A 144,179-nucleotide genomic window follows, 5' to 3' on the forward strand; every position below is an offset into this window, starting at 1 on the left:
GGAGGTGGGTGAACCCCTGCGAGGGGTGCAGAGGTCCCACCAGGTCGACGTGCACGTGGTCGAACCGACGCTCGGGCACCACAAACGGGGCCAACGGGGCCTGGGTGTGGTGGTGGACCTTGGCGCGCTGGCACGCGAGGCACGTCCTGGCCCAGTCGCGGACGTCCTTCTTGAGGCCATGACAAACGAACTTCGCCGCGACGAGCTTCTGGGAGGCCTTCGTGCCCGGGTGGGACAGGCCGTGGATGGCGTTGAACACTGGGCGCTGCCAGCCAGCGGGCTCGATGGGGCGAGGCCGGCCGAGGGAGACGTCGCACAGGAGGGCCGCGCCCACGGCGTCGAAAGGCACCTCAGTGATGCGGAGGCCCGTGACGGCGGTCCGCAAAGCCTGGACGCCGGGGTCGGCGGTCTGGTCCTCCGCCATCCGGGCATAGTCTATCCCGAGGTGGACCGCATGTGCGACGGACCGGGAAAGGCAATCCGCCACCGGGTTGTCTTTACCCGCCACGTGACGGATGTCCGTCGTATACTCGGACACGGCAGAGAGGTGACGCTGCTGCCATGCCGACCATGGCTCGGTGACCTTGGCCATCGCGAACACAAGGGGCTTGTGGTCGACGAAAGCCGTGAACGGGTGGCCCTCCAGCAGATGGCGGAAGTGTCGGACCGCCAGGTGGAGCCCGAGCAGCTCACGGTCGAAGGTGCTGTAGCGGCGTTCGTGCGGGCAAAGCTGCCGGCTAAAAAAACGCCAGCGGTTGCCAAGCACCACGCACCCACTGCTCGTGCACCGCGCCCACCGTGTAGTCCGACGCGTCGGTGGTGAGGGCGATCGGCGCATCGGGAGCCGGGTGCGCCAGCATGGTGGCGTTGGCCAGGGCCAGCTTTGCGCCCGCAAATGCCGCGGCCATTGGCTCCGACCAGGCGATGTCACCTTTGCCTGGCTTGCCCCGGAGGGCCTCGTGCAGAGGGCGGAGGAGCTGGGCAATGTGGGGCACGAAGCGGTGGTAAAAATTTACCATGCCCAGGAACTCTTGGAGCCCCTTGATTGTGCGTGGTCGCGGGAAATCCCTGACCGCCTCCACCTTGGCCGGTAAAGGGACGGCCCCGTGCCTGGTGATGCGGTGCCCCAAGAAGTCGATGGGGGCGACGCCGAAACGGCACTTTGCGGGGTTGATGATTAGGCCATGCTGGCCCAGGCGTTCGAAAAGCATGCCGACGCGTTCGGGGGTTCGGGGGTCAGCAGCGGCTGAACCAATCGGGGTCACCAGTGTGGTGCTGTGCACACACGACTCGATTGCCAGAGAGGTAGGCCACAACGCGTTGGTACAAACAGGGTCTTTATTAAGAGCTCGCACTTCAGCACTGGGCGGGCTCGAGCTTAGAGCCCGCATATATTTCCCGAGGCCACGCCTTGTTCCCGGGCGTGGCCGATCGGTCGAAAGGCGGGGCATGCGCTTTCGTTCCCCGCCTGGACGCTCGCGCCACCCACTGGTGCGTGGAATTATTGCCCTTTGTGCCCGCCACAATATCGCCATTACGTATTTATTCATTACCTAATGCCATTGGTGACGTCACGGAAAGCGCTATCGAAACAGGAAGTGGATGTGATTATGAATAGCCTAATCGTGTTAATTAATTATCGTAAATTAATAATATTCTTCGTGAAGCATCTTAAATGCACATGGAACTTATAATTGTGGGTGGAGTGAGGGCAGCTGTCCAACCAATCGGTGTCAGACAGACAGACAGACATACACAAGAACAAGCGTTTATTATAAAGATTTGCGTAACGTAACGTTTGATTACGTAACATAACGTAACGCTTGATTACCGTGATTTTGTCTCGTGCCATGGTGGGTGGAGTCAAGCGAAAGTTGTGGGTGTGCTCCAGAAGCTATCGACCAATGGGTGCACATTTCAAAAGTCGACCGCCAACAAGAACAGCAACACGAAGTTCTTGTAGATCTGCGACATATTGCAGGTTAAAAAGGCCACCATCATAAGTGGTGGGGATCTTTAACATCCACCAACTCATATTGGTAGACGGGACGCCCATTCTTACATACAGGGCACATACATTGATGAATCACCTGCCAGTGAAACACCAGTATGACTGATTACAGCTGGGTCGAGATTCGAACCCAAGGATAGATGGCTTAGAGGTAAGTATGCGTAACTCTCTGCCATTCCGCAAATCCCAAGGAAACATACAAGGTTATAATTTCACAACTCCATTCCTTCATTCCTCCCTGAGAGTAAGTGGATTATGTTCCATTAACCCTGGCCGTCACGGATTTTCCCAAGTCGATCCAGGATGATTCGTTTGGGTTTAAATCGAGGTTCGAGGCTGGCTCCTGTGGATTTTCAATTTTCATCGAACTAGTTTCTCCCAAACCAAACAGGAATGTGTCAAGGAGTATTGTCATTGTGGGAGATGCAATGGTGTCCATCGCTGTAGTACTGTATTGAAGCCTATAGTGCAAAAACGTGGTCCAATATGTCACACGACTACTCACAAGCACGTTTTTATAAAGCAGATGCAGCTTTGGATCGTGGGAAAACATATGCGAAGATGGAGAGGATTCCTATCAAGTTTAGGGGAAGAAGGAGGGGAGCTGCATCAGGATTGAGTTCACTCGGAGCCACTCATGGTCTCCAGAACACGTGTCAAATCCCATATCGCACCCTAAAATAATGAAATCCCACATCAAAATCCCACATCGCACCCTAAAATAATAAATCCCCCATCGCACCCTAAAATAATGAAATCCCACATCAAATCCCACATCGCACCCTAAAATAATAAAATCCCACATCAAAACCCCACATCGCACCCTAAAATAATGAAATCCCACATCAAATCCCACATCGCACCCTAAAATAATAAAATCCCTCATCAAAACCCCACATCGCACCCTAAAATAATGAAATTCCACATCAAATGTATGTCATCGCACCCTAAAATAATGAAATTCCACATCAAATGTATGTCAGCGCACCCTAAAATAATGAAATCCCACATCAAATCCCACATCACACCCTAAAATAGTTGAAATCCCACATCAAATAATGAAATCCCACATCAAATCCCACATCGCACCCTAAAATAATAAAATCCCACATCAAAACCCCACATCGCACCCTAAAATAATGAAATCCCACATCAAATCCCACATCGCACCCTAAAATAATAAAATGCCACATCAAAACCCCACATCGCACCCTAAAATAATGAAATCCCACATCAAATCCCACATCGCATTCTAAAATAAGAAAATCCCACATCAAAACCCCAAATCGCACCCTAAAATAATGAAATCCCACATCAAATCCCACATCGCACCCTAAAATAATGAAATCCCACATCAAATCCCACATCGCACCCTAAAATAATAAAAGCCCACATCAAAACCCCACATCGCACCCTAAAATAATGAAATCCCACATCAAATCCCACATCGCATCCTAAAATAATAAAATTCCACATCAAAACCCCAAATCGCACCCTAAAATAATGAAATCCCACATCAAATCCCACATCGCACCCTAAAATAATGAAATCCCACATCAAATCCCACATCGCACCCTAAAATAATAAAAGCCCACATCAAAACCCCACATCGCACCCTAAAATAATGAAATCCCACATCAAATCGCACATCGCACCCTAAAATAATGAAATTCCACATCAAATGTATGTCATCGCACCCTAAAATAATGAAATTCCACATCAAATGTATGTCAGCGCACCCTAAAATAATGAAATCCCACATCAAATCCCACATCACACCCTAAAATAATGAAATCCCACATCAAACCCCCACATCGCACCCTAAAATAATGAAATCCCACATCAAATCCCACATCGCACCCTAAAATAATAAAATCCCACATCAAATCCCACATCGCACCCTAAAATAATAAAAGCCCACATCAAAACCCCACATCGCACCCTAAAATAATGAAATCCCACATCAAATCCCACATCGCATCCTAAAATAATAAAATTCCACATCAAAACCCCAAATCGCACCCTAAAATAATGAAATCCCACATCAAATCCCACATCGCACCCTAAAATAATGAAATCCCACATCAAATCCCACATCGCACCCTAAAATAATAAAAGCCCACATCAAAACCCCACATCGCACCCTAAAATAATGAAATCCCACATCAAATCGCACATCGCACCCTAAAATAATGAAATTCCACATCAAATGTATGTCATCGCACCCTAAAATAATGAAATTCCACATCAAATGTATGTCAGCGCACCCTAAAATAATGAAATCCCACATCAAATCCCACATCGCACCCTAAAATAATGAAATCCCACATCAAATCCCACATCGCACCCTAAAATAATGAAATCCCACATCAAAATCCCACATCGCACCATAAAATAATTAAATCCCACATCAAATCCCACACCCTTCTGCCGGCATTCCTTGGTCAACATTAAAGATCCCATGGTGTCCTTCATGAAAAAGAGGTGAGCTATTGCCGGCACCATGAGCAAATTACAAATTCCTGCTCCAACTACTTAGTCCAACGTCAAGCTTGGCCAGCCGGTTCGTGAAAGACTAGGGCCAAGCTCCCGACCAAGAACGTCGGATAATTTTGGCCTTTAAAGAAGAAGCAGAAGAAAACTTCAGGAATTTTCAAAATAAACAGAAAATTTTTCCTTTCCCCAGCCATCTCGGTTTCATCTTTAACCTCAACACTAACCCTAACCCTAACCTTGACCCTCCCTAACTCTAACCCTAACCCTAACAACCCTAACCCTAACCCTAACCCTAACCCTAACTGATCACAACTACAGGAGGACACAGTCAGCACCCCAAGACCTGGCGATTTAAGCTTTTACAATCCAGATTCATGGTGTGGATGAACTGATGGCAAATCGTCTCCTTCAAAGTAATATCTTAGGATTGAAAAACAAATCAGTAATGGTAATATTTTCACAGGTGGTCAGGTAACATCAGAGCAGCCATTGGTGGGATGAAAGTCTTCATCTCGACTTGAAACACAGCTGGTGTGGATAAAAGCAAATTGACATTCACAACTATTATTGTCTCTGATCAAACACAGAGAGTGAAGCACATAAGTGGAATCAAAACGACAAAGTGCTTCTCATGTACTCTCTTCATTGGATGAAACTTTTCCAACATATCAGGATTGAGGGGAGTTTGACAACAAGTATTGAAGGCTTTTGGTTCCCCTGATAAACGTCATACAGGTAAGATAATGGCCAATGCCGCAGGTAATCATGCTGGTTAAGCAGGTAAGATAGTTTGATCTCGGCTTCATTATTGTTTGACATCCTCTGTTTCCATGTAAACTTGATGTACGGAAGCGGTTCACTTCCTTCGGGATTGCTGGAGAAGTTTCCATAAACATGATGATGGTTATTACAGTCTGGAAACCCAACTGAGAAAAGGAATGTGGAATTTGGCGAAAGTACCAGTCGATAACACATGAAGTATACCTTGGGGGGTCTGGGGGGAGTGTCTTAAGGTCTACAGATTCGATGCAAATGGGACAGCTGTCTAAACGTCGTCTGCAGGCCAACACCTTGATGAGAGTTCGATGAATTCAAACCTCTGCGTGTACTCAAAAAGATCACCACGACCATGACCACGACCACTACTACACCTTTACCGACCCCGATTATGCCCACCTTCTTGTTGAGGTAGCTGGGGGAACGTTTTCGGTCCAAGTCTTTCACCAACCGGCTTGACAAGCTTGAAGTTCCATGACAGGTATACATTTGGGAAGCAATTTGTAATAAGAAGACCTGAGTGCAACAAGTACTTTAGTCACAAAATAACACTTTTCAGATATTGAGGATCAAAGTTTTGGAAACATGCTGCAGATACTTTTTTTTAAAGGTGGCACGTACACTATGGAGCCTGTTTCTGGTTCCAGGGGCTATACAGAGCAGACAAACCCTTTTTTGTGGAAAAATAATCCTTTATTACGAAGAAAACGAGAAAATTCGTTTTGGACTTAAGTACTTTTTGTGGCTAAATACCTTGACTGAGGTACTTTTTGCTACAAAATGGCTGGACTTGGGTACTTTTAACACACAAAGCCCTTTATTTCTCATTTTTGATTGCCAAACAGTCATTTTTGCGATGTTTCCTTGCTTTTCGTGGTTTAATTTCATGCAGAAATACTCAGTTATCTCCAATATTACCCAGTTAAGTCCAAAATTACTCAGTTAAATCGGAAATTAATCTCCTAAATAAAAGAAAACCTAACCTGAACGACATACCTGATGCTTTGGCATCCTTCGTTCTCTTTCTAGCCCAGTCTCCAGGGTTTCTTTTTCGTTTTTTGCCCCTGTCATGCCTGTTATCAGGGTTATCCTCATTCCCACCATGCTGTCCAGCCTCCGTGGTCGCCATTTTCATAGCTTGTCACGTGACACATACTAGCATTTTCATTGGACAGTCATGGACGAAGGAACTTCTTGCTCAAACATTATGGACTTGGGTATTTCTTGCACTACATTTTAGTGAATTCAACAATGACCGTATACCAATATACAGGACTTGCGTACCCATTTTCGGAATTTCTTTGTATCAAATGATGCTCTGGCCATTATAGATTATAGTACTGGTGCCAGCTCATTCTTTTTCAAAAATGTGACAAGTACTTCTTGCACCCAGGTCTTCTTTTTGTCCAAGATATCGGCAAAGATTCGCCTGCTCTTCTGGAAAGAAAATGTCGGATATTTACCGTCTATACCAAAGACCAGTCCTCCGGCTGGCAGACACGGTCCTCCGGCTGGCAGACACGGTCCTCCGGCTGGCAGACACGGTCCTCCGGCTGGCAGACACGGTCCTCCGGCTTAACAAGCTTCCGATGGACGGGGCGCCCACATCGATGCCTTGCCCTGCCAGCGAAACACCAGAAAAGCAGTTTATAGCGGAGTCGAGATTCAAACCCAGGCAAGATAGCTCAACGACGAGCGTAGATACTCCCAAGCAGATGTTACCAATTACATTGATTGGCCAATTGTCAATGATATGTGGTATATTTAGCATTGACCTACAAAACATTAAATGATTTGGCTTCAATTGCAAGGCTGCTTGAAATATTAGCATGTAATTGAGTAATCATTACTCCGAGGGTGGTACTCAGAGTGGTGGTGCTCTTTAGCAGGGAGCTCGAGGTACCTGGCACAAGACTAGAATAGACCGACATAATGGAACAGCAAGTACGTGACTATTAGCGTTATCAACAATCATGGTTTGGGTGCCCAGCCAACGGAGTAATGTGGGGCAAGAACCCCACCTATTGGGGGAGAGGGTGGGAGAGGATGGGTGGGAAGAGGAGGGTGGTGGCATCTTACCCTAACATTCCTACCAGCACAATCTTGCTCCCAATTTAACAACAAAAGGCGAGGCTGCCAAAGAAGGAATAAACTTCCCTTTGATTTCCATTCACTGGAATTCAACTTATGTTGCAAGACTCACACATTCCACAGGGAGATGAAATAATTGCTGTAAGTTGGTATGCAGGCCTTTTTGAACATGCCGACTGCAGCAAGAACATTTCCTAAAATGATTTCAGTTTACCAAGTAAGTCATCTACAGTGCCTTCAGAAAGTATTCACACCCCTTGACTTTTTCACATTTTGTTGTGTTACAGCCTGAATTTAAAATGGATTCAATTGAGATTTTTTTTCTTGTCACTGAGCTACACATAATACCCCGTAATGTCAAAGTGGAATTATTTTTGTAGAATTTATTTTTACGAATTAATTAAAAATGAAAAGCTGAAATGTCTTGAGTCAATAAGTATTCAACCCCTTTGCTATGACACTCCAAATTGAGCTCAGGTTCATCCAATTTCCTTTGATCATCCTTGAGATGTCTCTACAACTTGAATGGAGTCCACCTGTGGTCAATTCAATTGATTGGACATGATTTAGAAAGAAACACACCTTTCTATATAAGGTCCCACAGTTGACAAAGCATGTCAGAGGAGGAACTCTTCAGGTTCGGCCGTTTTTGCCGTTTTTGCGGTACCTTCGAACAGACAGACAGACGGACGGACGGACATTTGGTGAATTATAGTAAGATTCCCAAGTATAATGTGTCCACAAATTAATGTTCTAATTTCAAGTGGGGGTGGGGCCGGGGCTACAACCACCACGAAGAGGCATCCCTGATAGTTGTTCACCTCTCATGCCTCTGCTGTCGCAACCACCAACAGATCTTGCATTACATGTACAAACGTAGACTTGACGACACCAACGATACCTGAAACCTCTGCCAGGCCATGGCGCAGTGCGCACACAATATATCACTTTCTTGGGCAAAATGCCAGGGGCATTGAGAAGGCCCCATTATATGGTATGTACCATGTGGCAAACAATATAAAAGAAGGGACATTCCATAGCTTGTGGAAAATGCCAAACGATAGAAAATAAGGGACATTCAAAATATCTCGTGTGCATGCTGGACTACCCTTGTGTTCTTAGGAGGAACCAAGGAATGCTCTAGAAAAGTAAATAAAAAGGGGCGCCAATTTGATTCATACAGCTGCATGAACAAGTAAATGTATTTTCAATCCAGTTACAGTCGCTTGGTTTCAAAGGGGAACACTTGATCCATGCAGCTGCCAGAAGAAATTTGAAATCCAGTTACTCTCTTGGTTACATCACAAGCACCAATTAAATTACACTAATTAAAAACCAGCCTATTTCCTGTAGTCTGTATGGGGGTCATGCCCGATACTGTAAACCATCACTCACATTGCTCGTCATGAAATACGGTATCAGTCCGATCCTGAACAAAGAAAAAATGTTGCCTCCTTTTTTTTGTGACTCTTTCATTCTCTTAGCACGCAACTTCATTCGATATTGATTACTACCAGAGTCGAAATTTTTGCTATGTCCAACTTTTTGGGGTCGCCCCTATGAGGCAAGCAAAAACGATGGCACTTAGGTGGAATTTGTTTCGAAAGCCATTAACTAGACCTATTGGCCGATGTATATTGCAAGTTTCAGCAAGTTTCAATGTATAGTACTTGGCATATGAGGGCCAACACATTTTGGGCGGAAGGATGTACAGACACCAACGCTGATTTGAGGGATTTCTTAATAAAACTCAAGAATAGACGAGACGGATTTATGGAAAAGGCCATGTATACGCTTCTAGGTGCATTTTTGGGTAAAAGTTGGGAACCTCATTTGTTAACATAAGTAGGGTATGCTGAATTCGATTAACCCGGTTCCAAAGCCGAATTTTGAGTTTTTAATCTTGAGAATTTTGAGGGTTCCTCTGTTGATTCAGCACGACACGTGTTCTTCTCCAAGACTGATAAACCAGAAGCAATGTCACCGACAAGTGATGCTCTTCATTTCCATTTGATGCGAGTACACTATCAAGCCATGGTATGGAGAAATGCTCATTGTACCATACCTGACCTTCCTGCACCTGTGGAAATGGGATGGAAACGTGGTGATTCAGGACTAGAGCCTATTCTGATGTCAGTCACTGAGTCCAATCCCAGAAAGTTGCCTCGAGACGATTTGTTGTGCATGCCAGAAGCAATGCAACACTCGACGCAGCAAATGTCGCTATTCAGAGTTCAGGTGCACATCAATGTGTGCCTGTCAGCAACAGAGTGATGATCAGACCCTTTGTATGAATTTGATGTAGTTTGGCAAAACAACATGTGTGACATTCCTGAATGTTTGTGCTTCATGGCCATGTATACTTAATTTTCGAATAAATGGTTGTATGAAACATTGTCTTATTAAAACCATTTCCCATTTTATAGTGTCCCATTTCAATATCAGTTTGAATGTCTCTTTCAATATGTCGCCAACCATAACATAGACTAGACGGATTTATGAAAAAAGGCCATGTATAAGCTTCTAGGTGCATTTTGGGGTAAAAGTTGTAAAGTTAATGTAAAAGAGCTGTATATATAAATGCTTGTTCAAAGAAATTGTCCAAAAATCGCAATTTGGCGGCCATTTTCTTTATGCTAATTAGAAGGTCAAAAACTCAAAATTCGGTTTGGGAACCGGGTTAATCAAATTCAGCATACCGTAGTTATGTTACAAAGTGAGGTTCCCAACTTTTACCCAAAAATGCACCTAACATTCACATTTCTCAGAAATCCGTCGAGTCTGGAATGCGGAAACGGACGGTGCTGAAATTTTGAACATTGTGTTATGAATTTTGGGGTAGGATATATATAGATGCAGGTAGGTCTGCATAGGTAGGTGCTTCGACTGTTGTGATAGGGAACCTCATCTGTAATAAGTTCTGTTTAGGCGGTTTGTCGGATTAAGTGCATCTTCGTCCCCATTACGAGGAATGGGGCATGTTAAGTTGTTGTCGGGTTTATGCTAATTCCCCGGTAGGTCAAACCTGTGATCATACCTGTGTCCCGTATGGCAACGCACCATAGACATTAGTTTGGCCCATTATCGCACACACTATTTAAATTCCCCCCTCCGCCACAATAACAATGGAACTGACAGAAAGAACAGTCAGGAAGCGGCTGCGCATTGCGCACCATGGCGATGGAACATTGCTCTGGTAGGCAATAGCCACGCCCAGAAGGACTCGTGATTGACCGGGGGGGGGGGGGGGAGGGGGGGATGGGTGAATAAGAAGCAGGCCGCCGATTGGCAGAGTAGGAAGAGACGAGCTGATTGGCCACGGACTGATGGCATGAGGGAAGGAGCATGAAGCGCTCGGCCAATGGGAAGGGACGGACGCAACAAGAAGATTCGAGAGATCGAGAAGCGAGGCAGGGATTGGAGAGAAAGAGGGCTGACGTTACGAGACGGCCGGTAAAACCACTCGCTCGCCAGCATTTGGCTCTCCTCCTCTGCCCTCTCGTTGGAACTGACTCTTGCGCTTGGACCTTCTCTTGCCTTCGGACTTTGGTGGAGAGACGGAGCGCCAACGTTTCTCCTCCCCTGTGTTCACGTACGAACGACGAGCGTACGAGCGAGGCTTGCCGTTGGAGCGCTGACGATCCTCCTTCACTCCGTTCACACACGGGACCTCGCCAGCGTTCGCGCAGGGACGCGAGACTTGCCTTGCAGCGGCGTACGTTGGCCCAGCATAGCGCGAACAAGGACGCGTCGAGGCCTAGTGAACGGGGGCGCGGCGAGGCCTGCTTCGCGCCAACCGGGGCCGCGTTGGACGACGGTGCTCAAGCCTGACTGCAGCAAGACAGAACTAAGTCCCCACGACAGAACACAACGGTTTCTTTGATTAATTTTTCCCTTGTGTCTGTTTATTGAAGTGTGGTGTGTGGGATCCCAACCTAGGTTGTAGTATTTATCGTCGCGTTCTTTGTTATCGACTTCCGTTTAATAAATCTTATTTTTGTACACTTTAATTCCGCCTCAGGTTGAGTTACTTTTTGCAGGGTGAAGATGTCTGTGCCGGCTGTCCAGGTGAGTCGGTATTTTTCATTCCGTCTCGCGTATCATCCGCCATCAATTGGATAACGCCTCAAAGTAAGCTCGATTAGCCATCCATGGGTGCTCTGTCTTAATAGAGCTATCCACAGGACAATATTATCTCGACGTACAAAGTATTCACTTCTGAAATTCGCAGTTGATTTAGTCCAGTAGAAGCCGAGAAACGAATTTTTAGTCCCTATGTTTATAAAGTTGCATACAGAGAAACCGTCCCATATAAAGGGAGGGGCGCTTTGCGCTTCCCTCGATTATGGAAGACTCCAAGCAAACAGGAGCTCCCGATTCCATGAAGGCAATTGAACAACATTTTCGATGTGAGGGATCCGTGTTGCGCCCGGGAGAGTGATCTTCAGGTATCTCCGTGCCGTGGTCTGTTCGAGCAGAACTGACCAGGGATAATCAACAAAAACAACGATTCATGGGTGACACAAAAAGTTTATATCATCCCGCAGAGGAAGGAGGCAGACCGGCCAGGTAAAGGTGGTAAGGATGTGGAACACATTTGTGAGTCGTTCAGCGCAGTAATGTTCCCGAAAGTACAATCAGATTCGGATGAAGATCATGACAAATATTGACAATAAAACTTTGAGGAATGTTCTTTCACAAGCAGATTTATTTTATTTATTACGGATTGAATTTGGAATGGTAATTCATGGACACCATGTTCTTTTTCTTTCTTCAAAAGCCACGATTATTCCCACGTTCTTGTGGGGTTGGCCAGACAAAGTTTTTGGCCTAAGTTTTTCAGTTTTGATTCTGATATTCGACTAAGTAGTTAGGGCAGGAATTTGGAATTCGGCCAGGGTGCGGGCGATAGCTCGCCTACTCTTCACGGAGGATACCGTGGGGTCTTCATCGTCCACCAACTAATGTCAGCAGACAAGACACCCAGTTTAACGTCTATCTGACTAGGCCACGATTCAAACCCGGGCTAGACAGATTATAAATGAGTGTGCATACCTCTTGGCCATATTGCAAGCCACAATTTGTGGACACCAAGTATTTTGTTCAAATATCTATTATTCCTCCTGCTATCTGCCTCACTCTTATTTGGTACAGTGGATATCTATACTGTACTATAAACGTGAATTTGTATATGCAGTGCTGTGTATTTGTGTTTTTGTATACAGGTACACCCGCAGACTCCGGGAGGGTAGGAAGGGTCATTCCTCTTTAGGGTATATAGATTACAGTCGATCTATGGACGGGTCTCAAGAACATTGGGTGTGTTCATTTACCAAGTTTCTTGTGGAGAGATCGCCAAGTGGTTCAAGCATTCGAGCAACCACTCCATTCAAGACCGTTAAGGAACGGCTGGCTTGGCAAGCGCTAGCTAGCTTCTTGGTAAATGAGCACAACCAGGTCTTCCTCCCTTTGTTTCGTATGAAACAGCAGGAGCGAGTTTCAAAAGTTCGCTACGAAAAATGCCACGGTAGTTGTAGAAAGGGCCATGTTATTAACCCAACATTTGTGGGTTATATAGAGTACAGTAGATCTTCGCTCAGTTCTGTAAGTAAACCTTACTTCATGGATGTCGGGATTCCTCCAACTTTCTTAATTTAGTGTTATAAAGAGCATTAGCGACTGGTTAAAAAGTTAAGCATACGTGTTTGTGGTTTATAAATTATAATATTTTAACTTCCTGTAGAAGCCATTGCTCCCACAGAAACGCCATTATGATTATAACTATAAGCTATTTATACACGTTATCACTGCAGGAAAAACGCCTTGGGTAAGCGGGACATTATTCGTATTAATATTGTTTTGTAATAACATTAACAATATGCGATTATCATTAATTTTGTTATTACTCGTACCCGACTGCAAAGCCGCAATGAGCCGGCGAAGCCAAAGCCTCTTGCCACTATTTTACCCATCACTGTGGCATCAGTAGGTTAGGTAGTTGGTAGTAGGTAGGTGTCGTAGGTACCATCGGTGTAGTAGGTGTAGTAGGTGTAGTAGGTGTAGTAGGTGTAGTAGGTACCATTTGCATTCTGGATGAGATTAAAATTGATAAAATTTACTTCTTGATTAATTCGGTGAATTCCGTCTGAACTTCGGATATTTCTGGCCGTGAAAAACTATCCCCTTCGGCCGCGAGATTTCTAAAAAATAATTCTTCATAAATTTTAGAATATTTGACGCCGTTTTCACCCTCCGAAACGCGTAATAAACTTTTTAAAAATATTTTTCAAATGCTCGCATCTCATTGGTTCCGGTGTTTGGTGACGATTTTTGTTGAAGATAACGAGGTTGGTCTTAACGTATTTCAATTACAAATTAGAGGTGCATTAGATTGTGAATCAAACAAAGACGGGTGAAACAAACTCCTATTGAACTTTTTCGCAATTGTTTTATGCATTCAAATGCTCGAATCTCATTGGTTCTGGTGTTTGGTGACGATTTTCGTTGAAGATAACGAGGTTGGTCTTAACGTATTTCAATTACAAATTAGAGGTGCATTAGATTGTGAATCAAACAAAGACGGGTGAAACAAACTCCTATTGAACTTTTTCGCAATTGTTTTATGCATTCAAATGCTCGAATCTCATTGGTTCCGGTGTTTCGTGACGATTTTCGTTGAAGATAACGAGGTTGGTCTTAACGTATTTTAATTACAAATTAGAGGTGCATTAGATTGTGAATCAAACAAAGACGGGTGAAACAAACTCCTATTGAACTTTTTCGCAATTGTTTTATGTAAACTTCCGCATCCGGTCGATGGCGGCCTCCATTGAGTGATTTTGTTTTAGAAATATTTTTTCAAATGCTCGAATCTCATTGGTTCTGGTGTTTGGTGACGCTTTTCATTGAAGATAACCAGGCCCGTGCGGCCAAGGTTGGTCTTAAAGTATTTTAATGATCAATTAGAGGTGCATAAGATTGTGAATCAAACAAAGATGAGTGAAAGAAACTCCTATTGAACGTTTTTCAATTTGTTATGCATACCTCCGCATCCGCAAGATGGCGGCCTCCATTGCGCTTCGGAATTCTCAAGCCAAGGGATAGAGCATAATCTGGTTTTCGACATAATACGTACGCGTTTATTGACAACACCGGCTTCGCCGGCTAAAAGCGTCTTTGGAAAAACGCCACGATAAATCTTCTTCTTTGGACAAACGCCACGATAAAGCTAATTTAACATTGATATACACCTCAACACGCAACACCATTGCTGGCAATGGTGGGGAAAAGCCGCTCGGAGGAGAAAACCCCCTTTGGGAGGGGGGCAAATGAATGCGCTACAACCTTCATTATGTAATCCTTGGTCATCCTGTCAAGTTTGGTTGAGATTGGATAAGTAAGGACGGAATGTATTGGCGTCAAAAATTCATCAGACAGACGGACAGACACAAATGGCGTATTTTAGTATGATTTATATATGCTTCAAAAACTGAACAAATACTGAACCAAATTCAACTAAATTTCACAAGTTGCTTACGGGTATCCCAAGTATGGTTTCTGCCAGTGTAGCATATCTGAGGAGGGGGGTTGAAGGTGGGGGCAAGACCCCAATTCTCTCTATGTTAATGTGTATCGTATAGCGCCACGTGGTGGTAGCCGGTATTACAAGTCATCTTATTGTATAAAGAAAGTTTAAATAGCTTGGTAATATGTATTACTGTAATGTTGAAACCTGAGTGAGAATAATTCAAAATTTATCGAACACTGAGCATCGCAGCAAAGCAAAAGTGATGTTTTTTTGCTCGCGCCATATATAAGCAGCAGCAGTAGTTGAAGAAGGTGATTCGAGGTAACTTCCAAACAGATGTAAGATAACCTTGGGCAAATGATAGGGTGAATCGAGCAGAATGTTTGTGAAATACAACATGTTACTTTTGATTAAATCCGTCAGTGCAGCGACAGGTGAAAAAAGCCGAGGATGTACTATACATGTACAAATTTGATGGTGTGGCCATTTCACCTTGTCCCATATCCCGATTACCGCACTCCATGATATGTGTGCAAGTGGCGTGACCATGACCATCAAAGTTTCTCCTTTTTATTTAATGGAGGAATCAAATTCCGACGCGACTACAAACTCTCATCCTGGTGTTTTGCAGGTAGGGTCATTCATCAATGTGTGTGCTGTCCTTCAGATGAACGTTAAACTGGGTGTCCAGTCTTCCGTATGCCAATGATCCGATGTTGTCCTTCACAAAGAGTAGGCAAGCTATCGCCAGCACCCTGAACAAATTACAAATTCCTGCCCTTTCCTACAGGGGGGCACTGCATAGCGGCACAGCCATTCCCCCGGCAAATGATGCGACCAACAGCCATCTGCTGCAGGATAAAGAAGAAGAAGAAGTAGAAGTTCATCACTTTACGTTGACTTCCTGTTTCTGCCAATGCACACTCCAAAGAATTGCTCATTGAGGTGACATCCACAAAGCCGTGGGAGACGGGTACCCTGCAATGTCTATTAATTACATACTGTTTGAACGTCAGTTGGACCGTGAGTACGTCTATTAATTACTTATTTTTGGACCTCAGGTAGCAGTTCTTCAGCTACCACAGGGAGTGACGTCTCTGCCCTATGCGAGTCCCAGGATCAGCTGGCTCCAGCTGACAGTACCTGGTATGGGCCCCTTGTCCAGGGTAACAGATCCCCACTGCCATGTGGGGGAAGCCTCCGCTATGGCTATGAGGACACTCAGATATCAAACCGCACCTGTAGGTCAGCCTGGGCAGCGCTACATCGTGGACAAATGTGCCCATGAAAGTCAGTGGTGGCACCAATTTAGGCATCACTATGCAGCATCTGCAGACAGCTGTGTCATCTTTGGATATCAAGGGTAGCCGTCATCATACCGCCGACCTGGACTGTCTGCTGCACCTATGTGCATCAGACTTCGCGGTGCATTTGCTGCACCTGCAGCCAACGATGCTCATCGGAATAGAGAATGGGAGAGGGATAGCACACACCTCTATCACTTTACTCGCTTGTCTGTGCATGTTTTCCCCTTCATTGACACCTGCTCACCACCCATTGGTACCTATACTGCCATCGCACAACACACAATGCTTAGTAAGCACACCAAGGAAAGGAGGAGATTCGACGAAAGCAACGACTCACACCATCATCATCATTGGATCTCAACTACGTCTATTAATTACGGACTATTTGAACTTACCTTTTAGACCCCTTTAGACCATTTTAGATATTTTATACCATTTGGACCTTTTAAATCCTTTATAACACTAAGACCCTAAAGACCCCTAATGCCCATTAGACCCATTCTAACCATAAGACCCTTTAAGACCCCTAAGCCCTGGTGTTTTGCAGGTAGGGTCATTCATCAATGTGTGTGCTGTCCGAGGATGTATACATGTACAAGTTCACTCTACTCGCTTGTCTGTGCATGTTTTTCCCTTCATTGGCACTGTAGACCCTATAGGCCCCATTAGAACCCTTAGACCTTCTGTCTAATGACCTTCTGCAGTAACACTTAAAGGTCACCAGCCATAATCAAAAGACCCCCCCCCACCCCCACCCCATTGATAACCCACCTCAGTCCCAAGCGAAGAGGGCACAAAATATAATTAATTTATTAGTTGTCTGTCTTTTTTTTCAGGTTCTGCTCATCTTGGTTGTTTGCACAGCGAAAACGCCCCACGTGGCAAAGAGAAAATCCCCACATGACAAAAAGAAAAGCCCCACATGGCAAAGCGAAAATTCCCACATCACAAAAAGAAAAGCCCCACGTGGAAAATAGAAAATCACCACATGACAAAAAGAAAAGCCCCACGTGGCAAAGAGAAAATCCCCACATGACAAAAAGAAAAGCCCCACATGACAAAAAAAGCCCCACATGACAAAAAGAAAATCCCCACATGACAAAAAGAAAATCCCCAAATGACAAAAAGAAAATCCCCACATGACAAAAAGAAAATCCCCACATGACCAAAAGAAAAGCCCCACATGACAAAAAAAGCCCCACATGACAAAAAGAAAATTCCCACATGACAAAGAGAAAAGCCCCACATGGCAAAGAGAAAATTCCCACATCACAAAAAGAAAAGCCCCACGTGGAAAATAGAAAATCGCCACATGACAAAAAGAAAAGCCCCACGTGGCAAAGAGAAAATCCCCACATGACAAAAAGAAAAGCCCCACATGACAAAAAAAGCCCCACATGACAAAAAGAAAATCCCCACATGACAAAAAGAAAAGCCCCACATGGCAAAGAGAAAATTCCCACATCACAAAAAGAAAAGCCCCACGTGGAAAATAGAAAATCGCCACATGACAAAAAGAAAAGCCCCACGTGGCAAAGAGAAAATCCCCACATGACAAAAAAAGCCCCACATGACAAAAAGAAAATCCCCACATGACAAAAAGAAAATCCCCAAATGACAAAAAGAAAATCCCCACATGACAAAAAGAAAATCCCCACATGACCAAAAGAAAAGCCCCACATGACAAAAAAAGCCCCACATGAGAAAAAGAAAATCCCCACATGACAAAAAGAAAAGCCCCACATGGCAAAGAGAAAATTCCCACATCACAAAAAGAAAAGCCCCACGTGGAAAATAGAAAATCGCCACATGACAAAAAGAAAAGCCCCACGTGGCAAAGAGAAAATCCCCACATGACAAAAAAAGCCCCACATGACAAAAAGAAAATCCCCACATGACAAAAAGAAAATCCCCAAATGACAAAAAGAAAATCCCCACATGACAAAAAGAAAATCCCCACATGACCAAAAGAAAAGCCCCACATGACAAAAAAAGCCCCACATGAGAAAAAGAAAATCCCCACATGACAAAAAGAAAAGCCCCACATGACAAAGAGAAAATTCCCACATCACAAAAAGAAAAGCCCCACGTGGAAAATAGAAAATCGCCACATGACAAAAAGAAAAGCCCCACGTGGCAAAGAGAAAATCCCCACATGACAAAAAGAAAAGCCCCACATGACAAAAAAAGCCCCACATGACAAAAAGAAAATCCCCAAATGACAAAAAGAAAATCCCCACATGACAAAGAGAAAATTCCCACATGGCAAAGAGAAAAGCCCCACATGGCAAAGAGAAAAGCCCCATGTGGCAAAGAGAAAATCCCACGTGGGTTGAGAGAAAATGGTGTCCATGACAACAATTCAAGTCGGATTTGTTAAATGATTTTATGATTGCCAAAGCTCAGGAATCTTTCAAGATATCAGATTGAAACTTACACAGATTATTTGTACGCATGTGTAGTAAATGTGTATAAAATGTGGTCAAATGTAGTCGCAGGTCAAAGGTGAACGTCAATCCCATCCAAAACATGTAAAACACATACAAGGCCACAATCATAAAGTGTATCAACCAAATGTGTTTGGCACAACATTCCATCATGTAAAACACTTGATAGGTCAAAATTTCCAAATTATCAAAATGCTGTTTCCATGGAAACTATTATTTATTTGTATTTCGCAAGTATTGTGCTGTGCACGACATTCTCAAACTTTAATACAAAGTTGGGGCATTCTCACGTGATCTTTGGACATATTTGAGGGGACTTAACCTTTACAAACACTAACATTGCTGTTGTCACAATGAATCTGCGCGTGTTACCATTTCCAGAACGATCTGACATGAAATGGCGGTGTATTTGCAAATTTTAATCACCATTGGTAGTTCTTCTTACGAGCAGGCCGCCATTTTGTACAAGGTGAACACATACCATGCGTGGACATTGAATTCCTGTTTATATCAATCCATACTCCAACATGTTGCTTACTTGAGGTGAGGCGTCTACAAACCCGGGGGAGACAGTTACCCTGCTGGTTTTATTAAACTTGAGAACGTGATCAAAATGAGTGAGATATATTTTATTATTGAGTCAAGAGAATCATTCATTGGAATATAAGTGAGGTTAAAGAAGACAGTATGGGATTGGTGAGTCCTCGCAGTCAAAGCCCGAGTTGAATCGACTCCTTTTCGTGGAATGACGGCATCTGGATCTTCAGGAGGCCGTTGGTGGATGTGACGTCATCGACACATTGGAGGACGCACATTCATTCCTAGGGAGGTACAGAGGCCGTGGATTATCAGGGTTAGTCATCCGACGTTGGTTTGCAGAATGCTGGGATATTTTACACCATTGCTCTTCCCAATGCGGTCCAAAGTGCTTTCTTATACACAAAATCGAGGCTCATGGAAGAGTGAAGGCACAGAGGAAAATAAAAACAACTAGTAATCGTTTAAGGCCAGCACACCTGAAGAACACAATCCTGGAGGCTGATACTGATCCTGATTCAGTGGAAATGGTTGGAATTGAAACTGGGAACCTGAGCTCTTTCAACCCCATTTTCTCCGATCAAGTCTAATGTTTACTCCTTCAGGGTTCAATCCTAATTTATCTTCTGGCAGGTTGCGCATTTTCCCATAGGGCTGTTTACACATCACATGTTGGGAGAAAGGTTGTGGTGGAGTGAATGGAGTAAAATTAATTTGTGAAAAAAGAATGAAAATGGGGGTTGGGGGAGTGTGGGAGGGGGTGTAGAGGTAATATGCAGATATATGGAAAACACACACACACACACACACACACACACACACACACACACACACACACACACACACGATATACTCACATACAAACACACAGGCATACATGCACACATGAACACACACACGAAAATGCACAAACTCGCAAACAAACACACGTGCAAACAAACACACGCGCAAACGTACACATGTGCAAGCTCACAAACGTGCAAATACACACACGTACAAACATGTGAACACGCACACGCAAACACACAAACTCACACGTGCAAATGCACACACGTGCAAACACGCACACGCAAACATGCAAGCGTGCACACACGCAAACACGCTCAGTTGCACACGCACCAATGCAAACGCACACACATCAACCTTACCACGTGGGTTTCTGAACAAATTGGTGAAATCAATTGTACTTGTAGCTACCCCCACCAACTCCAAAACCTGCAAACATCACACAATCATTATATAAAATGTATTGCTCCACCAATGACATTATTATTAAATATAATAGACAGAATTGCATCAAGGACAGTAGGAAAAACTGACCATGGGGTCCAAACAGGGCAGCATAGCAGGGTTTGGTGCAGTATGGTGAGTTGTCATGCTGATGAAAAAGAGAGGGATGCAAAGGACGAAATCAAACGCTGAGTTCATGAAACGCCCAACTTCTAAAATAAATATTTGGGTGAAATTATGATGTTTGTGTACTCAAGCCATCTACTAATGAGATTACTTTCCCTACAGGCCCACAAAGAAAAATCTCCCTCCTTAAAAGTAGTGGTTGTAGTAGTAGTAGTAGTAGTAGTAGTAGTAGTAGAAGTAGTAGAAGTAGTAGTAGTAGTAGTAGAAGTAGTAGTGTTATTATTATTATTATTATTATTATTATTATTATTATTATTATTATTATACAGAGCCACCAATAGCCAGAATGGGCTCTGGGGCAATACCAAGTCTCAGACCCCCTTCATCGAGGCCACTTTCAAATTATTTTTAAAATCAACCTATAGTATAACTACGGCGGTTCCCGTAGTTTCGTCAGAACAAACACATGCTATGGTTAAAGGAAATTGGGGCGTTATTCAATTATTAGCAGGAGTACCCGGCATTGCTCGGTGATGTTCTTTCTACCTGTTGGCATTTTGAAGAAATCAATTTGTTGGGTGCCTAAAACACTCCCATACCTGCACCCAATTTATATTGTTACGGCTCGGGGTTCGGGTCCACTACGAGGGGGTTAGCCTCCGTTCCTTCCCGAATTTACCGGACCTGAGGCTGCCGCACACGAATAACTTCGTACTTTGGCAGGTTGTGAACCAGCAACTATGAATGCCAATTGGTCCATCACATGATAGCAGGGTCCAATCTTGTAACACCGCTTACCTGTACCATGTGATGGTTCCAATCGGGGAATGTACCTGTCTCCGGCGGTGTACCACTTTTGTTCCTGTAGATGGCCAAGCAACTGTTGGTACCCGCCGGGCTGATGCTAATTTTGTTACGGCCGATTGGTACTCTGGGGTGCGAGCAATGGTGGTCCAATGGAAGAAAGGACATTCACGGACAGAGGGAAAGGAAACGTTTAACGATTCGATTTATTTACAAGTATTTACAGTGCAACTTATCGGTAGGAAAGAAAAAGGGACAAGAGGGAGAAACTTTGCTTAATCTACGCCTTATGACGATTACTACGAATAAACACAACAAGAGCGCCCAGCACACATTCATGGGGAGGGGAGGGGAAAACGAACATCGGGATCCTGCTACCAAATGGTTACAACGTTACCCGATGCTTTTCCTCGTGACGACGTTTGTCTTGATGTAGCCACCGAGCACCCTGAGTGGGTAAAGGCGATCCCCAGCACAAACTTGAGCAGGTAAAAAGCGCCGGGAACTTGGCAGAGTGAGTGCGTCACGAATCGTGCAGGGAAGAATACCAGGGACACGTGGAGTCAGCACGTCATGATCTCGTGCAGAGTAAAGAGAGCGTCGTGGCCTCGTGCAGAAAGAGAGTCTGTCGTGCAGCGAGAGGGAGCAGAGAGAGACCGGCCGGCAGGCCACGTGCACAGAGAGCAAAAAACACGTGCAGAGCGAACAAGGTCCCAGGCCTTTCTGTCCAGCAGAGAGCGTTATGCAGGCACATGCAGAGAGACCAACGTCTAGGCCTTTCTATCCAGCAGAGAGCGTCATGCAGGAACGTGCAGAGAGAACAAATTCCAAGGCCTTTCTGTCCAGCAGAGAGTGTCATGCAGGCACGTGAAGAGAAGAGAGAGTGTCCGGCCAAGAGAGAGAATCACGTGTGCAAGGCCTTTTTGTCAGGCTCTGGCAATGGTGGTGCCATTTTAGGGTTTAGTGGCAAGGGTGGGGCCAGCTGCCGATTGGTGAAGTTTGTCACCCTTCCCCCACAAGCCCTCTTGAAGGGACTTTTACCTGGTGCTTTGATGGTCTGCCTTTGAGCCTGTGTGCATTGGCTGGAAAATTATCCCATTATGAGTGGAGGGCCTGTCTTTCCCCTCCCCAACGCATAACGACATTCTAACCCATGTAATGTTCTGCTATGAAATAACTATTCTAAAGGACCTGCATGGTGGTTGCCATTAATTTAGTGGTTTCCCAAAACCGCAACAATATTCAATATTATAATATGATATCAAACACACACACACACACACACACACACACACACACACACACACACACACACACACACACACACACACACACACACACACACACACACACGGCTTTTATCATATATATGCAGATTCGTTTATAAACCATTTCATCTGGATGGGGTTTGGCCAACACTCCTGTGTTTATTTACGTCATCACATCAATACCGCGATTATCATTGTATAAATTCTTCCCACAGTAGTTTACAATACGTGAGAGGGTGGCAATAGCATAATACACATGGCAATGTAATTATATTTATAATGATACTCCCATAATGAAACAAAAAATTGAAAGAATAATTAATAACAAGTTAGGAGACGACGATGATTCACGAGCGAGCGGTATTCAATGACAAAGGACGGACTATCAAGTCGAACGTCACGATCGTCACGATCATCGACGATTGCTGCATCAAATCGGGACCATAATCAGTTATGAGGTTAGTTAGCTACACAACACCGAAAATTCGATTCGATTCCGACAACTTTGAAAATTTGACCTTTGTGACCTTCAAAGGTCAAAGGTCGAAGATTCTGAAATTTGTTGGAAAACTTGTATTTCATGATGTATGTGATAATATAAGATCATGTAGGACATTTCACCGTATCAGAAAGCGAACAATGTAATAAAACTATCAAAAATCGACTTTTCTAAATTTCGTGACCTTGTGACCTTGACCTTGGGGCGAAAATGAAAAATCGAGCTCCGTGGGGCTAGACACATGACATTGGCCTAACCAAATATCGAAACCCCTGTCAGATTCCACCAACTCCCTTGGAGAAGATGTACCTTGAACTCGATTACCCCCTAAAAAGACATCTTTTTTTGGGGCGTGGCTCCACCCACAATGGGCGCAATACGCCCACTCTAGGCAGGACACAACTAGATCGTGATATCAACCTCCCACCCAAGTTTCATCAAGATCGGATGATATCATCTCATGATATTCATCTTTATTTAAATAAAAACATTGCCAAGCAGGTGTGTGGTGTTCAGTACCTCGGAATGAGATCCTGGAGTGAGGGTTTTCCCACATTTCTTGCATTTAAGGCATACTCGATGCCAATTTTTTCCCATTGATGTAACTTTCTCAGCTGGAAGACAGGTGAACACATACACATGCGATGACTCATTTTGGTGCCAGTAACACCACTCTATAGTTACGTCTCACTCACCTTGGTTGGGACATTGGCAAGCTTAAGTTGTGTTTCGTAGTTTGGTTAAAACGGTTAGAAATGTGGAAAAACCTCATTTATCATCTAAATTCTAAACCTATTTATAACAAAAACAAGTACAAAAAGTTTTAATTAAAACAAAAGCCGCGTCGATGTTATAGGCACAGGACATTCCTATTGATTCGATTACTTGATGTTATTTTTGTGCAAAGTGAAAATATATCTCGGCAATTTACCGTGTGTGGTGACGAATTTTTAATATATCTCGGCAATTTCCCGTGTGTTATTTCAGGCGGTGTATGACTGACCATGCCGCGATTTAAAAAATATATATCTCGGCAATTTCCCGTATGTGGCGACACGTGAACGAAGCTATGCTCCTCTCTCCACATTATTGTGACGACGTATAAATTAAATATTTCATCGTGACGATTGTCATCAAATGGACGAATTTTTAATATATCACGGCATTTTCCCGTCTGTTATTTCGGGCGGTGTATGACTGACCATGCCGCGATTTAAACAAAATATATATATCACGGCATTTTCCCGTCTGTTATTTCGGGCGGTGTATGACTGACCATGCCGCGATTTAAACAAAATATATATATCTCGGCATTTTCCCGTCTGTTATTTCGGGCGGTGTATGACTGACCATGCCGTGATTTAAACAAAATATATATATATCTCGGCATTTTCCCGTCTGTTATTTCGGGCGGTGTATGACTGACCATGCCGCGATTTAAAAAAAAAAAATCTCAATGGACTTGAAGTTACAGGCCTTTGAGAATTCATTTCGTTCTATAAAGGGCAACTTTCATCGGATTTTCTTCCCGTTTTTTTTCAACCGAGTCTAAAACTGTTAGCAACTGTGAAAAATGAAATGATATATCGAATTTGATTTCAAATAAAACTGTGTGAGAGAGGAAGACACCACGGGCCTACAAAACAGGCCTCAAAGCTATGCGAGTTAATAAAATGGTGGATATTTGTTTATATGAAGCCTCTCCCAGAATGGGTGGAGCTTTGAGGTTTTGTCTTCTGTGAATGAACAAGAAGAAGAAGAACAAGAAGCACAACAACAACAGCAGAGGGCACTCTATGACCAGCGTCTGCGACGCGGCTAAAAATGTGGGTTTATTTTGGCTAAAAAGGAATTTGTGAAACACTGGTAATCTACAAGTCCATATGGACACTCACCAGAAACCTCTGCCATGGTAATGGTAAATTTTGATGTGATGTCACAAATTATTGGCAGGATTTTATCTTTAATGCAAGGTCAAGGCTCATGGAAGAGCATGGTGACAAAGGGTAAAAAGGCAATGAACTGACAGTGGGGCCACCGTTGTGTTTGACACAATAAACACCCAACAAATTTGCACCCACAAATGAACAAACAGGAATCATTCGATGAATGAACAGGATTATGAATAATTAAATTAATATATGTGGGAAAATTACATGCCCAGACCAGGAATCGAATCCAGGTCCTCAGGAAAACGGCATAAATTACCAATTTGTCCTCCCATTGGAGGACGACCCTCTCGTGTTCAGGCCGTTGGTGCTCCTATGGTTGGCAGCGAGTGCCCCGGAAACATTGACGAAAAGAGAGTGGCAATCACATGTGTGGGAAAATTGCATGCTCAGTCAGGGTCGCCCAGATAGCTCAGATGGCAGAGCCCTGGTACGGTTCACCAGAGGGCCTGGGTTCGATTTTTACTTTTTCTTTGTCCTAATAATCCCATACAGCTTCAATGATGATAAAATCTGGGTTTGAGAGGGCCATTCCATGCCTTGATGGACTCCAGCTTCCTCTTTATTTTACAAATAGTTTTGATTATGCCAGCTGAGTATTTTGGATCATTACCTTGCTGCAAGATGGCGTTTGTACCAATGAGTCTTACACCACTGAGGATAGCGTGGTGGATTTCATTTGTTTATACCTTGATGCAGTCAATATACCATTAATCTTCAACAATTTTCCAACACCACTTGAGGGTATGCACCCACAAACAACACCACTTGAGGGTATGCACCCACAAACAACACCACTTGAGGGTATGCACCCACAAACAACACCACTTGAGGGTATGCACCCACAAACAACACCACTTGAGGGTATGCACCCACAAACAACACCATTTGAGGGTATGCACTCACAAACAACACCACTTGAGGGTATGCACCCACAAACAACACCATTTGAGGGTATGCACTCACAAACAACACCACTTGAGGGTATGCACCCACAAACAACACCACTTGAGGGTATGCACCCACAAACAACATCACTTGAGGGTATGCACCCACAAACAACACCACTTGAGGGTATGCTTGAGGGTATGAGGGTACATCACTGAAGCTTGATTCGTCCGTCCAAAGCTCCTTTTCCCATTGTTCCATATTTCAATACAGGTGTACTTATTCATATTTTATCCTTTGAGTCTTGTTCCCCTTTCTTAATGGAGGTTTTCTTACTGCAACACTTCCTATAAGTCCTCATTTCAAAAGTGCATGATCGAACTTCGTATTGTTGATGGATGGATGACACCTGCACCTTCTGCAGGTTCTGTTGTAAATTCAAACTTCTGTTCTTTCTATTCCTTAGGGATATCATCTTCAGGTATTGATCATTATTCTTAAACAGCAAAAAATTACAGACGGATTAGGATGAAACTTCGTGGACAGCTTGAGTGTGTGATTAGGACAAATTGATTGGATTTTAGTGAAGATCCGGATCCGGATACAAGAGTATTTTAAATTTTTTTACGTGATTCTTTACAATTGAGAAATAAGGCCAAAAACAGATATACAGCATGATATTTCACAAAGATGTGGATGGATTGTGACGAAACTTGGTGGATGAGTTGGTTCGGTGACCAGAACAAGCCAATTCGATTTTGGTTCAGGTCCGAATCCAGATCCGGCCCATCAGTGGGACAGAAAACGTAAAATGTTCAGCCTTGCAAAGTAATGCTCTCAACTGAGTGCTGTTCTAGTTGGTTGTGCTTCGCATACCACACCTTGAAAAATGAGTGATGTGAGCTATTTCACTCAATGTTTTTCCTTATTTATGAAGAACCACTTTCAGAGGACATTCCCTTCCCCCCCCCCCCCCCCTCACCATCCACCGAGTCGGGGTTGGCCTTTTTCGGGCATCGTGGTCCCCTTTTTGAAGCAATGTTTTATGGCCGGATGCTCTTCCTGCCGCCATGTTAGTCGCCTTTTGCGACACACAGGGAATTACCAGTGAAATGGTACTCTATTTGCAGACCTCGGAAGGATGACAGGCTGAGTCAACCCCCCTGGTATTAATTCAGTGATCGACAGGGATTCGAACCCAGGATCCTAGGATCCCAAGCCCGCACCCTAACCGCTAAGGAACCCAGGATCCTAGGATCCCAAGCTCGCATCCTAACCACTAAGCCAACGAACCCAGGATCCTCGGATCCCAAGCTGCACCTTAACCGCTAAGGAACCCAGGATCCCAAGCCGGCACCCTAACCGCTAAGGAACCCAGGATCCTAGGATCCCAAGCCCGCACCCTAACCGCTAAGGAAATCAGGATCCCAGGATCCCAAGCCCGCACCCTAAACGCTAAGGAACCCAGGATCCCAAGCCGGCACCCTAACCGCTAAGGAACCCAGGATCCTAGGATCCCAAGCCGGCACCCTAACCGCTAAGGAACCCAGGATCCTAGGATCCCAAGCCCGCACCCTAACCGCTAAGGAAATCAGGATCCCAGGATCCAAAGCTGCACCTTAACCGCTAAGGAACCCAGGATCCCAAGCCGGCACCCTAACCGCTAAGGAACCCAGGATCCTAGGATCCCAAGCCGGCACCCTAACCGCTAAGGAAATCATGATCCCAGGATCCCAAGCCCGCACCCTAACCGCTAAGTAACCCAGGATCCTAGGATCCCGAGCCCGCACCCTAACCGCTAAGCCAACGAACCCAGGATCCTCGGATCCCAAGCTGCACCTTAACCGCTAAGGAACCCAGGATCCCAAGCCGGCACCCTAACCGCTAAGGAACCCAGGATCCTAGGATCCCAAGCCGGCAACCTAACCACTAAGGAACCCAGGATCCTAGGATCCCAAGCCGGCAACCTAACCGCTAAGGAAGCCAGGATCCTAGGATCCCAAGCCCACACCCTAACCGCTAAGGAACCCAGGATCCTAGGATCCCAAGCCCGCACCCTAACAGCTAAGGAACCCAGGATCCTAGGATCCCAAGCCGGCACCCTAACCGCTAAGGAACCCAGGATCCTAGGATCCCAAGCCAGCACCCTTACCGCTAAGGAACCCAGGATACTAGGATCCCAAGCCGGCAACCTAACCGCTAAGGAACCCAGGATCCTACGATCCCAAGCCTGCACCCTAACCGCTAAGGAACCCAGGATCCTAGGATCCCAAGCTGGCACCCTAACTGCTAAGCCAACGAACCCAGGATCCTAGGATCCCAAGCTGCACCTTAACCGCCAAGGAACCCAGGATCCTAGGATCCCAAGCCCACACCCTAACCGCTAAGGAACCCAGGATCCTCGGATCCCAAGGCTGCACCCTAACCGCTAAGGAACCCAGGATCCTTGGATCCCAAGCCGGCACCCTAACCGCTAAGGAACCCAGGATCCTAGGATCCCAAGTCCGCACCCTAACCGCTAAGGAACCCAGGATCCCAAGCCGGCACCCTAACCGCTAAGGAACCCAGGATCCTAGGATCCCAAGCCCGCACCCTAACCGCTAAGGAACCCAGGATCGTAGGATCCCAAGCCCGCACCCTAACTGCTAAGGAACCCAGGATCCTAGGATCCCAAGCCCGCACCCTAACCGCTAAGGAACCCAGGATCCTAGGATCCCAAGCCCGCACCCTAACCGCTAAGCCAACACCAGGCATAATAGGATCCTTCTTTATGCAGAAACACAATTCCATGGTAATCTACTCCTGAAATGTTATTTTAAACTTACAGTTAATCCTCATAGATCTGTATTCTGCAGAACTAAAAGTGTGATTTTACAAGGAATACCGGAAAATGAGTCAACAATTAGATTTGATTGGTAAATGTGATGGATTAGCTTCTACAACACTTCCTATCACCTGCTCATGTATAGTTTACTTTGAGTTGTTGTAATCACAACTTTTTAAATATTCCAATCAATGTTAATTAAAGATTGCTAAATGTCAATCTTGGTTTGTTCTCACCCAAACTACGTTCTATTATAATAACATAACAGTTAACGTTGTTATCCATATTATAAAACACTAAGAAGTGGAGGGTTTGAGTAAATTGTTGATGCTCATAACATCCATACATTGCAACTCCTGAATGTGTTTAAGACTTTTGCACAGCAGTGTGTGTGTATATATACAGTATATATATATATATCTATATTAATAATAGGCTACGGTGATTCTGTCTGTCTGTCTGTCTGTCTGTCTGTCCGGGGGTGTGGCTTACTCTGTTTATAGAGTAGCTCCACCCATTCTTGGAGAGGCTTCATGTAAACAAATATCCACCATTTTATTAACTCGAATGGCTTTGAGGCCTGTTTAGTTAGGCCCGTGCTGTCTTTCTCTCTCACACAGGTTTATTTCAACTCAAATTCGATATATCATTTCATTTTTAACAGTCGCTAACATAGTTTTAGACTCGGTTGAAAAAAAACGGTAAGAAAATCCCAAGAAAGTTTCCGTTTATAGAACGAAATGATTTCTAAAAGGCCTGTAAACTACAGCCCATTCATTGAGTCACCCTCACGATTTTATCTCGAATTCACCATCTGATTGAATTTTTATCGATGGTTTTCGACTCGGTGTCAGAAAAAATTGAGAACATTCACGCACACACGGGAAAATGCAGAGATATATATTTTAAAATCGCGCCACGATGATACACGAAAATACACCGCCTAAAATAACAGACGGGGAAAATGTCGACATATACTAAAAATTCACTTTTTCTTTTCCGTTAAGATATATTACTTTTCCGTTTGATGACAGTCGTCACAAAAGACATATATTTCTTCGTTCTTATTTCATTCAACATTATTAGCCGAAGTAAAATATGTTTCAGGAAATTACCGAGAGATATTTATTCGTTTTTTAAAATTAGTTATGTGCGCATACACTTTAAATAGGTTTATTTGAAATCTTTAATTTTCACAATGTAATTTACTTTCCATTTGTCATTTGATGATTACGAGACACTTCCTCTTGAGGATCGTGACAATTCATGCGCTGCGTGGAAACTTCCGTGTCCAAAATGAATGAGACGGTCGATGAAGAACGCAGACTTGAACATGATGCAGCAAGAAAACGAATGAGACAGGCGAACGAGTCCGTCGCCGAACGTCAATGCAAACTTGAACATCATGCAGCGAGAAAAAGGACGAGACGGGAGAACCGCACAGGATGCTGCTGCAAGTGCAACAACGATGAGGAGGGTTGGAGAGGACTGAGGAGCGAGGGGTTGGAGAGGAGTTAGGGGTTGGAGAGGACTGAGGAGCGAGGGGTTGGAGAGGAGTTAGGGGTTGGAGAGTGAGGAGCTAGGGGTTGGAGAGCGAGGAGCAAGGGGTTGGAGATCGAGGAGCGAGGGGTTGGAGAGCGAGGATCGAGGGGTTGGAGAGCGAGGAGCTAGGGGTTGGAGAGCGAGGAGCTAGGGGTTGGAGAGCGAGGAGCTGGGGGTTGGAGAGCGAGGAGCTAGGGTTTGGGAGGGAGGAGCTAGGGGTTGGAGAGTGAGGGGCTAGGGGTTGGAGAGGAGCGTGAAATTGGAGAGGAGTGAGGAGCTGGAGAGTGAGGAGTTGGAGAGTGAGGAGCATGGGGTTGGAGAGTGATGGGCTAGGGGTTGGAGAGGAGCGAGGGGTTGGAGAGGAGTTAGAGGTTGGAGAGTGAGGAGCTAGGGGTTGGGAGTGAGGAGCTAGGGGTTGGAGAGTGAGTGGCTAGGGGTTGGAGAGGTGTGAGGGGTTGGAGAGTGAGGAGCGAGGAGTTGGAGAGTGAGGAGCGAGGGGTTGGAGAGTGAGGAGCGAGGGGTTGGAGAGTGAGGAGCGAGGGGTTGGAGAGTGCGGAGCGAGGGGTTGGAGAGTGAGAAATTGGAGGAGCGAGGGGTTGGAGAGTGAGGGGCGAGGAGTTGGAGAGTGAGGAGCGAGAGGTTGGAGAGTGAGGAGTGAGGAGTTGGAGAGTGAGGAGCGAGGGGTTGGAGAGTGAGGGGCGAGGTGTTGTAGAGAGGAGCGAGGGGTTGGAGAGCGAGGAGCGAGGGGTTGGAGAGCGAGGAGCGAGGGGTTGGAGAGGAGTGAGGGTCTGGAGAGCGAGGCTCGAGGGGTTGGAGAGCAAGGAGCTAGGGGTTGGAGAGCGAGGAGTGAGGGGTTGGAGAGTGAGGAGCTAGGGGTTGGAGAGCGAGGAGTGAGGGGTTGGAGAGCGAGGAGTTGGAGAGCAAGGAGCTAGGGGTTGGAGAGCGAGGAGCTAGGGGGTGGAGAGCGAGGAGCTTGGGGTTGGAGAGCGAGGAGCGACGGGTTGCAGAGTGAGGAGCTAGGTGTTGGAGAGTGAGGAGCGAGGGGTTGGAGAGCGAGGGGCAAGGGGTTGGAGAGCGAGGAGCAAGGAGTTGGAGAGTGAGGAGCGATTGGAGAGGAGAGTGAGGAGCGATTGGAGAGGAGAGTGAGGAGCGATTGGAGAGGAGAGTGAGGAGCGATTGGAGAGGAGAGTGAGGAATTGGAGAGGAGTGTGAGGGATTGGAGAGGGGTGTGAGGAGGTATTAGAGAGGAGTGTGAGGAAGTATTGGAGAGGAGTGTGAGGAAGTATTGGAGGGGAGTGTGAGGAGGTATTGGAGGGGAGTGTGAGGAGGTATTGGAGGGGAGTGTGAGGAGGTATTGGAGGGGAGTGTGAGGAGGTATTGGAGGGGAGTGTGAGGAGGTATTGGAGGGGAGTGTGAGGAGTGGGATTGGAGGGGAGTGTGAGGAGGTATTGGAGGGGAGTGTGAGGAGTGGGATTGGAGTGGCGTGAGGGTGGAGAGAGGAGAGTGTCAGGTGGAGAGGAGTGAGGGGCACATATTATGTGAAATAAATAAATTGTGTTCATTACACCATTTCTGGATCTGATGAATTGCCAGTAACCATTTTGTAAAATTTAATGTGCAGCATCTAAATCAAGATGTCCAAATGTCACACACGTCCATGCCCGTGGGATTCCCACGGGTGACCCCACTTGTATATGGTATATTATATATTAATGTATTCTTGTGTTGTTCCAGATCCATGGAAACCAACTATAAAATATTTAACTTCCCCTCCCCCTTAAATATTTTATTAATTTCAACAATGGGGAACACAAGCTGCGGTTGTCTTAGTCACACAACAGCTTTGTATGCAATGTACTAAATCTTCAATGAAATGACTATACAATAATGTTATCCCTAAAACTGTGGACATTATGTTATTTGCAATGATTTGTACATAAAATAACATAAAAGTGAAGCCATGAAATTCATATTCATCATATATATATAGGTGTGTGTAGCACCTGGGACACGACTGCGAGGGATGGGGCGTGGCCAGGGGAGGGTGGTGGGGTTGAAGATTCAGACAATCATCTCCGACGATCCCCCATTTAGCGACACAGTATTTATTTTTCAAATAAATTGATTCACCAAGCATTTCCTATTTTCATGATGACTTTGCGTTTTGCAACTAAATTAATTTGAATGCAATGTTCGAGCAACAAGTTTTCAGTTTACCTTATACTCACCTGCTTTTTGACAACGTAATGACTAGGACCAAGTACTGTACAAAGGTGGAACAATTTGTGGTGTAAGGGGCACATTTTGGGTGATTTAGGGGTCGGGGGAGAGGGAAGTGGATACGTCTGCTCCTCCAGGCTCCAAACATCCACAAATAATCTGTACAAACGACCCCTTTTATCCCCTTCTCGAATCCTGGATCTGCTCGTACTGAACAGAAACATTTGGAGTATTTTTTAAATCAAATGACAATAAAACACCAGCAAGCATTTCATACAACATTGTAAGTACATTTATATGACAACAGCCATAGTAGCAAAGTTATAGGATCGATATACAATGAAGATCAGACTATATTGTGTTGTGTACGTACCGAAGTACACGGCCTTGTTGCATCCTGGACATTGGCTGGACATGGCGTCGATAGTGCGAAAACAAGGAAGGGAACAAAGCTGCAGCACGAACCTTGCACAGTGAGATATGCGAGGCGAATGAAAGATGCGACTTTGAACGATGGCAACTTGAGTGCGTGGGCGTGGCGAATACACCGAACGAGTGGGCGGGGCTTGAGACTCACAAACTGACAGGTGATTAATTCGACCGAGGCCGAGCGAAGTGAGGTCGAGGCAGTTCATTTACGATATAAGAGCTGTTGGTCTCTGTCTGTCTGTCTGTGTTGCCATTTTTCTCAGAGATGGCTGAACGGATCTTCGTAAAACTTTCAGAGATTCATCAGTGAGTGCCTGAGGCTCACCCCCACTCTAGCAGGGAAAATGGCCTTAAAATGCCTGTTGTTGTTGTTGTTGTTGTATCAGTGAGTGCCTGAGAGAGTTTTAGGGGGGGGGGGGGAATATCTAAAAAAAAAAGTTGGTTTTTTTGGATTAAAAAAAAAAAAATCGCTCGATAGTGCCTAAGCCTTTTTAAATCAATGACAGTTATATACAAGTTCACATTCGCATAAATAAATACAAAACAATCACCAGACATTTGAACACAAATAAATCAAACCATTCCAGAAGTGTACGAATTTGGTAGTACGGATTCTTCTTCTTCCTGTTCCTCAACACACTTAATTCAGAAACGTGATGAACGCCACATTCACCAGAATATATTCAACGAAAAAGTGATGAACCCCCTTCCACTACCCCCCCACTCCCTTCCTCATCTGCCTCCTGCCTCCTCCCGCCCCCCTCGCCCCCCCAGCCCAGCAACGCCGGGTACTTCTGCTAGTACCCGGTGAAACACCCTGCGACCTTTGCCTGGAGAAACAAGCCTTAAATAAAAGAGAAGAAACATGTATATGGTGTTTGTTTGCGAGAAAGCGATTGACCTAGCCCGGTAGCTGTAGTTTGAGTGACACAAAGTAAGACCAGCAATCATGACACGGGAGTGTAAGATGGTTCCGGGCACCACTTTAGCGCTCCTAGGTCAGAACGGTAGTACCACCCTGGGGTGTTGCTGTCTACAACCTCCTACCTAAAATCAAGGAACTTGTATTCAGGCGTCTTCTTCTTCTTCAGGATGCTCAAAATAACGAAAACAGTGAAAAGGAAATACAAAATGAAAATTGGTGATTTGACGTAACCTTGGCTTTTGACCTTTTGCTCTAAAAATACAATGGGCTTTTAGCTTTTGATTGGTGAACCAATTCAGTGACCAGATATGACTTTTTTTTTTAATTTCAGGTCAATCGGATGAAAATTGACGATTTTATGTGACGCTGACCTTGGACCTTTTGATCAAATTATAAATTTTTCTTCTCCATATTCTCATAAGGGTTTGTTGAAAATTTGATGACAAAGCTCAAATGGTAAATTGAAATTTCAGGTCAATTGGATGAAAGTTGATTTTATGTGATGCTGACCTTTGACCTTTTGACAAAATTTTACATTTGCCTCCTCCGTATTATCATAATAAAGTTTTGGTGAAAATTTGATGAGGAACTCAAATGGTAAAAAAGTTAGGGCTCGGGCAGACACACACACACACACACACACACACACACACACACACACACACACACACACACACACACACACACACACACACACACACACACACAAGTGATTGCAAAACCCCGTCTCCTGCACATAAAGGTGAAAAAGTGAGTGTGGAAAAAGTGAGGCAATGCCAGTCTGTGTGCTGGTTGTTGTATTGACATGTTCCAATAGGGGGCGTCTGCCCCCGATAAACCCGATTTAACCTGATCCTGACCCTATGGCATTTCCCAAGTACTGGCGCAGTGGCAGCGTTTCATCTCACGCCTTATCACGGTATCCGGATTAAACCGGCTGGTGAGCATCGTCACAAAGACCGGCTTTACGATCCACTCGATTTAACAGCAGTTGAAAAGACAGCATTCAAAGATGGCGGCCTCCAGTCGTGCACCAAAGCAGTGGCCTCTCTCGAAAACTGAAACGGTGACATCGCTCGGACATTTTGAACACTGTAGAACACGAATTGGAACATGAATCGTAATACAAACCCGCCCCGCGGTTGGCTTTGAATTTGGCATATTATACGGAATGTCATCCCGATCACGCATGCGCACATACGAGCGACATTATTTTTTAGTCTGCCTGCCTGTCTGGCAGACAAACAAAATTGAAAGTCACTCCAAACAGGAAACTTACTGTTTTTAGGGACCTCATAAAGGACACAAACAACAGGCATGACTAACTAATTTAATGTGTCAAATAAGGTGGTGCAAAAGCTGGTGCATCAAGGGTGGTAACCGTCTGAATTTTTTTTTTTCATCAGCCTTTCAAATTTTAATTTATTTCAATTGAATTATATACTTAAACAATATAGAACACCAATCGCCTTTTTGGCACTTTCAAAAACCTGTTTAGCAGTTCTTGGACAAAATATTTAAGCCATTTTACACCATCTCGACCAATCAAATTTTCCGCTCGCGTTCTCCAACGGAGGAATATCGAGATCGAGACAAAATAGCAGATAGTGTGAAATATAGATCGTGCTCGGAAACACAAAGTAAGAGTTTAAAGGATTCTTGCCATGTCTTTTTTTTCTTCCAAGACTGCACAGGGTATTCCTGCACTCTAATTTGTAACGTATTTAAAAAATGAGCTTTCAAGTTCAATGAATATTCAAAACTAAAGAAAAAACAGCAGCTGCAGAAAACAACAACAACAACAATAACAAAAATGATTGTGGGATTTCGCATAGGCTAATCGGTCTGCACAGATGACGGCCGGTTAAGCAGAGAAAGGCTCTACATTTCTAAGATGGCCTCCAAAGCCAGGCATTTCTAAGATGGCCTCCAAAGCCAGGCATTTCTAAGATGGCCTCCAAAGCCAAGCATTTCTAAAATGGCCTCCAAAGCCAGGCATTTCTAAGATGGCCTCCAAAGCCAGGCATTTCTAAGATGGCCTCCAAAGCCAGGCATTTCTAAGATGGCCTCCAAAGCCAGGCATTTCTAAGATGGCCTCCAAAGCCAGGCATTTCTAAGATGGCCTCCAAAGCCAGGCATTTCTAAGATGGCCTCCAAAGCCAGGCATTTCTAAGATGGCCTCCAAAGCCAGGCATTTCTAAGATGGCCTCCAAAGCCAGGCATTTCTAAGATGGCCTCCAAAGCCAAGCATTTCTAAGATGGCCTCCAAAGCCAAGCATTTCTAAGATGGCCTCCAGGGGCGAGGCCAAAATGAAATGGAAATTTCACTGTGACCTGCGTCCATAATGTTGCACCCAACTAATAACTTATTGTATTCTTGATCTGCCCGATTCTCTTAAAAAACAATCTTGCAATTATGCCGATGACTCCACCTGTGAAGAATGATACACCACAGTTGTGAAAGGCTGCTCACTGCTGAATCACTTGCGTCAGACCTGGACAAGATAAGCCGCAGAATGGTCAGCCACTTGGAATTAATAACCAAAAAAAAAAATTATACAGGGTCGAGGATTGTGGAAGAGGTAGTAGTAGTACACTGAAAGGATCAGGGCACAACAGAACAAAAGGAACAGGTGAGAGGAAGGAAACACCAACACAAGGGTTGAAAAAAGCACGAGACTTGGACAAACAATGGATGTGAGGTGGAATGGGGGCAGAAGAGGATGAATTGGATGGACAAGATGGATACAAAGGGAAACTCTCAGGAGGGAAAACTGGAAATTTGGAAGGAGTAGCGATTGCGGTGGGATCAACGAGGGTAGAAAAGATCATGGATTTGGATTATTCTGAGATGGTGGTGAACAGCTTTCTTAAAGACGTGGAGGGAATGCTGCCATTGAAGAGGATTTGGAAGTTGGTTCCACCTGCAGGATGAGAGGCAGGGGAGCCAGCGCAGAGGGGAGAGCAGTACTCCATCAAACTGTGGATGAAGGCTTTGTAGGTGGATAGGGGTTCAGGTGTGCCAAGAAAGGACTGTACGGTGGAGGATGCACGGTCGGTGCCTGGCTTTGGAGGCCATCTTAGAAATGTAGTTTGCCCAAGAAAGATCATGGCTGAGAGTGAGACCCAGGAGTTTGAATGACTGAACTTCCCCAAGAGGATTGTTAATAAAGTAGCTGGGAGGGTTTGCCAGACCAGACAGACGAGAGTGAGATTTGTCAGGATTGTAAAAGACCTATTCCAAGTGTTTGACCGGCTTGTGATTTTTTCCTAAGGTTTGAAGACGGGGAAGAGACTGCAGCCTACCTGTCTGAAGTATGTCACGGCAGAGGTAAGGGGTGGACATCAAGATGAAGTAATGAGCAAATAGATCAATGGGATTTTCCAGAGTCAGAGAGATCATTGATGGAGGTTAGGAATAGGATGGGGCCTAGAACACTACCTTGAGGCACTCCGGCGTTGGGAGTTCCCTTGGGTGGCACACGTTGGCTACGAGAGTAGAGGAAGTCAGTAAGCCATGTGTGGAGTAGACCTTGGATGCAAGAGGCATTTATTTAAATACAATACCTGCTCGTCCATTTTTTAAGGTGTGGTCGGGGCTGTGGCCTCGAAGAGGACCTGCATTCTTTTCTCTTTTACAATACAAATAACTCCTGGATATCTGGTTTACATAAATTGGTGGTTTTACCTTTCACGAGATGTTTTAATGCGTGTGACAAGGCACCTGTAGACCTCACGGCCGACCAGGTATGTGCTGGGGCTTGGCCCCCCAACACAACTTTAACCACCTGATTGGCCGAATCGCATCGTTAGGCACAAAGTTCCTTTCTGTTCGGTTTCTCAAACTCAAGAAACACTTCCTCAAAGTGTTAATTAATTAGCAATGTCAGTGGATCAGTGGTTTTCTTTCTTTTTTCCCCCTTTTTCACTTATAGATATTCAGTCAGTGCAGGACATCGATCTTAATTTATGACGTCAAAAAAGTCTCACCTCCACCCCTCATGTGCTTAGTAACATCCTGATCTCCTTGACCAGTCGCCAAGGTAAGGCGGTCATGACGGTTACAAACCAAGGGGAGTTAAATGAACAAACCGGTGAGGAATATTTACTCAAATAAAGACAAATAGATTCCAAGGTTCAGGTTTCAGCAACTGCCGAGGTATTCTTCACCGGAGCGTGGAATTTACTCCGTCAAACACTGCACCAATTATTTGTTTTTCTACGGATACCGACAGGTACATTGTTTGAGTTCCTTAGTTGTTTTTGTGTTGTTGCCTCATTCTACAGTTGTTCCAAGTATCCTGATTTGAATTCGGCAGGGGATTTCCAACCGGTTTAGGCACAATGCAAGAATATTGACGCTGTACAAATGTACAAACACCTAACCAGATAAACAAGGTGAATACATGGTTTCTGGTTTCTAGCCAACAGGTAGTCACTTGATACAGGAACAAATTTTGGCCTCCCCAGGGATCTGCAGGACACACGTGGTCCACCAGGAACTCCTTTCTGGTGAAACGACCTAAATCCAGAATCACCGCTCACCTCCATCCATTAGTTCCTCTTTTCTTTCCCACCTGTGGAACCAACTTCCACATCCTTTTCAATCTCATTCTTCCTTCCAGGTCTTCAAGACAGATGTTCAGCACCATCTCAGATGATACCCAATCCAACACCATGGTCTTTTCTACATCCGTTAAACCATTCCTACCAAATCCCCTACCAACACCTTGCTTCTCTATCCACCCCTTGCGTTCTCCGTTGCCCTCACCGTCACCTGCACTACCTCTTACAGTCACCCGCATCACTTGTTTGTACGTCTCCATCTATTCTAAGTTCTCCTCCCATCCTGCCAGACTATGCATACCAAAAAAAAAAGGAAAAACATTTCACTGCAATCATTTCATGTCCATGCTTTGCTCACCTGTTTCCTATCCTCAAGACACCATGTTCAGTTACACCTTCTGTGTTCATCGTTTACTGGTGGTTCATGTTCAGCCTGTGGCTGCCAGTTGCATCATGTTCAGGGGCGGCGGCTGCCACTGATGAAATACCTCTATTATCTGTCATCAGGTACTCATTTTGTTGATCTCGAAAGGAGACAGGCTGAGTCAACCCACCTGGTGTTAAAGGTCCACAGACACGGAATCTCACTCAAAATGCATTTGATGTCATCCAAATGTCTTTTTATGGTGAATTCAAATATGGCATTGATTTTTTGTTATATTCACTCTGAAACATTAAAAATGAAAGAAAACCGAACCACTTGGGAACGCCCCTAAAAATTCTGCCCCACACCTCAAAGCCTATGACGTAACCCATGTGACGTCACCTCCAGAACGCAGCTCAGCTCGCAAGCACGCTCCACGTGCATTTGCTTGATACAAATCAAACACTTATTTTAACTCCGATTTACATTCTGTTTCCACTTTTAGTGAGAAGTAGGGGTCTGTGCAACCATTCATGAACTTTATTTGGTGCAAATCGGATAATCTTTAGCCGAGTTACCTCAGACCGTGAGTTGGTAATTATATAATTCACACAGTTGAATATGTGCAGGCTGCTCCACGGAGCGACCTTGCGGGCTTATCAACGAGGCGAGGCGTGACACATGTGTCTCAGCATACCTCAGATCAAGATCAAGCAAATCAAAAGTAGAGTACGTACAAATTACACGGAACGGATCGCGGGCCGAAGCATAGCGAATCGAGATGGCATGGACTTCGTTCTGGAGGTGACGTCATACGTCATGTGATCTGGTAGCAGTGAAATTCGGGTTTTTTTTTAGGGCGGGGCTTAGCAGGGTGCAAGAGCGCTAAAAAGGAAAGGGAAAAAATTTATATAAAATAAAATTAGCTATTACTTATTACAAGAAATTGATTTATATTAAAAAAAAACTGATACTCATACAAATAAGTCAAAAATGTTCTGCATGTCTGGACCTTTAATTGAAACTCAAGACCCTAAAATCTTAAGCCAGCCACTTTAACCATTAAGTGAACACCAGTCTGTTTTGTTTTGTTTGCTTAGAAGTTGATGTTTCTAGCAAATCCTTCCTTTCCCCTCAACTTGCGTTGTCAGTCTCTTATTTGTTCCATTATCCTGCTTTACAATACGTGTACGTAACTACATAGCGAGACAGGGGATTTAACAATCAACATCCTTTACAGGGTATATAGATTGCAGTAGATCTAAGCATGAACTAGAAAAAAAGTTTCCACGGAGACATTAAATTATCCATTTCATTCAGATTAAAATTGACGATCTTAATCATAGTTCGGGTTAATCGGATGAAAATTGATGGTTTTTGAAGTTTAACCTTTTGACCTCAATATCAATATACTTCTCAGTTGTGACGACCTCTACATCTTGGTAAAGTTTCATGCTGATTGGTTTAGAATTTTGACCTGTAAGCGGGTGACAAACAGACTAAAAAGGTCGACCGACCACTACACTTGAAAGATCTTCAATTTCGCAATTAAAGAGCACACACATTGATGAATCATATGAAACACTGGGATGTCAGGTTATAGCTGGGCCGACATTCAAACCCAGACAAGATGGCCCAGAGCACGAGTGTGCGTACCTGCAGGCCTGTTTACGCTATTCATATATAGATGCTGGAGTGTATTTTATAAAAGGCCATTGGTCCAACACGCAATAAACTCCGACTTTGCAACTGCAGTATTTATCATCCCACAAATAATGCATTACAAATGGAATCGAAGACATTTGCAAGGAAATACAATACCTTACTCAACCCCTTCCATCCATATTGACCCCTGTAAAGTCAAAAGGTAGAGACCAGAGCAACATTTACCTCTGGTCTGGGGCAAGGTGTTTTCAGCCCAAGGGTTGTCTGGTCTAGTTAAGAGGCAAAGGATAGATGGGCATAACACAAACCTTAATTTTGCCACCATTCTTGACATTTTGACCCTGCATCATTGAAAAAGAAGGTTCCAGACCAACATTTACCTCCTTTAGTCTGAAGGGACTGTGGCAAGATATGTTTTGTGCCATGTTGCACGGATTGGTTCAGAACCTTTAATTTCACATCAGATTTTGACCTTTGATCAACTGTGGGTTCTAAATAAAAGTAGTAAAGTAATATCTGTCTACTTCCATGTGTCGGGCCTGTGATATGGCATAAATTTACCGATTTCGATCAAAATTCATTGAAATAGCGAGGCATGGCAAGTCGTGAAACTCAATTTTAGCGACCAATATTGACCTTTGACCCAAAATATAATCCAAATAGAGCTATGCTACTGCGTCGCCAATGTGCCTCCGCATAGTCCCTGCCCGTGACAACGGGTACATGCCCTCATTCACTGTCCTAAAAAATAAACAAGTTTGGTTTAAATCCCTTCAGCTGTTTTGAAGTATCATATTTTTACCACGGGACAGGTTTCACATCGATCGGTTAAAAGCGTTTTCGGACAAGGGATTTTTTAAAACATCGGCTTTCAAGCTAATATGGCTGTCAAACCACGTGACATACGACATGAAAAATGTACACTCTGCATATGTATGGGTAGGGATCACGTTTGTGAAGTTTCGTGTCGATTGGAAGAGGTTCGTTTTTCTATCCAAGATGGCTGCCAAACCACGTGACCTATGATATCATCATTTTCAAACTATATGCAACATGGTGTTAGATGACAGTTGTAAGATTTCACATCGATAGGGTGAGCGGTTTTTAAAATTGATTAAAAAAAAAAATTTGTATACAGAATCGAGGCTCGTGTAAGAGCAAACACATTGAACATGAAAACATGCACAGACACATACAACATACAAGGAAGGGAGCGGGAGACAAGAAGGGGGAGAGAGAGGAAAGCACACAAGCACAACAGAAGAAGAGAACCGGGACGTCGGTAGATCTGTGGAAGCGGAAGGGCTGGGGGAGGGGGGAGGGGTGCACGGTTTCAGAGATAAAATAATTTCATATTTTCCTTCAATTCAATATGGCTGCCAAACCATGTGACCTATGATGTCATAAATTTAATGGTACAACAACAGAATATTTCAATACAAAGGCGTCAGAGATCATGTGCATGCAATTTCAGATTTTTAGGATAAGGCATTAGATTAAAACATTTATGGCTGGTATACCACTTCACCGATGATGTCATCATTATCATGTTTTCTTCGCCTTTGAGAGTATTTCAGCCTTGAGCCAAGTTTCAATTTTTTCCATTCAGCGGTTTCTGAGAAATGTATATTTAAATTATTTCTGTTTGATCCAAGATGGCTGCTATAATCCATGACCTATGACATCACAATTATCATCAAAACTTTTTGCATGGGTGTCACCCCTGAAAGTTTCGTCTCAATCGGACATGTGTTTGTCGAGAAAAACGAGGTTCGGCCCAAGCGGACAGACAACCCGAAAATACCGGCCACCTGCGGGGGCGGACGCATAAAAAACGACTAATTTGAATTTTTTTTCCACATCCATAAAGTGTCTGTTTGAAAACCCTTTATAACAAATTTCATCTCTATTGACTCAAATACAACACAAAGGATTGGCAAGACAAAACATGTGATTTATCAGTATTTCATAAAGGGGAGACAGAGTGGTATAAAGTGGGGATTTAAACATGTGGGAGGGCAGTTTGCTTCTCTTCCTGGAAAGGCAATCCAACTGAAGGCAAATTCAGGTCATTCCACAAAGCACACACGTGTGCGTCCACACTCAGGAAAACCTTGTGGACCCTTGTCCATTCTGTCTCTGGTGTATGCTCCCCCTTCAACCTTTTTCTCACCTCAAATGGCACCACAGTCGAGTCTGCTCATGAGAAAACCGAACGCTTAAACTCTGCGTTGCTTCCAAATCTCAGGTACCCAACCCCTCACTTCCTGTCCCTACCTTAGTACCTTAGCTACTTGCACCCGACTACTGGGCGCTGCATTGAGGTGAGGGAGTTTCTGACAATCCTAGACTTCAACTGTGCAATTGGCCCAGAGGGCATCAGCACCTGAGTTCTGAAAACCTGCTCTGCAGCTCTTGCACATCCACTTTCTGCTCTGTTCACCCGATAATATTCCGCCAACCAACCACTTGGTAGTCACCCAACAACACTGCTTTACACAAACATGCTGCAACAACAGATCCTTTTCACTACAGGCCTACTAGCTTACTTCCAATTATAACGTCATGGAACTCAATAATCGCAGTCGACATCAACTCCTTCATTTTCTCTGACGGCCTGACCTCAGATCATCAGTTTGGTTTCTAACCCGGACACAGAACCCTGGACATGCAATTGCTCTCCCAACAATGGATGGAGGCCCTGAATCTCACACATGAGATCAGGGTCGTCTCTCTGGACATATCTCAACCATGTAACACCCTGTCTTGCTCTCCAAACTCTTAGGCCACCTCCTTTCATGGCTAGCTGACTTCCTCGACTCTGCTGACTCGGTCTTCTGGCCGAGTCAAGATATGGCTCTCAATGAGATCCTCTCATCTCCTTGTCAAAACTAGTGATCTCGGGTGATGTCCAGACCTGTTCCTCATCAACAATCTTTGATTCTCTGGAAAGCCTCCATATTCTTTCACTGATGCCTTTTTTTTCTTTTCTTTTTTGTATACAAGATCGAGGCTCGTGAAAGAGCGAACATTAATCACACAAAAAGTCAAACCGACACACAAAACACAAAAAACAAAGGGATCGGCAGACAAGATCGGGAGAGAGGGGGAAGGACACAAACACAGCATTTGAGAGCAGGGACATCGGGAGAAATGTGCGAGGGGGAGGGCTTGGGGGGAGGTGGGAGAGGTATAAAACATATGAACACTGCAAGGACTCTGGGGTGAATTAACGGGGGTAGAAAAGATCAAGGTTTTGGATGGGGGAAGATAAGAGATGGTAGTGAACAGCTGTTTTAAAGACCAGGAGGGAGGAGTGGGATTGAAGGGAGTGGGGGAGTTTGTTCCAGAGGCGGGAGAAAAGGGGAATGAAAGAGTGAAGGTGAGCAGAGAGCCTAGATTTTGGCAGTTTAACCATAAGAGGGTTGCAGGCAGATCTTGTGCGACCTGAAGGAAAATTGGGGGGACAGAGCACAGAGAGAGCTGGGGGAGCAAGGCTGGAGAGGAGTCGGTAGAAGACAGAAAGACCACCAACCTGCCTGCGGTGAGTGAGTGAAAGGCCCTCAGAGTTAACTTCATCGCAGGAGATTCCAATGATTCTGAAAGCTTTGGCCTCAACAGCGTGAAGCCGAGCGAGGTGTGAGGCAGGAGCACCAGCCCAGAGGGGGGAACAGTATTCCATTGAGCTGCGGATGAAAGCCTTGTGTGTGGTGAGGAGCTCAGGTGTGCCAAGGAAGGACTTCGCACGACGGAGGATGCCCAGTCAGCGACTGGCTTTGGAGGCCAGCTTGGAAATGTGGTTTTTCCCAAGAAAGATCATGGCAGATAGTGAGACCCAAAATCTTGAGCGACAGAACTTCTTGGAGAGGATTGTTGGGAAAGTAGATGGGAGGGTTTTTCAGTCGGTCCTTTCGGAGAGACATTGTAGGAGTGTGAGATTTGTCAGGATTGAAAGACATGTTCCACTTGTTTGACCAGTCTGTGATTTTGTCCAGGTCTGCAGAGAGTGAGGAGGCTGCAGACTGCTGATCTGAGGGATGAGGAATGGAGCGGCAGATAGTGGAGTCATCAGCAAAGAGATAGAGAGGATTTTCCAGAGAGTCGGAGAGATCATTGATGAAGACCAGAAATAGCACAGGGCCCAGAACACTACCTTGGGGAACTCCAGCCAGAACAGGAAGGGGAGATGAGAGAAATTCATTCAGGGCCACACGTTGCCTACGACCAGAGAGGAAGTCCGCAAGCCATGAGTGGAGATTTCCATGGATACCATAGGAGAGTTTGGTGAGCAGAGCTGGGTGCCAGACCGTATCGAAGGCACGTGATATGTCAAGTGAGACAGCTCTGATTTCCTGTTTGGCATTGAGGACCTCCATCCATGGTTGAGACAGCAGAAGCAACATGTCCAGAGTAGAATGACCTGGTCTGAATCCAAATTGATGATCAGAGTTCAAGCCATTGGAGAAGAGGAAGGATTTGATATCCGAAGCAATGATGGATTCCATGACTTTGCTGATAACTGGAAGCAGGCTGATTGGTCTGTTGTTGCAAGGATCTGTTTTTGCACCTTTTTGTGTAAAGCGGTAATGTTTGCTGATTTCCAAGATGCTGGCAGATAACCTTGAGCAAAAGAGGGTGAAAAGAACAGAGAGAGGGTGAGATAGAGCGGCAGAGTAGGATTTTAGGACCCGTGGGCTAATGCCGTCTGGTCCAGTTGCAGAATCAGAGTCGAGGTTTGATTAAAAAAAACTTCTCCACCTTGTCAGGAGAGAAGGACACAGAGTCCAGGAGCAGTTGGGTTCGACTGGGAAAGGTGGGAACAGAGAGAGATGGGTTTGGGACACAAGATTTTGAGGCAAACACAGAGTTGAGGCATTCGGCTTTGTCACGTGCGGTGTCAACTGTGTAGCCATTTGAGGTAAGGGAGGGGATGGAGGGGGAACAAACACCAGAAACGGATTTGACCAGACGCCACCAGGATTTGGAGGAAGGAGACAGGTTTGAGAGTTCAATCTTGAGTGTGGAGAGATGGTGCTTCCTTGCACTCCTGAGGGTAGACACACACTTGTTTTGAGCTTGGTGGAAGGAACTGAGATTGAATTCAGTTGGATTTGCCTTCCAATAGGCAAAGGCAAGTTGTTTCAGGGCAACAGCCTCACCACAAGAGTCAGTGTACCACGGATGGGAGGAAGGGTATGACAACTGAAGATGAGATGGGATAAATCTGTGCATGAGAGACTGAGAGAGAGAGCAGTTTGCTTTGGAAGAATTCCCAGGAAGAATTGATGTCAGAGGCAGTAGAGATGGGAGACCAGTCCAGGTGATTGATGGCTGCTTGCAGCCCGTGCCAGTCGGCCTGAGTGAAATGACAGACTCGTCGACGCTGAGGAGGCTCTTTGAGAATGGCCAGAGAGATGTCCACTTTAACAAGCACATGATCAGAAGAACCGATTGGAGCAGAAGAAGAGCAGCAGACATTTGCAGGGAAGTTAGTCATAACCAAGTCCAGAAGAGAAGATACTCCATTGACTGAGATCCGGGTCGGGAAATTGACAGATTGTGTCAGTCCCAATGAGTCGCAGAAGTCCTTTGCTGAGGTGCCATGGCTGGTGAGAGATGAACCCACACCCAGCCAGCTGGCATGATGACAGTTGAAGTCGCCACATATGAGGAAAAGAGAGTTTGGACGAGTTGATAGAAGTTGGTCCATGTTGTCCGACAGAGAAATGTAAATGGAGTCATCACTGTTTGGAGGACGGTACAGAACACATATGAACAAAAGGTGGGAGCGGAGAGGAAGCCGTAGCCAGAGGTACTCCTGCGGGTGGGGTGGAGAGAGGGCAGTGCAGGGAGAGTGAGGAAGAGAGTTTTTGATAAAGATAGCCACCCCACCACCAGGACGAGGCTCAGGTCTATCGTACCGGAGGAGGGAGTAACCAGGAAGATATTAAGGAATCAGAGACATCTTGAAGGAGGAAAGTGCTGTAGCATTCCTCTTGGAGGTAATTTGGGACCGGGTTTGAGAGACTGTGAAAGTGTGTTTGGGCCTTACACTATACCCGGCTGCCAAAAAATAATACATCACACGTTTTTTTGTGTGTGTGATGTCATACACTCCTTAACTGATGCTGTACAGACACACCTGACCAGAGCAAAACCTCTTTAACTGCACACTGAGGAATGCCTGCCATTTTCTTCTTCCTCTCCAGAATTAAGCAGCATAATGATGTCACCATGACGACGTTGTGCAGCCGCTTCTACGAAGCAGGTAAAAAGTTTGAAGATCATTGGAAACTCTCGCAATGAAGCTGAGTCTATGGGCCTATCACGTCGGTGGTCTCTGTCTCCTCATTTTTGGTCTTGCACCCTCCTGCTCTCTCCAAGCTCTGCCCCCCCCCCCCCCCCCCAGGTATCTGCAGGACTCGCACCGTCCATCAGCAAATCCCTCCGTGTGAAACTGCCTAAAATCAGAACCACTGCTCACCTCCATCCATTTATTCCTCTTTTTTTTAAACCTCCTGTGGAACCATCTTCCACATCCTCTTCAATATCATTCTTCCCTCCAGGTCTTCAGGACAGCTGTTTACCACCATGCAAAACCATGATCTTTACTACACCCGTTAAACCACCCCTACCCATCCCAAAATTTTGCTGATGTAACCAACTTGATCATCCCTTCCTTTCTCCTCTACCACTCGTGTCGTTGCCTGCATCCCTGGTTGTCCGTCTCCATCTACTTTCTTCCTCTACCCTGCTGTTAGCGTTTCCCCTGTCTCCTGCTCTTCACTTTGTTCTGTTGTGTCCTGATCTGTTCTGTGTCCTATCTCTTCCACGGGCCTAGACCGAGTATAAAAGCCCAGATTGGCAGCAAAAGCTCTGGTATTCAAGCGGGCGAATCTCGCCACTCACCCATGACCGATTGGATTGGTTGTGAACACGACCTCACGCAGCTCTACCTGGTGCCGAGTCACCTTGAAGAGATGATGAAAACGAGCTGAGGGATGTGATCCCATAGCAGGGAGAAGAGGGTAACAAAAGAGTGTAGATGAGCAGTGAGCCTGGATTTGGGGAGGATAACAAAAATGGATTGAAAGCCGAGTGAGAAAACACCAGAAGACACATTTATAGTTGGGCCGAGATTTGAACATGGTGAAGCTCACGAGGGACAAATAGCTGATACAGTAGGTGCAGTGAAACCAGAAAATGAGGCAAATCAAAAGAGCAGATAGAAAACTGCTAGGTTATCAACCTTTCTGTGGAAGGGGAAGAGGAGGCCTTGTACAGTACCTCAGCCTCCTGTTGAGAACCTCAAATAAGCTTCAAGGCCTTGGATTCCACCAAGCCACTACAGAGAAGGCTTTGCACATTGTTGGAGTTCTTCCTCTTCTTTCCTATACAGCACAAGGCTGTCGCATAGCATCATTGGCTGAGAGCGAGGGTGTGCCGCTGAGGCAATACCCTCTGAAGGTGAGGACAGGCATTTCGAATTTTGATAGGATGCCGGCGATAGTTCGCGGACACTGTAGGACCTTTAGTGTCCACCAACTAATGTCAGCAGACGGGTCGTCCGGTTTAACGTCCACCAGAGGGACGGGCACCATACATTGATGAATCACTGGGATGACCGTTTATAAGTGGTCGGGATTCAAACCCAGGCGAGACAACTCAGGAGTGTGAGAATATGTTTAGGCCATCCTGCCAGTGGAGTTGAGAAGGGTTTAGGAATGATTTAATTCTGCAGAGGACATGATGTCCGTTTGTCAGTCCAAAGAGCTATAAAGACTGAAGTTCTGCGAGAGGTTGATTGTAGAAGTAAACTGGAGGGTTACCCATATAGTCTTTACCTAGAGACGAAGTAGGAATCACCTGACAAGCTAACTGGAATCTTGGAAAAACAACCATTTGCAAAATACCAACAAACTTAAAGAAGCCAATAATGCAGTCGATAAACAGTCAGTAACTGGTGTAACCTGGATACCAAGAAGGTCAACATATCTACACCTGTGCCCAAGGCAGGTGCAGAATGAGGGACAGTGAAGAAATGATGAAACCACTGGGAGGTTTATTCAGTGAAAATCTACACCAACAAAAAGATATAGGGTTATCAGATTATCGAAGAGTAAACCAAGCACGGTGATGCGTACGTGTACACAAGGGAAGTTAAGCCGTGTTTAACAAAGAAAAACAAACAAAACAATGGTATAGTTTGATATCAAAGCACACGCTCAGACATCTAACGCATCTTTAACTAGATAGGTGAAACAGCACGATAAATGTAACGATAAAATGGAGGAAGTACGTGCAGGTCAGCTTTGGAAATAGCTCAATATTTATGTTTCATGTTCAAAGCTTGCACTTACTACTTCCGGTGGAGAATATAACTGACTTGACCTGAACGCAAAGACTATGACCTGACCCAACAACAAGTTTCTTCATAAGCAATTGAGATAGTAAGGGAACACAACAACGTCTGGTACGAAAGGGACTAATTGTAGTTCTGTAGGACCTGCTGAACTCTAGACGCTCGATACTGAGCCAGCTCTAACCTTTCCAGGGTGTGCGTGTAATACAGCAAACAACTGTAGCTGAACTGCAAAGGTGCCGAGGAAAGTGCCTGATAATAGCAAACCCTAAATGGTCTTTTAAAGGTCAACTTTTTATTTATTTATTTATTTCCTTATCTTCAGGCCGCTCGGCTTCACATCTCACTCCTGCCCATTTGCCTTTTCTCCGTTGTAGATGTAACATCCCACTGCTCCAATGTTCACTCCTGCACGCACAGAAAGGCATAATAAAATAAAACCTGCACGACGCGGGATGCACGGGCACAGACGCATGCACGCACGCACGGTTTGAAATGTGTGCACGCTGAAATTTTAACTTCTCGAGAGACCGTGTGGTTTCAATAACTAGTGAGGTACCCGCTTCCTACTTTGTGCTACGCACGGGTGGGAGGCCAGAAGCAAACAGACAATGCAGAAACGGCGAATGCTAAAGCATGAAACCAATAAATTCCACATTCCTGCAGCACCTTCAGTCGCAAGTAAGACATGGACAGCAAGTTCGTGAAGGACTTCCATGAAAAGCGTACCCGTTGGCAAACAAACGGGTACGTTTGTCCCATACTCAGTCAATGGCGAATCTGCATATGGCGATCCGTGAATTCACGTTTGGAAAGTAGAAACCGTCATGGTATTTCGTCATTCACTTGAACTCGATATCTCTTTTTCATTCCAAACAGCATAACTCCAATCACAAATGAAATAATATTAATATAAAAAAATAAACTTTTAACAACATTCGTGACATAAACAAATACTTCAATCCTGATGTGAAGTTCCGTACGGTTGGGTGAACACAATTACGAATTCAAAATCGTAATTGTATTCACTCAATTCCAATCATCAATTGGTACTTTAACAAAACGATTAACATGATTAACGTTTAACGATTTAACATTACGAATGAATGACGGTTGTACTTGGATAGTATCAAACCTGGGCATTGCCGTCATCTGTCCACTTCCGCATTCGCGGCAGGTTCATAAGTCATCAAAATCTAAACAGTATTTGTAGAATTTCAACAAAAGCCACATCACTGTTCATATCGGTAAATAATATTCCATAGTGTTTGGAAAAACTGGGAAATTGGAAAATTGGAAAAACAATATAGCCTATTTTACTCCCAGTGGTCCCAGGAATACCTACCCAAAATATCGTTGCGATCGGTTGAGCCGTTTTTGCGGTACCTTCGAACGGACAGACGGACATTTGGTGAATTATAGTAAGATGCGTTCCCGTATGGCTATAATGTTGCTCGGCCTGAGACGGCAACCCACCTTTTGGTCCAAAGAGTAGGCCATAGCAAGGCACATGGCAGTAAGGCTTCCCATCGTGCTGTGGAATTAATGGCAAGCAGTCAAGAATGTTGGGGTAGGGATGGAGACACAAACATCGAGTGTATATCCTTACCTACGGTAACCATGACATTTAAATACACCACTGACCAATGAAAACGAGGCACTTCTGCTCACGTATAGAACCAGATAGAGAGACTCGCAGATATTAAAGTGGTGTTTCTTTTTTTTTTCAACAAAATAATTCTTAACCATACTCGATTCTTTAAATGCCCTATTACCACAAACCCGGACATCCTGGTCATTAATTATTGCACTGAAGTTTGGCCATTCAAAGAGCATCAAGGAAGAGCCCAGATTATCCTAATGCATTATCCAGTTGCAGGTAATTACAATGAGACAAATTACAATTCTGGTGGGTAAATATCGCCATCTGGTGTCCTTCTCGTCCGAAAATTTCCGGGATACAACCGACGGTTCATTGTGATTAGCTCCCAATTTTTCATCACTCAGTCGTTTCCACGCACCTCAGCATGGCTGCCGGCCGTCAGAGTCTTCTTGCAGCGCTCACAGCGCAGGCAGGGCCTGTGCCAGAACCTACCCAGGGACATCATCTTTTCAGCTGCCAGAAAAGAGAAAATAAAGCAAAACGGAGCGGGGGAGGCAAAGGGAATGGATGGTTTGGGTTAGGAGACCAAATAACGCTGATTTTGCAGGGACAGAAACAATACCACCAAAATGAAGCACCACCACTACTACTACCTTGTTATGCGGCATGTGCCCTTGAACTGAAACTCTAAATTCCACCTTCCCTACCTCTTCCACCTCTCCCTCATACCCTCAAACCCACCTTAAGAGTCTTGGTTGTAAAGGTTTCAATGACCGACACATTGACTTGGCATAACCTTTAAAACTTTTATTACCTCCTTTACTGAAGGTGGGCGGAGGTTATGTTTTCACCCCTCTCTGCTTGTCTGTCTGTGAACAGGATATCTCAAGAGGTTATGGACGGATTCGGACGAAACTTGGTGGACAGGTCTTTTTTTCAAAAGGAGTGGGGATAATAATAATAATAATAATAATAATAATAATAATAATAATACCCGGAAAGAATTATGGCAATTTGTGGTGTGTGGATATTTAATAATAGTGTATTTTCACTGAATTTGATTAATTGATTTGGGCAAGATTTCCAAAATGAGCCCCCACCACCTCTCGTCTCGCATGGCGTTCATGCTCCCACCAGGCCTGCTCTGTCATCCTCAGCTTACAATGTTAAAGGAAGCATTCATCTGGAATGTCATGGAATAAAGGATCCACACTATGTACTGGTATGACTACTTCCCATCTTACAACCCTTGAGGCCATGACATACAAAGCCCTCCTTGTAAATGGAATCTCATGTCAAGAAGCAAAGGCTGCCTGCTTCTTGCTCACCATCAGCAAGTTGCTGGCCTCACATATTTATATATTCTGCTCTTGCTCTTGGTCTCTCTTCAAACCCCTTCCTCTCCAGGTGGCATGGGTAGTGCCGGAAAACATTTCCTAGTGGTCCTACCCAAGTACGCGTATAACTGCATGCTCACCTCCATCATTTCAAACCTCTATTTCTCACCTGTGGAACTGTCTTCTGGATTGCAATGTGTTGAGCTTTTCACGACGTATTTTAAGTCTGCTACCCACCATCATCACCACAACCACATGATCTCTCCCATTTCCATGATTGAGCTTTACTACACCCACATGAAGACCCTTCTCCTACAAATACTCTCCTTGTGCTGTGCTGCATATACTTGATGTTGTCCCACCGCTCTCACGTTGCCCCGTTTGGTCGGTTTAAACATAGCCCTGTTTTGCTCTTCCCTCATCTCTGATACCTGTATTAAAAGTGGGAATATAACGGATGTACAAATCTTATGCCATCACGATAGATATTTAATACTGCAGTAAAAGGAGACAGATTTACATGTTTCCGTCAGTTTATGAGCATCTGTATCTTAAGGAGACAGTAACGATGAAACTGGAAACCTCATCTCTGTCCCATTAGGAATACCAACTTCCTGTCACAGCAGGAAGAAAATATTATCCACAAATAATTCCCGGCAGAGGGAGCAAAATGCAAAGGAAATATACACCAAGATGCTAGCTCTGGTATGAATTCACAAAGAAAGCTTTCATGGCCCCCCAAATTGGCTAGCAACTGATATCCGTGAAGCGTCCAGCCCAAGGTCTAATAGGCCACATTTAGACCAATGAGACGTTTGCAAGGTGCGATAATCTTTATGGAGATACATAAACTGCAGCAGGACCGGAACTTACCAAAATAGACCTTCTTTCCACATCCTGGACAGAGTGACACCTCCCCAGCGAATGAGGTCACATGGCTAGCCCCTGTGTTGGGAGGAGGAGGGAGGAAGCACGTTACCACCTCAAGTGTAAGCCATCCTCTTACAAAACCTCACTGAGCTTAAAGAACCTAGGAAGTGACTGGTATGCTAATTTATAAAGAAAATAAACTACCGGTTTAAACCCCAACTACAGACTTGGCATTTAATATGGAATATATATTTTTTTCTTGACTTGGCTTTACTTTCTTAACTCAGTATATCAATCTGGTGAGTTTGTTTTACACTTTGGTGATTTATTTGTTAAAAGAACCATGTCACTGATTGTCTGTCGCAGCAAGAAGTCAACAACAGGATTATATCACAGGTGGCGTGGCAAAATGTACGGACAGGTGCATTTGATGATTGGCTTCACAGTCGGGTATACAAGGGTTGTTGCGTTCTGTATTAGTGGAAAACAACTGCTGCACGACTCCAAAAGTTATTGCCGCTTCCTCTGGAGATGGTCCGTCAACTCGACAATGCTGTTTGTCATGCAGTGGTGGCTTTACGAAATTACGGCATGAAACAGCATGCTATTGCTCGGCAGTATGGCATCACTCAAGGTCAGGTGTCAAAGATCCTGAAACAAAATGCTCAGAGGGGTGTCTCTACTCCAATACCGAGGCCAGGACGTCCCCGCAGAACCACAAGGAGGGATGATCGCCAGCTGCACTGGTTAGTCCGCAATGGCCGTACCAAGTCAGCTAATCGGCTTAGGGCTGAGTGGCAGCAACTGACAAATGTGCCTGTATCCAGAAGGCTAGTCAACCAACGACTGGTTCAAGCAGGCTATCGTGCCAGGCGTCCCCTGAGAAAGCCACGCCTGACCAGACAACACCGCCAGCGCCGATTGCAGTGGGCCAGAGAGCACCGTCAATGGCAGCCAGGACACTGGAATCACGTGATCTTCAGTGACGAGTCTAGATTTCTGGTCTATCGTCAAGATGGCCATGTCCGAGTGCGCAGACAAGTGCATGAAGCCTACAACAAAGATTGTATAGTGCCAAGAGTCCAAGCTGGAGGTGGTGGGGTGACCGTTTGGGCTGCTTTTCATGCAGGGGGCAAAACTGACCTGGTTGTTCTGAATGGAAACCTGAACCAGTTCAAGTACAGGGCCATTCTGGAAGAAACATTGCTTGCATTTGCTCGTGCAGCCTTTCGAGGAAACTTTGTCTTCCAATATGACAATGCACAGCCTCATCGTGCTTGCATGATCCAACACTTTCTTGCTGAACGTGGTGTAGAGCATATGGAGTGGCCTGCCATGTCCCCGGATATGAATCCGATAGAGAACTTGTGGGCAGAATTAACGCGTCAAATCGACCACTTGGACCAGCAGCCGACCTCTGTGCGTGAATTGCAGCAGGCGATTGTCACTGCATGGCAAGCGATTCCTGTCCAAACCTTGGCAAATCTCGTGAACAGCATGCCTCAACATGTACGTGCTTTCCTGAATGCTCGTGGGGGTTACATGAAGTACTGAACTGTAATTTTACTGTCCGTAATGCCAGTCGTAATTTAACTTTTGTTTTTGTTAAAAATTTTTTTGGCTAATGTGCAAAATAAAGAGATACTTCTGGAAAACGTACAGACGTTTAACACAGTACTGTCCATGAATTGAGTTCGATATCAGTTTACATCACTTTCAAGGATCAATTTATTTGTTTCGAAATGTCAAATGTGGTTTTTGTTTCTTTTAAAGGTCACATTAACAAAATCTAGAATAATTTCAACATAATTCCAATGAACTTTTGGTTCTAAGACATCTTGAAAAGTAAGTTCACCCCCACCAAAAAAAATTCCATATTAAATGCCAAGTCTGTAGATTCAACCAATCCATGACAACAACAACTCAACAAGTGCAGTTATCCGTCCATTTCGCAACAGCAAACAGATACGTGGAAACTGCACCAGTTCGGGGCAATCCACCAGTTAGCATAACAAAGTTGGCCTTGTGAAGTCCAGATTGCGTGCGTGCACCGCTGACACGATGCCAGTTTCAGCATGATGATAACCACTGGTTATCAGGGTACACTTTACATAAATAGGAAAGATAGAGGAGTCTTCAACAACTATGTCTGTAAAAGAAATGAGGGAGGAGAGGAAAGAAAAAGGAGCGTATGAGAGGTTTGGAAAGAAATAGCAGTAAAGACAAGAGAGGGAAGAGTAATGTGTGGGATATACGTGAAAGGTGCAGCGGGTCAAAAATTCCGCCATTTTGCATATTCAATATATAGACGAGTTCTTTAGAGCAACTTTTCCCCCATTTCATAAACACCATTTTTAGACGCAAAAAGCATCATGTGCATCTTGGTGCATCTTCGCTCGGCTATTATACCATTTGCATACATCATTTTATGTGACGTCCTCTGTTGCCAACGTCAATCGTTCAAACAAAACTCTCGACAGAAACAGCTATATTTCTTATGCTGATAGGTAGCATAAAATAATCCCCAGGTTACCCAATACCCAGTGATGAATTATCATTCGACTTGGTCACTGCCTTAGCAACCAGTGCATCCTGGGAAACAGCCAGCCAATTTAAATTGGAAGCAAAGACTTTGTGGATTAAAAGAGAAAAGGAAGGCCGAAGTCTCCCTAGTCTTAAGTCTAATAGTGGGGCAGCTTAGCACCGAATTTCAAAGGGATGGGGACATGCCGGATAAAAGCACCAACATTTTATCAGGCAATCTTCAGGGTCCCAGCTATGATTGTATAACCGGCGCCAAGCGATACGACCACTCTTATTTGAATTTTTTTTATTATTTGTGAATTTTTTTTTTGAAAATGTTGTAAAAAGATTTTTTGGGGGGTTTTTTGGAAAAGAAATGTTTTTATTGCAGAAATGAGAAATATAGTCTTTTCCGATCATTTTGGTGTAATTGTTTTTAAAATCGAACATCTAGAAGTATTTTAAAACAATATTTGAAAATTAGGTGTCTCGGGTGCATTTCCTCAGCATCTAAGCTTCAATTCTAGAACGGCGCCAAACGATCCGAACAGCAAGATGCATGCACAATAGACATTTATATATATATTTTATTTAATTACATGCATATTATATTAAATCTGCTATATGTTGAAATAAATCTGCTATATGTTGCTATATGTTGCAATTTTCCTTGTATTGTGTTTCCTTGTGTTGCAGGTTTCGAGGGCTAGACTTCATGAAGATGGAATGGACACAGTGCATAATTTGCCAACAAACTACACCTGAATCCCTGCGCTGCCCCTTGAATGCACGTGGAGCAGACACATCAGCACCGGCGGCCTATGCATCATTCCTAGAAAATGTGGCTCACTTCAGAGAACTGAACTCGTTGCCGGTGCCGCTGCATTTCGGCAGTGATATCACTGTGGATGACCTCATCAGGAATCGTGCACAGTGGCACAAATCCTGTCATTCACAGTTCAATGCAAACAGACTGGAAAGAGCAAGAAAGAGGGAGAGAGATGTTACCCCTGAAAGTGGCACTACTGAAGGCAGGTGCCGGCGGCCGCGCCAATCGCTCGACAAGACCATCTGCATATTTTGCACTAAGCAAGATGGACTCCTGCATGAATTTAGAACTCTAGGCGCAGATGATAACGTCAGGTTTATGGCCAGCGATCTGCAAGAGACAGAGTTAATGGACAGGATTGAAGGAGCCGGTGACCTTATTGCCTTGGAAGCAAAGTATCATCTGGCTTGCCTCGTTGGTCTTCGGAATCGTCATCTGTCTCTAGTGAGACAAAGAGAAACTTCCAAGGATGAACCTGCGAATGTGAAGAAGTTCAAAGCAAGAGCTTTCGTAGAACTCCTCACACACATTGAAAGCGAGATAGAAGAAGGTACATTTTGCTTCAAGTTGGCCTCATTGAGGCACCTCGACGAGAAGCGCTTTGCAGACTTTGGTATTACCAGTGACATCAACAAGGGCCATTTCAAGGAGCAAGTTTTGAATCACTTCCCCCACGCCCAAGAGCAAAGTGACGGGAAACAAGTGATACTCGTGTGTGAACAAGGAATGCAGGAAATGCTGAAGCAGGTGTTCAAACAGGACTTTGAGGGAGATGCTCTGATTTTGGCGAAAGCTGCCAGGATTGTACGAAATGAAATCTTCAGCTCAAGCGGGTTCAACTTTGATGGTGCCTTCCCCAGTGACTGCCAGCAGAAGGCTGTCCCGACCCAACTCAAATCCCTGATAACCATGCTGATGAAAGGGGCTGATCTGAAAGACCAGGACACCGCGGATTCACAGGCCTGTCTCACAGCTTCACAGGTCATCCTTTACAACTGCAAGAAGACCAAGAAGCGTGAGCAGAGAGCCCCAAGTGACACACAAGGGCCCCAAGTTGGCAGATCACGTCATTCATCAGACTGTGAACTACCCCTTCCGCTGTACATCGGCCTCAATGTGCACACACAGACAAGGTCCAAACAGCTGGTCACAAAGATGTATGAACTGGGCATCAGTGTCAGCTATGACAGGGTCCTGCAAGTGGAGAATGAAATCGCCACTGCCATCTGTGAAAACATGAAGATGAAAGGTGTAGTATGTCCTGTCCAGCCCTGCCAAGGTCTCTTCACCGTGGGGGCCTTAGACAACCTTGATTACAACCCCTCAAGCACAACCGCCAAAGGTTCCTTCCATGGAACAAGCATCAGTCTCTTCCAGTCGCCAACTGCATCAAATAGGGGACAGATCCAAGAGGAATAACATTGATGTCAGGAGGGGCAAAGGCCCACCAGCTGCCACACTGCTTTACAAATGTTCCAGCTGTGGCACTTCCCAAGGCGTCGGTGGCTGTGCCCAAGCCAACCCGTGACATCACAGCTGTACATGGCTACCTGAAGAAGGCATGCGAACAAGAAAAGAAATGGCTGGAACACGCCAGTCAGCTCTTGGCAAAAGAAGAGGTGGTCAAGGGAGATTGTATAGCCTGGTCCGCCTACCATGCCTCGTTTCAAAACAGTCCTGCTCAAGAAGTAGAAGCTGCCATCACTCAACTTCTGCCTCTCTTCAATGAGAAGTCAGCCACACCTGCAATGATCAAGCATGGAATGGATGTCATCCGTGAATCTACACAGTTCCTGAACCCTGGACAGATTCCAATAATAGCAATGGATGCTCCGCTGTATGCGCTTGCCAAGTTCATTCAGTGGCACTGGCCTACCACACACGGTGAAGACCAGTATGTTGTCATGTTCGGCGGAATCCACCTGGAGATGGCGGTGTGGACGACACTTGGAGACTACCTAGACGGATCTGGATGGGCGACAGCAATAAACCAGGCAGGCATAGCCTCTGCTAGCACAGCTGAATCCTTCCTGAAGGCATCACACCTGACGAGAACCAGGCATGCCCACCAAGTCAGCGCTCTGGCACTCTCCAAGCTGCAACATGATGCCTACCTGAAGGGAGCTGCTGGTGCAGCAACTGAAGATAGGACAGAAGAGGACTGGAAACAAAGCATGATCACAAAGAGTCCAACCTTTCAGTACTGGGACACCATCCTGAGGATTGAGCTCCTGGGACTCACCTTCGTTCGCGCTCACAGAGAAAGAGACTTTCCCCTGTATGTCGAGTCTCTGAAAGCCCTGGCACCATGGTTCTTCGCACTTGACCACCATAATTATGCCAGATGGGTCCCGATCCACATCCGCGACATGGAGAGCCTCCCTCCAACAATCGAAGAGGAGTTTATTGTCAGAGGCAACTGGGTTGTTCAGAAGACAGCCAGAAGGTTCTCCAGCATTCCGATCGACCAAGCCCATGAACAAAATAATGAGCTTGTGAAGGGCCCTGGAGGAGCAGTCGGCCTGACTGAAAACCCACCAGCCTTCAAGAAGTGGATGATCGCCGGACCTGAGCAGGCACGCATTCTCACTGAGTTTGAGCGGGAGTACACTGCCATCTCAGAAGATGAACGCCAGCACCACGAAGAAGGTCTGTCTGCGCAGAAGACATTTCACGAGCAAACACTGGGCCTTATTCAAGTTATCAACGAGATGAGCAACCCGTTCCTAGATGAAGGAAGCGAGCTGATTGCACTCGACACGCGGCATGTGATTGAAGAATCTGTGGCCAACAGTGTGCATACCATAGAAGAAGTGGGAAAGGCTCAGTACGACAGCTACAACAAGGCTATCATCACTGAACGAAAGCAGTCCATCCATGAGCCTGTGAAGAGGGACTCATTGCCTCTCTTCAGGTCACCATCCAAGGGGAAGAGGAAGCAGTCAGAGGATGTTTCCCTGTTGAAAGATGATGTGTCCCTCTTCTCTCATCTGTACATAGTTGCTCAGAACAGGGATACAGATATGGGAACCTTCTTCCAGCATGAAAATCATCCGCACCCCCCCTCTCTATCTGAAAGAGGAAAACTGCGCCAAGGAAAGAAGTCAGACCTCATTGGTATCCTTGTGCAAGAACCACAAAACTCTCAGAAGGAACCCCCGCCGTTTCTGGATGCAAGAATACTCGACGGTGCTGCTGTGGTGTATCTGCTTCCTCATACTAATGTCACCACATTCAATGACTACGCTAATGGCGTCTTCATCCCCCACATCCTGAAGCTACTTGAATCCTGCAGAAGAGTCGATGTGGTCTGGGACAGCTACATTGCCAGCAGTATCAAGGAGTCAACCAGAGAGAAAAGGGGAAAAGGTGTACGAAGAAAGGTCGGTGGTCCAACCAAGGTGCCCAGCAACTGGCCCGACTTCCTCCGGGATCCCACAAACAAGGAGGAGCTTTTCCAGTTCCTTTCAGACAAAGTCGGCTCCAATGACTGGCCAGATGGAAAGGAGGTCTTCATAACATCAGGCACAGATGTGATCAGCAGAGGTTCAGACCACTCCATGCCACGATGTGACCATGAAGAGGCCGATACAAGGATTGTTGTTAACCTGAAAGATGCGCTGGACAAGGGATGCACCAACTGTTTGGTCCGCACTGTCGACACAGACGTCGTTGCCATACTGATAGGAAAGTACCATTCCCTGACCAGCCAGCATCAGATGGCAGCCATCTGGGTAGCCTTTGGAACTGGAAAGAAATTCATGTACCTGGATATCAATGCCATATGCCATGCTCTGGGAAAAGATAGGTCAACGGCATTGCCTATGTTCCACAGCTTCACGGGCTGCGACACAACTTCCGCTTTCTTTGGCAAAGGGAAGAAATCAGCATGGGAGGCTTGGAATGCCTACGTGGAGGTGACGGAGGCCTTCAACAACTTCATGAATCACCCTTACATGACTGTGACAGTGAACTGCAAGCAATTCCAGTTGCTCGAGCGCTTCGCCGTGATCATCTACAATAAGACGAGCAACTTGGACTCTGTGAACGAGGCACGTAGGGAACTCTTCTCCCAGAAGAACTGGACAATGGACAACATTCCCCCAACGCAAGAAGCCCTTCTGCAGCACACACTGTGCGCAGTCTACCAAGCTGGAATCTGGGCCACCAGTGATCAGTGTGAGCAGAAGCCTCCAATCCCAGAGGGCTTTGGATGGACTCTAGAGAGTGCAACGAAGACCTGGCGTCCTGTGTGGTCCAACCTGCCTGTGGCATCCCAGGCCTGCAGCGAACTGGTCAAGTGTGGCTGCAGAAGCGCCACGTGCGGAGGACGATGCTCATGCAAGAAGGCGCGGTGGAAGTGCACCGAACTATGCAGCTGCCGATGTGAGAAGTAGCTTAGCCGAGAAGTAATTTTGCACCATGTTGGGTGAATATACGCACGGTCTGAAAGAGTATCCATTTTTCTTGATTTTCGTATGTGTTAAGGGCAGGCTCCGACTTTCAGGTTTTTCGGGCATAATTTTTTTCCTAATTAAGTTAGAGCGCTGAAACCAACGGCATTGAACGCGCTGTCCCGAGCCCGTTAAAATGACGTTTATTTCATCTTTCTACGTTAATTAGAACGTTTAAAAAAATTGAGGAAATGCACCCGAGACACCTAATTTTCAAATATTGTTTTAAAATACTTCTAGATGTTCGATTTTAAAAACAATTACACCAAAATGATCGGAAAAGACTATATTTCCCATTTCTGCAATAAAAACATTTCTTTTCAAAAAACCCCAAAAAAAACTTTCCCAAAATTTTCAAAACAATTTTTCACAAATAACAAAAATTTTCAAATAGGAGTGGTCGTATCGCTTGGCGCCGGTTATAGAATCATAGCTGGGACCCTGAAGATTGCCTGATAAAATTTTGGTGCTTTTATCCGGCATGTCCCCATCCACTACCTAAGCTGCCCCACTATAAGTTTAGCTGTCTCCCTTGACATATCACATGCCTTCGATACGGTGTGGCACCCAGCTCTGCTCACCAAAGTCTCCTCCTATGGTATCCATGGAAATCTCCACGCATGGCTTGCGGACTTCCTCTCTGGTTCTAGTCAACGTGTAGCCTTGAATGGGTTTCTCTCATCTCCTCTTCCAGTTCTGGCTGGAGTTCCCCAAGGCAGTGTTCTGGGCCCTGTGCTATTTCTGGTCTTCATCAATGATCTCTCCGACTCTCTTGAAAATCTTCTCTATCTCTTTGCTGATGACTCCACTCTCTCCTGCTCAATTCCTCTTCCCTCAGATCGGCAGTCTGCAGCCTCCTCACTCTCTGCAGACCTGGACAAAATCACTGACTGGGCAAACAAGTGGAACATGTCTTTCAATCCTGACAAATCTCACACTCTTACAATGTCTCTCCGAAAAGACCGACTGGACAACCCTCCCATCTACTTTCTGAATAATCCTCTCCAAGAAATTCTGTCACTCAAGCTTTTGGGTCTCACTATCTGCCATGATCTTTCTTGGGAAAACCACATTTCCAATCTGGCCTCCAAAGCCAGTCGCCGACTGGGCATCCTCCGTCGTGTGAAGTCCTTCATTGGCACACCTGAGCTCCTCACCACATACAAGGCTTTCATCCGCAGCTCAATGGAATACTGTTCCCCCCTGTGGGCCGGTGCTCCTGCCTCACATCTAGCTCGGCTTCACACTGTTGAAACCAAAGCTTTCAGAATCATTGGAATCTCCCACTATGAAGCTAACTCCGACGGCCTTTTACTCACTCACCGCAGGCAGATTGGAGGACTTTCTGTCTTCTACAGACTCTTCTCCGGCCTTGCCCCCCCAGCTCTTTCTGGGCTCTTCCCCTCAAATATTCCGACAGGTCGCACAAGATCTGCCCGCAACCCTCTTATGGTTAAACTGCCAAAATCTAGGCTCTCTGCTCACTTTCACTCTTTGATTCCCCTTTTCTCCTGCCCCTGGAACAAACTCCCCCACTCCCTTCAATCCCACTCCACCCTCCCGGTCTTTAAAACAGCTGTTCACCACCATCTCTTATCTTCACCCATCCAAAACCTTGATCTTTTCTACCCCCGCTAATTTCACCCCAAATCCACTTTTTTGAAATTCCAACTTCTTTCCTGGAAGTCCTTGCAGTGTCCATATGTTTTATACCTCTCCCACCTCCCCCCAAGCCCTCTCCCTCCCACAGTTCTCTCGATGTCCCTGCTCTCAAATGTTGTGTTTGTGTCCTTCCCCCTCTCTCCCCATCTTGCCTACCGCTCCCCTTATTTTGTGTTTTATGTGTCGGTTTGACTTTTTGTGTGATTAATGTTAGCTCTTTCACGAGCCTCGATCTTGTATACAAAAAAAACAAAAAAACAAACAAAAAAAGTGGTATTATAATTCAAGCCAGTAAGCGAAGGCTGTGAAAGGTGTCGATTCAAGTAAGGTCTACGTTTACATCAATGCCTTGCCACCTGCGGTGGAAAATGGGAAACTAGTCAAATGTTGCATCCGGCGAGCCAAACATCTGCCCACTACAAAATTAATCAAAAAAAAAATACACAATTATGGAGACCAACACTAATGGAGACTATGCAGGAAAAGAAAATTGAAATTCAGAAGTAACAAATCTCAGAACCTCAGACACCATTTACATGACAAGCCATCATTACAAAATGGCCGACTGAGCCCTTGGCTTCGGCAAAAACGATTTCAAAGGAAAGACCGGTGTGTGCCAGGCAGAATCGAAGCGGTAATCATTTTCTGGAATCACCAGTTGGTCAGGAATTTAAATAAATAAAAAACACGTCTCCAAAACACGTGAAGGTTTATGGTTCGGAGTAATTAAACTGGAACAGGAATGCTTTGGCAAAATTGTTGTTTTCTGAGCATTATTTTAAAAACAACAACAAGTGCAACAGGCCAGCCATAATCAAGGTGGCACATGCCAACCGACGCCGCTAACGATGCACCTGCGAGTCCTCAGAGCCGACGCGTTCACCATGGAAACACCTGGTTCCTCACATTGCGTCCAAGCTCCGACGAGGCTCGCACAACAACCACCGAGCTCTTCGTGCCCCTCACTCACGTGCATGCCAAACCAAGGGAGGCGATGCAAGAAGCAATCGGAGTGCCGTTTTGCAATCGGCCTTTCCTTGCCGTTTGATGGGATTTTACAGCTTTGATCCCAAATGCAGTAATGAAATACAAATTGTATCCCTGGCATGTAGCCACTGCGTCAGGCTATATTTAGCAAGTGGTGCGAGTACCTACAGATGCTTTGTAGAAGGTCCGGCTCAAAGAGATGAAAAGCACAAACATGTAAGCAAAACTTCAACTACAAAAAAGGAAGCTACTGTAATTATCGGCCCAAACAAGCCAGCGATAAGAAGAGGAAGAAAAAGAGAGAGAAGAAGAGGAAAAAGGAAAACAAAAGGAAGAGGAGGAAGAATGAGAAAATTAGCAGTGTGCAAGATTAGCCTCCTCCAGGGTAGAGACTTAAAGTTTCACTCATTCAAACATGTCCCGTCTCTTCTCCTTCACATCCAAATGATTTAATCCCAAATTGATCTTCATTCTGCCTCTCCCACTCACGGAAGTAGAGGAAGAGTGAATCTTTTTCACATTTTTAAAAGCTCCGAGTCAAGCTCTTTATAAAGGTCTCGATGATGGATTACTCATCTTGTTCACGCCTCTTCACAGCCTCGCTCTCCTTAGCTAGTCCGTCTCCGCATCATAAACCATCCACTCCTTCCATATCAGAGAGAAATAGCACAACAAAAAGCACAAATGGAAGCCATTCGAGGCTCGAGGACAAACCGAGAAAGAGCTCTCGGAGGAAAGATACCACGAACGACATGTGAAAATGTTCAGGCCATGCGAATGCCAAAACACCACAAAAGTAAGAAAAGACAGATGCCCCACGCAAAGGATGCGTTCTGACAGCAACTGCATGGAACTCATTTGTAACCCTCAAAAGGATACCATGACGCAGCTTACCCCACCGCAAGACCTTTCACCATGGACCGATTGCAAGCCGTATACACTATCACATTCTTATCGGCTTGCAGCAGACAGCTTATCTCGCCAACTCAAAAACACCCAGCCAATCATCACAGGGAATTCGAATACTTTGCATTCGAAACACTTGTGCTTGTCGAGATATTTAGGGTCTGGTAAGTCAGCATTGACCGAACCTAAATGGCTGCAAACACGATGAGGGAAACGAGGAGACCCACCCTTGGCTGGTGGCGCTTTGCTGGCCGTGGCCGTGGGCACGGAAGCTGCAACAACCCCGTCGGTCTTTGGAGCAGTCGGTTGGGATGTTCCAGTTGGATTTTCGTAGATGTATGATCCAGCTCCACCAATGTTAACTCCTGGAAGAGTAACACAGGACACAAGAGTGAAAGAGGGCAAGCAGGAGATTATGTTAAAAGGGCGGCGCGGCAGGTTAGTACAGTTGCTTGTGTTTTCAATATCGAGCCGTCTCATCTGTGTTTGATCCCCGACAGGATCAGACAGGACTGAAAACTGCCAGTGTGAAGAAGTGCCAAGAAGCGAGTGTGGCACACCGCAGAACACACCGTCATTCAGCTGGCTGTCCCTTATATATTTAAGTAATGGACATTAAAGATAGCACGGTGTCTTGAAAAGAGCAGGTAGCTGCTTCGTAACCAAACTCGTCACTTGGGGTTAGTTGCACAAGTATCACCATTTGCAGTTGGTGCGAGTGTGGTGCGGATATGACAGGCACGTGGTCCAAATGATCCCCTCCTGCATCTAAGTTTCTTTGTGAAATAGAAGAGCCTCGCCCTCGGTGGACCTTCTGATGTCTATTTCATAATGACGATGAACAGCTGTGATCTTCCATTGAAAATAGTTCCCAGGGAAACCTCAAACATCTTGACATTTGGTATACATTTGCTGAATCAGGATCTCTCATCTAACTTCTGCCATCCAACAATCTTTACTCATGAACAGTCTGCAGTCTTATGCGACATTATATTCTTCCCTTGCTCCAGTTTCTCTCAGATCATCCATCTTCCATTTCCAATGGGATTGGGCGATGTTGCTGCTGTGATTACATCATGCGAGTTATTTTATCTTTATGCAAAAACATGACTGGCGCAGCCTTTCACCGTGCTCTAGCATCATGTACATTGGTTATCCTTCAAACGATCTCGATATCCGCAACTAATTTGTTTATGTGGGAAAGTCAGTGTAAAGACTCCTCACAAACAACAATCAAAAGAGACCACTTGGTAGTGGGCTTTCCAACTGTGAAAAGGGAGCTCCACCGGCAATCACATGAATAGGCACCACTCGCAAATGCATCACAAATGGCGCCGCCCGCAAAAGTCACAAATGGCGCCGCCCGCAAAAGTCACAAATAGCGCCACCCGCAATCGTATCACAAATGGTGCCGCCAACAATCGCTTCACAAATGGCAACATGCACAATCGCATCACAAATGGCGCTGCCCGCAATCGCTTCACAAATAGCGCCACCCGCAATCGTATCACAAATGACGCCGCCTGCAAGAGAGTCAAACGGCGCCACCCGCAATCGCATCACAAATGGTGCCGCCAACAATCGCTTCACAAATAGCGCCACCCACAATCGCATCACAAATGGTGCCGCCAACAATCGCTTCACAAATGACGCCGCCTGCAAGAGAGTCAAACGGCGCCATCCGCAATCGCATCACAAATAGCGCCACCCACAATCGCATCACAAATGACGCCGCCTGCAAGAGAGTCAAACGGCGCCACCCGCAATCGCATCACAAATAGTGCCGCTCACAATCGCTTCACAAATGGCGCCGCCCGCAATCACATCACAAATACCGCCGCCCGCAATCCCTTCACAAATGGCGCCGCCCACAATCCCTTCACAAATGGCGCCGCCCACAATCCCTTCACAAATGGCGCCGCCCACAATCCCTTCACAAATGGCGTCGCCCGCAATCGCATCACAAATGGCGCCGCCCACAATCGCTTCACAAATGGCGCCGCCCACAATCCCTTCACAAATGGCGCCGCCCACAATCCCTTCACAAATGGCGCCGCCTGCAATCACATCACAAATAGCGCCGCCCACAATCGCTTCACAAATGGCGCCGCCCACAAGAGTCACAATAGTTCCGCCCACAACCACATCACAAATGGCGCCGCCCACAATCGCTTCACAAATGGCGCCGCCCGACCAATCATCTGTCTATGCACTTTTAGTGTATGCAATATTTAAAAAAAAAAAACGATGAACATTTAGCTTTTATATTGCAGATATCTATCCTCATGACATGATCTCGGCTTGATTAGATCACGGCTGTGATTGGCTAAATTATGTTGCCATGGCCACCATTACAGTAACTAGGTTTGCGTACGGTAACTAAGTTTGTGTATGTGTTATTTCATAATCTCTTAAACGTTTAGATTTCATATTGCAGATATCTTTTCCTCAGGACATTATCTCAACCCGCTTAGATCATGGCTGTGATTGGATGAATTATGTTGCCATGGTAACATGGAAGTCCTAGCAGTGTCCATGTGTTTTTTTTTTACCTCTCCCAACTCCCCCCACCCCCCTTTCCCATGCCTCCTCCTCCCATGCCTCCTCCCCCCAAGCCCTCTCCCTCCCACAGATCTCCCGATGTCCCTGCTCTCAAATGTTGTACTTGTGTGCTTCTCCCTCTGTCCCCATCTTGTCTCCTGCTCCCTTTATTTTGTCTTATGTGTCCGTTTGTTTTTTTGTCATTAATGTTAGCTCTTACACGAGCCTCGATCTTGTATACAAAAATATATATATATAAATCCTTCCAGGAAACTGTTTAGACTGGTGTCGGAAATCAAACCCAGGGTAGACAGCTCAAAGATAAATGCGGAAATTAAACGGTCCTTGGCCACAACCTAACCTCACTGAAAGCTTTCGTAACTCCAAGCCACAGTGTTCAAAACAATCGCACCAACGAAACAGAACGCAGTTTCATTTCACAACTATCGGTTTCATAATCCAGCCAGGCATGCATAACTCCAGTCGGTGAACCCAAAACGTCGAGTTAGTTCAGAGCGGACGCGCCACAAAAACAACAAGAAGAAGAGACGACGAGGAAAAATAAAATAAACTGGAGAAAGCGGAGAAGAGTGAATACCGTTGTACAAACAAGACAAAGTGCAAGCTATTTTGTATTCCGCCGAGAGGAACACATCGAACAGCTGGACCGTTGAGTTCAGACATTCTAAACGGATAGCGAGAGAAGCATCTCTCCTGGAATCCAGTTTGTGAAACACGTGGCTCGATCGAGATGCGTGGGAATACCACCAGAAGGGACGTCAGTCGAAAGTTTAAATATTTCACAAGAGATGACGAAACCTCATTCTTCTCCACCACCTGATGCGGCGACGTCCTGTTGGACAAGCGTCCGTTCCAATATTTGTTCAAAACTCTGCAAATGTCCCAAAGTTTCCGATTGGCATGGACGCAGATGTTCAGCGGGGTGGGCTTCTTTTATAAATATCAAGAGTTCTTTTATAATATAAACATTTTATAAATTGTACAAATCTTTCTTTTATAAATGACCCTCATGAGAGGATTTGATTATTGCATTTGAGTTTGTTTGTCTGTTTGTCCGCACAGAATAAATATGATTTTATCCTTTGCAACCTGTGCAAATTCTGTGCAAATACGATTTTCTCTGCAACCGCTGGTCGGATTGACAGGGTATTTTTTTACCATAGGTGCAACTCCTTCTGTAGGATTTTATAATGATAATTATGACGTCATGGGTCACGTGGTTCGGCCGCCATCTTGGAAAAATCGAAAAACTTTGTACCTCTATATCTCCAAAAGTGCTGCATAGCAAAAAAAATTGAGACATGGCTCATTGTAAAGAACTCTCCATGGGGAAGAACATTTGTTAATGATGACGTCATAGGTGCCTCCATTATGACATCATAATTCGACAAGTACAAAACTTCATCCGATGGAGATGAAATTTCTTGAGCGTCATCTAGGGATACATTGGTGGAGAAAAATAAAATAAAAACGATGACGTCAGCGGTCACGTGGTTCAGCCGCCATATTTGTTTTAACACAAAAGCCTTAAAATCCACTAAAAACACATCCTGGCGAGGGTCTGCAATCTCTGATTGCTCTTTCTTGTTGTTGGTTTCAGTTCTGGATCCGATTCGAGGGATTTTCGAGCAGCAATCTCGTTTCATAGGTATCCCATCTCAATCGCAAGTTACCTCGAAGGCATTAAGAGTCAGCGACAAAACCTTCGAGTTCAAACGTACTCTTTCTTGAACACGGTTCCTGGATGAGAGGTTGTCAAAGTACCTATTTTCAGGTGCAAAGACTTAACGCTCGGAATGTGTTTCATTTATCTTTGAGTGGACTGGGTAAGACAAAAACAGATAGAACTCCATCCACAGGCATCTGAAAATTGAAGTGATCAGTGAGCTGGACTGGATCTGCGCTACACTACGGACAGCGAATGCTTGATGGACGAGGATTCGTTTACGAACTTGCCCCGCTGGTTGCACCACGAGTAAGGTGCTGCTTTACCCCTGATGCAAATTATGGTAAACATTTGGAACATTTTTGGATTGTTCGCACTTTTTTTTTGGAATTCGGATGTATTCATAGTACAGCCATGCGAGAGCTTTAATGTTCACGAGGGAATGCTAGGATACAAGACACCCAGCTTAATGTCCATCTGAAGGACAGCATACTCTTTGATGCATCACCATCCCTGAAAAGCATCAGGATGATGCGTTTCCAGCAGGTCAGAAATCAAACTCAGACCAGACAACTCAACGGCAAGTACACGACTGAGATATCCTGTCAACCCCACTATGTACACTTGTGCTGTGTATCCCGACAGGAACAATAAAAACAGAGTCCACAGCATGGGTTAATTTGTGCTGGGATTTTAGATTCTGAACCAAGATGGCGAGAACACAATTGTAACCATGCGGGCCATTTTCAAGCCAAATATTTTGTTGCCAAGTTCTGTTTTATCAATGCGTCGCGAGCAGCAGACACCACCACCCGACACATGGACTCCATTGCCTTCCAGACACCCCGCACTGGACGCTTTCTTTGCATCAACATGGGGACGTAATTTTAAACAGGTCGTTCGGGCCTTTGAAAATATTTAACGAGTTCCATCGAATAGTTCACCATCCTTTTGGGAGAGGCAGTCCCATTTGCTTGCGGACACCAGCGATCCAACAGAACATTTCAAAAATAAATCGCCATCGTGTGCTAGGTACCCTGCCCAATTTTTACAGTCTTGCTCTATTCTACAGACGCACTTCCTGATAAATGTAACCAGCAGTGAGGAAGAGGAAAAGGAAGAATGCAAAGATGAAGTGGAAGGAAGTTGTGCTATTTCAGACTCAATCGTGACATGGTTTTAGTTGATACATCAGGGGGAGTTTTACTTTGCGGCACAACAAGACCAAATAAGAACTAGTCCTGCAAAGCCAGGTACTGGCAAGACATCGCAAAAGGTGAACACATGCCCTTTGAGCTGCATAATGTGGGTTTGATTCACGACCTCACTATAAAGCCGTCACCCTGGTGCTTCTCAAGGATGCAATTGCATCAGACAGTGCGCCGTCCAGCAGATGAACGTTAAGCTGGATATCCCGTCGACTTAGAATTTGCTGGTGGACGTTAAAGTTCCCACGGTGTCTTTGACAAGTTCAAGATCCCACGGTGTCTCACAAAAATAGGCCAATGTGTGTGCTAGCACCCTAGCCGAATTCCAAATTCCTGACCTAACGTACAACAACACCATCTGATGGAGCAGCAACACGTATGTCCAGGGTTGGTTCTCAACCCGCAATGTTTGAGTACTGCGACGCTTTGTGCAGCATGGGCATACCTTGACCTTGAATGCAGAGCCAATTGAAATCAAGCAGTTTTTTTTTTTTTTTTTTTTTTTTTTTTTTTGTTTTGTATACAATATCGAGGCTCGTGAAAGAGCGAACATTAATCACATGAACACACAGAAAGACAAACCGACACATAAAACATATAACATAGGGAGCGGTAGACAAGATGGGGAGAGAGGGGGAAGGACACAAACACAACATTTGAGAGCAGGGACCGAGAGACATGGAGACATCGAGAGATCTGAGAGAGGGCGAGGGCTTTGGGGGGGGGGGGGGGGCGTGGGAAGGGGGCAGTGGGAGAGGTATAAAACATATGGACACTGCCAGGACTTCCAGGAAAGAAGTTGGAATTTCAAACAAGGTGGATCTGGGGTGAATTAGCGGGGGTAGAAAAGATCAAGGTTTTGGATGGGGGAAGATAAGAGATGGTGGTGAACAGCTGTTTTAAAGACCTGGAGGGAGGAGTGGGATTGAAGGGAGTGAGGGAGTTTGTTCCAGAGGCGGGAGAAAAGAGGAATGAAAGAGTGAAGGTGAGCGGAGAGCCGAGATTTCGGCAGTTTAACCATCAGAGGGTTGCTGGCAGATCTTGTGCGACCTGTAGGAATATTTGGGGGACAGAGCACAGAGAGAGCTGGGGGTGCAAGGCCGGAGAGGAGTCGGTAGAAGACAGAAAGACCACCTACCTGCCTGCGGTGAGTGAGTGAAAGGCCCTCAGAGATAGCTTCATCGCGGGAGATTCCAATAATTCTGAAAGCTTTGGTTTCAACAGCGTGAAGCCGAGCTAGGTGTGAGGCAGGAGCACCGGCCCATAGGGGAGAACAGTATTCCATTGAGCTGCGGATGAAAGCCTTGTATGTGGTGAGGAGCTCAGGTGTGCCGAGGAAGGACTTCGCACGACGGAGGATGCCCAGTCGGCGACTGGCTTTGGAGGCCAGCTTGGAAATGTGGTTTTCCCAAGAAAGATCATGGCAGATAGTGAGACCCAAAATCTTGAGCGACAGAACTTCTTGGAGAGGATTGTTGAGAAAGTAGATGGGAGGGTTGTCCAGTCGATCTTTTCGGAGAGACATAGTAAGAGTGTGAGATTTGTCAGGATTGAAAGACATGTTCCACTTGTTTGACCAGTCTGTGATTTTGTCCAGGTCTTCAGAGAGTGAGGAGGCAGCAGACTGCCGATCTGAGGGAAGAGGAATGGAGCGGCAGAGAGTGGAGTCATCAGCAAAGAGATAGAGAGGATTTTCGAGAGAGTCAGAGAGATCATTGATGAAGACCAGAAAAAGCACGGGGCCCAGAACACTGCCTTGGGGAACTCCAGCCTGAACAGGAAGAGGAGATGAGAGAAACCCATTCAGGGCCACACGTTGACGACGACTAGAGAGGAAGTCCGCCAGCCATGCGTGGAGATTTCCATGGATACCAAAGGAGGAGAGTTTGGTGAGCAGAGCGGGGTGCCAGACCGTGTCGAAGGCACGTGATATGTCGAGGGAGACAGCTCTAATTTCCTGTTTGGCATTGAGGACCTCCATCCATTGTTGAGACAGCAGAAGCAGCATGTCCAGAGTAGAGTGACCTGGTCTGAAACCAAATTGATGATCAGAGATCAAGCCATTGGAGAAGAGGAAAGATTTCATATCAGAAGCAATGATGGATTCCATGACTTTGCTGATAATTGGGAGAAGGCTGATTGGTCTGTAGTTGCTAGGATCTGTTTTTGCACCTTTTTTGTGCAAAGCGGTGATGTTGGCTGATTTCCAAGCAGATGGCAGTTGACCTTGAGCAAAAGAGAGGGTGAAGAGAACAGAGAGAGGGTGAGATAGAGCAGCAGAGCAGGATTTTAGGACCCGTGGGCTGATGCCGTCGGGTCCAGTTGCAGAATCAGAGTCGAGGGTTGACAGAAACTTTTCCACCTTGTCAGGAGGAAAGGACACGGAGTCCAGGAGCAGCAGGGTACGACTGGGTATGGTGGGTACAGAGAGGGATGGGTTTGGGACACAAGATTTAGAGGCAAACACAGAGTTGAGGCATTCAGCTTTTTCACGTGCGGAGTCAGCTGTGTAGCCGTTTGAGGTAAGGGAGGGGATGGAGGGGGAACAAACACCAGAAACGGATTTGACCAGACGCCACCAGGATTTGGAAGAGGGAGACAGATAAGAGAGTTCGGTCTTGAGAACGGAGAGATATTGTTTCCTGGCTCTCCTGAGGGTGGACACACACTTGTTTCGGGCTTTGTGAAAGGAAATGAGATTTCCTTCCGTTGGATTTGCTTTCCAGGAGACGAAGGCAAGTTGTTTCTGGGCAACAGCCTCACCACAAGATTCCGTGTACCATGGACGGGAGGAAGGGTATGACAACTGAAGACGAGATGGGATAAATCTGTGCATGAGAGAGAGCAATTTACTTTGGAAGAATTCCCAGGATGAGTTGATGTCAGAGGTGGTAGAGATGGGAGACCAGTCCAGATGATTGATGGCTGCTTGAAGACCGTGCCAGTTGGCCTGAGTGAAATGCCAGACTCGTCGACGCTGAGCAGGCTCCCTGAGGATGGTCAGAGAGATGTCCACTTTAACAAGGACATGATCAGATGTTCCGATCGGAGCAGAAGAAGAGCAGCAGACATTTTCAGGGAAGTTAGTCATAACCAAGTCCAGAAGAGAAGATGTTCCGTTGACTGAGATCCGGGTCGGGAAATTGACAGATTGTGTCAGTCCCAGTGAGTCGCAGAAGTCCTTTGCTGAGGAGCCATGGCTGGTGAGAGAGGTACCCACACCCAGCCAACTGGCATGATGACAGTTGAAATCACCACATATGAGGAAGAGAGAGTTGGGATGAGTAGATAGAAGTTGGTCCATATCATCAGACAGCGAGATGTAGATGGAGTCATCACTGTTTGGTGGACGGTACAACACACATATGAACAAGAGGTGGGAGCGAAGGGGAAGCCGTAGCCAGAGGTATTCCTGGGGGTGAGGTGGAGAGAGTGCAGTGCAGGGCGAGTGAGGAAGAGAGTTTTTGATAAAGATAGCAACCCCGCCTCCAGGACGAGGCTCAGGTCTATCATACCGGAGGAGGGAGTAGCCCGGGAGAGATACTATGGAATCAGAGACATCATAAAGGAGGAAAGTTTCTGTTAAGCAGATCACGTCTGGTTTGACAGAAGCAACCTGTATGGAGAGATCGGTTAAGTTTGAACGAAGGCCCCGGATGTTTGAGGTCCACACCGTTAATGAAGAGGAAGGGGGAGCATCAGATACAGAACAGGGGGGAGGAGGGGTAGGGTAAGATGTGGAAGAGGTGGAAGAGGTGGAAGAGGTAGGGAGAGCTGTTGAAGGTGTGTCAGAGATTTCAGAATAGCTCGGAGAAAGGGAAGGATGGGGCGGACAAAAGGTTTGATGGTGATTGGGTGAGCCACAATGAGGTGTTATTTGAGGAGGGGGAAGAGCGAGGCAGAAGGTTGGGGGAGATGGAGGTGAGAGTTTGAAGGGGGAAGAAGCGGGGAGGACGCTTTGAGGAGGGGTAGTGAGCGGGGGGAAATTGAGAAGCAATGAGGGTGGGGAGATTTGAAGGGGAGGGGTGAGGGGGGAGTTTGGGAGGGAAGGGACAAGGGGAGGGATTTGAAAGGGATGGGATATGGGGGAGATTTGGAGGGGAGGGGTGAGGCAGGAGTCTAGGAGGGGAGGGGCGAGGGGGCGTCTTGGCGGGGAGGGGTGAGGGGGTAGTTTAGGAGGGAGGGGGCAAGGGGGGAGATTTGAAAGGGATGGGTGATGGGGAAGATTTGGAGGGGAGGGGTGATGGGGAAGATTTGGAGGGGAGGGGTTATGGGGAAGATTTGGAGGGGAGGGGTGAGATTGGATTTTTGAAAGTGTACGATTTATGGGAAACGAACATTTATTGCAAAATGAGTTTCTTGTGACCTTCGAGTTAAAAATACGTTTAAGGACGCTGGATGGAGGATGGAGTGCAGGAGAGTTTAGGGAATGTAGAACAAAGGCACTATAGGAGATGGATATTTTTTTTGGGATGAATTGATTTGGTGAGCAAGTCGAAAGCAGCCTTTTAAAGAAGAAGAAGAAAAAGGTGTTATAAAATATGACGGAATACATAACTTGAGGGGAAAGTGTAAACATTGAAGGTTAATGAGTGAAAACTATCTGGGGAAATGGGGGAGAAACACGTGGTCGAAGAACGAACGAACGAATAAGAATGAATAAACGAATGAGAACAGAGAAGGAAATGTTTTTTTTTTTTTTTTTTTTTTTTGAGTTGAGATTTACACAAGGAAGTAGGCTATGGGTGAAAAGACTGGGAATACAGAGAACGAAAGTTATTGGATCACAAACGACGGACCACTGAGAGAAAAACAAAGCCTCAAGGTTGTACAGTGCACACTGTACAAGGCCTTGCTCGCGACACGGCAAACAGACGATCAATTTATGAAAGATAAACACCGAGAAACAACCAAAGTTGCACACAATAACTTCACACACCGAAAGATAAATACAGTTTCGACAAAATACAATTGTGAACAGACTTAACTTCGAAAAACGTGGAGACCGTGTGGAGCTTCGAAAATCCCTGCCGCCGTCTCCAAGATCTCGCGAGTTAGTTATAAAAGCACGTTTGTTCAAACGCACCAATTCCTTACATGGTCTTCATGCTAAATGAAATGTTTTGCCACTAGTACCAGTTGCACCTTTTTCCTTTTCAACTGAGTTACATCCTCTTCTCCCAATAAACCAGCCAACCCTAGCCCTCCTGCTTACCTTTAGGTCCGAACAGGGCCGCGTAGCAGGGCTTGTGGCAGTATGGTTTACCGGCATGCTGAACAACAAGCAAGGATGGTGGGGAAACAGGAGAGGTTATGGACAATGTCAGCGGTACAATTGATCAGGTGAGGTATCTGTAACGGACGTAACTTAGAGAATGACATGAATGCAAGAAGGGAGACGTGTCCTGCTGGGAAGGGGGGAGAGATGACTGCGGTAAAACAAGCACAAATCAGTTACAAAGGGGGCAAAAGTTGTGGGAAAGACTGTGATTTAGCGGAATTGGCTTTCTGCGAATGCTCTTCCAAAACGGTATATAATACACGCCAGAGAAAACACACTGTGCAGCACGGAACATTTTCCTCGAACTTGGTTCAAACAGAACACCCTCATGCTCCGCTCATCATGCGTTAACGACGTGCTTTGAACATTATCCAGAAATGCCAGACTAACAAGGGTGGTTCGGCCCTTCCTTGCAGAGCCAATATCTGAGGTTCAGACCTGATTTGTATTCTTTGATAATAAGCTTTTTCCTCTCTTTGAGCAGAGTCTGCAAATGAAGAAGAACCACCTTTAGAGGCCATTTTTCCCCGCAGGGTGGGGGTTGGCCTTTTTTTCAGCACCGTGGTCCCCTTTTTGAAGCAATGTTTTACGGCCGGATGCCCTTCCTGCCGCCAACACTGTTAGTCACCTCTTGCGACACACAGGGAATTACCATGATCTGGTACTCAATTTGCCGACCCCGGAAGGATGACAGGCTGAGTCAACCCCCCTGGTGTTAATTCAGCGATCGACCGGGATTCGAACCCAGGATCCTAGGATCCCAAGCCCACACCCTAACCACGAAGCCAACACCAGGCTACAGAGTCTCCAATTGATTGGCTGATAAACCCAGCTATGTACTCGTAGCAACCAAAGGTGTTGGGGGATCTCTGCTTTCTTGTCACAGGGAATCCCATAATACATCTGGCTGCACCTAGCTGATAACCCACCGCACGTCAAAGTAACCACACAAGCCACCTGACATTTACTACGTTAATATATTCATCCAATTATCTACCCCTACAGCCTTTGGTTATAATTACGCATCTTTCGACAAAGCAATGCAGTGACGCCAATGAAAGCCAGGGTGCACACCCAGCTGTTCTGCTGACATTTCACAGATCGGTTACATGTTTACAAGGACATGAATGAAGCGATAGGAATGTGTGAAGCCATCAAGGTTTTTGTGCTGGATATTGCAAAAATGCACAAATTTATTGCATTTGCAATTCTTATCCAATATAATGGAAGAAAATGTCGATAATACCTCTATTAAATTAATCCTTGTTTTAATATCTTGAAACGTGGATGAGAAGGAGTGGTAACCCGGCCATGTGTATTTGTGTTCATGTAAATACTACCACCTATGCCTCTGTATTTTGTGAACGAGGATGCAGTGGGCCAGGTGAGAATGGGTGTAGATTATAGGATGCCACAAATCCCACGGACGCTATTTCTCTTCTTATGCACCTCCCGTTTATCATTTCATTCATCAAAATAGCTACCTTGCATTGTCCTTAGAGGAAACATCAGTCCAGGGGCGAGGAGGGAGGCGGAGCAATATCAATACCATGCAGTGCTACAGTCCACCCCTTTAAGAGACGGAGAATGGTAGCATGAGCCAGGAGAATATCTCACTTCACCTCCTTGCCCTTCCCTGAGCTTCACTCTTGTAGAGAAACATTAAAAACAAGAAGAACAAGTACAAAAAGTTTTAATTAAAACAAAAGCCGCGTCGATGTTACACAATGCCTAGATGCAGCTGTGCCTATAACGTCGATGTTATAGGCACAGGACATTCCTATTGATTCGATTACTTGATGTTATTTTTGTGCAAAGTGAAAATATATCTCGGCAATTTCCCGTGTGTGGCGACGAATTTTTAATATATCTCGGCATTTTCCCGTCTGTTATTTCAGGCGGTGTATGACTGACCATGCCGCGATTTAAAATATATATATCTCGGCAATTTCCTGTGTGTGACGACACGTGAACGAAGCTATGCTCCTCTCTCCACATTATTGTGACGACGTATAAATTAAATATTTCATCGTGACGATTGTCATCAAATGGACGAATTTTTAATATATCTCGGCATTTTCCCATCTGTTATTTCGGGCGGTGTATGACTGACCATGCCGCGATTTAAAAAAAAAAAAAACTCAATGGACTTGAAGTTACAGGCCTTTGAGAATTCATTTCATTCTATAAAGGGCAACTTTCATCGGATTTTCTTCCCGTTTTTTTTCAACCGAGTCTAAAACTATGTTATCGACTGTGAAAAATGAAATGATATATCGAATTTGATTTGAAATAAAACTGTGTGAGAGAGGAAGACACCACGGGCCCACAAAACAGGCCTCAAAGCTATGCGAGTTAATAAAATGGTGGATATTTGTTTATATGAAGGCTCTCCCAGAATGGGTGGAGCTATGGTTCCCAGAATGGGTGGAGCTTTGAGGTTTTGTCTTCTCTGCAAGAACAAGAAGAAGAACAAGAAGAAGAAGAAGAACAACAACAACAACAGCAGAGGGCACTCTATGAGCAGCGTCTGCGACGTGGCTAAAAAGACATAAAATGTCATAGCCCCCACTGTGGAGTTAGTAATTTTGCTTTTCGGAGATAAAGGCTGTAAGTCGGCCATCTTTGGTTGGATACAAACAACAACAACATGCATTTTAAGGCCATTTTCCCTCCTAGAGCGGGGGTTAGCCTTGCGGTCCCCATGACAATCTTCTCCAACTTGCCCTATTTTCTGCATCTCTCCTTGTTAACCCCCTTGCCCGCATTTCTTCTTCCACCATCTTTAGCCAAGTCTTTCTCGGTCTTCCCCGTCCTCTACTTCCTTCTACATTCATTTCCATCACTCTTCTCAACCAGTCACTTTCATCCTTCCTCAACACATGACCAAACCATCTCAACCTGTTCCTCTTCACAGCATCAATCACAGGCTCTATTCCCATCATCTTTCGCAATTCATCATTTGTCTTCTTCTCTCTCAACGATACTCCGCACATCCATCGAACCATTCGCATTTCCACCCTTTCCAACCTTCCTTGCTGCTCTACATTCATTACCCATGTCTCGCTCCCATAAATCATAACACTTCTCACACATGCAGCATACACCTTTCCCTTCAGCTTCAACGACACTCCCCTCCTCATCAGCACGCCACTCAGTTCCCGAAACTGCTTCCATGCACATCTCACTCTAGCAACCGTTGCCGAGTCTGATCCACCTTCTCCATTCAGCATGTCTCCGAGGTAGCAAAATGTTTTCACACCTTCCAGCTTTACGCCGTCTCCAAGATCCAACTCAACATTTCCTCTATCTGCAGCTCCCTCTGTGCACACCTTACATTTGAATGTAGCTGCAACACTGGTTAATGACCCTCTCAGACCACTACATTTTTGATGAACCCACTCAGCGCACATTGTACATTGAATGGAGTTCACTCCGACACCCTTCCTGCACACAGCACATGGCCACTTCCCAGTTCTTTCCACCTCACCACATGCTTTACCACTTGCCATCACCTTCGTCTTTCCGATATTCACCTTCAGACGTTTTGTCTCCATACATTCCTTCCACTTGTTCATCTTTTCCTTCAGTCCATCCATACTTTCCGCAATCAACACCAGATCATCTGCATACAACAACTCCCACGGTAAACCCTCCTTTACGTTCTGAGCCAGCACCTCCATCACAGCTACAAATAGTAGTGGACTTAGTACCGACCCCTGATGCACTCCCACCTTCACCTCAAACTCACCACTGTTCCCGTCCTTCGTCCTTACACCTGTGCGCGCTCTAAGGAATGTTGTCATCTTTGGTTGGATGACAAAACAAAATCTTCTGCATATGTATACTGATGAATTGCCTTTGTGCCACGTTTGAATAAAATAAAATAAAATCGGACCATGCATTTCCTATAAATAGATGGGGACACGTTTAAGTATCAAAATGGCCACAGTCGGTCATCTTAGATGTGATCTCGGGGGAAAAAAATGACGTGCATATGCAAGCCATCATTCATTGTCTGTGTGCCAAATTTCAACAAGAACGGTAAATGCACATCTGAGAAATGGTTCAGGAGGTGGTCAATATCGGGGGTTTTTTTTGCAACTATAATGGCCGCCAGTCTACCAGTCGGCCATCTTTGATCAATCGCAAAAAACAAAAGTGACGTGCACGTATATACCGTCATCTGCTGTGCTTGTGCCAAGTTTTATCAAAATCAAACCATGCATGTACATTAAATGGTTGGACCCTCTGCGAGACCCATTGTCTTGGATCACGTGGCCCTCTGTGAGCAGAGCGAGGCTGCACCGGCTCATTTATATTTGTCCGTATTTTCGTGTATGGCCATTTTCCAACGGTTTTGTGATTTCTCCTGGGATGTTGGCTTTGAATCGCATCAGTATGCACAATTTCAGCTTTCTAGCCCACATAGAACGCATTAAACATATATATCAAATGAGTGAGTGAAAGGTTGTAAAAGCATTGTGTATGTATATATTAGATGTATCTGTGTGAAAATACTGTGTTCGTGAGCAAGTATGAGTGTGTACTCATCCCTGCAGGCTACTTCACTTCACCTCAGCATGGCCGCCTGTGTTCAAGGTCTTATTGCAGCGCTCACATTTCAGGCAGAAACGGTGCCAGTCCTTTCCAAGAGAAGTCACTTTTTCAGCTGTGACGAGAGAATGTTGGAAAACAAGAATTAAAAGCATGTTTATACCTTCAAAAAATGTAGGCAATATATATTATTTCTTTAATATTTCTCTTCAACATTCACCACAATTAGAAGAAATTTAAAAGGATTAAACTGATGGCTTAGCGGTTAGGGTGCCGGCTTGGGATCCTCGGATCCTGGGTTCGAATCCCGGTCGATCGCTGAATTAACACCAGGGGGGTTGACTCAGCCTGTCATCCTTCCGAGGTTGGCAAATTGAGTACCAGCTTGCTGGGATGAATGATCCCGGTGTGTACCCCAGTTTAGAATAGGTACACCGTATCCCTGCGCATCGTAAGAGGCGACTAAGGGTTGGCGTCAGGAAGGGCATCCGGCCATAAAAAAAACATTGCCTCAAACAGGGAACCATGATTGTCATGGGACCCGCAAGGCTAACCCCCGCTCTAGCGGGGAAAATGGCCTTAAAAACTATCGTTCATTTTCATTCAAACTGATGAAGTTCCTATCTTTTCAAGTTCAACAATTTAAAGTTTCTTACAACGACAGAGAATGTTAAAGAATCAGGTCTTGGGCACTGCTCCATCTCGAGCAACTTTCCTCTAAATTATATACAGTACAAAACTTTTAAATGTTTGAAATATAAACAACACGGAATACTGTTCTCCCCTATGGGCTGGTGCTCCTGCCTCACACCTGGCTCGGCTTCACGCTGTTGAAACCAAAGCTTTCAGAATTATTGGAATCTCCCGCGATGAAGCTATCTCTGAGGGCCTTTCACTCACTCACCGCAGGCAGGTAGGTGGTCTTTCTGTCTTCTACCGACTCCTCTCCGGCCTTGCACCCCCAGCTCTCTCTGTGCTCTGTCCCCCAAATATTCCTACAGGTCGCACAAGATCTGCCAGCAACCCTCTGATGGTTAAACTGCCGAAATCTCGGCTCTCTGCTCACCTTCACTCTTTCATTCCTCTTTTCTCCCGCCTCTGGAACAAACTCCCTCACTCCCTTCAATCCCACTCCTCCCTCCAGGTCTTTAAAACAGCTGTTCACCACCATCTCTTATCTTCCCCCATCCAAAACCTTGATCTTTTCTACCCCCGCTAATTCACCCCAGATCCACCTTGTTTGAAATTCCAACTTCTTTCCTGGAAGTCCTGGCCGTGTCCATATGTTTTATACCTCTCCCACCCCCCCCCCCCCCTTCCCATGCCCCTCCCCAATGCCCTCTCCCTCCCACAGATCTATCGATGTCTCCATGTCTCTCGGTCTCTGCTCTCAAATGTTGTGTTTGTGTCCTTCCCCCTCTCTCCCCATCTTGTCTACAGCTCCCGATGTTATATGTTTTTGTGTCGGTTTGTCTTTCTGTGTGATTAATGTTAGCTCTTTCACGAGCCTCGATCTTGTATACAAAAAAACAACAAAAACAAACAAACAAAAAAAAACTTTTTTATTTTCGGCATCAAGGATATGGAATTGGATGCCAATGCAAAATGACTGCAAAGTGTAAATTGGTGGGATTTAAGGTGATAAAAGAGCATGGAATGGAAGGATGAGGATTGAGGAAGTACAGTTCCTTCAGAAAGTATTCGCATTCCTTGACTTTTTTCGCATTTTGTTGTGTTAGAGCCTGAATTTAAAAGTTATTAAACCGAGATGTCTTTGCCAATGATCTGCACATAATACTGTACATTAAAGTATTGTGAAAGTGTCAAAGTCAAAGTTGAAGTTGAAGAGAAATTTTTACAAAATAATTAAAAATGAAAAGCTGAAATGTCTCGAGTCAATAAGTATTCAACCCCTTTGCTATGAACCTCCACATTGAGCTCAGGTGCAACCAATTTCCTTTTATCATCTTTGAGATGTCTCTACAACTTGATTTGAGTCCACCTGTGGCCAATTCAATTGATTGGACATGATTTAGAAAGAAACACCTTTCTATATAAGGTCCCACAGTTGACAGTTCATGTTAGAGCAGAAAATCTACCATGAAAATACAACTGTCCGTAGAACTCCGAGATAGAACTGTGAGGAGGCATAGATCTGGGGAAAGGTATAAAATAATTTCTAGAGTATTGAAAGTTCACAAGAGCACCGTGAACTCCATCATTAGGAAATGGAAAGAATATGAACTATCCAGACTCTTCCTACAGCTGAGTTTCCGACCAAACTGAGCAACCGGGCAAGAAGGGCCTTGGCAGGGAGGTGACCAAGAACCCAATGACCACTCTGACAGAACTACAGAGTTCCTTGACTGAGATTGGAGAACTTTTGGGAAGGACAACAGTCTCTGCAGAACGTCACAAATCTAGGCCTTATGGGAGAGTGGCCAGACGGAAGCCACTCCTGAGAAAAAGGCACATGACAGCACACCTGGAGTTTGCAAAAAGGCATGAGAAAGACTGAGAGCATGAGGCTACAGATTCTGTGGTCTGATGAGACAAAAATTGAACTCTTTTTGCCTGAATGCAAAGCACTACGTCCAGCGGAAACCGGGCACAGCTCATCATCCATCTAACACCATCCCTACCGTGAAGCATGGTGGTGGCGACATCATGCTATGGGGATGCTTTTCAGCGTCAGGGACTGCAAGACTTGTAGGGGTCAAGGGAACAATGCATAGAGCCAAATACCGGTAAATTTTGAGGAGAACCCGATTCAGAGTGCAAAAGACCTTAGACTGTGGCGAAGATTTATGTTCCAACAGGACAATGACCCTAAGCACACAGCCAAATCAACACTGGAATAGCTTCAGAACAAGAATGTGAAAGTCCTTGATTTGCCCAGCCAAAGCCCAGACTTGAATCCCATTGAGAATCTGTGGAAAGACTTGAAGATTGCTGTTCACTGACATTCCCCATCAAGCTTGACAGAGGTTGAGCAAATCTGCAAGGAAGAATGGGAGAAACTACCCAAATCCAGATGTGCGAAGCTGATAGACATACCCAAGAAGGCTCGAAGCTATAATCGCTGCCAAAGGTGCTTCTACAAAGTATCGACTCAGGGGGCTGAATACTTATGTAAATGAGATATTTATATGTTTCATTTTTAATTGTTTTGTAAAAATTTCGAAAAAAAAAAATTCCACTTTGACATTATGGGTTATTATGTGTCGATCAGTGACAAAAAAATATCAATTCAATCCATTTTAAATTCAGGCTGTAACACAACAAAATGTGAAAAAGGTCAAGGGGTGCGAATACTTTCTGAAGGCACTAAGTCGGCCCAATCGGGCCAGGTGCAAAACTCGGCAAAGGGTACCGTTTAATCTCCAGTGTGACTGAAGAAAGAGAAAACTGGAGTATATGGAAATGAGGCAAATAAATAAATTATATGTGGGAGAAAAAACATATAAAAGAAAAGTCACAGTTAAAAAAAAACAAAAAAAAAAACAACAACTGGGAATTCCTAGATCTGGGCTGTTTTCATAAATCTACATTTCAATAAGAAAACTTCTACCATCAAAGTGGTAAATTTAATTTTAATAAACTTCCCATTTATTTCGGGGGAGGAAACAGTTTATTTGACACCAGCCACATGGAGTGACAACTTCCCTCCACAAGGAGCTTGTATGTACATCACAAGCCAGGACGAAGGTGCTATATTAAACTACAGGGTTTAATGTTGGGGGATTATATATATATATATATATATATATATATATATATATATATATATATATATATATATATATATATATATATATATATATATATATATAAGTCTGGAACCATCGGGCAAAATAAGCGATTCATTATTTTTTATTCATTCATTTCACTTTACCATTTTAATCATTTCATTCATTATTTTTTATTCAATTCATTCATTTTACCTGCAAGATACGAAAAAAAAATCATGAAAAAAAAAAATCATTCTTAAAACGCAAAAAAATAAAAATCATGAATCACTTATTTTGCCCTACGATTCCAGACTTATGGGACGCCCTGCAGAACGGCACTCGGTAGAGAGCATACCTCCGCCAGGCTGACTAGTTTACGTTTTGTATCCACCGATTGGCCGGATCTGGATTCGGACCTGCAGCAGAGTCTAATCGGCTTATTCTTGTCATCTAACCAACTCGTACACCTAGTTTTGTAATAACCCGTCCACAACTTTTTGAGATATTGTGTTAGGCATAGTTTTTAGCCCCAACACTCAATGATGAAGAATCACTTTTAAAATTCTTGTATCTGGATCCGTATCTTCACCAAAAATAAATCAATTCTTCGTTGTCACACACCAAACCTGTCCACCAAATTTCATCCGAATCCATCCACAACGTTGAGATATCCTGCTCACAGACAAACAAACAGATGGACACAGACAGACAGGGGTGAAAGCATAACCTCCATCCACCTTTGGATGGATGGAAATACCAAACACTCAGATGTATGGAAATATGGATGGAACTACCACCCATATTTCCATACATCCGAGTATGGAATGGAAATACCAAACACAAAGCACTCGGATGGGAATACTAAACAGGCCCACCCAAAAATGATCAACGTCTCTGTACATATGATTTATTAAAACCTTCAAGGATAAAGGAGTTCGGTGGAAATCATACAGTCAAGGTGCTCGAGAGCACTGCACCTCTGAGATCCTGATGCCAAGTACCGACTACATTAAATCGGTAGCAATTCCTGTGAAATAGAAAAGCCAATTGGTGTATTCACTGGACTAGCAACGGTACCAGCCCTACGGGCGGGGCTTCAATCGGGAGGCCCAAATGAAAAGGCAAAATATCAGAAATTGAAGGTTTTTTTATTTTAAACGATTCATATAAACATCCGTTAAATCATAATCACACGCAAATCATCAAAATCTAAACGGTATTTGTAGAATTTCAATAAAAGCCACAAAACTGTTCATATCGGTAAATATTATTCCATAGTGTTCGGAAAAACTGGAAAATTGGAAAAAAAATTGGAAAAACAATATGGCCCATTTTACGCCAGGGAGTCCCAGGATTACCCACCCAAAATTTCGTTGCGATCGGTTCAGCCGTTTTTGTGGTACCTGGGAACAGATAGACAGACAGACATTTGGTGAATTATAGTAAGATTATAAAGGGAGCTTCAAATGAATCAAGAGGAGAGGGTATTGCATTCGAGTCCGTTTGTCTGTCTGTCCACACAGAATAAATATGATTTTCTCTGCAACCGTTGGTCCGATTGACAGGAATTTTTCACGATCGGTGCAACTCCACCTGTATAATTTTTTATGATAATTATAACGTCATAGGTCACGTGGTTCGGCCGCCATCTTGGAAAAACCAAAAAACTTTGCACCTCCATATCTCCGAAAGCGCCGAATAGAAAAAATTGAGACATGGCTCATTGTGAAGAACTCTCCATGGGGAGTAACATATGTTAATGATGATGTCATAGGTGCCTTCATTATGACGTCATAATTCGACGAGTACAAAACTTCATCCGATCAAGATGAAATTTATTGAGCGTCATGTAGGCATAAATTGGTGGAGGAAAAAAAAAAATGATGACGTCATCGGTCACGCGGTTCGGCCGCCATCTTGGGAAAAACGAAAACGTTTGCACCTCTATATCTCTGAAAGCGCTGCATAAAAAAAATTGAGACATGGCTCATTGTAAATAACACTCCATGGGGAATAAAATATGTTAATGATGATGTCATAGGTGCCTTCATTATGACGTCATAATTCGACGAGTACAAAACTTCATCCGATCAAGATGAAGTTTATTGAGCATAATCTTGAACTAAATTAGTGATGAAAAAAAAATTATGACCATCAGTCATGTGGTTCAGCCGCCATATTTGTTTCAACGCAAAAGCCTTAAAAACCACTGAAAATACATCCTGGTGAGGGTTTGCAATCCCTGATTGCTCTTTCTTGTTATCAATGCATCAGACTCCTTACAGAGCATTGGTGTTGCCAAAGCAGTCTCCTGGTAAGGTAAGGGTTCTTCTGGGTGGTTTGCCATTTCCTTTTCAACAATCAGCCAGGGCAGGAATTTGTAATTTGGCCAGGGGGGCCGGTGATAGCTCATTTACTCTTCTCAAAAGACACCATGAGATCTGTGATGTGATCAGCGCCAGCAGATGGGTCTTCCGGTTTAATGCTGTTCTGATGGGTGGCGCACACACTGATACATAGTGCAACATGCAAAACACCAGGATGTCCATCCCTCTCCTCCACGGCTGCAGAAACACTCATCCACGCCTTCATCACCTCCCGTCTGGACTACTGCAACAGCCTCCTCTTTGGTTCACCCTCAATAATCATCAATAAACTCCAATACATTCAGAACTCCGCTGCCCGTCTACTCACCCATTCCCGGACCCGTGACCACATCACCCCCGTCCTTTACAAGCTTCACTGGCTCCCCATCCCCCAGAGAATCCAGTACAAAATCCTCCTCTTGACCTACAAAGCCCTCCATAACCTGGCCCCATCCTACCTGACTGACCTCCTCTCCAGACACACTCCCACCCGCAACCTCCGCTCTGCTGGTACCAACCTCCTGACCCCCCCACCCCCCATCCAGACCAAATTCAGATCCTGGGGGGACAGGGCCTTCTCCATCGCTGCTCCCACCCTCTGGAACTCACTACCTCACACCATCAGAGACTCCTCCTCACTCACCACATTCAAAACATAACTCAAGACCCACCTGTTCAACACTGCATTCAACATTTAACCCACAGCATTTAACCCCTGACTATCTCTTCTCCTTCTCCTTCTCCTTCCTTTTGCTTTGATTATTTACCTGTTGATTTTTGTCTTTTTGCACTTGTTTTTTTGTACTCTGTCAAAGCGCCTTTGGGCTTCTTGAAAAGCGCTATATAAAATAAATGTATTATTATTATTATTATTATTATTCAAACATTCAAGCCCAGGCTAGACAGCTCAAAGACGAGTGCACCTACCTTGAAGCTACCCTAGCAGCACACACACTACACCATCGACAATGCAACACACGGAGACCTTGTATTCAGCTTCCCCAAGGCTAACCCACCAATAGTTCATCCTTGGTTTCAACAAACTTCAGTGACAATGCCACGAACGAAACAGGAACATATTCAATTGAACCCTGTTCGAGTCGTACCAAAAACAAACAATGCTAGGTGACATTTCTTGCTTGATGCATCGAATTTGGAAAGGACAAAGTACACCAAGCAACCATAGGTTGGCAACCATTGTGGAGGCTTGATACGCCTAATGATTCCTCCTGCATTGAAATTCCTTGCAAGGTAATCGACATTCCTTTCCTCCCATCCTCCCTCTCCACTTTTCATGTCAGTTCGTCCCACTGTCAGCTCTACCTTGCTCTTGCATGAGACTCGCTCCTGGAAAGAAAACCAATACCTACAACAAAAAACAGTAAAAGTTTTTTTTTGTTTCTTAAGCGTCTTTGGTCTTGGTGACAAATTACAGGATTTCCGATACAGAATCCGGGACCTCTCCCAGGATCCTATGAGCAGGTGGGATCCGTACGCAGACCCTCCATCCTTCCCGCCAGAGACCTCTTTGCAGGGTGGAAAAGAAAAGAAAGAAAGAAAGAAAAACATCATACAACCAGGACGGCACTCGGTAGAGTGCATACCTCCACCAGGATGAAGAGATTACATTTTGTGACCTTTACCCAGTTTCGAAATGTAACCTTAACCAGCCAATCAGATTGGGGACACAGCACAAACATGTGGAGAATGTTATTTACAAACTGTTATGAAATTACAATCACAAGATGAACCAAAATTACAAAACTCTCAAATGTGTGGAAAAAGAAGAAAAATCCCACATTGATAGAAGCGTGCCAGGGGCACCACAAGGATAATGGAACATTTGGATTGTGTGGCGTGGAACTATATGCTTCGACTAGAAGATGCGCATGGCTAAAGTATATTAAAAGAAAGCAAAAGTTTTATCACAATCATAATTACTCCTCGACATTGTGAGGGTGTGACCATTGTATCAAAGGGCCAAGCCACAAATATGGCAAGAGTAAGTAGCAATTTTACAAAGGACTACTATTACTACTACTATGCCAGAATGATCCTCCTCTTTTTATGGGTTTGGCCGGAGAATGTTTTGGCCCAAGTTTTTCACGAACTGGGTGGCTCGGTCTGACGTTCGACTGAAGTCGTCAAGAATTAGTTATGCGATAACTCGCATGCTCGCTGGGGTAGACACCATGACACCTTTATCGTGCACCAAGCACCAGTGCTGGCAGACAGGTCTTCTGGTCTAACGTCCTTCTGATGGACGGTGCACACTGATGCCTCGCTCTGCACGTGAAACACCAGAACGATAGTTTATAGCTGGATTGGGATTCAAACCCGGGCTAGACAGCGCAAAAGTGTGTGCGTGCATACCTCTAAGTCCAAGGTATCCTGTTGACCCTTCTGAGTTTCCAAAGTGCCACAACACCGATGTAGTAGTCGATGTAGTCGATGGGGTTATGAAATGGCATGTAGTATAACTGCTGCATTCATGATGTGCAAGGGCAATGATATGACAAGTTCACTTATCATTCCAAGTTTAGAGCAGATAACCATAAAGCATCGTTCAGTTGGAGTATGATGTCAGCCACAGTTAAGGCGTGGCTTATTCGTTGGAGGGAGGATCATACGACATAGTAATGGTGCCAGCATGATAGTGTGAATGAGCTATTAATGAACCTGGAACTACGGAACTACGTTCTGTGGAGCTTCATGTACACAATATATAATATAATAAATATATATATATATATATATTGTTACGGACGCGGCTAGGATGTTGATTGGCCGAGCGGATGGCCGCCGCGCCCGAACAGTTACCCCGACTAACCCGATTCCTGGACGTTGGCCAAAATCGCGCCACAGATATTCAATAGGGAAACCTCTAAAGCGACCGAATGTAAAGAGGAAGAAGAAGAAGACGTACAGAAGAATAACAGGATTTATTATTTACACACACTAAAGCAAAAGGAGCAGTCAAGGTTATATACAGGGAAAATGGAAAAAGCAGGTGACACAGTGAAAATACTAGCTTAACTATACAAGCTTAACTTATTCCCTGGGACAAGACAAACAAAACAAATCAAGAAGGATGGAATGGCAGGAATGAATGCTGGAAGGAGGAATGGGAAGGTTCAGCTGGGGCAGATGGTTCGGGCTTGAACCCGCACGGGACGTCGGGCTGGACCTCGACGGCCACCGATGCCACCGCAATCTGGTTCCCGCGGGGTAACGGGTCGAAGCTGCCTGGTGGAGTCAACGCTGCTTGTGGAGCCAAAGCTGCTGGTGGAGCCAAAACTACTGGTGGGGCGCAACTCTTTCGTTGCACTTCGTACTTCGCACTTCTGTCAAAGGCTTCCCCGCGCTTCTCTCGCACTTCTCCAAACTCATCTGCTGCCTCAATCGTCTGCTCGTGCCGCTGTGTGGACGTCGCGTGCTTTGCCAGGACTCGACTGCTCGTGCCGCTGTGGGGACGTCGCGTGCTTTGCCAGGACTCGTCTCAGGTGGGGGCGTCTTCTGCGGGTTATATATGCCACGCCCCTGAACCTTGGCGAACCTCCTCGATGTTTCTCTCCACACCCTCTCCAAGTCCAACCCCTTGTTCTTGGTTGGTTGAGTGGGGCTGACTCACTCCTCCCCTCTATGACGAGGTGGGGACACGCCTTTCTTCCCCGACCCGAGCACATGTTCAATGGCGGCAATTGCAGCAAACCACCCAATTCAGTCGGAAAAGGATGCAAAAAGGGGAATGCAGTTGGTAATGGAGGCTTTGAGGGAATTGAAAGGGGATCTATCTTATGTAATTCAGTGCAATGGAGTATTAAGTTAATGGAAGACAAATCCTCAGCCTAATACACATAATAAGGAAATAACTGTCAACAAAGATATATGGTGTCCTTCGTGTATGCTTTATGGAATTAACTACGGGAACGCCCTTTGACCTTTATACAACAACAAATGCAGGAAGGAGGGTGACATTTTACCACAATTCATGACACAACAATAAAATAAAAAAAAACATTCTCATATCCACAACAATATATATATATATGTATATATATATATATATATATATATATATATATATATATATATATATATATATATATATATATATATACACAAAGAATTAAGTTAAGCACCCCCCCCGTTTTTTTACAACCTCGCACATTACAAGTTTGTTGTCGTCAAAACAGTGTAATATACCCATGTTATTGCTATATTTTCTGGAGAAGTGATATTATGGTCACATAAAAACATAACAATCATGCCGTTTTCAATATTTTATTCTGAATAATTTAAGGTGAAATTTTTTGGGAATTTTAGGCATATTTTCACCTCAATTTAAGTATGGAGCTATAGGTCCATCACGGACAGTGTGGATGACGTTTATGTTTTCTAACGTACAGTCATTGTTCTGAGAAGACCTCTAGCGATCTTTGCGTCAATAACGTGTGTAGGACCCACGTGATCGGATCACTGACTCAACCCTACGTCTCATAGACCCTGTAAGCCGTCGTATGCGTTGCTGTGGCAGGTTGTTCCATTCCCGATGTAATGCACGTTCCAATTCATCCAGATTGGCTATTGGAGGGACCATCTTCGCAATTTGTCGTCCCAACATGTCCCAAACGTGCTCGAGGGGGTTCAACCTGCCACAGCAACGCATACGACGGCTTACAGGGTCTATGAGACGTAGGGTTGAGTCAGTGATCCGATCACGTGGGTCCTACACACGTTATTGACGCAAAGATCGCTAGAGGTCTTCTCAGAACAATGACTGTACGTTAGAAAACATAAACGTCATCCACACTGTCCGTGATGGACCTATAGCTCCATACTTAAATTGAGGTGAAAATATGCCTAAAATTCCCAAAAAATTTCACCTTAAATTATTCAGAATAAAATATTGAAAACGGCATGATTGTTATGTTTTTATGTGACCATAATATCACTTCTCCAGAAAATATAGCAATATCATGGGTATATTACACTGTTTTGACGACAACAAACTTGTAATGTGCGAGGTTGTAAAAAAACGGGGGGGGGGTGCTTAACTTAATTCTTTGTGTATATATCGTTACGTGCTCCTCCCCGATCCCCTGGTCACGGTGTACCCCCGAGCCCCGAGAGGAGTCACGGCAGAAAAATGTGTTATTCTGTATGTCAAAGATCAACGGTAAAGCCACACCAATTGTTACCAACAAACAAATATTGTATTAAGATCACACAAAAATAACAGTACAACAATAATATGAATCAAAAGTACAATCAACATCCTATGATGGTACCATCAGTTTTGTAATATATAACTCACTGTGCTCCAAGTGAGTGAAACAAGAACATCCCCAATGTCTCTAATCCCCGGCTTCAAGCCAAAGTCGATCCGCTCCAGCGATCGACAGATCAATGTCCAATCGAGACCAGAATCCCGTTGGGTTGGCAGTTACAGTCCTGCTGCCAAAGCTGTGCAAAGGCGCCCTCCAGGCGACTGGGAAATCCAAAGGCGCCCTCCAGGCGACTGGGAAATCACACCCTCGGGTGTGGACGTTCCGCGGCTCACAGTCGGCGAACCTCCGATTTACCTTCCAAAATCCGCGTTGCACACACACACACCAGATACGTCTGAATGCGGTGAACACGGCTGACGTGAAGCAAAGATAAACCTTGCGCGACGCGCAAAGGCTGAAGCGAAGCAAAGAAACCTTGCTCGACGCACAAAGCGCGCGAGTCAAAATGGCCGACGGCCCGTTCTCGAGACGTAACGGCCCGGCGATGATTCTCTCCGGAATCGATCGCAAAACCTGACACGCAGGTTAATCTGTCACAGCGATAACCACTGTCGCAGGAATCCCTTTCCTGGGAAACCCAAAGTTCACTCGTGACTCTTGCTCGCCAACGTTCGCTCGAGACCGCAAAGCAACTATGTTTCTTGTCCGACTCCACTCGCTCCGCCTTCTTTTCTCCTTCTTCCTCTTCGTCGTCGTCCGGTTCCCGAACCAGTTTCCGATTTCTTTTAACACTAACTTTTTCACCTTTTGAAAACAGCCCATAAACAATAAACCTTTTGAAAACAATAATAGTACATTGAATCAGAAATGTTTACAGTGGATGAAAACCACCACAACGGAAGTGACGAATCCATAACAATATATATATATTGTTACGGAACTTGGCCGTCGGCGCTCCCCTTATCAAGGGGGGGGGGGGGGGGGTGGTTAATCCCCTTGTCTTGTTATCTGGCCGACCCGAGTCCTGGAAGTTGGAAGTTATACGCTCCTTCCGGTCGGTATTAGGTAGGGTGATTGGTAAATTTAGTCCCCAATACCTAAGTACTAACCCGACCGTAAAGCAGGGAAATAACTCCCGCCCGAACCACGGCTATTGGTGGAAACGCCGAACGGATAGCGAGCCGCGATCCAGGCCGTTAACAGGGACTAAACCCGATTCTAGCGGTTTCAATCGTGCCACGTTTACCCAATGATAGAAAGGACGGATGCGATCGGACAAGAGGAAACCAAGAAAGTAGGAAGAACAAAGATGGGTTTATTACAATTTAGAAGAAGAAGAGGAGGAGACGAAAGGGTGTACAAGATAGGAAGAGGAAGAAGCAGAACACAGGGCAGTCTTAAAAGAGTCTTATTCTAATACCCCGGACAAACGTAGACACTCACACGGAGATTGTAGCTGGATTGTAGAGGGTCCGGCGATGGGGTCCAGGCTCCGGTCCAGCGGGCAAAACCCCGCAGGCAGCTCCGCGTATGGTTGAACGCGACCGCACCTTATATAACGGGGGGGAAGCTGGTGTCCTATGGCGTACGTAATAAATGCACGCTCGTGCCAAACGCCCTCTCTCCAATGTTCTCTTAATCAAGCGCGCCCTTCTTCTTCTCAGTCCTGTTCAATGCGCATTTCCCAAAGAGTCCTCTCACAACGCGCGCGCGCCTCCAACAAGTCTCGTACAACCAGCGCTCTCCCCTCAAAGTCCGTGAAAAGGAAAAGGATCTTGTGCGACCTGTAGGAATATTTGGGGGACAGAGCCCAGAGAGGGCTGGGGGGGCAAGGCCAGAGAGGAGTCGGTAGAAGACGGAAAGACCACCAACCTGCCTGCGGTGAGTGAGTGAAAGGCCCTTGGAGTTAGCTTCATCGCGGGAGATTCCAATAATTCTGAACGCTTTGGTTTCAACAGCGTGAAGACGGGCTAGGTGTGAGGCAGGAGCACCAGACCAGAGGGGAGAGCAGTATTCCGAAGAGCTGCGGATGAAAGCCTTGTATGTGGTGAGGAGCTCAGGTGTGCCAAGGAAGGACTTCGCACGACGGAGGATGCCCAGTCGGCGACTGGCTTTGGAGGCCAGATTTGAAATGTGGTTTTCCCAGGAAAGATCATGGCAAATAGTGAGACCCAAAAGCTTGAGTGACAGAACTTCTTGGAGAGGATTATTCAGAAAGTGGATGGGAGGGTTTTCCAGTCGGTCTTTTCGGAGAGACATCGTAAGAGTGTGAGATTTATCAGGATTGAAAGACATGTTCCATTTGTTTGCCCAGTCTGTGATTTTGTCCAGGTCTGCAGAGAGTGAGGAGGCTGCAGACTGCCGATCTGAGGGATGAGGAATGGAGCGACAGACAGTAGAGTCGTCAGCAAAGAGATAGAGGATTTTCAAGAGTCAGAGAGATCATTGATGAAGACCAGAAAAAGCACAGGGCCCAGAACACTACCTTGGGGAACTCCAGCCTGAACAGGAAGAGGAGATGAGAGAAACCCATTCAGGGCCACACGTTGACTACGACCAGAGAGGAAGTCCGCCAGCCATGCGTGGAGATTTCCATGGATACCAAAGGAGGAGAGTTTGGTGAGCAGAGCAGGGTGCCAGACCGTATCGAAGGCACGTGAAATGTCAAGGGAGACGGCTCTAATTTCCTGTTTGGCGTTGAGGACCTCCATCCATTGTTGAGAAAGCAGAAGCAGCATGTCCAGAGTAGAGTGACCAGGTCTGAAACCAAATTGATGATCAGAGATCAAGCCATTGGAGAAGAGGAAAGATTTCATATCTGAAGCAATGATGGATTCCATGACTTTGCTGATAATTGGGAGAAGGCTGATTGGTCTGTAGTTGCTGGGATCTGTTTTTGCACCTTTTTTGTGCAAAGCGGTGATGTTGGCTGATTTCCAAGCAGATGGCAGATGACCTTGAGCAAAAGAGAGGGTGAAGAGAACAGAAAGAGGGAGTGAAAGAGCGGAAGAACAGGATTTTAGGACCCGTGGGCTGATGCCGTCAGGACCAGTTGCAGAATCAGAGTCGAGGGTTGACAGAAACTTTTCCACCTTGTCAGGAGGAAAGGACACAGAGTCCAGGAGCAGCTGGGTACGACTGGGTACGGTGGGTACAGAGAGGGATGGGTTTGGGACACAAGATTTAGAGGCAAACACAGAGCTGAGGCATTCAGCTTTTTCACGTGCGGAGTCAGCCGTTAAGCCGTTTGAGGTGAGGGAGGGGATGGAGGGGGAACAAACACCAGAAACAGATTTGACCAGACGCCACCAGGATTTGGAAGAGGGAGACAGATAAGAGAGTTCGGTCTTGAGAACGGTGAGATATTGTTTCCTGGCTCTCCTGAGGGTGGACACACACTTGTTTCGGGCTTTGTGAAAGGAAATGAGATTTCCTTCCGTTGGATTTGCTTTCCAGGAGACGAAAGCAAGTTGTTTCAGGGCAACAGCCTCACCACAAGATTCCGTGTACCATGGACGGGAGGAAGGATATGACAACTGAAGACGAGATGGGATAAATCTGTGCATGAGAGAGAGCAATTTACTTTGAAAGAATTCCCAGGATGAGTTGATGTCAGAGGCGGTAGAGATGGGAGACCAGTCCAGATGATTGATGGCTGCTTGAAGACCGTGCCAGTTGGCCTGAGTGAAATGCCAGACTCGTCGACGCTGAGGAGGCTCTCTGAGAATGGTCAGAGAGATGTCCACTTTGACAAGCACATGATCAGATGAGCCGATTGGAGCAGAAGAAGAGCAGCAGACATTTTCAGGGAAGTTTGTCATAACCAAATCCAGAAGAGAAGATGCTCCGTTGACTGAGATCCGGGTCGGGAAATTGACAGATTGTGTCAGTCCCAATGAGTCGCAGAAGTCCTTTGCTGAAGAGACATGGCTGGTGAGAGAGGTACCCACACCCAGCCAACTGGCATGGTGACAATTGAAATCACCACATATGAGGAAGAGAGAGTTGGGATGGGTAGATAGAAGTTGGTCCATATTATCAGACAGCGAGATGTAGATGGAGTCATCGCTGTTTGGTGGACGGTACAACACACATATGAACAAAAGGTGGGAGCGAAGGGGAAGCCGTAGCCACAGGTATTCCTGGGGGTGAGGTGGAGAGAGGGCAGTGGAGGGCGAGTGAGGAAGAGAGTTTTTTATAAAGATAGCAACCCCACCTCCAGGACGAGGCTCAGGTCTATCATACCGGAGGAGGGAGTAACCTGGGAGAGATACCAAGGCATCAGAGACATCATGAAGGAGGAAAGTTTCTGTTAAGCAGATCACATCTGGTTTGTCAGAAGCAATCTGTATGGAGAGATCAGTCAAGTTTGAGCGAAGGCCCCGGATGTTTGAGGTCCATACCGTTAATGAAGAGGAAGGGGGAGCATCGTGTCCAGAACAGGGGGGAGAGGGGTAGGGTAAGATGTGGAAGAGGAGGAAGAGGTAGGGAGAGCTGTTGAAGGTGTGTCAGAGATTTCAGAGATTTCAGAATAGCTTGGAGAAAGGGAAGAATGGGGCGGACAAAAGGTTTGATGGAGATTGGGTGAGGCACAGTGAGGTGTTATTTGAGGAGGGGGAAGAGCGAGGCAGAAGGTTGGGGGAGATGAAGGTGAAAGTTGGAAGGGGGAAGAAGCAGGGAGGATGCTTTGAGGAGGAGGGGTGAGAGGGGAGTCTAGGAGGGGAGGAGCGAGGGAGATTCTCGGAGGGGAGGGGTGTGGGGGGAGTTTAGGAGGGAGGGGAGGGAAGGGGCAAGGGGGGAGATTTGAAAGGGATGGGTGATGGGGAGGATTTGGAGGGGAGGGGTGAGATTGGATTTTGAAAAGTGTACGATTCATGGGAAACGAAATGGCCCATGGGTGGGGCGGAAAGGAAGGGGTAGGGGGGAAATGGAGGAGCATGGGGGAAAGGGAGGGGGAGGGGGAGGGGAGGGGAGGGGGAGGGCAGGGGAGGGAAGGGGAAAGGGGAGGGGGGAAGGGGAGCGGGTACGGTGGAGGGGGAAGGGAGGGGGAAGGGTAGGGGGAGGGGAGGGGGGAAAGGGAGGGGGAGCGGGAGGGAGGGGGAGGAGGGAAGGGGAGGGGAGGGATATAGATGGTTACTGGCAATTGATCACATCCACAAATGATGTAATCCACACAATTTATGTACCTTACATAACGTTAATAGGAATACATGGCCGTGTCGATGGGAAATACAGTTTGTTTGAAATAAATCACAAATATCAGATGAAAGTGAAAAAAAACCTATGTGGTGTGAATGGCAATGTTCCTCGCTGAAATGTGAAAAAACTGAATTACGTGCGAACGCATAACTGTAAGATTATGGCGGCAAAGTTGGAACATCACGTGATCGCTCTGAGCAAATCAGCGCGCTGCTCTGCCATTCCGGTCATAATATTCCTCGCTGAAATGCGCTGAGGTAAAAATATGGTTTAAAAATATTATGAAATAAATTTTTAGGTCGACCATGTTCGTACCAGGCTCAATGGCCATGTTTGTGCCAAATATCAAGTTCGTGAGCCTCTCCGTTTAGGAGTCTATCGGTAACATTACACACACACACACACACACACACACACACACACACACACACACACACACACACACACACACACACACACACACACACACACACACACACACACACACACACACACACACAAACTGTGTTTTATATACACAAAGAATTAAGTTAAGCACCCCCCCGTTTTTTTACAACCTCGCACATTACAAGTTTGTTGTCGTCAAAACAGTGTAATATACCCATGATATTGCTATATTTTCTGGAGAAGTGATATTATGGTCACATAAAAACATAACAATCATGCCGTTTTCAATATTTTATTCTGAATAATTTAAGGTGAAATTTTTTGGGAATTTTAGGCATATTTTCACCTCAATTTAAGTATGGAGCTATAGGTCCATCACGGACAGTGTGGATGACGTTTATGTTTTCTAACGTACAGTCATTGTTCTGAGAAGACCTCTAGCGATCTTTGCGTCAATAACGTGTGTAGGACCCACGTGATCGGATGGAGCAAGGTGCTGTGACAACCATCCCCTGGCCTGCGTACAGTCCTGACCTGAACCCCCTCGAGCACGTTTGGGACATGTTGGGACGACAAATTGCGAAGATGGTCCCTCCAATAGCCAATCTGGATGAATTGGAACCTGCATTACATCGGGAATGGAACAACCTGCCACAGCAACGCATACGACGGCTTACAGGGTCTATGAGACGTAGGGTTGAGTCAGTGATCCGATCACGTGGGTCCTACACACGTTATTGACGCAAAGATCGCTAGAGGTCTTCTCAGAACAATGACTGTACGTTAGAAAACATAAACGTCATCCACACTGTCCGTGATGGACCTATAGCTCCATACTTAAATTGAGGTGAAAATATGCCTAAAATTCCCAAAAAATTTCACCTTAAATTATTCAGAATAAAATATTGAAAACGGCATGATTGTTATGTTTTTATGTGACCATAATATCACTTCTCCAGAAAATATAGCAATATCATGGGTATATTACACTGTTTTGACGACAACAAACTTGTAATGTGCGAGGTTGTAAAAAAACGGGGGGGTGCTTAACTTAATTCTTTGTGTATATATACACAAAGAATTAAGTTAAGCACCCCCCCCGTTTTTTTACAACCTCGCACATTACAAGTTTGTTGTCGTCAAAACAGTGTAATATACCCATGATATTGCTATATTTTCTGGAGAAGTGATATTATGGTCACATAAAAACATAACAATCATGCCGTTTTCAATATTTTATTCTGAATAATTTAAGGTGAAAATTTTTGGGAATTTTAGGCATATTTTCACCTCAATTTAAGTATGGAGCTATAGGTCCATCACGGACAGTGTGGATGACGTTTATGTTTTCTAACGTACAGTCATTGTTCTGAGAAGACCTCTAGCGATCTTTGCGTCAATAACGTGTGTAGGACCCACGTGATCGGATCACTACTCAACCCAACGCAACCCTACGAGTGCACTCATCTGCATTTCATCAATGGATAATTGCTAATGTCATACCACTCATTATTTGATCTCACATACCTTAGAATATATGCCAATGTATACATATACACAAAGAATATATATTAGGGGGTGCTTACCTTAATTCGTTGTGTAGGGGTGCTTAACTTAATTCTTTGTGTATATATAGATTAAGCTCGACGACCGCTGGCGCTAATAGATTTTCTCTTCTACTTCGGCGGTCGCCGGCTTCCCCATACCCCGGGTCGTGATTTATACCCTGGTCCATGTGACTTTGCATTGCTCAACTTCGCTCAACCCGCGCTCTTCTACTAACTTGTCGCGTACCCCCGCAACCTTTCCGCCCGATCTGCGGTCTCTGTCCTTCCCCAATGCTTTTATCTGGCCACCTATCCTGGTTCCAAACCCCGTTAACCCGTCCTTCATGCCTTTCATTTGATTCTCTCGAGTGGCCATTCTGTTTTCCAAACCCGTTATCCCTTCGTTCATCTGGCTACTCACGTCCTCCAATTGGGCCCCTAATTTACTTTCTAACCCCCCAATTTGACTTCCCAATTGCTCACTATTGGCCCTCATTTCTCTCATCTCCTTACTCAATCCCCCAATTTGGCTTCCCATGTCATTTCTCATTCCACCAATTTGGTTTCCCATTCGTTCCAATTGTTCTCCCACCTTGTCCATACTGTCGTTCTTTTTCTGCATTTCCGCCATGAAGGCTTGCATTTCGACCACCCCCATTTGCGCAGCGGGCGTGGCCCTCGTCGCCATGTGCGAGGCGCCACCATTTTGTGCGCCTGCAACCCCCACTACCGCACCTTCTTCATTTTCCTCCTCCATCTCTCCCAATTGTTGCCTCTAACTGCTCTTCTATTTCCCCCACCGGCATCCGATCGCCTTGGCTATCCATGGCACGATTCAATTTAGATGGTAACAAAATTTCGGCCACTCGAAATTTTGACCAAATTTTTCCACAATATAAAAAATTTGGTTCAGGTCCAAATCCCACTCCTGACACCAATTGTTACGGATCTCGGCCGTCGGCGCTCCCCTTATCAAGGGGGGGTTAACCCCCTTGTCTTGTTATCTGGCCGACCCGAGTCCTGGAAGTTATAAGCTCCTTCCGGTCAGTATTAGGTAGGGTGATTGGTCAATTTAGTCCCAAGTACCTAATTACTAACCCGACCGTAAAGCAGGGAAATAACTCCCGCCCAAACCACGGCTATTGGTGGAAACACCGAGCGGATAACGAGCACGATTCGGGCCGTTAACAGGGACTAAACCCGATTCTAGCGGTTTCAATCGTGCCACGTTTACCCAATGATAGAAAGGACGGATGCGATCGGACAAGAGGAAACCAAGAAAGTAGGAAGAACAAAGATGGGTTTATTACAATTTACAAGAAGAAGAGGAGACGAAAGGGTGTACAAGATAGGAAGAGGAAGAAGCAGAACACAGGGCAGTCTTAAAACAGTCTTATTCTAATACCCCGGACAAACGTAGACACTCACACGGAGATTGTAGCTGGATTGTAGAGGGTCCGGCGATGGGGTCCAGGCCGCAGGCAGCTCCGCGTATGGTTGAACGTGACCGGACCTTACATAACGGGGGGAGGCACGGGGAAGCTGGTGTCCTATGGCGTACGTAATAAATGCACGCTCGTGCCAAACGCCCTCTCTCCAATGTTCTCTTAATCAAGCGCACCCTTCTTCTTCTGTCCTGTTCAATGCGCATTTCCCAAAGAGTCCTCTCACAACGCGCGCGCGCCTCCAACATGTCTCGTACAACCAGCGCTCTCCCCTCAAATTCTGTGAAAAGGCTTTGCGCTCGCTTTTTATATCTCTCCGCGCGATCACACCGCGGGCCCCAAAGCCACGCCTGTTGGTGATGTTACCTCAGCCCTGGTTGGCTGGTGAGGACTTACCAGCCACGCCTTTGACGGCTGGATGACGTGGCCACACCTTCTTCCTGGCTCTAAAAGTGTGGGCTCTAAAACCACAAATATATATATATATTGTTGCGAATATGGAATTTGGCCTCCATATCCGCTTGTAAATATTCCCCTATTTTCTCCAATACTCCCCAACTTTCCCCAATCCCCCATTCCCTAGTCCCATTGCATGTAAATAACAATCAGTAGAGCCGACCTTCCCCTTATTCCCCCATTAAATGTCGTGCCCAGGTCCACCGCACCACACGTAGACAACTTTCGGACATCTTCCTAGTTATTCTTATTCTATGTCAGTTAAGGCCTCGTCTCCATTAATTATGACTCTTCGTTGCACCAGAATGTGATTATATGGCATCAGTAGTGAGTTTAGGACCTTTCCCATACCTCCTTCCATCTTCTTCCCCAACAATTACAACAACAACAGAGGAGATGGCGGCGGAGCGGGGGAGGATGCGTCCTCACACCGGCTCGATTAGCTCCAGACCATGCGCTCCACGGGGTTACCACGAAGGGGCTCCTTGTCAGCTCCTCGTCAAGGGCGGAGCCTGGTAAACCCCCCCGCACGCACCCAATGAGAAGCAACGTGCCGATTCCACGAGGCGGAGCTAACGAGCCGAGGGCGTGTCACTCCCCGCCGGATATACGCGGCCACGCGCCGGATGTGACGAGAGATGCGCACCCAGCTTGGAGAAGGAAAGCCACCTGCGAGCGCTGAGTCAGATGCGCCCCCAGCTTGAGCAGACAAGACGCCATCCGAGCGCTGCGACCTCCCCGCATCTCTGGACCGGACCGGGTCGATTCTAACCTTTGAGCACAGGTGCACCTGGAGCCATCGCTACCTGCCTTTCCTTGCCATCAATCCCCGTGTGAGTCAGCATTTTGTCCCGTTTATCTGTCGTCTGTTGGGAATAATATAAGATTGTGTCTAAGTGCTTGTCTTTCTATGCTGTCCCTCTTGTAGTTGTAATCTAACCTTCCGCCTTAATATAACCTCCTCCGGAGGTCTTGAGAACTGAACCCCTGGTGTCGTATTGTGTTATTGTAGTCCAGCCGGGTGTCTTCTTTTTCTTATTGAGCCAGCATCGCGCGACTTCGTCAACGTCGAGTATAGTCGGGTAATTTGTGCGGACACGACGGCCATTCCGCTCGGCCCACTTTAACATCAAAGTCGTGTCTGTAACAATTGGTGTCGAGGAGTGGAATTCGAACCCGGGACTAAATTAGTTAGGCCCAAATTTTGGGAGGGAAAATCGAGCCGGAGCGCGTACGGCGCTCGACCGAATCGATTCGGAGCGCGGTCCCGCGGTTACTGCGCTCGACGAAATTATAACGAAAAAAAAAAAAAAATTTGGATTTGTTTTACGAAACTCGAATTTTGCAAGTCGCGCTATGGCGGATCAAGACGGCTGGGGTCCGGTAGGGGAGAGTGAAGCAGGGTCGGTCCAGGACCAAATTGAGGGACATGAGGGACATGAGGAGAGCGAAACAGCGGGGGTAGCAGACGCGCGAAATGGCGCCTCGCACATAGCTACGGCGGCCGCACCCGCTGCACAAGTGGGAGGGATGGCCCAGATGCAGGTCCTCATGGAGCAATTTATGGCGCAAATGCAGGCGTCCCTCAAACTGCAGAGTAACCAATTGGGGAACCGGATGGATGCTCAGAGTGAGCAAATGAGGGTTGATAGTGAGCGATTGGAGGGCCAAATGGGGGTAATGAGGGACGAAGCGAGGGCTCAGAGTGAGCAAATGGGGGTAATGAGGGACGAAGCGAGGGGTACCAGTGAGGGGTTAGACAATAATTTTGAGGAGTTAGACAAGAAATTTGGGAAGATAGACAATAATTTTGAGGGGTTAGACAACGGGATAAAAGAAGTGAAAAATGGGTTAATGGGGGTAGAAAATAGAATGGCTGCCCAGGAGAATCAGATAGAGGGAGTGAAAAATGGGTTAGAGGGGTTAGAAAACAGTATGGAAGGCAAATTGAGGGACATGAGGGACCAAGCGGAAAGGGAAGTTAAACAAATGGAGCAGCAGATAGAGGGGGTCAGAATGGGGGTAGAAACCAAACTGGATGCTCACAGGGAGGAAATGGAGCAGATGAGGGTGGCATCTGGGCAGGAGATGCAAGTGATGGGAGAAGAGATCAGAAGAGGAGTGAGTGAGGAGGTCGGAGGAGTGCGCGAGGAGGTGAGGCACTGTAAGGAGCACATGGAGAAGGAGGTGAGAAAGGGGACTGTAAAGTTACAAGGGGGCATAGAGGTCCTGACGCAGGAGGTGGAACAGCTGACGGAGGGACAAAAAGAAGTAAAGGAGCAGGTTCAAAGGAACACTGCGGTATTAGGAGGATTAAAAGCGACACAAAACGACATAAAAAACGACTTGATAGCGACAAAGAGGGAATGTCAGATGGTACGTGAGGGACTGACAACGAGGCTGGACGAGGTGATAGAGGGTATGGAGACGACGGACCGGCAGGTGAGGACGCACATGGAAACGGTCAAGGTAGCCTTAGAGGATGAGCTTGAGGAGACGTACCGGGACATAAAAGAGGTGAAGCAGAAATTAGAAGAAGTGGAAGAAGGGGTGAGCGAAATTAAGAAGCGACGGAGAGAGGATAACAAAGAGATAAAGGAGGAAGTAAAAGAATTGGTCCAAAGTCTGTGTTTGGATCGTGATGATGTGCTCATTAACCGGATGAGGGATTCGCAGGTGATGGAGGAGAAGCGAAGAGGAAGAGGACCCGGTGTAAGTGGTGACCAATATGGTCATGCGTATGATGCGCCAGGGGATTTAAGAAGCTTGGGGATTGGTTTGGATCCGGGTGTTCGTGAAAGGCCGTTGGTGAGGTGTGTGACAGGTCTGGTGTGCGAAAGAGGAGGTGTGCGAGAAAGTCCGACTCTGGGGTGTGTGAGGAAAAAGTGTGTGCCCAGGAGTGAGGGTGTTGGCGAGAATGAGTCGGTCGTAGCGCGTGTGCGAGGGAGCACATGGAAGCGTGGTGTGGTGAGTGTTACAGAGGGTGTGACGGGAGAGTGTGCGCAGGAGTGTGCGCGAGAAAGGTGTGTGACGGACAGGTGCATGAGGAAAGAGTGCGCTGTCAGAAGTAAGGAAGAGTGTCCACCTGTGGTGAGTGTTACAGAGGGTGTAACGGGAGAGTGTGCGCGAGAAAGGTGTGTGACCGACAGGTGCATGAGGAAAGAGTGCGCTGTCAGAAGTAAGGAAGAGTGTCCACCTGTGGTGAGTGTTACAGAGGGTGTAACGGGAGAGTGTGCGCGAGAAAGGTGTGTGACGGGCAGGTGCATGGGGAAAGAGTGTGCTGTCAAGAGTAAGGGTGAGTGCGTTGTCACGAGTGGAGGTGAAAGTAGTGAGAGTGACATGGAGCGTGAGTTAGTTGTGACAGGTGAGCGAGGATGTACACCTGGGATGGAAGGATGCACACCTGGAATGGTAGAGCGTGAGTGGGAATGCACGCTGGAGTTGGTGGTGAGGCACGTGGTTGGGTGTGCGAATGAGGGCACACCTGTGATTGTCACAGAGGAGGTGACAGAGGAGGGGGCGCGAAGAGGTGTGTTGGTGTGGTGTGCTACCAACGGATGTGTGCCAAAGTGTTCGGTGGTCAGGTGTGTGACCAAGGCTGTGAGTGGAATGGGTGTACCTGGGTGTGGAAGGAAGGGTACGAGGAGCATGGGCACAGCTGGATGTGTGAGCAAGGAACGGGCTGCGGGGTGTAAGCGTCCAGGTGAAGCATCGACGTTACACGGGTTAGAGGTTAGAGCGACTTTTAGCCGAAGCAGGCCCTCGGTGCGTGCCGGGCCTCGCTTTGAACGGCCGCGTCCAGGCTCCACTAGGCGGAGCTGGCAGCCCGATAGGAAGGGTCGTTATGGCGACCACGTTTTGTTGAGACGTGCCGGCAGGTCGAGATCGGGACATTGGATGGCTCCGTGCCGAGATGGTGCGTGGGATCTCGGCCCGGGTAAACCTCCTTCCCTGCACCGAGTGCTGGACGCATCCAGCCGCTGGCACAAAACAACCAGCATCCATTGCTTGGCTTTACGAAACCGGGCTTTGGACAGGGATTGGCGCACCGAGAGGTATTAGTGAGTCGACTGGGTGATGAGGTTAGTGTTTTGGACCCAAAATCAGAGAAAAACAAAATTTGATGATTGGCAAGGGATTGGCAGTAGTGATTGGCAGATGATGGGCAGTGATTGGCAAATTTTTAATTTGTTGCAATTTGATGTGCGAAATTGGTAGTGAGAGACCCCCGATGTGGTGGGATGGCAAATCCACCATCCATCCCTCACAAGTGGGGCAAAGGAGCAATAGTATATGGGGTGTATGGCAGTGAAAACTAGCCCGGGTGGGTTAGGATATTGTGTGTAGGGATCTAGAAGATGACATTAGGTAACGTTAAGATTAGTTAGTGACTGATACCTGTAGTGGGGACGCAGGTAGATTAGTATGGATGATAATGACGTGGGAGCGCAATAGTTTAAAGGGACGACTGGGAAGCGCAAGTTTCAGAAGGGAGTAGTTAGCTGAGATGATGCCGTGTTTGTGAGAATTGAACAGGTGTGATTGCACAGGTGTGCAACTGGACAGGTGTGTGGAGCAGTGTATGAGTAGTGAGTGTGTGGATCAGCGCGAATGCGCTTGGGGAGAGAAGGGTGCAGGTGGCACCAGGTGTGAGAGCACAGGTGTGCAGGTACAGGTGTGTGGAGAGAGTTGGAGTGAGTGGTACGGAGTGGTGTGCATGGTGCGAAGGTGTGGATGGGGGAAGAGTGGACCCCTTTCACGAGCACCCGGGGCGGGTAGTGTAAGTGTTAGGTAGAGGGTGCAGGTAAATTGTGGTTGGATATTGGCATTTGTGGTGCGGTTGCAGAATGGTGTTGTGAATGGGTGCATTAGTGTTGTGGAAATGGCTGGGCGTGTAGCCTGTTAGTGTGTGTAGTTGGTTGGGCACTCCACCACTGTGAGGATGTCGGCCAGGTGAGGCCGCAGGTGGGCTCTGGGAGCCGGTAGTTGTGAGTGGGTGCCTGAGGATCCCGGGTGTGGATCGGGCAGCCCAGTGCCAGAGAGGGCACGGAGTGGGGAGAGAGCCAGAGGGCCTTCCCCTGGTAGTTAGGTTAGGGTAAGGAGCAGGTAAGCTCGGAGGCAACTGCAGTGGTGGAGGTGTGCAGGTGGGTAGACCCACTGGGAGAGGTACACGCCGCAGCCCAGAAATTGTACGAGGGCACCGGGAGATGAATCGGGGGAGTGAGACCCCAAATTGAAGAGCACCACAGTTTGGCCAATGGGAATTGGTTTTTAGAACCCATAGTGTAAGAGGGCCAATGGTTTGGCCGGAGAAAGACCCCGGGTAGTGTAAAGTTGTTAAAGTCATTTAGGAAATAGTTAGGATTGATGAACCTGTCGCACCATACGCAGCCACTTACCTGTGGTGATGATGATGACTCCACACCTGTGTTTTCTTTGTTTGTGTTGCAGAAATGAGAATTGCTGTTGGATTTGTGAGACGCATCACGACGTGGATGAGACATTGGGGTGATTCCATCTCTCCCTCCCTAGGAGGGACTGATGATGAATTGGTGATGGCAAATTTTGATGAGAGTTGAAAATGGCAAATTTGATTGGTTAGGAGGGAGAGAAGACGAATTTGGTATATGGGAGGAACGGGGAAGACAGTAGGGATGTTTGTTGATTTGTAAAGTAGATGTTTATGGGTAGTGTTGTGTTGTGTGGATACAGTAAGGGGTAAGGGAGGGGCCATGTAGGTTACCTGGTGGGGGGGGGGGGGCGTACGATAGGAACGTACCTGTCTCACCTGGTTCCCATGTGCCCCCAGTGTGCATCACCTTACATTGCGTGCACTTTTGCGCCCTTACCACCTTACTCACTTGTTTCTTCTTTTGTCTCCCACCTCCGAGGATCTGGCTTTGGGGTAGAGAGAGAGGAGAGAGAGGTGCTGGCTGCGCAGTTGTGGGCCTGCACTTTCGCTGTTTGCTGCCGGGATCGATACACCATATGGACCGCAATGTTTGTGGCCACCCACAATGGACCGCAGTTCGTTTGCGGCCAAGCACCACCCGGGGATGGACCTATGGATCAACGTGGCACCTATGCCATACAGGTGAACCACTAATAGTTAACACCACCAAGTGCACCACAAGAAGAGCAAGAGACACCTGCAGGGTTAGGGGTTGTCGAATTTATTTTTATTCCAATGAACAATGGTGACTGCACCGGATGGTGCTGACTGTGTGGTGGGGTGGTGCTTTTGATGCTGGGAAAGGGTGCTCTGCACGTTATTAAAGGCCGTCGGCCACAGAGCACTCGTGGGTTGGTGTATCGATGTTGGCAAGCGCGCTCTCTCTCTATGCATAACATCTGCATGTGTTCCTCCAAAGACAGGTCCTGGATCGTAGTGTAGATATCAGCGTAATCTTGTAAATAATGCTCCCTACCGGCTGTATGTTTAGTTTGAGAATTCTTTCCGGATTCGGTTATCCTGTGGGTGTGTTTCTGTGAGGAGAAGGGTGCAACGTCGCAGGGGGACATATTTACTCATTTGTGAATATCTGTAAAACTGTCGCACTCAGGGTAGAGTTAATAGTAGAGGGAACTACATTGCGTGCCACACTAAAGTAGGTAAAAATTTATCGGGTCGGGACGCCCCGAGGGTAGAGAAGGGTGCAATGTTGCGAATATGGAATTTGGCCTCCATATCCGCTTGTAAATATTCCCCTATTTTCTCCAATACTCCCCAACTTTCCCCAATCCCCCATTCCCTAGTCCCATTGCATGTAAATAACAATCAGTAGAGCCGACCTTCCCCTTATTCCCCCATTAAATGTCGTGCCCAGGTCCACCGCACCACACGTAGACAACTTTCGGACATCTTCCTAGTTATTCTTATTCTATGTCAGTTAAGGCCTCGTCTCCATTAATTATGACTCTTCGTTGCACCAGAATGTGATTATATGGCATCAGTAGTGAGTTTAGGACCTTTCCCATACCTCCTTCCATCTTCTTCCCCAACAATTACAACAACAACAGAGGAGATGGCGGCGGAGCGGGGGAGGATGCGTCCTCACACCGGCTCGATTAGCTCCAGACCATGCGCTCCACGGGGTTACCACGAAGGGGCTCCTTGTCAGCTCCTCGTCAAGGGCGGAGCCTGGTAAACCCCCCCGCACGCACCCAATGAGAAGCAACGTGCCGATTCCACGAGGCGGAGCTAACGAGCCGAGGGCGTGTCACTCCCCGCCGGATATACGCGGCCACGCGCCGGATGTGACGAGAGATGCGCACCCAGCTTGGAGAAGGAAAGCCACCTGCGAGCGCTGAGTCAGATGCGCCCCCAGCTTGAGCAGACAAGACGCCATCCGAGCGCTGCGACCTCCCCGCATCTCTGGACCGGACCGGGTCGATTCTAACCTTTGAGCACAGGTGCACCTGGAGCCATCGCTACCTGCCTTTCCTTGCCATCAATCCCCGTGTGAGTCAGCATTTTGTCCCGTTTATCTGTCGTCTGTTGGGAATAATATAAGATTGTGTCTAAGTGCTTGTCTTTCTATGCTGTCCCTCTTGTAGTTGTAATCTAACCTTCCGCCTTAATATAACCTCCTCCGGAGGTCTTGAGAACTGAACCCCTGGTGTCGTATTGTGTTATTGTAGTCCAGCCGGGTGTCTTCTTTTTCTTATTGAGCCAGCATCGCGCGACTTCGTCAACGTCGAGTATAGTCGGGTAATTTGTGCGGACACGACGGCCATTCCGCTCGGCCCACTTTAACATCAAAGTCGTGTCTGTAACAATATGTATATATATATATATGTATATATATATATATATATATATATATATGTATATATATATATATATGTATATATATATATATATATATATATATATATATATTGTTGCGGAGATGAGGACTGTATATTTTTTTGATTGTGTGCTGTACTATTATTATTATTGGTTATTCTGCGCCCCCCTACCTCCGGAGCTGTGTAAAGGTGAAAGGGCATCCCATAATTAGTCCACGAGCATACACATCAGCCAAGTAATAGAATACCCCTGTTGATAGTTATCTCTTATTCTGTGTTTTAGGGTAAGGCTGTGTCTCCCATTAATTGAAGTACTCCATTGCACCAGTGAAAGAGAATAGATCCCCTTTCCTTCCCATCCCCAAAATCTCCCTTTCCTTCCCATCCCCAAAACCTCCATTTCCATATTACATCCCCTCTCGTCATTGCTGAGCCCTCGATTCCCAATCACCTCCCCTCCAATAACCGCCATTGACCATGTGCTTGAGTCGGAGAAGAAAGGCGTGTCTCCACCTCGTCATAGAGGGGAGGAGGGGCGTGCCCGCCCGTCGTCATCCAGGGCGGAGCCCGAGGGTCGCGCGACCAACCAGGGCCGAGGTGAGCACCCCGATGGGCGTGTCCAAAACGCCGGCGGCGTAATCGCTGGAGGCGCTATAAAAGGCGCAAACGGAAGTGAGTAGTGAGTTGGTCTGAGTCGGTTGCCAGAGGGAGTTGGTCGTCAAGAGAGAGTCGTGAAGAGTCAGTCAGTGGAGTCGGTGGTCAGTTGGTTGCGGTGAGGAGTCGGTGGTGAGGAGTGAGTGAACCAAGAAAGAGTTGAGGGTTTGGACCAGACGAGTCGGACAAGGCCTGGCAAAGCACGCGACGTACACAGCAGCCAAAACAGCACCGTGGGGCCTGGCCTGAACGGCGGCTGCTAAACGCGCCGGTTGTGCTGCGGGACCCCCTTGGACCTCCCTCTCCCTCCAGCCATCCACCTCCTGCCTTTCCACCCTTCTTGTGGACGTGAGTTTGTTCTGTTTGTTCTGTCCTGGGAATAAGTTAAGTCTGTAGATAAGCTAGTATTTGCACTGTGTCACCTGCGTCTTATGTGTTGTAAATAAACTTGATTGCTCCTTTTTGCTTATGTGTGTAAATAGTAAATAAATTCAGTAGTATTTCCAACCTTTTTGTCTTCTTCTTCTTCTTCACATCCGTGTCGCCTTTGTCTTTTCCCTATTGACTAGCTGTAGCGCGATTCGGCCAACGTCTGGGTGAATCGGGGATCCTGTTAGGTCGCGGTAATACACCACCGCTCGGTCATCATAACATCTAAACCGCGATCTGTAACAATATATATATATATATATATATATATATATATATATATATATACATATATATATATATATATATATATATATGTTAAACCCCCTAACTTGACTAGGAAGCAAGGCACAGATTGAGTCTCACCCCAGCAATTGCTAAACAACCTATTAGGCAACAAGTGGATTTTAAAAGTGGATCACCGTGGGATCAAATGAGAAGTCTTTTCAGGTTTTGCTCACATATCAAGCATGGAATGTTGATAAAAAAATAGGCGATCAAGTTAAATGGCCAATGTCTAGTGAGCTGCAGGATCATTGGAATTTTATTGTCAAATGGTGTGGTGTTCATGCTGTGGAGACACCAATATGTTTAACAATTGGTCGAGAAATTTCAATATGGCCTTTAGGATTCAGGGCATGGCTGAAAATGTTGGACACACATTGCTTTCCAAATGTACACAGCCACCAAAGCACAGAAATACAGTTTGAGGTCCGCCAAAAAAGTTCCAGGATTAAAGCAATACAATTTTTTTTTGTAAACGTACCAATCACATTTGTGGTCACCTTCAAAGTAATCTCCCTGGGAGTCGATACACGCTTGTGAATATCGCTGCTATGCTGCAAATGTACCCTAATAAGTCGTTGTCTGAAAGGCCATTTAGCTCATTGTTCACAGCTCCCCAAGGCTGGAGGTCACAGCTCCCCAAGCTCCCCAAGGCTGGAGTTCCCCAAGGTAGTGTTCTGGGCCCTGTGCTATTTCTGGTCTTCATCAATGATCTCTCCGACTCTCTGGAAAATCCTCTCTATCTCTTTGCTGATGACTCCACTATCTGCCGCTCCATTCCTCATCCCTCAGATCGGCAGTCTGCAGCCTCCTCACTCTCTGCAGACCTGGACAAAATCACAGACTGGTCAAACAAGTGGAACATGTCTTTCAATCCTGACAAATCTCACACTCTTACAATGTCTCTCCGAAAGGACCGACTGGAAAACCCTCCCATCTACTTTCTCAACAATCCTCTCCAATAAGTTCTGTCGCTCAAGCTTTTGGGTCTCACTCTCTGCCATGATCTTTCTTGGGAAAACCACATTTCCAAGCTGGCCTCCAAAGCCAGTCGCCGACTGGGCAGTGGGCATCCTCCGTCGTGCGAAGTCCTTCCTTGGCACACCTGAGCTCCTCACCACATACAAGGCTTTCATCCGCAGCTCAATGGAATACTGTTCCCCCCTCTGGGCTGGTGCTCCTGCCTCACACCTAGCTCGGCTTCACGCTGTTGAGGCCAAAGCTTTCAACCATTGGAATCTCCTGCGATGAAGTTAACTCCAAGAGCCTTTCACTCACTCACCGCAGGTTGGTGGTCTTTCTGTCTTCTACCGACTCCTCTCCAGCCTTGCTCCCCCAGCTCTCTCTGTGCTCTGTCCCCCCAATATTCCTTCAGGTCGCACAAAATCTGCCTGCAACCCTCTTATGGTTAAACTGCCAAAATCTAGGCTCTCTGCTCACCTTCACTCTTTCATTCCCCTTTTCTCACGCCTCTGGAACAAACTCCCCCACTCCCTTCAATCCCACTCCTCCCTCCAGGTCATTAAAACAGCTGTTCACCACCATCTCTTATCTTCCCCCATCCAAAACCTTGATCTTTTCTACCCCCGCTAATTCACCCCAGAGCCCTTGCAGTGTTCATATGTTTTATACCTCTCCCACCTCCCCCCCAAGCCCTCCCCCTCCCACATTTCTCCTGATGTCCCTGCTCTCAAATGTTGTTTGTGTCCTTCCCCCTCTCTCCCCATCTTGTTTGCCGCTCCCCTTGTTTTTTGTGTTTTGTCTGTCGGTTTGACTTTTTGTGCGATTAATGTTAGCTCTTTCACGAGCCTCGATCTTGTATACCAAAAAAAAAGAAAAAAAAAAAGAAGCTCTCTGGGTCTCTTCTGTTGATGCAAAATGACTTCCTTTCATTGGAGTTTCAGACCTCGGTCAGATCACACCAAAATTCTCACCCTTTCAACATTTTCAGACTTTTTGGCAATGGATGGGCGTCCTGACCACGAGTCGTCATTCACGTTTATTCTCCCTTCCGCAAACTTCATGGCCCACTCAAACCAATATGATCTTGATATTGCATCTTCCTCGTACACAATCTTCAACTTGTCAAAAATGCCTGTGCCACTTCCGTTTCGTTTTACCTAAAAATTCATGACGATTCTCTCCATAAATGTCGTTCATCTTCAGAACACAATTGCAACACTAAATTTTGACAAAACTCCAGCACGGCTACAAAACACAACCGATCAATACAACGGCTAACACAGTACTGCCATGAAGATTACCATGTACATCCAATTACAAAAGCCAAGCCAGTGCTGCCACCTGTCGAGAAACAACATCAGTCCTGGAACTTTATTGTCAGACCTCATAAATCCCTTAATGTATTGAAAATATACTGTATGACCATTCATGCTCACAGGAACACATCTTCAGTATAAGACAGTGAGGAAAAGAGTGCAAAGAATATTAGCCACTGGCATATGATATTTAAATGCGAGATCGCATGGCCATGGTGCCACTCCCAAAATGCCATATCGCCTGACACTCACCCTAACTGACACGGCAACAACTCGCTCATAGAACAACTTCCACAATGATTGTAACAAGATTTTCCAAAATGGGACCACCTACGAGCAAGGATAACTACAATATTTCAATCTGTATACCAATCGAGAATTATGATGTCCTTTAACATTAAAATAATTTTCTGCAAAATAAAACAATGGGGTTTACAAAGTATAGATCAGAAGGCACAAATAAGCCTTATTGTTTTTTTAAAAATCCTGTTACTACAGAATTGCTCAGAGGTAGCAGACTCACCTTTGAGCTGTTAAGTCTGGGTTTGATTTCCAATGGGATTAAAAACAATCGGATTGGTGCTCCACCAGGCAGAGCTTTGCTTCAAGAAATGCATCGTCCCTCAGGTTGAGGTTAGACTGGACGATCCGCCTGTTTGCATCTATTGTTGTTGAACAATCAAAGATTCCAATGTTCTCCTTCGCAAAGAACAGGCCATTGTGTGTATGCACATTGGCAAAATTCCCAATTCCTGCCATGACTCCTACTGCTTAGGATGTGATGGCAAACTACCTAGACTATGGGCATTGCATCAGTATGGAGGCATTGCAAATATGGAGGCATTGCATCAGTGACCTACTGACACCTCAAACGATCCAAGCCAGCATTCTGATGCTGTATAATGTACACATGACTGGATTTAGCATAATGGTTCCACTCTCAAATGCAGCTCTGGTTTAGGATCTAGACTCCTGATAACCCAGCATAATGATGATGATGATTGAGTATGGCCTCAATCATCATTTTTCCTGCATAGTCAGAACACAGACAGCGCTTGCATCACTTCAAGGAGCACAGCCATGCAATGCCTCCAATCGATCAAGGCAGGAATTTAGCAAAGGCAACGACACACACACACACACACACACACACACACACACACACACACACACACACACACACACACACACACACACACACACACACACACACACACACACACACACACACACACACACACACACACACACACCTGCTCCTTCAGAAGGTGACAAGCTCAAAGCAAGTGCTGGCAAAATTGAGCCAGCCAGCTTAAAAAAGACAGCTAAAAGACAAAAAAATTAACAAAAGACAGCCAGCTTAAAGTTCCCACATTGATGGTGGCACGCGATAATGCGACATCATCGGCTAGCACCAGGACAATATTTTCAGCCAGATCCCATTGTGTCAGGAACCAAACCTTACCAGGGATACCGTGCCATCCCAGATAAATCTTAAAATTCTCAAAGAACGTTACCAGTTCAGACACAAATCGTGACTTAAACTTATATTAACTCGACCAGGTGGACGGAGGTCTTCACCTCTGTCGGTCTGTGAGCATGATATCTCAAAAAGCTATTGACGGATTTGGACGAAACTTGGTGGACAGGTTGGGTGTGTGGCAAGGACAAATTGATGAAATTTTGGTGAAGATCCGAATCCAGATACTGGGATGAAAATTTTTTAAAAGTGATTCTTCGCCATTGAGAGAAAGGGCCAAAAAACGATATATATATATATATATTTCAAAAAGTTGGTATTTCAAAAGTTGTGGACGGATTATGCCAAAACTTGGTGGATGAGCTGGTGAGGTGACAAGAAGAAGCCGATTAGATTTTGGTTGAGGTCCGAATCCAGATCCGGCCTATCACTATCAGTGGGATGCAAAAAGCAATGGCAAGTGCTGATCCCCCAAAAAAACTCCATCGTATTCCAAACATGACCAAGATGACCCACGGCTGGCTTTAACGTCTCCCATGGGGACGGCATGCTCCATGATGCTGCACCGTCCCTCCAAAGATCGGTCGTTTTTAGTCGAATGTTTTCAGCAGATTATATCTTAAATTACCCAGAACGAAATGTCCCGTTGTCGCCGTCCCCAATCACCTGCCTCGCGATGCCACGACGATGACGTCATCGTTAAACCCGAGCAAAAAAACTTCCCAGAAAAATTCCCGCTCTGCGGCTTCGCCAGGAACAGGAATCGTTACAATATCCATCGAATTTGAAAGGAGTGCCAGCAGAGACCGACCTGTCGTTCGGAATGCGGGCACAAAGCCAGAGATAAACCGTTATGGTGTTCAGCTCTGTACACAAGTCCATGTTCGTTCAATGTCGTTCCCGCTTTTCTCAAACAAATTACGGCTTCCATGAATAAGCAGCTTTTATCCATCATATCATTGGTACATGATTATCTATATATATATACACATCAATGCATCCATCAATACACCATCCCCCGAGCCTATGGCTTATTGCATCCAAGCAGTAGCTGCAGACAACGGCTCGATCGCCTTCCCTTCTATTGGACATCACGATGCTATAGACAAGGATTTAAATTGACATTTTCTGAACGTCCGCTATTTTGAATAAACGTTTTCGGGGTGCACAAAGAATGAATGAATGGACGCAAAGCCCTCGCAATCGCACAGGGCGCGTTCTCACCGAAATACACAGGCTTGGTACACTTAGGGCACTTGGACATCTCGCTGTCTGCAGATACCGCGTGTCCAGGGCGTTGGCGCCGGTTGAATGGAGGAAATGCGAGTACGGGATTTAGAGGAGAGGATGGCGCGAATGCGTTGGGCTCACCCGCGTGCTTCACTATCTCACGCCAGGCCACGCCCCCTATGTCCTCGGCCCGCCCACCATCCATCCATCCCGCGCCCACCCGAAAATCCTCCACGGCTCCACCCACCTCTTCAATCGCCGTCGCAGAGCTGAGTTAAAGCGATTTTGCTGTTGTTGGGTTCGAGTGTAGGAAACCGTACCTGTAGTTTCGCAGGTGCTTCAGCTGAGCATTCGACCCGATCGCGCATGCGCAGAGAGAAGTGAGATAATATTTTTTACTCTGTCTACCTGTCTGGCAGTCACACAACATTGAAAATCCTTCCAAACAGGAAGCTTACTGTTCTTAAGGGCGTCATGAAGAACATAAACAACAGGCATTCAGTATTAATGTAACGTGTTAAATAAGGTGTAAAAGACGCTGCGTCATCGGCGGTAAACTTCCAATTTTTTTTTTCTGTGACCTTTAAGATGTTTATTTTATCTCATTTGAATGACTGTATTTACTTAAACAATGTAAAACATTTTTTTGCCACTTTCTAAACCCTTCTGTTTAGCAGTACTTGGACAAAATATTACGGCATTTTACGCAATCACGACCAATCAAATTCGCTATTCGTAAACCCCGCCCATATCTTGTTTCTCAAGACAGTGCGGGCTAATATATGTTGTATGAATTCTCTAGTTAGTTTTTTTTTTATACCTCCATCACCTAATTGGTGGACCTAAGGTGGGTGGAGCTTATGTTTTCACCCCTGTCTGTCTTCTGTCTGTCTGCAAACAAGATATCTCAAAAAGTTGTGGACGGATTTGGACGAAATCTGGCAGAGATGTAGCGTATGTAACAAGGACGAAAGGATTCGATTTTGGTGAAGATCCGGATTAGGTGAGTATAATTTTTTAAAGTGATTCTTCACCATTGGGAGATATGGCCAAAAACGATATATAGCAGGATATCTCAAAAAGTTGTGGACGGATCTGGACGAAATTTGGTGGAGAGGTTGTGTGTGTGACACGGACGAATCTATTCGCTTTTGGTGAAGATCTGAATATGGATTTGGATATGATAATTATTTAATTTTTAAGTGATTCTTCACCATTGGGAGATAGGGCCAAAAACGATATATAGCAGGATATCTCAAAAAGTTGTGGACGGATTTGGACGAAATTTGGTGGAGAGGTTGTGTGTGTGACACGGACGAATCTATTCGCTTTTGGTGAAGATCTGAATATGGATTTGGATATGATAATTATTTAATTTTTAAGTGATTCTTCACCATTGGGAGATAGGGCCAAAAACGATATATAGCAGGATATCTCAAAAAGTTGTGGACGGATTTGGACGAAATTTGGCAGAGATGTCGCGTATGTAACAAGGACGAAAGGATTCGATTTTGGTGAAGATCCGGATTAGGTGAGTATAATTTTTTAAGTGATTCTTCACTATTGGGAGATAGGGCCAAAAACGATATATAGCAGGATATCTCAAAAAGTTGTGGGCGGATTTGGACGAAATTTGGTGGAGAGGTTGTGTGTGTGACACGGACGAATCTATTCGCTTTTGGTGAAGATCTGAATATGGATTCGGATATGATAATTATTTAATTTTTAAGTGATTCTTCACCATTGAGAGATCGGGCGGAAAGCAATATTTAACATGATATTTAAAAAAGTTGTGGACGAGATATGATTAAACTTGGTGGATGAGTTGGTTAGGTGACAAGAACAAGCCGATTCAATTTTGGTTCGGGTCCGAATCCAGATCCGGTCTAACAGTGGCATACAAAATGTAAACTGTTCATCCTGTCGGAGGTAAGCGCTCTACCAAGTGCCGTTCCAATTGTCTGTTTGTCTGTGAACATCATATCTCAAAATGTGGTGGAGGGATTTGGACGAAAGTTGGTGGACAGGTTCGGTGTGTGACAAGGACAAACTGATTAGATTTTGGTGAAGATCGGGATCCAGATACAGATAGGAGAACTTTAAAAGTGATTCTTCACCATTAAGAGATGGGGCCAAAAACGATACATAGCACGGAATTTCTAAAAGTTTTGGACGATTTATGACAAAACTTGGTGGATGAGTTGGGCAGGTGACATGATCAAGCTAATTCGAGTTTGGTTACTGGTAACAGCAGTAATCAGCAGTGCAGCTGCTCTTCCAGAAAATGATGCAACCGGTGCAGCTGCTCTTCCAGAAAGCGATGCAACCGGCAATCAATGGAATACTGCTCTCCCCTCTGGGCTGGTGCTCCTGCCTCACATATAGCTCAGCTTCACGCGGTTGAAACCAAAGCTTTCAGACTCATTGGAATCTCCTGCAATGGAGGTAACTCCGAGGGCCTTTCACTCACTCACCGCAGGCAGATTGGAGGACTTTCTGTCTTCTACAGACTCCTCTCCGGCCTTGCCCCCCCCCTCCCCCAGCTCTTTCTGGGCTCTTCCCCTCAAATATTCCTACAGGTCGCACAAGACTTTCTGTCTTCTACCGACTCCTCTCCGGCCTTGCTCCCCCAGCTCTCTCTGTGCTCTGTCCCCAAAATACTCCTACAGGTCACACAAGATCTGCCAGAAACCCTCTTCTGGTGAAATTGCCAAAATCAAGACTCTCTATTCACCTTCACTCTTTCATTCGTCTTTTCTCCCGCCTCTGGAACAAACTCCCTCACGCTCTTCAATCCCACTCCTCCCTCCAGGTCTTTAAAACAGCTGTTCACCACCACCATCCCCCATCCAAAGCCTTGATCTTTTCTACCCCCGTTACACCCCAAATCCACCTCTTTAAATCCCCAACTTCTTTCCTGAAATTCCTGGAAGTGTTCCTTTGCTTTATACTGTGTACTCTTCCCTCCTCCCCCAGCCCTCCCCCTTCCACAGAGCTACCGACTTACCTGTTCTCTACTGTTGTTGTGCTTGTGTGCTTCCCTCTCCCCCTCTTGTCTCCCACTCCCTTCATTGCATGTTTTATGTGTCTGTGCATGTTTCCGTGTTTAATGTGATAGCTCTTGCACGAGCCTCGATTCTGAATACAAAAAACTCCAAAAAAAACAAACCCCACAGGGTGCATACGAAACAACAATCCATGCATCATGTGGCCACCCCAAGCATTCTCTACTGCCCCCATTTCTCCCCCCACCTTTTGGTTGTCCAAGCCTTCCTCCATCTTGGCTTTCTACTCTGATGTATGTGTTTCCCCCTCCCTCTACTGTTCCTTTTGCATCCTATTCCATTCTGATGCGTTCAGTGTACAAGCTCTTCCACGATCCTTGACTGGACACAAAAATAGAGGGTAATACCCCTGGGCGCTCACCTGGTAGAATAAAGCAGTATACCTCACTGACTAAAGGTATTTAAAGCCAATTTCAATGCTTTTTAGAAGACAGGGCAGCATGTAGAATTATTCTAACATAATCATAAGACTTTAAACAAACAAACAAAAAATACCTATTTTGGGGGGCAACCTCCCCCACCATCCTCTCATATACCTCCTTAGACCCCGATTTTTCTAATGCCTTGAACAAATATTGGTACATCATGGGTGAACCTGATCGAGTGCAACTGCTTCAGGTACCCCTGTCAACTGTTGTTTCCATGTTATTGCTTTGTAAAGAGTCCCACGTTCTCTTTACCACCCTCCATACCTACATTAGAGGAGGTGGCCATCCAACATGGAAGGGGAGCTGTTACCCTACTAAAGACTGAGGAAGGATTATTCTGCTGAGAGCATGTCTGTATCGCCAGGGATCATCACACCTAGAATCCGCCGGCTCTTAGAGCACAGGTCTTGCAAATGGCACATGAGGGATACTTAGGAGTAGTGAAAGTTGGTAAGTCCTCAGCGGCAAATCCTCTCCACCAACTCCTGCCCTTTGCCCCCTGTACAGTGGTCATCTGCACCTGGAAACATCTTCAGGTGGACCTCTGGGGAGAACTGCATGGTGCAGCAGTCCATGCCCGTTACCTACTCATGGTATATCGTGGTCTACATTCAAAATGTCTTGTAGCTCTGCCACTGGGGTCAGTCACCACTCAATCGGTTATTCAAAGGCTTGATTCGTTGTTTGCCCGGTTGGGTCTCTCGGATATCATTACCACAGACAACGGGCCCCAATTTATTTCCTTTGACTTTACAACTTACCTGGCACTGGCAGAGAGAGCTATCAAGCACATTAGAACAGCCGTATACCATCCTCAGGCTAATGGAGGTGTGGAGCGCCTCAACCAGACACTAAAGAACCTGACCGAAGGTCAGCAGTTTGAAGCAGCTCTCCTGCAAACACTCCTTCACATCAGGGCCTCCAAGCACATAACTACAGGGGTATCCCAAGCATCACTGATGCTGGCAAGAGAACTACAACTCCCGCTAGATTGCCTTAGCTTTGCCAAAGGTAAGCCTGTATCGCTGGCTACACGTTTGCAGGTAGAGACTCCGCAGCAGCGTATGAAGTTGAGGTTTGGTCCAGTCCAAAAGGGCCAAACCACCGACATTACAGGAGCTAGACTGGGTATGTCTGGCTGCTTCGGGGTCGCAACAAGCTCCAGCCTCGATGGTCAGACCCATTGCAAATCAAGACTTTTTTGTCGACTGCAGAGTCTCTCATTCTGAAGTTTTCAGCCTAATCCGTTATTGGGATGTCCATTGTTTGTTCATCATAGCAAAGGCATTTCTTTCGGGATGTGGCACAATACCTCCGCCATGTTGAACAGTTTGCTTTTTATATCCACTGATAGGCCGGATCTGGATTCGGATCTGAGCCAAAATCGAATCAATTCTGCCTGGTCACACAACCAACCTCTCCACCAAATTCTGTCGGATTCCGTCCACAATCTTTCGACATATCCTGTTCACAGACAAACAAGAGTGAAAACAACTTCTACCAAGTCGGTAGCGTAGGTAATAAATGTGTATAAGAGTAATATAAAGGTCAACTAACTATTTTGGTCATTTTGATTGTTTATAGGGGCCATCAGACATACAGGGCATCTATTTGGGACACATTTCTCATTTGGGACACATATGTGCCATTGCAGAATTGTCTGTCCGCCATTGCGCGGACTACATCTAATAACTTTTGTCGACAAACATTCTCAGATCCATGCTTTGAACTGCACCTGATGTTATATTAATTACATCATATTTCAATGGTTCCTCATAGAACCCTCAACACAATCTATAACAGATGCTGAAGTGAAGAAATAAAGGTTTGAAAGGTAGGGCACGTGGCCAGCCATTCTACCGCACTCGTCTGTCAAACCTTTATGGGCATTTATGAACAGATGTTCATTGTACCAGTCACAATATGGTGATTGTCCTGAAATGGTATTTGGCGGTGTATGATGAGATGTTTAATTATTTACTCAGCTGTTAACACTGAATTATGCATGAAAGAAAATAATTTTTTTTACACAATACCATTTAGAAATGTAGCCATGTAGATGTAGGTACGGTACAATATTGTTGTGGAAATGAGAATTGTGTTTTTTTATTGTTATAAAAATATCACCCTCCTTCCTCCAGTTGTGTATAAAGGTCAAAGGGCGTCCCTTAGTTAGGTCATATACAATCACGTTAGCCAATCATAGATTTCCTCCTTGTTGGTAGTTATTTCCTTATTGTGTGTATTAGGTTAAGGCTTTGTTTTCCATTAATTAATACTCCATTGCACCGAATTCAAATAGGTAGTATCCCCTTTCAATTTCCCCAGAACCTTCATGGGAATCCCCTTTTGTCAGCCGCATTACAAATTCCTCTGCGCGGTTTGCTGCAGTCCGCTGTTTCTTCGGGCTTGGGTTTTCGCCGCAGCTGCTGGGCGGTTTTCACCGCGACTCCATTAGCCACGAGGTGGGCTCGGAGAAGAGGGGGGAGGAGCCGCCGAATCCAGGGCGTTGGCCGCCCCTCGTCATCAAGAGCGGAGCCAAAAGAGGCCGTGCGAGCCAACCGGCACTGCAGTAGCGACCCGGTAGGCGTGCCCAGAGAGCTCGCGGAAGGAGGTCGAGGCGCGATATAAAAACGGGGGCGCATGCATCAAGGAGAGAGTTCTGGAGAGGGGAGATATATGGCGAAGAGAGCAAGCTTTGAAAGAGAGTCCAAGGAGCCCTGAGAGCAAGCATTGAGAGAGAGAGTCCTGAGAGCAAGCAAGAGCAGTACCACGCAGCTTTGACTCCACCAGGCAGCGTTGGCTCCACCAGGCAGCTCCGACCCGTTACCCCGCGGGAACCAGAATCGGTGGCATCGGTGGCCGTCGAGGTCCAGCCCGACGTCCCGTGCGGGGTCAAGCTCCAGCCAGCTCCGTGCCTTCCTCTCCCTCCAGCCATCCACCTCCTGCCATTCCTGTCATCATCCCCCGTGTAAGTGTGCTTGTAGTCTGTCTTTGTCTTGTCCTTGGGGTATAAGTTGAGCCTGTTTAGATAAGCTAGCATTTTCACTGTGTCTGCTTCTTCCTCTTCTGTGGTTATTTTCTTATCCTTCTTTCTCCTTGGTTATTTTGATGTGTAAATAATAATAATAAATTAGATTTGTTCTTCCTACCTTTGCCTTTCTTTCCCTTACATCCGTCGTCGTTGTGATTTCCCTCATTGGACACCTGTGGCACGATTTTGGCCAACGGTAAGAATCGGGTCTAGTCATTGGTAACAGTTCGTGCTGCGGTTGCTAAACACCGCTCGGCAATCAAGTAACATCTGTCCGCGGTACGAATGGGGCTGTGCACCGGCCTTTCCGGAGGTCGCGGTGCAGCTTCAGGGACCACGTCGGTCAGTAACAAACGAGGGGACTAATCCCCCCTCAAAGGAGAACCATAGGCCGACGTTGGGTTCCGCAACAATATATATATATATATATATATATATATATATATATATATATATATATATATATATATATATATATATATATATACATATATATACATATATATATATATATATATATATATATATATATATATATATATATGTAATAATATCTACCATATAAAACACAAAATGTCCGTTTGTGTGTTTGTCCTGATGTCCGTCCCCCTCCAGAAAGACGATTTGAGTCAGGTTTTAAAGATCAGTCTTTTAACACAAATATGTGTTCACTACGGTCTATTTTTGAGGATGAAAAACTCGAAAAACATTTTCCATAAAAGAGTAATTATGTCTACTCTTTTGGAACTGTAGACGTTGGTGTGCAAAACAAGCCTCAAGGGCAGTGTACAGAATTTTTTTATTTTAATAACAATAAATTAAAGGTGCAGGGAGGTGAAATTTCGCTGCACGTGATGTGCAATGCTCACAGAGTAAAATTAGTGTTAATTTACATCCGTATGATGTGTAATAAATAAAGAAGATATAAGCACACCTGACATTAGGCTGAGACTTCAGACTTAGGCACGTTCACGAAGCTGCACCGTCAAATAAACTGTTCCAACCCGTCATACTTGACAGGCTTTTTACTAGTATGTATATTAGTGGTAAGAGGCAGAAAGATGAAGAGGAGGTGGAAGGCAAGAGGTCTGTCAAATACTTGTGATTGGCAGGTGGTGGCAGACCTAAAGTTGCAAATGGTATTACCCCGGAGGAGATCTGTATGACAATGTTGCAGCCTGACGTTGTTATCTAGTCAGGTGCAACAAGGCAGGTCATCTTTGGGAAGTTGTCAGTACCTTGGGAATAGAACATGGAGGAGGTGCACGAGAGGAAGAGAGGAAAGTACAGTGAGCTGGAGGCAGAGTGTCGGGAGAAGGGTTGGCGAGTTTCTTGTCAGCCATTTGAGGTGGGGTGTAGAGGGTATTGTTATGGTTCTGTCGCCGGCCTTCTCCCCTTATCAAGGGGGATTAATCCCCTTATCAAGGGGGATTAATCCCCTTGTCTGTACTGACCTGGCGCGAACCGAGACCTATTACGTCCCTTCCGGACAGCGCAAAATAGGGTTTCGGGACCAAATTCTCGCTCGTACCTAAGTACTCGCGCTGCCCTGGAAGTGAGGAAACAAGCCTCGCACGAACCACGTGTGGTTGGAATACGCCGAGCGGTTTGCATACACGTGATCCGCGCCGTTATAATTAATGGACCCGATTTAAGCGATCTTATTCGTGCCACGCTTAGTCAATGGAGAAATCACGGGAACGATCGAATTCAGAAGAAAGGAAGAAGAGATTGATTTAATGGGTATCACACGTATATACAGTTCAGGACGAAGAGACACAGGGAAATCCTTATACAGTCTTATTCTTAATTCCCAAAGACAACGGGCCCGTCTGACACACTCACACGGGGATTGCAGATGGTCAGGTGTTCCACAGCACGTCCACGGGTGGTTCTCGTTCAGCTCTCCACGGTCCCCGGCATGTTCGCGAAGATGGTGATCGACGAAGACAAGGCCACGCAGCACGTCTCTTGAGCGAAGCGATATAACGAGGCGAACGGCAGGGAGGGCTTTTGTGGCAAAGGCGGGACGGCTTTTATGGCGAAGGGCGGTTACGCATCTTCGTTCACTCGCTTTGGTGAAACGCGCAAGTTATAAATGCCCTGGCTGCGCCCGCGTATCTCTCGTAACCAAGTTCATACAGTGCGAGTGATGCAAGTCCTCTTCTCCCGGCAAGTCCTGTTCAAGGCCTCTTTGCCGCACGTCCCCCTCTGCGAGTCCTCTGCAACCGCCGTGTGCACGCGAGTCCTGTTGAGGGCTTTGCGCATCGGGTTATATAGCCCCGCCCCGCGAGCCTTCTGGAACTCACCAGACTCTTCTCACCATGCCCTCTGACGCCATCACCTCTGAGCCCTGATTGGCGGCTCATGCTTACCGTCATCGCCTCCGACGCTCTGCCTCGACTCCGCCCCGACCTCAACGCCGGCCCCACCTTTTTAGGCCTACCTCGTGTTAGCTCGACTAGTGATCAACCAATGCTTAACAAACTGGATTGCGCCCACAGAGGTGGAATGGTTTGCCGAAGTAGGACCTATTCTCCTGTCTTTACACAACGCAGGATTAACACTGGAAGGGGCCTACTCTCACACATACTAAGACATAACTATACTACAAATGAGGCTATGTGTTGCTTGTGTGACTATCTATGGGGGGCAACCTTTAACCTTTATTGAGCACACTGTACACATCTCAAAACCGTAGCAGTATATTGGCAATTTCTTTTCTGCATTTCTTGCTCGGATTGAAGAGTGTGGGATAGAAAGAAGGAGGATGTGTGACAGAGTGGCCCAGGCTGCCTTGAAAGGCTCCCTTTGGATGTGGAGAAAGTTTATGGAGGCATGTCGAACGGTTTATGGAGGCTCACTCATCACATGCAGTGGTGGAGGTTGAGTGGGTGGTGGTTCTTTCAGCCCAAAAGAGTGTCTGAAAGTGGAAGATAAATGGAGGAGTTTATGGTTGGTGTTTTGAGCAGGGTATGTTATGAGGCTAGTTGCTTGGTTGTGTGTGTGTTTTTGCATGTGTTTTGCTGTTAAGTGGTGTATGTTGTTAGTGTGGGTGGTTGGTTGGTTGGTTGTGTGGTTGTTTTTTTGTGTGCGAGTGTGTGTGTTTTGTTGTTGATTGGTGAAGGTTATACAGGTGTCAGGTCGGACGGTGTTCCACAATGGTCTTTTTGGTTTTTCTTGGTGCTGAGGATTCTGGGAGTGGAAGCTGTTGTTTTGTTGTTGTAGTTTGTATTCTCACTGACTGGGGGTACGTACGCATCCAGGTGTAGTTGCTGCATGTGTAGGCGTATGTACCCCTGCTGACCCACCTTAGCTGACTGTATCGTGGTTGAGGGGCCGAAACGGGAGGATGCTGAGGACTTCGACTGAAGACCCGGTCAGTGAGGCACACTTGTGATCAGGTGTGTTTTGAAATTATATATATATATATATATATATATATATATATATATATATATATATATATATATATATATATATATATATATATATATATATTGTAACGATTTTGAGAAGTGTGTAACGAATTTGAGAAGTGTAACGGTTTTTGAGAAGTGTAACAATTTTGGAGGAAGTGTAACGAATGTGAAAACGTTACAATGTGAACGTTACAAAAGGTACGGTAACACCCTGTTAATGTAAATAATGGTCGCAGTCGGCCTCCTAGTTAATTCCATGAAACTTACACGCAGGTCACGATATATCTTTTAAATAGTGTATTTCCTTATTCCATGTAGGCTAAATATGTGTTTCCCACTAGATTGACTTTGCATTGTATCAAACAAAATAAGCGTAGGCCCTTCCAATTTCCCCAAAACCTCCCTTCCAATTGCCTTCCGCAATTTGGGCGGTTTTCTTCAAACCACCATTGGCCACGAGGTAGGTTTGAGGAAGAAAGGCGTGTCTCCACCTCGTCATAAGAGGGAAGGAGTGAACCAGCCCTAACAGCCAATCAACACCGCGGTGAGCGACCCGGTAGGCGTGCCCTCGGAGCCGGCGGCTTGATTTCGCCCGAGGTGATAAAAGCGACTGTAAGGGACTGCTTTAGGAGATGACCCTGAGAGATGAGCAAAGAGGCTGCAAGAAGAGGAGCGGTGAGATGCGAAACGCTCCAAGCCAAAGAGGAGAGGTACTCGGCAAGGAAACCAGCTTTGGAGAGACGCGCTGAAAGGAGGGAGACAGCTCCACCCCAAGAAGAGGAGCAGGTGTGCCGAACCAGCGCGTGACGTCTACCGCAGCGGATACACGACGGAGGGTTTCCCGCCAAAACCGCGAGGAATTGCGAACTGCGGCCTCCCGACCTTGCCTCCCTCTCAAGCAATCCATCTCAAGCCCTACCTGCCTGCAATATCCCCTGTGTAAGTGTGAACGTCCTGTCCTACTCGTTGTCTTGGGGCTAAGTAAAAAATGAATAGTGTAAGTTAACGATTCGCTGTGTTACTGCTTCTTCCATCCATTGCTGTGTGTGTATAATAAAATCTGTTCTTCCTCCGTATTCTTCTTCTTCTTCTTTTTCCTTCTCTTTCGGTCGCTTTAGAGATTTCCCGATTGAATATCTGTGGGGCGATCTGGTCAACGTCGGGTGAAATCGGGTTTTAATCGGGGAGTAACTGTTCGGACGCGGTTAAATACACCACCACTCGGTCAATATAACATCAAAAGCCGCGTCTGTAACAATATATATAAATATATATATATATATATACACACAGTATATTATTTGTAGTAGTAATATAATTTAATAATAATAATTTTTATGGTGCACTATTTAGTTTCAAGTTGGTGTTGGAGAAAGTGCAATTAAAAACAGAACATGACATGGCCGTTAAAATGGTACAACCACCAACCAGCACCCTAAGATTGTCTCTGGTTTGGCAGGTGCTTTGCAAGACTGCGGTGGAGAGGGGATGGGGGGTTTAAAAGGGTGTGGGGGAGATCAAAACGGTGCTGCGGGAGGTTAAAGAGCGTGTGGGGGAGGTAAAAAGTGTGTTGAGGGGTAAAAAGGATGTTGAGGAGGAGGGGAGGGGGGTAAAAAGGGTGTGGAAGAGGGGGGGGGGGTAAAAAGGGTGTTGGTGGGAGGAGGTGCAGCTGCTAGAGCAGAGAGCTGCACCACTCGGTCATTACTTTCATGAATGTTTTGTGGGTTGGGAATGCTGCCCACAGGGCATGTTTCGTCCTGGGGGCTCGAGAGGGGTTAAGATCACCCACAGCCACATGGTCCACAATACGTGAATCTCGAAAATTTACAAACTCCCATTAGCATTGCAAGCACAACTGTTTAATTAAACTTTATATTCCACAATGTTCTTTCAACAGATTTAAACCTGCCTAAGGGTAAGAGTAGGCCAGCTACTTATATTATATTTATAAATTAAATGTCTCTAAAGCTGACCCAATTAAGGTTTATCTTAATTACTCGTACTACCACTTATTCACTAACCCCAATTATTCACACCTTCTTGTGGGATCGGCTGGGGATGGTTTATGGCATTTTCACTACCCAGCAGCTGGTCAGGTCGGACGTTTGATTGAAGGTGTCAGGAATTTGTAATTTGTTCAGGGTGCCCAAGAACTAGCCTCGTCTTCGGGGAAAGACAGCATGGCGGTGTTTAACATACGCCAGAAGTCAGGGCAGGCAGACTGATCCTCCAGGTGAGTTTCCTTTTGATGAAGGCGCACACACTAATGCGAAACACCAGGGTGTCGGTTTGTACACATACCTTTACGTTCTCCTGCCCAAACCTAGAACTGATAAAAAGGCTCCTGAAATTGCGTCTGTGAGTGATGGCATCACAGGTGCCAAAACTAACAACGGAGGTCAATATATATTCAGCTGTTTTACTGCAACAAAATAATGGTGGTGTTCTGCAACAAAATAATGGTGGTGTTCTGAAATAAAATAATGGTGGTGTTCTGCAACAAAATAATGGTGGTGATCCACAACAAAATAATGGTGGTGATCCACAACAAAATAATGGTGGTGTTCTGAAACAAAATAATGGTGGTGTTCTGCAACAAAATAATGGTGGTGTTCTGCAACAAAATAATGGTGTTGTTCTGCAACAAAATAATGGTGGTGTTCTGCAACAAAATAATGGTGGTGATCCGCAACAAAATAATGGTGGTGATCCACAACAAAATAATGGTGGTGATCCACAACAAAATAATGGTGGTGATCCACAACAAAATAATGGTGGTGTTCTGCACCAAAATAATGGTGGTGTTCTGCACCAAAATAATGGTGGTGTTCTGCACCAAAATAATGGTGTTGTTCTGCAACACAATAATGGTGGTGTTCTGCAACAAAATAATGGTGGTGTTCTGCAATAAAATAATGGTGGTGTTCTGCAACAAAATAATTGTAGTGTTCTGCAACAAAATAATGGTGGTGTTCTGCAACAAAATAATGGTTTTCTGCAACAAAATAATGGTGGTGTTCTGCAACAAAATAATGGTGGTGATCCGCAACAAAATAATGGTGGTGTTCTGCAACAAAATAATGGTGGTGTTCTGCAACAAAATAATGGTGGTGTTCTGCAACAAAATAATGGTGCTGTTCTGCAACAAAATAATGGTGTTGTTCTGCAACAAAATAATGGTGGTGATCCACAACAAAATAATGGTGTTGTTCTGCAACAAAATAATGGTGGTGATCCGCAACAAAATAATGGTGGTGATCTACAACAAAATAATGGTGGTGTTCTGCAACAAAATAATGGTGGTGTTCTGCAACAAAATAATGGTGGTGATCCACAACAAAATAATGGTGGTGTTCTGCAACAAAATAATGGTGGTGTTCTGCAACAAAATAATGGTGGTGATCCACAACAAAATAATGGTGGTGTTCTGTAGCAAAATAATGGTGGTGTTCTGCAACAAACTAATGGTGGTGATCCACAACAAAATAATGGTGGTGTTCTGCAACAAAATAATGGTGGTGATCCGCAACAAAATAATGGTGGTGTTCTGCAACAAAATAATGGTGGTGTTCTGCAACAAAATAATGGTGGTGTTCTGCAACAAAATAATGGTGGTGTTCTGCAACAAAATAATGGTGGTGTTCTGCAACAAAATAATGGTGTTGTTCTGCATCAAAATAATGGTGTTGTTCTGCAACAAAATAATGGTGGTGTTCTGCAACAAAATAATGGTGGTGATCCGCAACAAAATAATGGTGGTGATCCGCAACAAAATAATGGTGGTGATCCACAACAAAATAATGGTGGTGTTCTGCAACTAAATAATGGTGGTGTTCTGCAACAAAATAATGGTGGTGTTCTGCAACAAAATAATGGTAATTATTGAGTTGGCAGCTTGAAATGTAACTTTCTTAATTGAGAAGTGGTATTGATATAGATGACATGTCCGATGACGTCATACTTCATCATGACTTGGAATGTAAAGTCTACACCTCTGGATTGTCTTGTATGCATTTAAAAAGCTTCTAGTTCTCCCACTCCCCTTAGGAGTATTTATATTTATATATATAAAGCTCTTTCTAATCACTGATTGACTGATATTAATGTTCGGTACCTTCCGGTTGTTGTCATAGAAAGCTGCAATTTGGCGTGCCAACGGACATCGAAGCCGATACACTGGGAAAAATCACAGAACCGCCGGAAATCATCCGCAAATGAACATTTACATGTTCAGAGCACGTGACATAAAAAACCGTAAACGCATCAAAACGGTTAAAAAAAACAATAAAAAAAACTTTCATTCAGTATCTAGCATTTGAAAATTATAATTTCTATAATTGTAAACTGTGAAATAAAAATCTCAATGAAAATTTATGTAAAAACTGTAAATGCATCGATAAAATAAATAAATAAACCGAAATTGATATCTAGCAGCAGGTCAGTGATTCTTGCCTATAATCATAAAGCTTCTATTTATTATGTACCTACTTACTAATCACAGTTTGTTGTTGCTTTCACAATGTGCAAGCATACTCCACTAATATATATATATATATATATATATATATATATATATATATATATTGTTGCGAATATGGAATTTGGCCTCCATATCCGCTTGTAAATATTCCCCTATTTCCCCAATACTCCCCAACTATCCCCAATCCCCCATTCCCTAGTCCCATTGTCTGTAAACAACAATCAGTAGAGCCGACCTTCCCCTTTTTCCCCCATTAAATGTCGTGCCCAGGTCCACCGCATCTCACGTAGACAACTATAGGACATCTTGCTAGTTATTCTTAGTCGATGTCAGTTAAGGACTCGTTTCCATTAATTCTGACTCTTCGTTGCACCAGAATGTGATTATATGGCACCAGTAGTGAGGTTAGGACCTTCCCAAGCCTCCTCCCGTCTTCTTCCCCAAACAACAACAACAACAACAACTACAACTACAACTACAAGTACAACAACAATTACAACAACAACGACGCTGCGCGGGGGAGTGTGCGTCATCACACCGGCTCGGTTAGCCGCCATTGACAATGCGCTCCGGACCATGCGCTCCACGGGGTTACCACGAAGGGGCTCCTTGTCAGCTCCTCGTCAAGGGCGGAGCCGGTAACCCCCCCGCACGCACCCAATGAGAAGCGACGTGCCGATTCCATCTGGGGCGGAGCTAACGAGCCGAGGGCGTGTCACTCCCCGCCGGATATACGAAGCGACTCACCGGACGTGACGTCAGATGCGCCCCCAGCTTGAAGAAGAGCAAGTCACTACCTCCGAGCGCTGCGACCTCCCTGCATGCTGCATCTCTGGACCGGACCGAGCCGATTCTGTCCCTGAGCCCAGGTGCACCTGGAGCCATCGATCCTGCCTTTCCTAGCCATCAATCCCCGTGTGAGTCAGCCTTTTGTCCCGTTTATCTGTCGTCTGTTGGGGTTAATATAAGATTGTGTCTAAGTGCTTGTCTTTCTATGCTGTACCTCTCGTCCCTGTAATCTGACCTTCCGAACGAATATAATCTCCTCCGGAGGTCTTGAGAACCGTATCCATGGTGTCGTGTCATTCTAATCCCAGCCGTGTGTCTTTTCCTTCATTGACCTAGCGTAGCGCGATTAGTCAACGTTCGGGTATAATCGGGTAACTTGTGCAGACGTGGTCATACCAAACCGCTCGGTAAATAACATCTAAGCCACGTCTGTAACAATTGGTGTCGAGGAGTGGAATTCGAACCCGGGACTAAATTTATTAGGCCCAAATTTGTAATAGAATCGATTCGGAGCGCGTTTCCCGCGCGAAATTATAACGGCGAAATTTGAATTTGTTTTACGAAAATAAAAACCCGAATTTTGAAAGTCGCGCTATGGCAGACCAAGACAGCTGAGGTCCGGTAGGGGAGAGTGAGGCAGGGTCGGTCCAGGACCAAATTGAGGGACGCGAGGAGAGCGAAGCAGCGAGGGTAGCAGACGCACAAAATGGCGCCTCGCTGGTCACCGCGCCCGCGACCGTGGTAGCGCCGCCGATGGATTGGGGCCTATTTATGGAACAAATAAAGGCCTTTATGGTTAAGTCGGGTGAAGAAATGAAGGACGAGATGAGGGCTAATAGTCAGCAATTGGGAAACCAAATTGTGGGATTGAGGGCTGATAGTGAGCGATTAGAGGGCCAAATGGGGGTAATGGGAAACCAAATGGGGGTAATGAGGGACGAAGCGAGGGGTACCGGTGAGGGGTTAGACAATAATTTTAAGGGATTAGACAAGAAATTTGGGAAGTTAGACAATAATTTTGAGGAGTTAGACAAGAAATTTGGGAAGTTAGACAATAATTTTGAGGAGTTAGACAAGAAATTTGGGAAGTTAGACAATAATTTTGAGGGGTTAGACAACGGGATAAAAGAGGTGAGAAATGGGTTAATAGGGTTAGAAAACAGTATGGAAGGCAAATTGAGGGACATGAGGGACCAAGCGGAAAGGGAAGTTAACCAAATGGGGCAGCAGATAGAGGGGGTCAGAATGGGGGTAGAAGCCAAACTGGATGCTCACAGGGAGGAAATGGAGCAGATGAGGGTGGCATCTGGGCAGGAGATGCAAGTGATGGGAGAGGAGATCAGGAGAGGAGTGGGTGAGGAGGTCGGAGGAGTGCGCGAGGAGGTGAGGCACTGTAAGGAGCGCATGGAGAAGGAGGTGAGAAAGGGGACTGTAAAATTGCAAGGTGGTATAGAGGAGTTGACGCTGGGAGTAGAACAACTGACAGTGGGACAAAAGGAGTTGGGGGACCAGGTAAAGAAGAACACAGCGGTAATAGAGGGTTTAAAATCGACACAGAAGGAGATGAAAAAGGACGTAGGGGTAATTAAAAAAGAGTGTCAGACGGTACATGAGGACCTGACGAGGAAAATGGACAAGGTGGTAGAGGTGATGGAGGTTAAAGAGCGGGAGGTGCAGGAGCACATAGAAAAAAATAAAGTGGAGTTAGAGGAAGAACTTAAAGGGGCGCACGAAGAAATGAAGGAGGTGAAGCAAAAATTAGAAGAAGTGGAAGAAGGGGTGAGCGAAATTAAGAAGCGACGGAGAGAGGATAAGAAAGAGATAAAGGAGGAAGTAAAAGAATTGGTCCAAAGTCTGTGTTCGGATCGTGATGATGTGCTCATTAACCGGATGAGGGATTCGCAGGTGATGGAGGAGAAGCGAAGAGAAAGAGGACCCGGTGTAAGTGGTGACCAATATGGTCGTGCGTATGATGCGCCAGGTGATTTAATAAGCTTGGGGGTCGAGATAGACCCGGATGTTCGTGAGAGGCCACGAGGGAGGTGTATGGCTGGTCCGGAGGGTATGGAACTAGAGGTGCGAGGTGTGGGTGAGCAAGGTTGTGGTGGTATGGAATGGGTAGCGGGTTGCGGAGGTGTGACCCATGCATCGACACCAACAGGGGTAGTTGTTGGAGGGACCGGGGAGGCACGAGAGCCCCTTGGGGGTAATGTACTGTGGGGGCCCGGCCGGTTCGGCCCCGTGCTGACCCCGCAAGGGGCGACGCACGGGGTCCGGCAGGCGGGCAACGACTCGCATACGAGGTGGTCCCACAAGGTCCCACTCGCGCCGTATGACGGCAAGAGTGATCTACGCGCGTACCTGGCGCAGTTCGACTGTGTGTGTAAGGGCAACGGTTGGGGTGAGGACGAAGGTGGAGTACACCTGGTGGCCGCATTGCGCGGCGCGGCGGCGGAGGTGCTGACGGCATTACCAGCGGGTGCTCTCACCCTGCCAGCCCTCCGCGACGCCCTAATTAATCGATTCGGCATAGAACAGCAGAGCGAGCTTGTTAAAGCTCAGCTCGCGCTGCGAAAGCGCAAGCCCCAGGAAGCCATCGGGGAACTTGCCCACGACATTCGCCGCGCAGTGGGGATCGCACATGCTAGCATGGCAGCGGATTCCCGGGAAAGCCTGGCGCTGGACCATTTTATCCAGGCCCTCCCGGACATTGAGCTCCGGCAACAGCTCGCCATGTGGCGCCCGCAGACTCTGAGCCAGGCGGCTGACGCTGCGGCCCGTTGGGAAGCAGCGAGGCCCCTGGCCCGGGGGGGCGAGCGTCTCGCAATGGCGGTCCGCCAGGTGGGACCCCCGATGGAGGGCGGGCCCCTTAGGGGGCCCGCCCACGACGTGGGTCCTGACCTGGCGGGCATGGTCCGGAGGCTGGTGGACCAGCATCTGGCGGGACCTGGACCATGGCAGGCGGCCCCGGAGGTGGCCCGCGGTGGACCACGAGCGGGTAATCCAATTCGGACCTACAGGGGGGGAAATTTGGAATTCCGGAGGCAAGCACCTTATCAGGTGAGGTGCTATACCTGCAACCGTCTGGGTCACCTGGCGCGGCACTGTCGAGCCGCTCACCGGGATGATCCCCGGCGGTTGAGGTCCTCAACTCCGCCCAGGGGGGAGCGGGTTAGCCGACCCCAGACACCCCCCCGCCAGACCCCGGGAAACTAGAAGGTGTCGGGCACGTAGGGCGGTGTTCGGCAGCAGAGGATGGAGGAGAGCCCTCATTGACGCGACAGGTCATTTATTGTGGCCAAATTGGAACCGGTAGCCTGACAATTAGATGCAAAATTGCCGGCGTGGGGGTAGACGCCGTAGTGGACACAGGAGCTAGCGCCACGATCATCAGCCCTGTGGTCCTTGATTCGAGCGCAGGTGGCTGGGATAAGATCCAACGCCTGCAAAATTATAGTTTGCAGCTTGCTACCGGGGTAACGGCCCCGATCATAGGGCGTGGTTCTGTGACCCTCAAGTTAGGGTCGGTAAGGAGGGAGATAGATGTTTGGGTGGCGGAGGTGTGCGACCCATGTTTAATAGGGTTGGACCTGTTGACTGCCAGCGGCTGTAAAATCGACTTGTGCCGGGGGATCCTGCAGGTGGGAGTAGAAGAGCTGCCGTTAGGGGGAGTGAGCACGGCCGAGAGAGCGGAGCTGGAGGCTTCCGAGGCCGTGACCATCCCCCCAAGGGCCGAGGCGATAGTGCCGGCCCGGTGGGCAGCTCGCCCAACATGGCAGGAGTCCTGCGGCCTGGTCGAACCGGTGGCAGCGCAGTCCATACCGGGTTTAATCGTGGGCCGCACCCTTGTAAAAACGGACGGACCGGTAGTGGCCGTCCGAGTAATAAATATGAGTACAGAACCACGCACTATAGTAAGGGGCACGAGGGTAGCTGGCTGCACCCCAGTTGAGGAAGTCGCGACAGTGAGGGGCGAGAACGTCCAGCCGAGCCGACCCCGGGGGGAGCCTTCAATAAGAAGTAGGAATTGGCCCGATCCCATTTGCGAGATGGTAAATCGTAGTAGCGTAGAGTTGGGAGGTACCCAGAGGGAGGCCTTGCACAAACTGGTTGGGTCCCATTTGGACCTCTTCTCCCTGTCCACCGAGGATATTGGACGTACGGGCCTGGTGAAACATCAGATCCACACCGGTGAGGCCCGGCCTATTCGTCAGGCCGCCCGACGGCTCCCTTGGAGCAAGAGGGCGGAAGCTGACGAGCAGGTTGAAAAAATGCTCGACGCAGGTGTGATCGAGCCCTCGGGAAGTCCTTGGATGTCACCTGTTGTGCTGGTCAAAAAGAAGGATGGGACCACGCGGTTCTGCGTGGACTATCGCCAGCTAAACAACGTGACACTCAAGGACTCATATCCCCTGCCAAGGATTGATGACACCCTCGATGCCGTTGCGGGCTCAAATTGGTTCACAACTTTGGACCTCAAGAGTGGGTATTGGCAGGTGGAGATGGATAGGGCAGGGAAGGAGAAAACGGCATTTTCCACAGGTAAGGGACTGTATCAGTTTACTGTGATGCCGTTTGGTTTGTGTAACGCCCCCGCCACCTTTGAAAGATTGATGGAGCATGTACTAGGCGGCATGCCATGGCAGTCATGCCTGGTGTACCTGGATGACGTCCTGGTACATGCCCAAACGTTCCCCCAGGCAGTAGCTAATTTGGACCAGGTGTTCGGGTGCCTCAGACAGGCAGGGTTGAAGCTGAACCCGAGTAAGTGCACTTTGTTTGCAAGAGAGGTGGCCTATCTAGGTCACGTGATCGGCCGCGAGGGGGTAAAAACGGACCCAGACAAAATTAAAGCGGTAGAGGAGTGGCCCGCACCATGTACCATCAAAGAGGTGCGGGGATTTTTGGGACTCTGCTCCTACTACCGGCGCTTTGTGGCGAAATTTGCGGAGTTGGCCCGTCCCCTCCACCGGCTTACGGAGAAGGGGACGCGATTTAATTGGACACGGGAGTGCCACGAGGCCTTCCAAAAATTGAAGGGGTGTCTAACATCCGCACCCCTTCTAGCTTACCCCACTAGCGACGGGGCATTTACCCTGGACACGGATGCGAGCCAGGAAGGATTGGGCGCAGTTTTGTCTCAGACACAGGAGGGCGTGGAGAGAGTGATTGGTTATTATAGTCGGGCCTTAAGTAGGCCCGAGAGAAATTATTGCGTCACTCGCAAATAGTTATTGGCTATGCTGGCTGCCATGAACCATTTCCACCCGTACTTGTACGGGCGGAAATTTTTGGTTAGAACTGACCATTCCTCCTTGCAATGGCTCCTTCGGTTCAAGGAACCGGAGGGCCAAATTGCAAGGTGGTTGGAAAAGTTGCAGCAGTACGATTTTGATGTGGCCCATAGGGCCGGGAAGGCCCATGGTAATGCGGACGCACTCTCTCGGCGTCCTTGTCTGGGGGAAAACTGCAAATTTTGTGCGAGACACGAGGAGAGGGAACAATTGGGCGATTCGGACCCGACCCTCGTTGTCCGGGCAACCCGGGTGAGAGGGCCAATTTTGCCACTAACCGCAGATGAGGAATTCGGAACTTTGGCGTGGAGCACGGCCCAGCAGGAGGATCCTGTCCTGGGGCCAGTGTTCAATTGGGTCAAATTGGGGCACAGACCAAAGGGGGAAGAGGTCACCCCCCTCGGAGCACAAACAAAGGCATATTGGGCTCAGTGGCAGACCCTGGAATTGAAAGGCAACATCTTGTATCGCAAGTGGGTGGAGGTTCCCTCTGATAGAACTTCCTGGCTGGTGATAGTCCCTGACAAATTCAAGAACGTCATATTGCAACAGGTGCATGGTACCCGCTCCGGCGGCCATTTGGGCAGGACAAAGACAATATCTCGGGTCCGCCGGAGGTTCTATTGGGTGAATATGGGGCGCGACATACAGGACTGGTGTCGGAGATGCGACGCCTGTTCTGCCAAAAAGGGACCAGCACGGAGGATGAGGGCCCCCCTTCAATTACATCAGGTGGGGGCCCCCCTTGAGCGGGTGGCTATGGATATTCTAGGACCGCTGCCCCGCACCCGCCAAGGTAATAAGTATATCCTCGTTGTAATGGACTATTTCACCAAGTGGCCGGAGGCCTACGCCCTCCCCAACCAAGAAGCAGGGGTGGTAGCGCAGGCCTTCGTGGAAGGATTTGTGTGCCGGCATGGGATTCCACAGGAGTTGCACACCGACCAGGGACGAAATTTTGAGAGCAAATTGCTAAAAGATGTGTGCAGTCTCCTGTCAATTCGGAAAACAAGAACCACGCCCTTGCGGCCACAATCTGACGGGATGGTGGAACGGTTCAACAGAACATTGATACAACAACTGGCACTGTTCACCGCCACCCGTCAGGATGACTGGGACGAACATCTCCCTTATCTGCTTATGGCCTACCGAACCAGCCAGCACGGGGCCACCGCATGCAGTCCAGCGTTGCTTATGTATGGGCGGGAGTTACGGGCTCCCGCCGACTTGCTATGCGGTCCCGTGCCAGACACAGTGGTTAACCCGCCGAGGGAGGGGTACGCACGTCACCTAGAGGAAGGCATGGAGCTAGTCCATGCCTTCGCCCGCCGCCAACTCCATCTGGCGGGGGAAAAGATGAAGCGCAGGTACGACGACCGGAGCCAGGGGAGTCAATACGCTCCGGGGATGAAGATTTGGTTCTTTAATCCCCGGAGGCGGAAGGGAAGGTGCCCAAAACTCACCTCCCCCTGGCAAGGCCCAGGAGTCGTCCTGTCGCAAATCTGTGACGTGGTCATTAAGATCAAAATGGGGCCACGAGCCCTCCCTCGGATCGTCCACGCCGACCGGATAAGACCTTACACCGGCGAGCAGGCGCCCCCGTGGATTGCCTCGGCTTTAGATGCCTCGGCGGGACCCAGTACCTCTGAATAAGGGGGGCTTATTAGTGCCAGAGGACTGGGGGATTGAGGAGCGATAGGCCCGGTGGGTAAGGGGGGGCATCCTTGCCACCCTTCCCATAGTGGGGCAAATGCGCTATAGCTTATGGGGTGTATAGCAGTGAAAACTAGCCCGGGTGGGTTAGGTTATATTGTAGGGATCTAGCGAAGAGATTGACATTAGGTGACGTTAAGGTTAGTTAGTGACTGATACCTGTAGTGGGGACGCAGGTAGATTAGTATGGATGATAATGACGTGGGAGCGCAATAGTTTAAAGGGACGACTGGGAAGCGCAAGTTTCAGAGGGGAGTAGTTAGCTGAGATGATGCCGTGTGTGTGAGGATTGAACAGGTGAGGATTGAACAGGTGTGATCGAACAGGTGTGATTGCACAGGTGTGCAACTGGACAGGTGTGTGGAGTAGTGTGTGAGTAGTGAGTGTTGTGGATCAGCGCGAATGCGCTTGGGGAGAGAAGGGTGCAGGTGGCACCAGGTGTGAGAGCACAGGTGTGCAAGTACAGGTGTGTGGAGAGAGTTGGAGTAAGTGGTACGGAGTGGTGTGCATGGTGCGAAGGTGTGGATGGGGGAAGAGTGGACCCCTTTCACGAGTACCCGGGGCGGGTAGTGTAAGTGTTAGGTAGAGGGTATAGGTAAATTGTGGTTGGAAATTGGCATTTGTGGTGCGGTTGCAGAATGGTGTTGTGGATGGGTGCATTAGTGTTGTGGAAATGGCTGGGCGTGTAGCCTGTTAGTGTGTGTAGTTGGTTGGGCACTCCACCACTGTGAGGATGTCGGCCAGGTGAGGCCGCAGGTGGGCTCTGGGAGCCGGTAGAGTTGTGGATGGGGCCCGAGGATCCGGAGGACGGACCCGGGTAGCCCAGTGCCAGAGAGGGCACCGAGTGGGGAGAGTGCCAGAGGGCCTTCCCCAGGTAGTTAGGTTAGGGTAAGGAGCAGGTAAGCTCGGAGGCAACTGCAGTGGTGGAGGTGTGCAGGTGGGTAGACCCACTGGGAGAGGTACACGCCACAGCCCAGAAATTGTGCGAGGGCACCGGGAGATGAATCGGGGGAGTGAGACCCCAAATTGAAAAGCACCACAGTTGGCCAATGGGAATTGGTTTTTAGAACCCATAGTGTAAGAGGGCCAATGGTTTGGCCGGAGAAAGACCCCGGGTAGTGTAAAGTTGTTAAAGTCATTTAGGAAATAGTTAGGATTGATGAACCTGTCGCACCATACGCAGCCACTTACCTGTGGTGATGATGATGACTCCACACCTGTGTTTTCTTTGTTCTGTGTGCAGGAAATGAGAATTGCTGTGTGGATTGGTGAGACGCATCACGACGTGGATGAGACATTGGGGTGATTCCATCTCTCCCTCCTTAGGAGGGACTGATGATGAATTGGTGATGGCAAATTATGATGTTGAGTTGGAGATGGCAAATTTTGAGGAAAGTTGGAAATAGCAAATTTGATTGGTTAGGAGGGAGAGAAGACGAATTTGGTTTATGGGAGGAACGGGGAAGACAGTAGGGATGTTTGTTGATTTGTAAAGTAGATGTTTATGGGTAGTGTTGTGTTTTGTGGATACAGTAAGGGGTAAGGGAGGGGCCATGTAGGTTACCTGGTGGGGGGGGGGGGGGGGCGTACGGTAGGAACGTACCTGTCTCACCTGGTTCCCATGTGCCCCCAGTGTGCATTACCTTGCATTGCGTGCACTTTTGCGCCCTTACCACCTTACTCACTTGTCTGCTTCTTTTGTCTCCCACCTCCGAGGATCTGGCTTTGGGGTAGAGAGAGAGGAGAGAGAGGTGCTGGCTTCGCAGTTGTGGGCCTGCACTTTCGCTGTTTGCTGCTTGGATCGATACACCATATGGACCGCAATGTTTGTGGCCACCCACAATGGACCGCAGCTCTTTTGCGGCCAAGCACCACCCGTGGAAGGACCTATGGGTCAACGTGGCACCTATGCCAAACAGGTGAACCACTAACAGTTGGCCCCCTGACGGCCACAATAAAGAAATGGACGCGGTTGGCGCCTTTCTTTATTTTTAAAAAGAAGTAAGAAGGCCAAGTGCACCACACGAAGGCAAGACCAGCGGCAGAACATCGGCCGGCTGCGACACCACACAATGATTCATAAACACTTTATTGGTGCACCGGATGGTGCTCACTGTGTGATGGGGTGGTGCTTGATGCTTGGAAGGGGTGCTCTGCACATTATTAAAGGCCGTAGGCCACAGAGCACTCGTGGGTTGGTGTATCGATGCTAGCATGCGTGCTCTCTCTATGCATAACATCTGCATGTGTTCCTCCAAAAACAGGTCCTGGATCGTAGTGTAAATATCAGCGTAGTCTTGTGTAAATAATGCTCCCTACCGGCTGTATGTTTAGTTTGAGGATTCTTTCCGGATTCGGTTATCCTGTGGGTGTGTTTCTGTGAGGAGAAGGGTGCAACGTCGCAGGGGGACATATTTACTCATTTGTGAATATCTGTAAAACTGTCGCACTCAGGGTAGAGTTAATAGTAGAGGGAACTACATTGCGTGCCACACTAAAGTAGGTAAAAATTTATCGGGTCGGGACGCCCCGAGGGTAGAGAAGGGTGCAATGTTGCGAATATGGAATTTGGCCTCCATATCCGCTTGTAAATATTCCCCTATTTCCCCAATACTCCCCAACTATCCCCAATCCCCCATTCCCTAGTCCCATTGTCTGTAAACAACAATCAGTAGAGCCGACCTTCCCCTTTTTCCCCCATTAAATGTCGTGCCCAGGTCCACCGCATCTCACGTAGACAACTATAGGACATCTTGCTAGTTATTCTTAGTCGATGTCAGTTAAGGACTCGTTTCCATTAATTCTGACTCTTCGTTGCACCAGAATGTGATTATATGGCACCAGTAGTGAGGTTAGGACCTTCCCAAGCCTCCTCCCGTCTTCTTCCCCAAACAACAACAACAACAACAACTACAACTACAACTACAAGTACAACAACAATTACAACAACAACGACGCTGCGCGGGGGAGTGTGCGTCATCACACCGGCTCGGTTAGCCGCCATTGACAATGCGCTCCGGACCATGCGCTCCACGGGGTTACCACGAAGGGGCTCCTTGTCAGCTCCTCGTCAAGGGCGGAGCCGGTAACCCCCCCGCACGCACCCAATGAGAAGCGACGTGCCGATTCCATCTGGGGCGGAGCTAACGAGCCGAGGGCGTGTCACTCCCCGCCGGATATACGAAGCGACTCACCGGACGTGACGTCAGATGCGCCCCCAGCTTGAAGAAGAGCAAGTCACTACCTCCGAGTGCTGCGACCTCCCTGCATGCTGCATCTCTGGACCGGACCGAGCCGATTCTGTCCCTGAGCCCAGGTGCACCTGGAGCCATCGATCCTGCCTTTCCTAGCCATCAATCCCCGTGTGAGTCAGCCTTTTGTCCCGTTTATCTGTCGTCTGTTGGGGTTAATATAAGATTGTGTCTAAGTGCTTGTCTTTCTATGCTGTACCTCTCGTCCCTGTAATCTGACCTTCCGAACGAATATAATCTCCTCCGGAGGTCTTGAGAACCGTATCCATGGTGTCGTGTCATTCTAATCCCAGCCGTGTGTCTTTTCCTTCATTGACCTAGCGTAGCGCGATTAGTCAACGTTCGGGTATAATCGGGTAACTTGTGCAGACGTGGTCATACCAAACCGCTCGGTAAATAACATCTAAGCCACGTCTGTAACAATATATATATATATATATATATATATATATATATATATATTAATATTCATATGCTGGGAAGAGATCATGACCATCCACAGGGCACAAACAGATGGCCATGCCCAAGAAGATGGCAGCTACACCAAGAGTCACCAAGTGGTTGTGGTCTGGATTCCGAGCAGTAGTTGAAGTCAATAGGCCGTTTACCTAAATACAGGGCTGACAGGATGGCCTAGAAGTACGCACACTCACCTCTAAGCTGTCTTAGCCTGGCTTTGAATCCAGACGCAGCTATAAACTGCCATTCTGGTGTTTTACAGGCAGGGTGATTCATCAATGTGTGTGCGTTCCTTCTGCCAGCGGTATCTTTCGAGAAGAGTAGGTGAGCTATTTCCGGCACCCTGAACAAATGACAAATTCCTGCCCTGACACACAGAGGGCATTGTAATAGCAGCACAGCCAATCACTCAGCCAATGTTGCAACCCCGCAGCCTTCTGCTAATAAGAAAGAAGAATAACCAAATATAAGTGAAACATGACATATGCCACAATGCTGGTAATAGAAAACTAATTCTTTATTTACAACTTAAATACTTTGGCAAAGTGTTACGTATTACCTCCCCAAACCCCCGTTACGGTGCACCTCCGAGTCTGGAGCGGGAATACGGCAGAAAGATTTGTTATTTTGAGTGTTCTAACAAATCATGGTAAAACCACAACAATGCAATTGTAGAATAAAACAAGTAATTGTATTAAGAATTCACATACACAATAATAACACTATTAAAGAAAGTACAATGAAATTATTACTTGCATCAAATTAACAATACCTATGATGGTACCATTATTCCCCAATGCTGTCAAAGCAATAAACTCACGATTCTACCCCTGCTAATTCACCCCAAATACACTTTTTTTTTTTTGAAATTCCAACTTCTTTCCTGGAAGTCCTTGCAGTGTTCATATGTTTTATACCTCTCCCACCTCCCCCAAAGCCCTCCCCCTCCCACATTTTTCCCATTGTCCCTGCTCTCAAATGTTGTGTTTGTGTCCTTCCCCCTCTCTCCCCATCTTGTCTGCCGCTCCCCTTATTTTTTGTGTTTTGTGTGTCGGTTTTACTTTTTGTGTGATTAATGTTAGCTCTTTCACGAGCCTCGATCTTGTATACCAAAAAAATAAAAATAAAAATACGACAAACGTGAGTGGGATGTAACATTCCCCAAAGTCCGTGCACGGATCTCCATGCTGGTTGAAGATCGAGGTCGTACAGAATGGCAAATCAATAGGCAGGTATTGGCACGACTGTGGATGAGGCGTTACGAGGTGAGAGGTCGATCTGGGAATTGAGCTGATAGTTAAACCAACGGCCATCAACACGATGAGGTCGATACGGAAATCCCAACGGCAAAACAAGATGCACCAAGCGGACAGCCTCTTCTTCTTCGAGGACAAAATGGCGTGTAGGCCTGTAATGGAGACGCTTGATTTCTCTAACGATGACTCACACTTGGTGATAAAACCTGAGACGCAGGTTTAATTGCACTCGCAATATATAACGATGTCGCAAACAATCCCTTTCACAGGAAACCTCAACTCATTCGCGACCAATATATAAAAACAAGTCCGCTCGCAGCCTTGACGTGACTCACGGCTCTCTCCTCCTCTCTCTGCCCATATCGATCTCTCTTCTTCCGGTCTCTTTGCCGCGTTTTCCTTTTTCCTTCACAAACATTTATTTTTACCTTTTACTAAAGTCATCTCCATTTCACACAAAAATCTTAACAACAAAATTACCTGACACTAAAAAATCCTCCAAATATATATTAACAACAAAGGTGGAAGTGACGGATCCGTAACAAAAGGCAGTTGTCACTCTAATTTATATGAAGCATTGCGTGGTTGACTTGATAGTGTAGAGTGTAATAGACACAGTTGCACCTGATTTATAATGGAAGTGGGGAATACTTCACCTTGCTGCTGGAAATTATCAGTGCGATGAACGGCCCGACAAGCGGTCACAAGCCACATAGAAACAGTGCACATCGACCAAGGATGCGACAAATAGGTGAGCTGTTCCTCAATGAAGCTAAGACTGATGAACGCCGAGCCTCCAAGAGCATCCCTATTTCAAAGAATGATGACCCCGTTGCAGTACCAGTGTTCCAATTGCAGTACCAGTGTTCCAATTGCAGTACCAGTGTTCCAATTGCAGTACCAGTGTTCCAATTGCAGTACCAGTGTTCCAATTGCAGTACCAGTGTTCCAATTGCAGTACCAGTGTTCCAATTGCAGTACCAGTGTTCCAATACAGTTGCGGAATAATAAACTGACCACAATCGGAAATTAATGAATTAGATATCAAAACAAGGAAACTCCTCACCATCTACAAAATGTTAAACAAAAATCAATGCATCCCAAGAATTGTCTGCTGAGCTGAGGAGGTAGCAGACTGACTTAGCTCAACCAAGTGCACTGACTGATCACTGTCAAAACTTTCACGTACTCAGCCAATCCTACAGTACAGACTACCACATCCAATTTGTATGCAAACAGGAAGACAGCAAGCCAGAAAAGGTATCTCGAAGAGTAACTCATCTTGCAAAAATTATTTCAAAGACGGGTGTGAATAGAAGATGTCACACATGAAACTGAAACTGAACCGAATGCAGCCTTAATGGTTGAAAAAAAGACAAAACGAAAATACAATATGATATCAACAAAGGAAAATATAAAACGAAATATCAACAAATATCCACTGACAACTGCGAAAATGATGAAACAGCAGGGGGATATGAAGAAGAGTTGGACAGATTGGGCATAGACAAAGAAGACTCATTGAAATGGCTAAGAAGAGGTCAGCTCAACCGTGACAGAGAATGAATCATTATAAATGACCAAGACCAAGGACAATACACCAATGGCTTTAAAAATATGGCAGCACTGAGTCAATCAGACAAGTGTAGGTTCGGCAACATAGAAAAATACGAGCCACCTCCGATAGGGATGTAAAACACTCCTGTCAGAACAGCTGTACATCAAAGGCACAACAAAGTATGTTGAGTAATCCACTGGCACATCTGCAAAAACTTCAACATTTCAGAAAAACCCTGGAAATATGAATCAAAATCAATAATTGAAAACAAGGAGGTAACATTCATGATCTGATGATCCCATTGAGCGTGAACATAGAAACAAAGCATTGTGACCATCCACCGAGGCATATACTACTTAGGTACAAAAAAGAAAAGAAGGCATTGCTAACCCAGCGATTTTTGCCTAAATAATATAAATCAAGAAAATGACGAAACACCAGGATCTGAAAAATGGAGTGCAAAGATCCTGGAAGTTGCAGAGTGCCGAAATTGTACCAATGATTATTGGAACAACGATAATGATAAAGGAGAACCTTACAAAGATCTTAAAAACATCCATGGGAATATTATGACAAACAAACTGCAGTCGGAAGCTGTCCAGGGCTAGGCGACGTTCCTCAAAAGAGCCCTCGGAACAAAACTTTGAGAACAAGAAAACTTCATAGCTTGGTCCATGAATCATGATCCCTTACTGAAACGGAGGTGGATAGTTCAAGACCTGGGAGTAATCCGTTCTACCTTCTGAAACCCACATATGGAGATAACAACCAAACTTTTATGTAATGATAAAATAAAGGACACAAACTTATATGGGCTCATCACAGGCAGGCCAACAGCTGTCCATGGCCTCCTAAGCCTCGACCTGCCCAGGATCGATGGATGTTTCCACTTGCCTGGGCAAGTCTTTGCTCCACGACAACTGCTTCTTGATCATCGTCGTGAGTTATGTTATGTGCTGGTTCTACTTCGTATTCGTTCAAACTACAATGATCAATGTAGTTCACACTTCACTACTCTTTATTCAACTAATATTACTTCACTACTTTTAACTTGATCCTTTTTAATCAGTTTTCTCCTCTTAATTCTCTGTTGTTTCAACTGCCATTTGAACCATTTTATTTACACATAGCTCAACAATGTTGCTGAAAATGTTGGCTTTGCACATTTCCTCTAAGTCTAAGAAGTAGCTGTGTTTGGCAATTTGTGGAGAAGTCTCAAATTCCTGGACCCCTTCCTTGCCAACTTATCGTTGAGTCACAGAGTTAAAATCTTGGCCATTCCTGCCATGGAGCTGAGCACACATTGTTGACAGCTGTCGCTATCCAAATAGTTACACAAACAGAAGTAGATGGTACAAATAAATGGTTCTGCAGATCCTTTGTTGTCAGAACACAATTTGCTCTTTTTCAATTCTCTGGTGTGAACTCGATGATTAAGTGTACTTCTCATTACAAATATCCCCTCTAATCTCCCTGCTTCTTCACCATCCCTTCCGATGATTCCATAAAAAGTGCCTCCTTAAGATATCAAGATCTATCTATCTATATATATATATCTCTCTCTCTCTCTCTCCTCTCTCTCACTCGCTCTCTCTCTCTCTCTCTCCTCTCTCTCGCTCG

The 144,179-nt window shown here is 46.2% G+C and overlaps 2 protein-coding genes across 2 annotated transcripts; both read right to left on the reverse strand.

Moving 5' to 3' along the window:
* Positions 1-18,850: 18,850 nt before the first annotated feature.
* LOC137426498 (cysteine-rich protein 1) lies at positions 18,851-33,077 on the reverse strand. Its single transcript, XM_068115086.2, has 5 exons — positions 32,918-33,077; positions 23,641-23,735; positions 20,515-20,572; positions 20,343-20,409; positions 18,851-19,478 (listed from the first exon to the last, which is right to left on the reverse strand). The coding sequence occupies exons 1-4, from the start codon at positions 32,958-32,960 to the stop codon at positions 20,372-20,374; spliced, it is 234 nt and encodes a 77-aa protein (XP_067971187.2). The 5' UTR covers positions 32,961-33,077; the 3' UTR covers positions 18,851-19,478; positions 20,343-20,371.
* Positions 33,078-48,538: 15,461 nt separating this feature from the next.
* LOC137426497 (cysteine-rich protein 2) lies at positions 48,539-113,991 on the reverse strand. The gene is made up of 8 exons (XM_068115085.2): positions 113,805-113,991; positions 79,321-79,415; positions 74,678-74,735; positions 64,254-64,391; positions 52,669-52,740; positions 50,877-50,971; positions 50,332-50,389; positions 48,539-49,263 (listed from the first exon to the last, which is right to left on the reverse strand). Exons 1-8 carry the CDS (start codon positions 113,842-113,844, stop codon positions 49,199-49,201), a joined length of 621 nt encoding a protein of 206 aa, XP_067971186.1. The 5' UTR covers positions 113,845-113,991; the 3' UTR covers positions 48,539-49,198.
* Between the last annotated feature and the right edge of the window lie 30,188 nt (positions 113,992-144,179).

Source organism: Myxine glutinosa, chromosome 5 (assembly GCF_964187855.1).
Source record: "Myxine glutinosa chromosome 5, kmMyxGlut1.1, whole genome shotgun sequence".
Taxonomy (NCBI): Eukaryota; Metazoa; Chordata; class Myxini; order Myxiniformes; family Myxinidae; genus Myxine; species Myxine glutinosa.

What these genes read in the sequence shown, in the direction of transcription:
- LOC137426497 (XM_068115085.2), bottom strand. Translation starts at nt 113,844, where the DNA reads ATGTCCAAGTGCCCTAAGTGTACCAAGCCTGTGTATTTCG. An exon ending in TGGAAAGAAGGTCTATTTTG is followed by an intron (nt 50,972 to 52,668) that starts GTAAGTTCCGGT and finishes CTTTTCTGGCAG; the next exon opens with CTGAAAAGATGATGTCCCTG. An exon ending in CGGCCGGCAGCCATGCTGAG is followed by an intron (nt 50,390 to 50,876) that starts GTGCGTGGAAAC and finishes TTAATTCCACAG; the next exon opens with CACGATGGGAAGCCTTACTG.
- LOC137426498 (XM_068115086.2), bottom strand. Translation starts at nt 32,960, where the DNA reads ATGTCCAGCCAATGTCCAGGATGCAACAAGGCCGTGTACTTCG. An exon ending in CAACAAGGCCGTGTACTTCG is followed by an intron (nt 23,736 to 32,917) that starts GTACGTACACAA and finishes CCTGTCTTCCAG; the next exon opens with CTGAGAAAGTTACATCAATG. An exon ending in CTCCAGGATCTCATTCCGAG is followed by an intron (nt 20,573 to 23,640) that starts GTACTGAACACC and finishes CTTTTTCATCAG; the next exon opens with CATGACAACTCACCATACTG.